The 144,179-nt window shown below is 49.0% G+C and overlaps 1 protein-coding gene across 12 annotated transcripts; it reads right to left on the bottom strand.

Annotated features, from left to right (window-relative positions):
• Positions 1-30,957: 30,957 nt before the first annotated feature.
• Positions 30,958-138,575, bottom strand: Wnk2 (WNK lysine deficient protein kinase 2). 12 transcript variants are annotated; one of them, XM_085831104.1, is made up of 31 exons: positions 138,036-138,574; positions 136,824-137,506; positions 95,747-95,919; positions 93,928-94,148; positions 88,543-88,700; positions 85,443-85,531; positions 83,993-84,212; positions 78,374-78,665; positions 74,972-75,171; positions 71,736-71,891; positions 71,103-71,294; positions 69,176-69,715; positions 65,435-65,728; positions 64,925-64,974; positions 63,885-64,053; positions 63,701-63,817; positions 60,990-61,160; positions 60,832-60,877; positions 60,160-60,279; positions 53,854-54,245; positions 53,425-53,568; positions 53,075-53,150; positions 50,315-50,403; positions 49,539-50,218; positions 46,745-46,959; positions 45,564-45,734; positions 44,691-44,789; positions 38,569-38,613; positions 36,878-37,116; positions 33,751-33,862; positions 32,246-32,795 (listed from the first exon to the last, which is right to left on the bottom strand). In XM_085831104.1, exons 2-31 carry the CDS (start codon positions 137,502-137,504, stop codon positions 32,767-32,769), a joined length of 6,180 nt encoding a protein of 2,059 aa, XP_085687230.1. In that variant the 5' UTR covers positions 137,505-137,506; positions 138,036-138,574; the 3' UTR covers positions 32,246-32,766. The 12 variants fall into 12 exon arrangements, with proteins under 12 accessions (XP_021035696.1, XP_021035697.1, XP_021035695.1 ...); XM_021180037.2 differs by lacking the exon at positions 32,246-32,795 and adding an exon at positions 30,958-31,158 and having other exon boundaries at positions 53,425-54,245; XM_029468367.2 differs by having other exon boundaries at positions 32,245-32,795; positions 50,315-50,400; positions 53,425-54,245; positions 138,036-138,575.
• Between the last annotated feature and the right edge of the window lie 5,604 nt (positions 138,576-144,179).

Raw genomic sequence — 144,179 nt, 5'->3', positions numbered from 1 at the left:
AAGCTTTGTAGTTTCATGAGGTCCCACTTGTCAATTCTCGATCTTACAGCACAAGCCATTACTGTTCTATTCAGGAATTTTTCCCCTGTGCCCATATCTTCAAGGCTTTTCCCCACTTTCTCCTCTATAAGTTTCAGTGTCTCTGGTTTTATGTGAAGTTCCTTGATCCACTTAGACTTGACCTTAGTACAAGGAGATAGGAATGGATCGATTCGCATTCTTCTACATGTTAACAACCAGTTGTGCCAGCACCATTTGTTGAAAATGCTGTCTTTCTTCCACTGGATGTTTTTAGCTCCCTTGTCGAAGATCAAGTGACCGTAGGTGTGTGGGTTCATTTCTGGGTCTTCAATTCTATTCCATTGGTCTATTTGTCTGTCACTATACCAGTACCATGCAGTTTTTATCACAATTGCTCTGTAGTAGAGCTTTAGGTCCGGCATGGTGATTCCACCAAAGGTTCTTTTATCCTTGAGAAGAGTTTTTGCTATTCTAGGTTTTTTGTTATTCCAGATGAATTTGCAGATTGCACTTTCTAATTCGTTGAAGAATTGATTTGGAGTTTTGATGGGGATTGCATTGAATCTATAGATTGCTTTTGGCAAGATAGCCATTTTTACAATGTTGATCCTGCCAATCCATGAGCATGGGAGATCTTTCCATCTTCTGAGATCTTCTATAATTTCTTTCTTCAGAGACTTGAAGTTTTTATTATACAGATCTTTCACTTCCTTAGTTAGAGTCACGCCAAGATATTTTATATTATTTGTGACTATTGAGAAGGGTGTTGTTTCCCTAATTTCTTTCTCAGCCTGTTTATTCTTTGTGTAGAGAAAGGCCATTGATTTGTTTGAGGTAATTTTATATCCAGCTACTTCACCGAAGCTGTTTATCAGGCTTAGGAGTTCTCTGGTGGAATTTTTAGGGTCACTTATATATACTATCATATCATCTGCAAAAAGTGATATTTTGACTTCATCTTTTCCAATTTGTATCCCTTTGATCTCCTTTTGTTGTCGAATTGCTCTGGCTAGGACTTCAAGTACAATGTTGAATAGGTATGGAGAAAGTGGACAGCCTTGTCTAGTCCCTGATTTTAGAGGGATTGCTTCAAGCTTCTGACCATTTACTTTGATGTTGGCTACTGGTTTGCTGTAGATTGCTTTTATCATGTTTAGGTATGGGCCTTGAATTCCTGATCTTTCCAAGACTTTTATCATGAATGGGTGTTGGATCTTGTCAAATGCTTTTTCCGCATCTAAGGAGATGACCATGTGGTTTTTGTCTTTGAGTTTGTTTATATACTGGATTACGTTGATGGATTTCCGTATATTGAACCATCCCTGCATCCCTGGGATGAAACCTACTTGGTCAGGATGGATGATTGTTTTGATGTGTTCTTGGATTCGGTTAGCAAGAACTTTATTGAGGATTTTTGCATCAATATTCATAAGGGATATTGGTCTGAAGTTTTCTATCTTTGTTGGGTCTTTTTGTGGTTTAGGTATCAGAGTAATTGTGGCTTCATAGAATGAGTTGGGTAGAGTACCTTCTGTTTCTATTTTGTGGAATAGTTTGTGAAGAACTGGGATTAGATCTTCTTTGAAGGTCTGATAGAACTCTGCACTAAACCCATCTGGTCCTGGGCTTTTTTTAGTTGGGAGACTATTAATGACTGCTTCTATTTCTTTGGGGGATATAGGGCTGTTTAGATCATTAACCTGATCTTGATTCAACTTTGGTACCTGGTATCTGTCTAGAAACTTCTCCATTTCATCCAGGTTCTCCAGTTTTGTTGAGTATAGCCTTTGGTAGAAGGATCTGATGGTGTTTTGGATGTCTTCAGGATCTGTTGTTATGTCTCCTTTTTCATTTCTGATTTTGTTAATTAGGATGCTTTCCCTGTGCCCTCTAGTGAGTCTGGCTAAGGGTTTATCTATCTTGTTGATTTTCTCAAAGAACCAGCTCCTTGATTGGTTGATTCTTTGAATAGTTTTTCTTGTTTCCACTTGGTTGATTTCACCCCTGAGTTTGATTATTTCCTGCCGTTTACTCCTCTTGGGTGAATTTGCTTCCTTTTGTTCTAGTGCTTTTAGGTGTGTTGTCAAGCTGCTAATGTGTGCTCTCTCTAGTTTCCTTTTGGAGGCACTCAGAGCTATGAGTTTTCCTCTTAGAAATGCTTTCATTGCGTCCCATAAGTTTGGGTATGTTGTGGCTTCATTTTCATTGAACTCTAAAAAGTCCTTAATTTCTTTCTTTATTCCTTCCTTGACCAAGGTATCATTGAGAAGAGTGTTGTTCAGTTTCCACGTGAAGGTTGGCTTTCTATTATTTATTTTGTTATTGAAGATCAGCCTTAGTCCATGGTGATCTGATAGGATGCATGGGACAATTTCAATATTTTTGTATCTGTTGAGGCCTGTTTTGTGACCAATTATGTGGTCAATTTTGGAGAAGGTACCATGAGGTGCTGAGAAGAAGGTATATCCTTTTGTTTTAGGATAGAATGTTCTGTAGATATCTGCCAGATCCATTTGATTCATAATTTCTCTTAGTTTCTCTGTGTCCCTGTTTAGTTTCTGTTTCCATGATCTGTCCATTGGTGAAAGTGGTGTGTTGAAGTCTCCCACTATTATTGTATGAGGTGCAATGTGTGCTTTGAGATTTACTAAAGTTTCTTTAATGAATGTGGCTGCCTTTGTATTTGGAGCATAGATATTCAGGATTGATAGTTCCTCTTGGAGGATTTTACCTTTGATGAGTATGAAGTGTCCCTCCCTGTCTTTTTTAATGACTTTGGGTTGGAAGTCAATCTTATCAGATATTAGAATGGCTACTCCAGCTTGTTTCTTCATGCCATTTGCTTGGAAAATTGTTTTCCAGCCTTTCATTCTGAGGTAGTGTCTATTCTTTTCTCTGAGATGAGTTTCCTGTAAGCAGCAAAATGTTGGGTCTTGTTTGTGTAGCCAGTTTGTTAGTCTATGTCTTTTTATCGGGGAGTTGAGTCCATTGATATTAAGAGATATTAAGGAAAAGTAATTGTTGTTTCTTGTTATTTTTGTTGTTAAAGTTGGCATTTTGTTCTTGTGGCTGTCTTCTTTTAGGTTTGTTGAGGGATTACCTTCTTGTTGTTTCTAGGGCGTGGTTCCTGTCCTTGTATTGGTTTTTTTCTGTTATTATCCTTTGAAGGGCTGGATTCGTGGAGAGATAATGTGTGAATTTGGTTTTGTCGTGGAATACTTTGGTTTCTCCATCTATGTTAATTGAGAGTTTGGCTGGGTATAGTAGCCTGGGCTGGAATTTGTGTTCTTTTAGTGTCTGTATAACATCCGTCCAGGATCTTCTGGCTTTCATAGTCTCTGGTGAAAAATCTGGTGTAATTCTGATAGGCCTTTATATGTTACTTGGCCTTTTTCTCTTACTGCTTTTAGTATTCTATCTTTATTTAGAGCATTTGTTGTTCTGATTATTATGTGTCGGGAGGTATTTCTTTTCTGGTCCAGTCTATTTGGAGTTCTGTAGGCTTCTTGTATGTTCATGGGCATCTCTTTCTTTAGATTTGGGAAGTTTTCTTCTATAATTTTGTTGAAGATGTTTGCTGGTCCTTTGAGTTGAAAATCTTCATTCTCATCCACTCCTATTATCCGTAGGTTTGGTCTTCTCATTGTGTCCTGTATTTCTTGGATGTTTTGAGTTAGGATCTTTTTGCATTTTACATTTTCCTTGATTGTTGTGCCGATGTTCTCTATGGAATCTTCTGCACCTGAGATTCTCTCTTCCATCTCTTGTATTCTGTTGCTGATGCTCGTATCTATGGCTCCAGATTTCTTTCCTAGGGTTTCTATCTCCAGTGTTGCCTCATTTTGGGTTTTCTTAATTGTGTCTACTTCCCTTTTTAGGTCTAGTATGGTTTTGTTCATTTCCATCATCTGTTTGGATGTGTTTTCCTGTTTTTCTGTAAGGACCTCTACCTGTTTGATTATGTTATCCTGTTTTTCTTTAAGGATTTGTAACTCTTTAGCAGTGTTCTCCTGCAATTCTTTAAGGGATTTTTGTGCTTCCTCTTTAGTGTCTTCTGCCTGTTTAGCATTGTTCTCCTGTATTTCTTTAAGTGTGTTATTAAAGTCCTTCTTGAACTCCTCTACCATCATCAGGAGATATGCTTTTAGATCCGTGTCTAGCTTTTCCGGTGTGTTGGGGTGCCCTGGACTGGGCGAAGTGGGGGTGCTGGTTCTGATGATGGTGAGTGGTCTTGGTTTCTGTTAGTAAGATTATTACGTTTACCTTTCGCCATCTGGTAATCTCTGGGGTTAGTTGTTATCGTTGTCACTGTTTAAAGATTGGAGCAGAAGCTGTGTTCCACTCACCAGCAGTCTCAAAATCCTGCGGCGGGGGTCATGGGTAGCTGACGGTACCCCGGTGCTGGTCCAGCCGGAAGAGGCCTGTGGTCCTACTCAGGCCGGTTTTCTGCTTCCCTAACTAATGCAGTCTCTGGTCCTGCGTGCAATTGGATTGGAGCAGAAGCTGTGTTCCACTCACCAGAAGTCTTAAGATCTTGTGGTGGGTGTTGTGGGTAGCTGGCGAGTGTCAGCCGACCCTGCGCCCCAGTTGCCCCGGTGCTTTTCTGACCGGAAGAGGCTTGTGGCCCTATGTAGGCCGGATTTCTCTCTCCCCAACCAGAGCAGTCTCAGGTCCCGCGTGATTGGACTGGAGCAGAAGCTGTGTTCCACTCACCAGCAGTCCCAAAATCCTGCGGCGGGGGTCGTGGGTAGCTGGCGGGTGTCAGGCAACCCTGCGCTCCAGCTACCCCGGTGCTGATCCGGCCGGATGAGGCCTGTGGCCCTCGGAATGTTTTCTTGAAGTGGACACAGGTGAAAGGCTAGGGTAGACTTGTGAAGGAACATTTCGCTGAAGCAGACACAGGAGAAAGGATGTTCTCCCAAAGCAAGACCCATGGAGGACATGTGATGTTTGCAGGGTATAAAAAAGACTCGACAGACAGTGACAGCGGCTGAATTTGTCTTGCAAGGCTTGTTGGTCTCGAGTCTTCGCTGATCTTCGCTTCACAGAGAGAGGTAAACCCGAGAACATCTCCTGACTTTCCAGTTGGTCCCTCCTGTTGATTTATGTTGAGGCTGAGGCCTGGCTGTCTCTGCTAGATCGTGTTGCTACTGTACAAGCCTTGAGCAGGTAACACTATGAGCCCATGAGAGCTAGAATCTTCTCGTGTTCAGCACGAGTTTCCTGAACTCTAATCTTAAAGTGTTTCTGCCCACTCCTCTGTGCTGGCCCCTCACTTTTGTGAGGAGGGATTCCAATATAGATATCACAGTTACAGCTGAGCACTCCAAAGACATGTTTTCTCTACAGTTGGACCAGTTATGAGTTTCTGCATTGACAGGTATCACCAAGCAGCTCTTCTGGTGAGGAGCAAGAGTTACATTAATCTATATATAGAGAGACAGTGTGATACTATGTTACCTTAGCAATAGATTCACTCCTGGGACCTATGAGCTCCCAGTCATGGGTTCGTAGCCATATTAACAGTACCAGGCACACGTTTGCTCCTGTGAACTGAGTCTTAAATCCATGGAAAGTGGGTGGTTACTCCCACAACATTTTGTGCCACTGTTGTGCCCATAGCCATATCTCGCCAGGACAGTTGGCAAGGTTGCAGAGCTCATAGCTGGGTAATTCTTTTTGTTTTGTTTTTGTTTTTGTTTTTTTTGAGACTGTGTTTCTCTGTGCAGTCCTGGCTGTCCTGGAACTCACTCTGTAGACCAGGCTGGCCTTGAACTCAAAAATCTGCCTGCCTCTGCCTCCCAAGATTAAAGGCTTGTGCCACCACCACCTGGCAGCTGGGTAATTCTTAGGTAAAGCCAATAAGGATGTCTATCACATCACTTGCCCTTTTTATTCTGAAATTAGAAATATATCCATATCTCTTTTAAATGTTCTATACATTGTTATGGTCATATTGCTGTTCAGTAAATCTCAGAATGTGTTCACCTTTCAACCTGAACAATCTACCCTGCCCCACTTGACCCTCACTTTACTTTGCTCCCAGATTCTGTCCACTACCAATCTAGGGTCTGCTTTTGTCAGTTTACACTTATATTCCATCGATAAGTAAGATTGGATTATACGTGTCTTCCTGGGCTTGCCTTATTTTACTTAATGTGATTTGTTCTTCAGATTCATCCACGTTGTTGTCACAAATGACAGAATTCTCTCTTTGGAGGGTGGGAAGGGGGTTGAGGGTTCTCACTAAACAAACCTCTGGCTGTCCTGGAACTAGGTAGATCAGGTTTGCCTTGAACTCACATAGATGAGGCAACTATGCCCAGCTTTGTTTTTGAGAAGTTTCTGTACACAGTCCTGGCTGCCCTGAAAGTCAAGCCCAGCAACTTCTCTCATTTTTAATGGCTGAGAAGTATTTTACTATGTGTAAACAATATTGTCATTAATTGATAGACATTTTAGGTTGGATCCCCATTGTGGCTCCTTGGTAGTCTCATCACATGCCAGGAATGGATCAGCTGAGGAGAGGCCATGTCGTTAATGAGTCTCTCTAGGTTAATAGGCACAGGGGCAGTTGGTCCTCAGAGGGATAGAAAGCAAGTGATATTTTTAAAAAAAAATTATTTTTATTATATGTCTATGGCTGTTTTGTTTGCATGCATATCTGGGTGCAGTGCCCCCAGGAGGCTCCTTCTCTTGAGAACCATCTTGCCAGCCCTGATCTTGGCCTGGGGAAGGAGAATTCTCAGCTCTAGCTTCCTCCCTCATCTGTCTCACCTGAGGTGCCAAGTCCAAGCTGATGCTCCCAGGGCAGAGACCCAGAGTCCCCAGCTTCATCCCTCAGCAGCATCCCTGGAGGACCACTTACTGAAGGGCCTTTTGCCCAGACTTCTCCAGCAGCTGACAGACAGTCCAAATGCATGGCTGAACAGCCTGTTTCTCAGATGTACTCAATTAAAGAACTCGTCCCTGGATATTTGTATTAAAACAAACGTCAAAACACTGTATTAGTTACCAGTTTTGCTCTGATATATATGAAACAAAGAAACAGAATGTGTTAGTTCTAAACCAAACCACAGGAATTTAAAAAAAAAAAAGATATTTTTTTAACTTCTTTGTATAAAAGGATTTCTTTTGTTCCATGATGATCAGTATAATTGTAGCAAAGACAGTTTCATGAGCGGCCTCTATTCTTGGCAAGCCACCATGTGGTTTAGAGTGGCTCCTGAGCATAGCTTGTTAAGAACAGAGACTCTGCCATAGTTTTCAATGGCTCCCTTCCTCTTTTCTGCTTGAGGATTTTTCCCCTCTCTGAGATTTACAATGAGACACGACGGTGTCCCAGCAGGGAAATGGCTTCAAGTGTGGGTCCACAAAGCTGCCATTCTCAACTCACCCACAGTGACACATTCCAGAAAGCCAATGACTGTCTGGTTTCCTTACAGGTGGCCATTCCAGTGTGATGAAGAGCCTTAGCTCCTGTGTGCTGTGTCTGCCCTCTCCCATACACATTTGCCTTGCAACCTCCATTGAAGTGGATACAAAAGAAACTACTTTCCCCACTATTTGTTAGTAAAGAGTGGTGACCCGAAACAGGAAGTCCTACCTTTGTTCTTTTGTTATTCTGTTTCTTAGAGTGCTGGAAGATCCAGTTTGGGGCTGGGCAAATACTCTCACTGAACTCCAACCAGCCTCAGTCCTTGCTTTTCAGAGAAGACTCACTGTGTAGCCCAGGCTGGTCTGGGACACCTGGTCCTCCTGTCAACTGGGGTCACATACCTGTGCCACCAGAGCAGGCTCACCCCTTGGTTTCTGAACAACACTTCCTCTCAGTGTTGACTCCTGTGTTGACAGTGTGACCCTTCAGTGCTTGAGCTGCTGTTCCCTTCCCTGTTTGCATACATTTTGTCTTTGGGAAGTCTATGGTTATGAATGTTCCTGCGGGCTTGAACTCTCATTTGGGAGGCCATGTTTCACATCTTCTCTTTGTATTTTGAGAAACCTGATTATGTTGTGCATTAAGTTTTCAGTCTTTTTCTTGTATTTAGGGGTGTGTCAGGCTTTTAAAATTTATGGGTTTAAGATTTTTATCAAAAAATTTAAAATGAAGTAAGTAAAAGTATCTCTTATGTTCACCTAACTCTTTGGGAATAGCATGTTAACTTCCTGTTGCTGTGACAAAAAAAAAAATGCATGGGTTAAAGAACTTAAAAAAGATAATTTGGGCCTGTGGTTTTAGGGATTCAGTTCATAGTCGATTGGCTTTGCTGGTTTTGGACATGTGTGAAGGCTGAAGACCCTGGAATTAGGCAGATTCCCTGACAGACAGACAGGAAAAGAGGCTATGACTAGTTAATAAAAACGGTGGGCTTCCAATATGGCAGGCTCCTTCTTCACCTTCCTGACATATGGCAAGAGCCTGGCAGATTCAAACAAAGGTCTGGAGAGCTTTTCCCTGCTAGTAGGGCCCCCTGCCCATCCATGATGTGGACTGGTCTGACAAGTCCAAGGCTAGACCAGGATGTGTTTACCCTAAACTGGTGGGCCTATCAGCCTCCCTGTCTTTGTCCAACCCCAAATTGGGAGGGAAGACCCTGAAAAGCACAGCCCTCACAGGGACACTGGACTTCTGCTTCACAAGCTACCCCCACCCCTGCTTTGCAGAGCCTCTTCTCTCTGCTGTGTTTGAGGTTTCCCCCATTGCTACCTGCTGCACTTGAGGTCTTTCTATTGTGTTTATAAAAAGATAAAGAGAGAAGGAATATGTTTTGGAGAGGTATAGTCAGGTGTGGGGGAAGGGGGTGCCTCTGCGGGCCCATGCTGAGGCATCCCTTCCCCTGAGGGACCAGCCACACCAAGGTATAGTATAGAGTTTATTCAGGGCATGGGGAGGGGAGTTGAGAGGGTAGTAGAGACAGAGAAAGACAGGCAGACGGAGAGAGACGGGGGGGGGGGGGGAGAGAGAGAGAGAGAGAGAGTGAGAGAGAGGAGAAAAGAGGAGAGAGGAAGAGAGGGGAAGGAAGGAAGGAGAAGGGAAGGGAGGAGGCCGGCCATGAGCACGTGGAGAGAAAGGGGGTAAGAGAATGGAGAGAGGGGAAAGGGAAGAGGACAGAGTGGGAGCAAGAAGACATGAGCAAGAAAGAGCGGAGAGGGCAAGCAGCCCCTTTTATAGTGAGTCAGGCATACCTGGCTGTTGCCAGATAACTGTGGGGCGGAGCTTAGACAAAATGCTAACACTTTTCCTTCTGGCTACTTTTTTAACTGGTATAGAAAATGAACCTGATCGAGACCTCTAGCGGGTAACACAGAGGAGGCCTGTTCACCTTCTGGCAGCTGAGGAGAGAGTGGGGGAGGTGAAGGAGTGTCTCAACATCCCCTTCAAAGGCCCGCCCCTCGAGGACCTAACTTTCTCCCTCTAAACCACCACCAGAAGGTTCCACTGCCTGGGATGGACCGGGCTTCCCGCAGATGTACTGCACGTAGCAGCTGTGAGCTACATGCAAATTATTCTGCTTGAAATTTTCTCACTGTTCATCCACATTCTGTTGGTCATTTTAATAATTCTTTTGTTTGTGTATGTACGTGTTCCTCTGTGTCTGGGCTACGTGCGTGCTTGTGTTCATTGGCTGTGTGTTACAGATGTGGATGCCAGGGACCCAAACCCAGAACTGCAAGAACAGCAAAGCATCCTAACTGATGAACTGTATCTCCAGCCCAGACAGTTGCTTTTTTTTTTTTTTTTTTTTTGCAGCTGAGGCCCGTAGGGTTCGAGTTGTTTGAGTCCTTAACTGGAAACGCGCAAGGAGGTGGTATTTGTGCTGCAGGCCTTGGAGCCTTCTGTGTGAAACACACGGTGCCTGTGTGGCTCACTGGTGGCAGAATCATTCCTTTTTCCATAGAGCTCAGAGTGCTTTTGGGGGGAGGAGGGAGGGATTTCGTTGTATTAAAAGCGCGGCTTTTGCTGGCACAGCACACTGTAGAAATGGATCTCCGCTTTGAAGAGGAAGGACGGAAAGCACTCTACCTTCATACGCGAAGGGGAAATGTGTCTCTCTGTCAAGTGCACGTTCTTAAAGCATCGCCTCCAGGGGCTCTCCTGGCTGCCCAGATACAGGAGGCGAGGGAATTTGGAAGAAAATTAAACACGAAGACATGGCAGTCTGCGTGCTGTGAGACATGAATTCTCTCTTGGCACGTGTGACGGGGCAGCTACAAGAAAATGAATACGGTGTTCCTAGTGCCAGGCTGTCTTGTGAATAAAGAGCCTTTAGTCCGGGAGAGGCGCGGTGTGACGCGCGCTTTCCATCTGGTGGGCCAGTTTCCAGGCCAGCTTAGTCTTGGTGCCTGCCCTGCCCCCGCTTCTGGGGATACGCCAGCCGCTGCATTAGTGATGCCCGCAGCCTCAACCCATGAGTCCCCTCCCTGCCCACCACCCTTGAGGGCCTCTCAGTCAGCAAGCTCAGAGCCTGAGGCAGCCCTGGTTCTCCTGTGTCTGGGATATACATGGTTTACAGCTTGAAGCTGTCATGCCTGGATCGCTCAGCAGGCTTGGCTTATTTTTCCAAGTGCCACCAACTGTGAAGTCACGTGTCAGCTACACAGCTTGCATTTGGGGCAACAAATAAGAAAGGGAGCAGAGGCTAACTCATGAATGAATCTTCTTGTATAAATTAAAACGAATAATCATTTAGTTCAACTCTAAAAACCTATCTTTCAAATTAACCTATCTTTAATATTATCTTTTCTTCTTTTTTTTTTTTTTTTTTTTTGAGACAGTCTCACTATGTAGCCCTGAACTCACAGAAATAGCCTTGAACTCACAGAAATCTGGCTACCTGTGCCTCCTGAGAGCTAGGATTAAAAGCGTGAACATGCTTAGCTAATTTCTCAGCTAATTTTTATACTTTTTAAATAAAAGATTTATTTAGGGGCTGGTGAGATGGCCTAGTGAGTAAGAGCACCCGACTGCTCTTCTGAAGGCCCTGAGTTCAAATCCCAGCAACCATATGGTGGCTCACAATCATCCGTAAGAAGATCTGACTCCCTCTTCTGGAGTGTCTGAAGACAGCTACAGTGTACTTACATATAATAAATAAATAAATCTTAAAAAAAAAGAAAGTTCATTTAAAAAAAAAAAAGATTTATTAGCCGGGCATGGTGGCACATGCCTTTAATCCCAGCACTCGGGAGGCAGAGGCAGGCGGATTTCTGAGTTCAAGGCCAGCCTGGTCTACAAAGTGAGTGCCAGGACTGCCAGGGCTACACAGAGAAACTCTGTCTCAAAAAAAACCAAAAAAAAAAAATTTATTTATTATTATATGTAAGTACACTGTAGCTGCCTTTAGACACACCAGAAGAGGGCGTCATATCTCATTACAGATAGTTGTGAGCCACCATGTGGGTGCTGGGACTTGAATTCAGGACCTCTGGAAGAGCAGTCAGTGCTCTTAACCACAGAGCCATCTCTCCAGCCCCTAATTTATATACGTTAAGCATAGAATTATTTCTTTCCTCCCACCAGGAAAAAAAAAAAAGTTTGAGGATCTATAATTGGCCTGAAAACTTAATGTCTATAAATAAGATTTCTTTTTACTATACTGTCTTAGTTAGGGTTTTACAGGTATGAACAGACACCACGACCAATGCAACTCTTGTAAGCATAACATTTAATTGGGGCTGGCTTATAGGTTTAGAGGCTTAGTCCATTATCTTCAAGGTGGGAGCATGGCAGCATCCAGGGAGGCATAGTGTAGGAGGGGCCAAAAGTTCTACATCTTCAACTGAAAGCTGCTAGGAGAAGAATGGCTCCCACATGGGTAGGAGGAGGGTCTCATTGCCCACCCCCACAGTAAGATGCTTTCTCCAGCAAGGACACACCTACTCCAATAAAGCCACACTTCCAAATAGTGCCACTCCCTGGGCCAAACATATTCGGAACCACCACATATGGTCTGGGGTGTCTCTCAGTGTGGGGTACTTCCTTCCTGTGGTGGTTTGGATGAGAATGTCCTCCATAGGCTCAGATCTTTGTATATTTGATCCCCACTTGGTGGAATTATTTGGGAAGGATTAGGGGTATAGCCTTTTTGGAGATGGTGTGTCACTGGGGACAGGAGAAGCTTTCCAATCTGGCTCACTCTCTGCCTGCTGCCTGTGGATCTGAATATAGGCTCTCAGTTACCGCTCCAGTTCCATGCCTGCCTGTCTGCTGCCCTGCTCCCTGCAGCAAGTTTATGATAGTCACAGACTAAGCCTATGACACTGTAAGTAATCCCCAATTAAATGCTTCATTTAATGAGTTTTCTTGGTTATGGTGTCATTTCATCAAATGCTTGAGTTTGATTCCCAGCATGCGCGCGCGCGCGCGCACACACACACACACACAAATTAGGCATATACTTCTTCATTGTGAAAATTTAGGAAAGTGATGGAGAGATAGCTCAGTGGGTAAGAGCACTGACTGCTCTTCTAGAGGACCTGGATTCACTTTCCAGCATCTACATGGTACCTTACAATTGACTGTAACTCCAGATCTAGGGGATCTGATAGCCTTTTCTTGCATCTGCAGATACCAGGCACACACATAGGGCACAGACATACATGCAGGCAAAACAATAAATATACATAAAAAATAGATATTTTTTTAAATAGGCAAAAAAGAAAGAAAATTTAGGAAATACCAATAGCCAAGAGAAACAAACAAAGAAACAAGCCAAAGAACACCCTTTGATGTGTTATAATGGTGGCTTGAGTCTGAACATAGCACACCACGCCATAACAGCTCCATGTGTAAGAGGTTTATCAAGAGAGAGAGGGACAAGGTGGTGGCAGAAAGAGAAGGGGGGAAGAGAGAGAGAGAGAGATGAGGGGAGGGGCTTTCTTTATGTATATGGGTAATGACATAACACAGGTAAAGGTGGGAGGTGAGCCAAGTGGATTCTGGGAATATGGTGGCTGTTGTCTTGGCAACAGGTCTGCGGGTCCCACCTATGTGATGTCACAGGTTTCAGAGGTCCTGATGCCAACACCCATAATCTCAAGATTTGGAAATAAATAATAACTGTAAAATTAGCCAGAAGAAAAAGAGACAGGAGCAAAGGCTGATCTCCTGGAGACTGGGGTTTATCCAGGGAGAGACTATGGAGGCACACTCTCAAGTCTAGGACCCCCAGAGCTTGCAGTCCACTCATAGGCTGCGGTAGTTACAGAACAGGGAAGGGGACGGGCAAAGGGAATGAAAGGCTTTGTGGCCTGTGATTGGCTGTTAGGGGTAGTTAAGGAGAATTGTTCAGGCCCACTTCCTGTCTGTTCTCTACTTCCTGTTCTAAGGTATGAGACTTCAGTTACTCTCTGGCCACCATGGTGCCACCATTTGTAACGCATTCCCGTCCGTGATGGACTGAAGATCCTCAAACTGCAAGCCAAACCCCTTCCTCCTCTGATTTGTTTGTCAAGTGTTTGGTCACCGCCAGGAAAAACCGGCTGATATGGAAAGGAAAATGTAAAGATAAGGGTTTTGTAAACTGATTTTTTTCATTGTTAGTATTACAACATCTCTGCACCAATATTTTGGCACACTATTTGTCTTAATGGGTTGATTCAGCCACGTTTCATTATGTGATTATGCGTTTACATGTAGGGCATCTATGGAATGATTTTTTTTAAAGAATTATTTATTTATTTATTTATTTAATTTTATTTTATTTAGTTAATCATTCACCATTGCTCTCTTCAGACACACCAGAAGAAGGCATCGGATCCCTTTACAGGTGGTTGTGAGCCACCATGTGGTTACTGGGAATTGAACTCAGAACCTTTGAAAGTTTTTTTTCTTTTTGGTTTTTTGAGACAGGGTTTCTCTGTATAGCCCCGGCTGTCCTGGAACTCACTTTGTAGACCAGGCTGACCTCAAACTCAGAAATCCACCTGCCTCTGCCTCCTGAGTGCTGGGATTAAAGGTGTGCTCCACCATGCCCATCTACTTTTGTCTTCTATTTTGAAACAATTATGAAGTTGCAGAGTAGCCAGAAGCATTTTTTTTTAACTGTATGAGTACTCTGTCTGCATGTACCTGCATACCAGAAGAGGGCATCAGACCCCTTTATGGATGGTTGTAAGCCTTCAGGTGAGTGGTAGGAATTGAGCTATGGAAGAGCAGCCAGTGCTCTTAACTGGCTGAGCCATCTCACCAGCCCCCAGAAGCAAATTTTTAGTAAGCTTGTCTCAAGTCACTTGAAAATAACTTGTTGACATGACACCCCTGCCTGATCCCGCATACTTAATACCTGTTTTCCCCACACAAGGACATTTTCTTCTACTATTTAAAACAGTCAGGAGATTCACAGTGCTAAGTCACGAACACCTGGTTCTCGGAACCCATTTGCGTTTTGTCAATTGTCCTATGAATGTCCTTGGCAGTCAGAGTCTCCTTCGTATTAGGTCTCAGCAATGACTCTGCAAGTCCTGGTCGCAGCTATAGCAGAGGTGGCCTGTGGGAGAGCTGGCCAGGGAGCACCATGAGGGGCAGGAGTGTGCTAAGCCCCAGAGGCACATGGCTGCCCTTCCCCCACTGCTGAGCAAGGCAGCTGCCGGGGACAGCTGGGGCTTGGCTGCCTTAGAGCCACACACTCTGCAGCTTCCCAGAGCCTTGTGACCTGGAGGCTATTCTGAGTGACAGCTGCCACTCCAAACATTCTGATGTGCACCCTGCCCACCACACCCTTACTCCCTCAGGGGTACTTATAGCACAGGTTAAAGCTCTTGGGTGCCTGAGAGGATTTGGTTTGCTTATTTCCTTACTTACTATAGTCTTTATTAGATAGAAGAGATATAGTTTATACCTTGACCTAATTCACACAAATATATATCAAAGTCGCTGGAAGAACATTCTATTGTTAGTCCTCCTTCTATTTCTTAATCCTGCTTACAATTTTATTTTTAGATTTTTTTTTTATGTGTATGTTTTGCGGGCACATATGTATGTGCACCTCATGCATACCTGGAGAAGAGGGGGTAGCTCTCTTGGCACTTAAGTTACAGACAGTGGTGAGCCACCACGTGGGATCTGGGGACTGAGTCCACTGCAGGTGCACTAAATGCTTAAACTACTGAGCCAACACTGAAGCCCCTGTTTTATTTTATATTTTAAAATGTGTGTGTCTCTGTGTGATGTTGTAGATGGGTGGCATGCTTCTTTTTCTTTTTTCTTTTTCTTCTTTCTTTTTGGTTTTTCGAGACAGGGTTTCTCTGTGTAGCCCTGGCTGTCCTGGAACTCACTCTGTAGACTAGGCTGGCCTCGAACTCAGAAATCTGCCTGCCTCTGCCTCCCGAGTGCTGGGATTAAAGGCATGTGCCACCACTGCCCAGCAGGTAGCATGTTTCTGTAGTGTGCACATGTGTGCCTATGGCAGCCTGTAAGGGCCAAGGTTGATGTCAGGTGTTTTGTTGTGATCATACGCTCAACTTTTATTTTATTAAAAAATTTTAAAAGAATTGCTTTTTTTTTTAAGACAGCATGTCTCTTCACAATGCGTGCCTGGTGCCCAAGGAGATGTTGAATCCCTTGGAACTGTAGCTGCAGATGGTGCTGGGAACTAAGACCAGGTCCTTGGCAAGAGCAGAGTGCTCTTAACCCCAGATGCATCTCTCCAAACCCCATTTTGCTTTTAAATATAATATATTTATTAATTATTTCGAGACTTTCATACATGTATACAATGTATTTTGATCACACCTTCTCCCCTAAACCCTCCCAGATCTATCCTACCCTACTTCAGATCCTTTTTTTTTTTAAATCCAGTTTGTGCTCCCCACATACCCATGGGGATGGGACATGCACTGGAGCATGATCAACCTGCCAGGCACAACAGCCTTAGAGAAAACTGTCTCGAGTCAGGCGGTGGTGGAACATGCCTTTAGTCCCAGGACTCAGGAGGCATGAGGCGGGTGGATCTCTGAGTTCAGGATCAGTTTGTTCTACAGATCTAGTTCCATGACAGCCAGAGAAAATACCAAAAACAAACCAACGAAGGAGAGGGAGGAGGAGGAGGGGGAGGAGGAGGAGCAGGAGGAGGAAGAGGAAAGAAAACTGATCCTCCTCCAGCAGCCATTAACTGTCAATAGCGCCTCAGTTAAGGGTCGGGGCACATCCTCAACCTTTATATTTTGATAAAGAGCTGCTCACTGAATCTCATTAATTCAGCTGGATTGACTGACCAATGAGCTTCAGGGGTCTCCTTGTTTGTGTCCACCTAAGTCTGGGGTTACAGGCATGAGTGGCCACGCCTATATTTTTATGTTTCTATGTGGGTCTATGATCCAAACTCAGGACCTGTGATTGCCCAGCAGGCACTGTACCCACTGAGCCTTCTCTGCAGTCCTTCCTTCCAACTCTGTCTTCTCTCTCTCTCTCTCTCTCTCTCTCGATCAATCAACTTGATTTTGTGACTAAAACATAGGTCATGGGCTACCGTTTGAAAATTGCTTTTATGCATAAGGCTGGTGAGGCACTTTACAAGGACTAGAATCAGGCCAATGCTTTATTAACACCCCTACACGTGGCACGTGGTGTATCTCCTGAGAGGTGGCTTTAGGTGGTAAGCCATAACAACTGTAGGGCCACATGTGCTGGTCCTGAAAGCCTATAGGCCAGGGATACAAGAAATGTCATTGGATAGAAGTAATCAGCTTATTCCAGAGCGGGGTCTTTACACAGGACGGATTCAGAGTCGGGAAAGAAAATAGAGGGGGAGCGAACACCTTCAGAAAAGCGGGACTGAGAAAAACCTGGCCTGTGTGCCTGGTTCCTATTGGACTGGAACAAAGCAACTACATTATGGACTGTCAAGGCAGCCGGGAGATTTGACCATGAACTCAAGATCAGATCCTAAGCAGTGGACACTGTTTGGCTTGGAGATCCGTACTTCAGTACTTATGTTCTAAGTGAATGCTGTAATTCCACAGCAAATAAGGAAAACTGAAAAGGAGGGCGCAGGGGAGACAGGACACAGTTGTGAAAAGGTGACTAGTGATGAGACATGAGATTCATGTATTATCTATTTTTTAATGTGTGCTTGCTATTTTCTAGAATAACAATTTCTAAAATAAAGAACTTGGTTTTGCTGGGTAGTGGTGTTGCACGCCTTTAATCCCGGCACTCAGGAGGCAGAGGCAGGTGGATCTCTGAGTTGGAGCCCAGCCTGTTCTACAGAGTGAGTTTCAGGACAGCCAGGGCCACATCATAGAGAAACTTTGTTTCAAAAAAGCCAACAAACAACCAACAAAAGAATTAATTATCAAGTGTGTGAGTCAGGAAAAGAACATTTATGTTTACCTGAAGTCCTGGCTCTACACTTCTCTGTGTATCACAAATTGTTGACTCTTTAAAATGCTAGTTTGGGGCCTGGAAGAAGTGGCTCAGAGGTTAAGAGCACCTAACCTCTGTTCCTCCAGGAGGACCAGTGATTCCTAGCACCCATATAGTAGCTCACAACCATGGGATGTAGCACCCCCTTCTGGCCTTTGTGGGCACTGCACTGTCACGGTACATAATATACAGGCAGAACACTCATACATAAAATAAAACTTTAAAAATTAAAAATGAAAGTTTAAACTTGTAGCACATTCAATTCTCAACACAACCACATACCTTTCTGTGTGATCTACCTTGACAGTAGAATAGCTATAGTGTAATATTTAGTCGGAACAACAGACATGCAGAGAGATAGACACAGGTACACAGAGAATTCCAGTGTCCTGAACTACCACACACATCTCTCTGCAAGCAGACATACATACACAGACCTACACAGACACACAGATCTACACTTCCCACTACTACACAAATACACATAAACACACCCCACTACCATAACAAAATGGCCTCCTTGTGCCTGGCTCAGTGTATGCCATTGCTTTGGCCAAATAAACCATCATCTTCCCTCAGCCTTTGTAGTCTGCTAGCTGCTCAGCAGACCAGCTCCATCTTCAATTCACATTCAAACGTCTATGGTTAATCTGGGAAGGAAACAGACGGTGCCGGGATTAAAGGCGTGCGCCACCACTGCCCGGCAGACAACAATTATTACAAGGAGAATAAAAGAAACTTTTACAGGACTGAACACCTGTTGGCCAGCAAGCCGACAGAATGGGTAATGGGTGATTCTGTGCCTACTGTTTACAGAAGAGACAGAGGAACTGGGGCTCTTCCCACCTGCCTTTCTGACATGACCCCTGTCCCCCAACCTTCCCGGTTGATAGCTACTGACCATCTGTGACCAGTTAGCTGTGTTTTCCCAGATAGGTTGGCATTGTGTGGCTGTTGCTTGATTCTAGAAGGCACAGCATAGGGAGGCAATTGGAGGGACTTCTGCAAATGGCTGCATTGACAACATCTGTCCCTAACAGCACACACTCCTGTCTCTAGACACAGTGCACTACCTAAAAATTGTCTGCTTTCCATCCTTCGGGGTTTTTCTATATCATTCAGAGTCCCATCTCTCCCATGCTGCCTCTAGATTTGGCTTTGTTAATAGCGTCCCCATTTATCCTTGGTTTCCATGGTTTCTGTTACCTGTGTTCAATTCTAGTCAGAAAATATCACATGGAAAATTCCAGAAGCTAATAGTTTGAAAGTTTTATTTATTTATTATTTTAAAGATTTATTTATTTATTTATTATATATATATATGAGTACACTATGGCTGTACAGATGGCTGTGAGCTATCATGTGGTTGCTGGGAATTGAATTTAGGACCTCTGCTTGCTCCGGCCCAAAGATTTGTTTATTATTATAAACAAGTACACTGTTTACTTTAGGGCATTCTGAGGATTAAAGTTGAACCTTGCTTGTACTTGCCACCAAGCTACATACACTTCAGTCATGGGTCTAACCAGCTTGAAGTAGTGTTGTAACAAACAAAGACCGTAGTTTTCACAGAAATAGTTGAATGAGGCATTCATTCCCTTGTTGGTTTGTTAGTACGGGGGAATGGAGTCATGGGAAGTTAGAATTATGCTGCGGAGGGGAGCGGGTTGAGGGGGGAGGCGGGATGGGGCGGGGCGGGGCGGTGTTTGGCAGCCAAAGAAGGCCACACCCAACCCAAGCTTTCCTCACTAGCCACCTGCTCAGCTGACCTCAGGAGCTCTTCTTTCTGATGCAGGAACAGGGTGCCCAGGCTATGCCCACAGCAAAGTCCACCCTGAACTCAACCCTAGAATCAGCGAGGCCTCACTGGCGCCTCTCCCACTGGGGTTATCCACTCAGTGGCTTTTCCTTTGAAAGCGCCATTCTTCTAGGAGTCTGCGTGGGAGTCAAGAAGCAGCCATCTCAAGTTGGCGCCAGCAGGGTCACCTTGGTAGTGACTTTGAGCGACAGTCATAGCCACACTTTGCTATCCGGTGTGCCATACACATCACCAAAGGCCATAGCCCAGCCGCTATGCTTTCTAAGTCCCTCTTTATAGATTGCGTTTATCCTCCAGGACCATCCAGCCTTTGGCAGTCATTTAATTCATGTTTATGAATTATTCTAAAGATCCATAATGAAAAGTTCAACAGACATTTAAAGAAAGCATTCCCAGTGTAGCGTTATGCAACGGACTATAGTGCAGACCAGCTTTTCTTTTTAAACAAAGAAAACCTCTCCAACCACCTTTTAATATGTTCGACGCGATTACTTGGAGATGCAGTCATTACAAGGAGTTAGTTGCTCTGAGATCTGAGCAGCAGGCCCCCAGGACTGAACCTGGGTACCAGGCTTTAAGAGTGGCTCCCCTGGATCCTCTCTCCCTCAGTCCTGCCACTGATGGGGGTGGGGATGAGGGTGGGGGTGAGGGGTGGAGCTGGGCACAGCTGACCTGCCCCTGCTGGAGTCCTACCAGCCATCCCAGCCTGGCTCAAATTGGAACAGCAGGGAAGCTGGCTGATGCTTTTTATCTCTTTCAGTGGAGGCAGAGGAATCTGCCCCTCACAGGTCACAGGAAGCCCGTTTCTCTGTCCTTTTAGGGAGACAGACAGTTGTCACCTCAGCACTCTATTCAATCCATTCCCCAGACAGTGTTTGGAAAGCTGGACCATTAGCGTGGTCACAGTAAACAAGGGTCACAGATACATGGACAATGCGAGTCCTCTATGTCACCTAATTTTGGGGATAGCATTTCTCTTTTCTTTTCTTTCTTTTTTTTTTTTTTTTTTTTTGAGACAGGGTTTCTCTGTGTAGCCCTGACTGTCCTGGAACTCACTCTGTAGACCAGGCTGGCCTCGAACTCAGAAATCTACCTGCCTCTGCCTCCCAAGTGCTGGGATTAAAGGCGTGTGCCACCACTACATTTCTTAACAGGCTCTGCTTTCAGAGAGCAGCAGTCTTAGATAATTTTAACAGTCTATCTAGAGTACACCCCCAACAAGAGGTCCAGGACCACTGAGTGATATTGACCTGTGTTCTGATGGACCTCATGGCCTAGATAGTGTTTAGAAAGTAGAAGAACTTATCTGCAAACCATATCTACTGTCTGATAGGTTATTTCTCCACTGCCAGTGAAATGAACCAATTCAAGCCAGATTAGAATATATTATCTTATTGGGAAGCTGCTCTTGGGATAGTTCACTGTCACCAAGGACTGACTCCCAGGAAGTCACCATGGGGAAAGAGGAACAGGGAAGGGGAAGAGAAAGAGAGAAAGGGTGCATACAGAGAGAGAGAGAGAGAAGAGAAGAGAAGAGAAGAGAAGAGAAGAGAAGAGAAGAGAAGAGAAGAGAAGAGAAGAGAAGAGATCAAATTATCTGGATTAAATAGAGGGAGCCTCTGGGGCAAGGGCAGCCCAACCCTTTGGGTTGGAAAGTTCAGGGCTAGGGACTGGGTATGCCAGGTAGAGACTGAGGGATGCTGGGAGAACCTGGAGGCCAGGCCTACTTTGATATGTAAAATATGCACCTCAGTCCCTTGTCCAGGAGTCTGAAACCAAGTACTGTCTACCATGGGCTCTCCACACCTTCTCCAAAACTGAGTTGTTGAAACTTACTCCCACTGTGCTGCCAGTGGGATGGAGAGCCTTTGGGGAATGAGCCAAGCCTTGGCGTTTGCACCCCCATGGCGGGGTCAGTGCCCCCTTGAAAGGGCTGGGCAAGCTAACCGAGGCCCGTGCTTGCCTTCTGTTATGGCTTCAGTATGAAACATCTCCACAGGATGCTCATGTTCTGAGCACTCGGACCCCGGTTAGAGGTGAGGCCTAGCGGGCAGAAGCAGGTCTCAAAGGTCAAGCTTTTGAAGGTGATAGCTCTCTTCTTAGTTGCAGCCCGCTCTCTCTGCTTCCTGGTCCGAGGGAACGTGAACAGCCACTCCCTCATGCTCTCAGTGACACGGGTGGAGCTGAACCGCCAGACTTTCTCCATTAGAACGGGCTGAAATCCCTGGAAACCAGGAGCCAAAGAAAGCTCTCAAGCTGTCGCTGTTACGTAATTTGGTCGCAGCCATACAAAAACAACCAACCTGCCTGCCTGTGCCAAGTGAGACGTATAGCAACCAGGTACCACCTTGTTTTGCTTTGAAGACAGTGTCTTCACTGACTGGCCTTGAAGACTACATAGCTAAGGATCCCCTTGAATCTGTGATCCCCCTGCCTCTCTCCTGAGTGTTGTTGGGATTGTAGTCATGCATTATCATCCCTAGTGTATACTCGGTACAGGGGACAGGACTCAGGGCTTGGTGCGCGCTAGGCAGGCATTCTAAACATTGAGTTAAATCACTGACCTCAGCTACCATTTCAGAGGGAAACCCTCTCAGGACTGAGTGCTGCTCCTGATGTCAGAGGAGACTCACAATCTCCAGAATGTTACAAAGGGTAATTTCGTCTCAGGGAGTGGAGGTGGGGGTGGGGCGTGGGGAGGAGAAGGATATTTCACTCTTTACAAATTACCCAGTCTTGGAAATGGCTCAGTGGATAAAGTGCTTGCCATGTAATCATGAAGGTAGGAGTCTGGATTCCCCCAGATAAAGCCAGATGTAGCAGCACACATCTGTCGATTCCAGCATGCCTAAGGCAAAATGGGAGGTGGAGAAAGGAGAAATTCCCAAAGCCTGTGTACCAACTAACCTTAACAACAGAGTCTCAAGGGGGATGGTGGGCACCTACACCTAAAGTTTGACCTCTGACCTCCACACATGCTCTGCACCACAATAGCCCCACATTCTCACACATACACACAAACACGTGTGTTCACACAAGCTATGCATACATAGACATACATATGTCATCTATACATACTTAGCACACACAAACATATATACCAAAAATTACCAAGTGTCGGGTATTTTGTTACAGCAACACAAAGAACTAGAATACCTGATTTCGGCCCCTCCTCATGTGCCCTGTAGGAGGCCCACCTGGTGAACTGCCTTTGCTGGCCCTGAAGGCTTTTCTGGCTTCCTCATTCACAGGACACAGCTTTGAAGTGACCTGTATGCTGAGGGACAGCCAGGGCCTGAGGATGCCCAACAGCGGTGTGTCTGAGAGACTTCTTGTCTATATGTATACCGAGAACGTTCTGGAACCTGGGTTCAGAGGCCACATTGAGATCTGCACGGAGTCCAGAACTTCTTGTGAGGGTATCCTCAAAGCCACAGGCAGTGAGAACTCCAGCAGCCACGTACCTTCCCCAACCTGCCATTTTTCCTGACTATCACAGTCCCACAGTTCCTTGGAGACCACTCCTGCTTCCTTTAACAGTTCAAACAAACAAACAAACAAAAAAACGATCTGAGGAATGTCCTGAGGCCAGTACCCAGTGGAGATGGGGGACTTCTCTGAATCTTATTTTCCCTCCCACAAAACAGACAGATTGACAAGAGAATCCAGCCCATAGGCGTTGCCAGGAACCTTCGGTGTTGGTATTCTGGGTGTTTAACAGCCCAGATCCCACCTCTGACAAGAAACAGAATCTAATTATTGTTTTACTTGATCTGAGTTTGTTCTTCATGCTGGGGGGTAGGGGCTGCTTTCGATAATGGCTCCACAGCACAGAGCACAAACACACCATCTTCTCCTGATGACTGCTGACCACATAATTGCACACACACACACAAAGGAGCAACAGCTTGTAAGAACAAGATAATTATAGGCCCATCCCTGCACTTTCGAGAAGTTTTCAAAATATACTCTGCAATTATTTTTAGACCTTTCCACACACCTCTGGCAAGAAATGACATCAGCCCCCTGACAAATGGTTTGTCATGGGCTCTGATCTGCAAGCTCTCCTACAGGACTCATGAGGATAATTGGGTTCCCTCGCCCTTTTGCTTTCAAAACTGGGAGAAAGCATGTTTGGACTAAACATCACACAAAGAGAGGAAAGGATTTTCTACATAGGAATGAGAGGTGTCTCTCTGGCCAGAGGAAACACGTGAGGGAACCTCACAAAGTCCTTTGATGGCTCAGCCAGAGTTGCAGACTGGGCTGGCTTCCATGGAGAATGCAGTGCCCCCTCCCCACCCTCACCCCCCTCTGCTGGGGCCACACATGGTGGCCTGTGGACCAGAGCCAGTCTGTAAACAGTAAGGATGTGACTCCATGTCGTACTCGGGGTGGGGTGGGGGGAAAGTTCAAATATATACAACCTGGAGTCTATCATAGAATTACGAACCCTGTGAACTTAAGGACAAACCCTGGCAATGGCCAGCTAATAGCCTGTTATAGTCTGACTCTAGACTGTTCCCCAAAGACACATATGTTCAAGCTGTGGTCCCTGCTGTTATGATTGGAATGTGAAATGCCTCCCACAGGTGAAATGTTCCCTGGAGGCTCATGTGTTTGAACATTTGGTTGCCAAGTGGGTGCTGTTCAAGGTGGGGGGGAGAGTGTCACTAGAGGTGACCACAAAGGTGATATCTACTCATGGATCCACCCCAGATCTCTGAGTCTTATCTGCCATGATGTGAGCAAGCCATCCTGACATAGTGCCCCTGCCATAGACCAAGCTGCTTTAGTCACCATGCTCTTCCTGCCATGAACCTGCCTCTTAAATAATCACGCCCCCCCTACTTATGTAGCTTTTGTTTAGTATTAAACCACAACAAAAGTAACTGCTACCCCTAAAGGCACTTCTGGGAGATAATAGAGCCCTTAGGAGGTGGGGCCTAGTAGAAGTATGTCCGTGTGTGTGTGTGTGTGTGTGTGTGTGTGTGTGTGTAGACCAGTGGTCAACTTGGGGTGTCTACTTCAGTTGTTTTGCACCTTAGTTTTTGAGAGAAGGTCTCTCACTGAACCTAGAATTCATCAATTCTACTAGACTGACTAATTCCCAAGTATCCTCCTGTCTCTGCCTCTCCAGTGCTGGAATTACAAGTCCATGTTATGCCAAGGATTTTTTTTTTTTCCTTTAAAGACAGGTACTGGGGATAAAATCAGGTGCTCATGCTTGAATGGTAAGCATGATACCCACTGGGTCAGTCTCAATGGGAGATTGAGGTCAATGGGGTATACCCTGAAGGAGACTCTGGGACTTGGCTCTTCCACACAGCCAAGGTAAGATATTCTGCTTCTCCATGTGCTCCTGTCTGCCTTGTCAAAGTCCCAAAGCCTAGATACCCTGTTATGAATGAAATACGTAGAACTATGAGCCACAAATATGCCTCTTCCTCCTCAGCTAATAAGCTGAGTTTCCCAGGGTTTTCTCGATAGTAATTGAAAGCTGGTTATTGCTTGGTTTTGTAGGCTTTGATTTTTTTTTTTCAAAAATGTACTTTTAATATGGGTTCAGTTCACAGGATTCAGCAGCGACAGCTTCATCCACTCTCAAACACTTCACAGATATACCTGCAGTCCAGCTCAGTAGTGTGAGGAGAGCAAACACGAACCAGCATTGTTGACGAAAGAAACAGCCAGGCCTCAGCCGAATCCACGAGTCAGCAGGAGTAACCAGGACCGCTAGGGATGCCAGGAGCAGTTCCTTGCTAGGCCTCTCTCAACAAAGAGAAGATCAGCAAAGATGCAAGATCAAGAAACATTGCAAAGCTAGCTATGCAACCCCTCCCCCATCACTATCCTATTTATACTCCCTCCAAACAGCATGTGTCCTCCCATGGGTCTTGCCTCACCACGTGAGTCTATCTTATCAAAACTCCTTGTGAGCCTGTTATCAGCTGACATCACTCTGCCAATTGGCTGGGGTCCAAGGAATCGGCAAGAAGCCGCCAGAACACCACCAGAAATTTTTTGGCATGTTTCTTTCTATGAAGTCACAACAAACAGAGCTCAGCAATGCAATGTAAGGCAAACCAATACATGTGTGTCATTAGGGAAGAGTCCTTCATCACACATCCTTTCTTATGCCTGCTTCAGCAAAACATCCTTTCACCTGTGTCTCCTTCAGCAAAACATCCTTTCACCTGTATTCACTTCAGAAAAACATCCTTTAACATAACTGACTTTGCAAAGAAACCAGAAACTTTCACTTCATTGTTCCTCCATCATCTGCCTGGACCTGAGTTGTCGTGATCACAATGTTGTTAGAATTCATTATTCTAAACACAGGACAGCTGTCATCAGTCTGTGGCTTTCCTTCTCCGTCTCTCTCATTTCTTTTCTTCTTTTTCCTTTTTTGTTTGCTTTCTTGTTTTGTTTTGTTTTGTTTGTTTGTTTGTTTGTTTTGAGACAGGGTTTCTCTGTGTAATCTTGACTGTCTGTCCTGGAACTTGCTCTGTAGAGCAGGCTGGTCTCCCACTCAGAGATCTGCATGTCTCTGTCTCCCAGGTGCTGGGATAAAGCTGTGTGCCACCATTCCCAGCTTAACTCTGGTTTCTAACAAAATGGTTTAGCTTATTTTTTTTTTTTTGATGATTCCAGTTTTACACACACACACACAATGTATTTTGATCATATTCATGCTCATCACCCCCACTTTGGCCTTTGGAATCCTACTCTTCCCAACATGCTTCCTTCCTACCTTTATGTCTTCTCAGATCTTTAAGTCCACTGTGTGTCGTTAGCATTGTGTATAATCAATCGTCGTCCATTCCCAGCGTCTCAGCATTCTGATCAGTTATAAGCCTCTGCAGTAACCACTCCCACAGCATGTTAACACTGACTTTTGAGTATAACACTTTCATTTTAATATTTCATTTTGCATTATTATTAGTGTGCATGTGTTTGGGTATATATGGGCATGTGTGTATGTGCAGGCTTAGGCAGGCAAGCGTCACAACATATATGTGGAGGTCCCAGGACAATTTAAAGTGCTTCTTATTTCATTCCTGAAATGGTTTTTTGCTATTTTGTGGGTTCTTCTTTCTTCCAACCTTCTATCTACTTTTTCTTTCACCCTTTCAACCCCTAACACTAGACAAGAGAGAAAAAAGAATAGAGAGGAGAGGAAAGAGATCCCTGAGTAAAGTCAGGGGTTGGAAAGGGGGAATCGCGATTGTTAGACTGCTTACTGCTGATTGGGGGCACTGAGTTCCTTGAGGCAAGTCTGATTTTCATCTTCAGGATATCTAATTTCTTCCTGTTTCTTGTTTGTGCACAAGTACGTAACAAACCGAGACCAACAACAACAACACCCCATCCCACCTCTCAGGGCCCTAGCACTTATATATATCTTCTGAAACGTCCCCGGAATTCCAGATGTCCAAATTGCAGAAACCATCTGCGGCTAGCAAAACCATACCCTTGCTAGAGCATGAGGCAAATCATAGTCAACTGCTGTGGGCAATTCATTTCTCCTAACTTCCAAACGATTGGCAGAATTGTTCTTAATATTCCATGTAGTGCTTTGAACGTCCATGGACAGCCTTGATTCCTACCCCCACACTCACTTAATTTTAAGACAAAGTCTTACTGAATGGCATAAGCAGGCATCCTGCCTCAGCCTCTAGAGCAGTGGTTCTCACCCTGGGGGTTGTGACCCCTCTGAGGGTTGTGTAACAGATATCCTGTATATCAGATATTTACATTAAAATTAATAACAGTAGCAAAATTACAGTTATAAGGTAGCAAGGAAGTAATTTTATGGTTGGGGGTCACCACAACATAAGGAACTGTATTAATGGATTGCAGCATAAGGAAGGTCGAGGACCACTGCTCTAGAGTAATTGGGATTATAGCCCTTATAAGCAGCATAGCTTGTTCTAATTTTTATGAACATTTCTGTTTCTATTTTCACTTTTGATTTTTTTTTCAGTGTATAGACTATTTGGAAGTATATGTTGTCTCATTCCCAAATAATTGGGTATTTTCTAATGATCCATTATTATTGTTTTCAAACGTAGTTTTTATTGGTCAGAAAACATTTGTTTGTGTGACATGAACCCTCTTTAACTATTTAATAGGTTATTTGCTCTTAACCCCAGAATATGGTTCTCTTCATACCTATGTCATGTGAACATAAAAAAACCCCCGTGCCTGGATGGGAGTATGCGTCTGTGACTGAGCACTTGCTACTGGGTGAGGCTCTGGCTTCAATCTCTAACAACAACCAAAAAAGTAGAAGAGACTAGAGGGAGCGAGGAAGGAAAGGCGGGACAAAAGGAAGGAAGGGGAAGTGGTAATGTGTCTGCAGATGGAACATTCTAGAAGTACCTACAAGGCCTTTGTATTTAAGATCAGTAGTTGAGCTCAAGTCTTTTATAGTCTCAGTGACTGCTGGTCATTCCCCAGACACAGGATGGCCTTCTAAGTAGGTCCAAAATGGACAGAACAGGGAGAAATGACTGGCCAGGGCTTTTGGGGTGGTCAGAGCAGGGCAGGTTGAAGACATGGAGGTGGGGGGTCTTCAGAGTTTGATGTGATGTTTTTGCTACTACCAATGTAAAAAACAGCCATGCCATCCTCTCAGACTTCCCAGACAGTGCAAGAGGAAGTAAGGGGAAGGTAAAATAAAGGTTGTCAGCCAGCATCAGACACCGGGCCAGAGTCTTGATGGTAGTGGCTGCCATCTTCTTGTCATGTTCATGACTAAGACGAATACTAAAAGGACTTTCATGGATTTCTCTCTGCAGTTTGTCAGTTTTGCTCACATATTTCAGAGTGTTGTCTTTTGTCCACACCAACAGTTGGAACTTGGTGGGCTGACCCCTTTGTCATTGTAAAATGGTTCTTAATTGGCAATAAGTGTTACCATGAAAAATGTGTTGATGTTATGCTACCCACCCATACCTCCTTATGGTTAGTGTTAGCATGGTATACCTGTGACCACCTTTTATTTTGGTGTGCCTTTAAAGTCCATTATTAGAGCTACTTCCACTCCTTTTCATTGGGATGATATGGCCATGTCCACCTTTTACCTTGGCCTGTGTCTTTCTTAAATATTTTTATAAACAAATATTTGAATCTTGCTGTTTATTAACTCTAACCTGATAATTTCTTTAAACAGATCAGACCATTTATATACCATTATAAAATGTAGCCATCACTATGGTTAGGTCTAAGTCTATTTGCTATTTGATTCTGATCTTGTCTGTTCTCTGATCCCCTTTTCCTATGGTCTCACAGCCTTGAGTTCTAAAATGACTTCTGTAGCCCTCGGCACCTTGTCTGGCCAACAGATCCTTATGCAGCTGGTCTGATGGGTAACCTCTATTCATGGTTCCATGTAGTCTATGATTCTGTGGGGAGGGACTGCATGTGCTCCATCTCTGTAGATCAAGAGAGAAGTGCTACAATTTAACCCACTGTGTCTGTAGGTACTTGGTCTTGGATGCCCCAGTCCCTGTGAGTAGTTCACAGGCGAGATAACTAGTCTGTGGTATTTCCCATGGCATCCCTGAATGATTAAGGCACCATTTGCCTTTGTTTCCTGTAAGTCAAGGCTGGACTCCTAGTCTGGGACACCAAGTGTGGTTTGTATATGCTTAGCCCAGGGAGTGGCTTTATTAGGAGGTGTGGTTGTTGGAGGAAGTGTGTCATTGTGGGTGTGGGCTTTAAGACCCTAGTCCTAGCTGCCTGGAAGTCAGTCTTCTCCTAGCAGCTTTCAGATGAAGATGTAGAACTCTCAGCTCCTCATGCATCATGCCTGCCTAGATGTGGCCATGTCCCTACCTTGATGAGGATGGACTGAACCTCTGAACCTGTAAACCAGCCCCAGTTAAATGTTGTCGTTATAAGAGTAACTTTGGTCATGGTGTCTGTTCACAGCAGAAACCCTAAGACACCAAGTTACCCATATGCCTGAAACAGATGTAGACTCTCATATCCTCGGCTGCTGAGGATCTAGAGGAAATGTGAAGCTCTGTAAATCTAGCTTTTCCTGAGTCCTAGAGAATGAGCTAGATCTCCAAGGCATACTTTAAATCTCAAGGGCTGAGTACTTGGTCATGATAGATGTGAGATCTTGAGATGACCTCTAGTGATGACAACATTTAGGTGTTGGGAACATCTCCCATGCTCAGCTGGAGACACATTGAACTGCAACTAGAGACTAAAATCACCCAGACCCAGCTTTGCCATGTTTTGATGTTCAAAACCCTAGGAGCTGTCTCAGACAGACCCACTCCTGGGGGCAGGGATGGGCTGTGTAAATTATTTCCACAGCATGTTTTCCTGTCAAGGCAACTCAGAGGGTGCACATACACATGTATGCATGTGTGTGGAGGCCAGAGAACAAGGTCATGTGTTATAGGAAAACTCTGCTAATTAAGGTTGAAGTTTACCATTAACGGGACGGCCTTCTGGGGCTCAGCACAATATGGAGGACTCCTTTCATTGGCAGGGCTTCTCCTTCTCTGTCCTTGTCTGGGTAGTTCAACACCCCCACCCCCCATCAGCTGTGTAATGTCAAGCCTTAGTTAGATTACAAGATCAACTTCCTTTATCCTGATAAGAACCCATTCATCTAGCACCTGAGGTTCTTGAAGTGGATCTTCATTCTAATGAGGCATTTTGGTTCTCTAAGCCTTCAGCCAATGACCTTTGCCCATCCTGGATGTTCCTACCCACAGTCCCCCAAAATTATATAAGCCTCGAATCATCCTAAGTTGATTTGACTCCCTGCAGCTGGTTCTGGTACCATCATTCACCGTATGTACTCAGAGGGCTTCCACCCCACCCCCATCATCTCTGTTCCCTTTGCCTGTGTGGACCATATCAGCAGATGATTCACAAGGGCAAGGAGACCCATAAAGTGGCTCCTGAGCTGCTATCTTTACTTCTTGTGTGTGTGTGTACTTGTGTGTGTGTGCATGTGTGATGGTGCACTTGTGGTGTCAGAGGCCAACTCCTGGCTTTCTGTCTCTATGGCTCTCCACTTTGTTTAGACAGGTCTCTCACTGAACCTACAGTTCCATATTTCAGGTCGACCAGATGACCAGCAAGCATCAGGCATCTGCACTCTGGTATATAAGCTTACACGAGTGAACATGTTACCCACTGAGCCATTTCTCTAGGCCTGCTTACCTCTCTCTGGATTAGAACTCTCCAAGTAGGCTTAGGCTGGCTGTCCAGAGAGTTCTAGGGATCTATTTCTTCTCTACACCACTGTAATTACAAATGTGGGCCACCATACCTGACTTTTCTTAGGTTTCTTAGGTTTTGAGGATTGAACTTGGGTCAAGCATTTTACTGAGCCATCTTCCCTGCCTGGTTTCCTTTCTATGTGAACTTTTGACATACTCCATCATGGGGAAGTGTAGCTCTGCTGGTCCTGTCCTCCACCCCAAGAGGATTTCAGATCCCATGCTGGCTGGTTTCTTTCCTGATGGCATCCACAGGTTCTGAAAAGGAGGCTCACTTTCAGACCTCCATGATGCTCTCCCTTTGATGGGGGCAGATGACTTTGGTCTCCTTAGGCCAGAGAAAAGACAAAGTGCCATGGAGCTGTGTCAGCTGTGTGTGAGGAGCCTCCAGGGATTTGCAGAGAACGGGCTGACTGACCCCTCTCCAACTCTTCACATCTAGCCCCTGCTTGCCCAGAGGACCACTGGAAAGGAGGAAGTTTGAAATACCAAAGTCCTGTCTCCCCCAAAATATGCTTTATTCTTGCATTACATTTGTGTTTCCAATTGTGAATAAAAAAATGGTTAGAAAGTGGTTACAAAACATCGTGAATGGACTAGAGGAGTGGCTGCCCTGGGGTCTGCCGCTTCTTCTCCTGGATGATGAAGTGTGGGCCTGGCGTGGGGGCCGGCTCAGTCAGGCTTTTCACTCTCAGGATCTAGAAAACAAAATGGCCACAGCTCACTACAGACCTCTGAGGCACTGGCCTCTCACCTAAGGCTGGGCCCTGGTGCCTGTGCACACAGCCCTGCCTGGGCACCTGGCTTCTATAGCAAAGGAAGAAGGGTGGGGTCAGAGCCATGCCAGGAGGTGGCTGTGCACTGTACAGTCAGCCCTGTTCTCTGCACAGAGCTGGGCTGACTGCCACCTGGATATCTTCTAAGAACAGCCAGACACTCAGTGATGACCACATAAGCCCAGAGAGACAAGGTCTCAACCCTGTCCCACTGGACCATTCTGGATTAAGCTGGCCTTGGAGCCCTGGGAGAAAACAGTGTCTCAATTTCTGCTTCTGCTTAGCACCAGTGCCAAGATAAGGGTCTGAACAGAGGCAGCAAGCCCAGTGCTATATCTTGAGACAGCACCTCTAGCAGGAAGGGTCTCATGTTGCCTGGACAAGGTCTACAGTGCACACATATAAGGCAGTTCCCAAAGGGTTTGCTGAACTACCACAGGACAAGTCCTCTCCCTAAACCAGCATCTTTCATAACTGGCTTCTTAGGAAGGCCAGTGCCTCTCATATGAGCTAGGCTGGCCCCTGCCCAACTCTACTCAACAAAGCTCAAGAGCCTGAAAGAAAAGCCCCTCAAGCCATGGCGGAGGGGGGCAGGAGTTCTTATGACTTATACAACCTGGGTTTTCTAGGATCCAGTGCCAGCTCTGGTGGGATTGGAAATGCAGGCTGCCTTCTGCAAGGTTCGCCCTTTCTACCTGCACTTCTGAAAGCAATGCCTGCTGCGTAGTGGCTTGCAGAGCAGCCAACAGATGGCAGAGTAGGTTGCAATGCCAGGTTACAACTAACAGCCTGGTGACAGTGGGTCTGGGCCACTCCCAGAAGTACCAGTGCTGAGTGACCAGCAACCCCAGCAGAGGATTTCCTCTCATCTCCCAGCGTCCTGAGTCCCGTTCTCTGGGGTACAGGCAGGACACATGGCTAGTGGCTCCAAGCAGAGGCCAGGCCAGGCCCACTTGGGCCGCCCAGAACTATCTTCTACAAGGCCAGTCAGCTTGGCTTTGATGTAAGTAGGGGGCAAGAACAAAAGCTGCCATTTCACAGTATTTTCAAGCAAACGTTTATTTTTCTCCTTCACACATACAGACTCTTAGGGATCCCATGCCACTAGCATTGTCACAGGAGGAAAGGACTTGGGCACAAGAGGAGCAAGACGACGTAGGCTCTGCTTTACTGAGTGGGCCTGTGTGGTGTTCAGACTAAGACACAGAGAACAGAAATCTCTTATTGCAGCATTGCGGCCAGGGAAAAGCCTCTGCTGTCCCCTGGAAATTCAATTCTGACTGAATTGATGGAGTAGTGTATTTAAACCGAAATAATCTAGCTGGTTCTCCTGGGTACATCTGATCTGTACAGTTCACAGCGGGGTCACCCCAGGCAGCCCACCCTCCAACTGGAGGCAGAAAATATTCACCCAGAGGGGGTCAGGGAGTTTTCATCTCCCCGCTCCCCCCCAGGACAAGTGTCATGGAAACCTCCAGAAATGCTCCGCCCCTCAGTAGGCTGGCCTGAGGATGGCCTGGAGAGGAATTTTCAGGGTGGGGTGGGCAGAGCACAGGCCTCTGAAAACCATGGAAAAGAGGAAGAGAGTGAGTGGGACCCCTGAGCTGGAAGGTCATGTTTGTCTGCATGGTGCTTACAACAGCCTGCTGGCTATCAGGGTATTCGCCTGGCAGGATCCTCATGGCTCAACAAAGCTGGTGACACTCCTCACAGGGAGAACAACTTCAGGTAAACCTCGTGGTGGCTCTGTTACTGAAGACACCCAGGGTGACCTTGCTCTATCAAGGACTGAGCTGGACCTAACCAGCATTTGCAGGTCACATTGTCAGTGTTCCCTTTGTTTCTGTATAGAAGGCTTTTACATTCTAACTAGTTACCGACTTTATATCTGTACCCCATTCCCACCTCTACAACATAACACAGTGGAGACAGCCACACGCATGCCAACTGTAATGGAATCCGCTTTTGTGGATGAATGGCCTTTTAAAACATGTATTTCCATCATGGAAACAGAAAAGCTGGGATTCAAGGCACTGAGCTGCTGCAGGGGATGACAAGGTTCTAATCCTCTAACAAGGGCAGGCCGTGGGTGTGAGGACTGCCTGTGTAGACTGCAGGAACCTAAGAGTGACAGGGTCTGAGGCAGCAGGGGAAGTGTCTTGCTGCCCTCTCATGCCCCCTGGGCTGGGGCTCTGTGCCTTGTGCCCATGTGGAGGAGCCATGAGGAGGCCAAACCACAACTGGGTTCTTCTACACGCTTCAGAGTGTTCCATTTGGCCAGGGGCAGGGCAGGAGGCTACGTGATGTGCAGCCGGGGGCCTGGCGTGCTGATAACAGGTGGCTGTAGAAACACTGGGAACACAGGGACCTGAGTGGGGCTCTGACTGCTCCAAGACCCTTCTGGGTTTCCTGAGGCCACCCAGGGTCCCCAGGACACAGGAACAGGGAGCAGGCCTCCATACTGACACAGAGGCAGTGTACAAGGAGGGCCTGAGAGGTTGGAGTGGACAGTACCTGGTATGGGCACAGGCAGGGCTGGGGTGGCTCCAGGAGTGGCTGTGGTGGACAGAGGGCCAGGGGCCGGGGCCAGACACGATGTCCCCACTGCTGCTCGAGGCACAGATGTCTATGAGACACAGAAACAAAAAGGAAGGCAAAGAAGGCTGCAGTCAGTCTGTCTCCTTGTGTAGTCCAAGCATTTGTGTGGGAAATGGCTGCCCTCCCTCCCCTGTTCACTACATAGAGGTTTAGCTCCAGCTGTCTACCAGCCAGAGTATGTTGGGAGCAGAATGTGCAGGGTGTGGGAGGGCAAAGGAGTGACCTACATGACCTACATATTTCCACTCAGCTGATACCATGGCATCTGGTTTGATGGTCTCATAACATGATACAACTACAATGGCCTGGGAGGCAGGAACCCTGGGACAGGCCTCTGGTTTCTCAGGCACTTTGGCCTTAGAGGCCAGAGAAGGAGTCGACTTCTAAAGACAGAACTGGATATGACTACAGCAAGAGAGATCAAGAACTGGCAGCAGCCGACAACATCCTAAACAAAACATTTGGAAAACTGAAGACAGTTACTATAAAAGATTTAACATCACAGTCCAGTGGGCTTCGATTCTATCTCACTCCAGGATAAGCCCCACTAGAAAGGCTATCCTGGAGTTCCCTGGCAAGCACTTGCCTAACACAGATGAGGCCCTGGCTTCTCTCCTCAGCACCACAAACATATAGACTACATAGAACGACAGCTGGTGTTCACCATACAAAGCAGGATGGACACCCCCAAACCCCACAACCCTTTTACAGAGGCATGCTCAGCAGTGAAGGCCTCTATGGAGCCAGAAGCCATACCTACAGAGGCCTTCCCTCAAGGCTCCTTCATGCTACTGGTCAATACAACAAGGGGGCCCAGCCAAGATGAGACAAGGAAAGAAAACTGCATATCTACAAATGACAAGCTTATGTCTACAGAAACCCACAGGAATGGCTGAACAAGCACATTTAGCAGGATGTTCTATCCCTGTAAACAACAAGCTTAACAAAGCTGGAGTAAGGCACCAACTGTAGATGCTCATACAACAGCTAAAATAGAAAAAAAAAAAAACCAACCAAATTTAACCTTTTCTACTTTACACTCAACTCTGAGAAAGTACAAAAGTGTCTGTAACAGCCCCGTGCATAAACGAGAGGGCCAGAGTTCAGATTCCCAGCACCTACAGCCTGGTATGCGGCACGAGTGTGGGGAGGGGCAGAGACAGGTGGATTCCTGTAGCTCACTGGCCACACAGTCTAGCTAATTGGTGAACACCCCACTCAGGGAAAGAGACCTTGTCTCCAAAAATGTAAGGTGGGGAGAGATGGAGAAAACACTACATGTTGATATTTGGCCTCCGTATACATTTTCACATACAAGCAGGCTAATACTCACAGTACACACCCCCCCACCCCACCCCCCACACACGGTAGAGGGATAAGGTGAATATGAGTAACAGAAGACAAAACAGATATAACAGACTCCCACAAATCAATAATGAAAAGCTAAGTCAATCCAACTAGGCACTTTATAGAAGAGCCCTGTTAAAAACAAATCAAAGGCAAGTCAAGACAATAAAAAAAAAATCTCAAATTATTTTTACAAATGATTTTTCTTTCCAATGTCCTTCGCACAATGTTAAAATCTCTCAAGGGAATACAAGAAGTGAAGTGGAGGGGAAAAGAACAGAAAACCAGAAGATGCGATGTAAATAAGATATAGCATTGGCAAGTTTGGCAGAGAACTGTACGCTTTTTTAAACTTGTATTTGTGTGTATGTATGTGTGTGTCTATATGTATGTGCATCTGTGCAGGTGTCCAGGAGAGCCAGAAGAGGGCCCTGGGTATTCTGGAGCTAGAGTTATAAGCTATGTGAGCCTCCAGATGTTGGTGCTGAGGGCTGAACTTGGGTCATCTGCAAGAATTTGAAATGCTAGAATCAGTGGCCTAGCCAGCTTAAGTTTTTATTTCTTATTCTAGTGCTGGGAACCCAACCCAGCATCCTCATAAACACTCTACCAAGAGAATGGTGAAGCCAGAGGCAGAAACACTAAGTTAGAAATGAATGAGATACACAACAAAGAATACTATCAAAGGTAACATAGTTTCTTAAAATGGCCAACGAAATTAACAAAACCTTAAGAGAGAAGGAAAAAGGGCAGGAAGGGAAGGAAGGACAGACACTCAGAGAGAACTGGGGAGTCAGAAATCATCAATACGGAAATAACACATAGCAGGGATCTATCACACTGCTCCAAGTGTAACTGATTTTAAAGTTACATGGTAGCTGAGTTGAAAGTCTGGGCGAATTTAGGGACAAGGTAGCAATTAAGAGGGAAACAAAATTTAACAAAACTGTCAAGATAAGATAGAACACCCAAATGGTGTTAGAACTGGAAAAGAGAGAGGACTCCTAAGGCCAGCCTTCTCCAAAAGAAGAGTAGATGCCTGCTGAGTTCTACCAGCAACTCCTACAGTGCAGGCTCAGGCACACGATATTCACGGCAGACCTCCAACTCCATGTGTGTTCAAAAAGTTTCAAAGTAGAAGTTCACAGAGGAATGTTTTCCACACAGAAAACAACATCCACATGATCCTTCAGCCCAGATGGATTCACCCATGAATTCACCAATCATTTAAAGTAGAAATGACACCAATTTCCCACACATTCCTCTAGAAAGCTGGAAACGTGGGGACACTCCTACAGCTAGCTCTGCCAAAATCTTATTATGTGCCAACACCTGCAATCCAGCCTGGAGACAGATGACCATGATGCAGATGGAGATGTGTTTGTCTACACTGAGGATGTAGACAGACTTTGGGCTACCTAGTTCAGGGATTCAGGAGTACCTGAGTTCTAGAGTCACAGACTGAACTTGTCCCCTTCTGGTCACAAGGACCACAGGAAGTCACTCTTGCCTCCTAACTATCACAGGGGCAAAGGCCTAGTTCTTTTTGGACAAGATGGACCCTGACCTTGAAAGCAGAGCATTTAGCAGAATTTGCCATCTGGCATCCAGGATTCTGGCAATGGCTCCTGGCCCTAGCCGCCATGCCTATACTACCATATCCCTCCCGGTAGAGTCAGTGCCCGTGCTCACTCACAGCCCGAGCATCTCCCAAGGCCTCCATGTCGTGCAGCTTCTGCGTCTGCTTCAGCTGGTTGAGCGTGGGCTTCACTTGTGCTGCCCCCACGGTCTTCGTTGTCCACTCGTCCACCAGCTTGTGCAGGTCATCCGTGAAGGTGCCTTTCTTGTTGTTGCTGTTGTTCACCTGCGCCTGGACGTGCAGGGTGGGCTGGGGACCTGGCTCAGGGCCTGGGGCCAGGCTGCTGGTGGAAGACCCTGGGGAGTCATATAGGCCAGGATTGGTGACGCCACACACTCACCTAGCACCACTGACAGGCTGACCGCAGTCATTCTCACATGATGGCTGGGACAATTAACGGCCTACTCTGGCCAAGCAACACCTTGCTTCAAGAGGCGGTCTGCATCAGAGGGCTTTGCTCCCAGGTATTAGACACCATGAGGCACCCTGTAGGCTATGGGTGACAGGGCTGTGCCAGGCAGGCAATACTTGTTTTTTAAGCTAGGCCAGGGAAGAGGACCCTGAACAGTTGGCAGTCTCCATTAAGAGTCTACCCTAGGCCCACCACCGCATATCCCATTAGATTCACATGTGAGAGCATGGATAGCTCAGGCTACCCATAGCCAGACGTGTGGGCACAGCCTGACACACATGGGCACTGGCATCCCAGGGACAGGGTCAGGTTCTTAGGCTACTTTTCAGAATGCTCAATAGATGAGCACTGCCACCAGCCTTCTGGCACACCCTGGACAGACTGTTCATTGTGTTCTTGTGCCTTTCGATTGCTTAGCAGTTTGGAACTCAAGGTGAGGAAATGGTGCCTTTTCTTAGAGCATTTGGGATGGTGGTAATGAAAGAAATCATACCCAGAGTCCCTTGGGCAGACTCTACACCATCCAAGTCATAGCTAGGTGATACTGGGAGGCAGGGAGCTGGGACCTGGTATCCAGACCAGAGAGCTTGGCTGCTTCACTGAGAGACTGTTTTATGGCCAACACAGGACTTGTTGAACTGCCTCCTCCCCTCCTTCCTTCCCAATGCACATAATTCCACTTAGCAATTTTGAATAAGCCAATTTAAAATGTTTATACACCCCTCAAAAAACATCAAAAAAACAAAAAACCCTAAACAGCTAATGACCATCTCTTCAAACAAGCTGTTCCAAAATGTAGTGAGCTTTAGTGGCCAGTGACAGGAAGGAACAGGTGAAGGACTACACGTTAGTGATGAGACTCAACAGACAGCTATCGCTATATGACATTTTCAGCCAGAAACCAAAAACAAAAACAAAAAACAGGGGTGGGAGAATTAAAAATAAACAGACAAGGGAGAGCAAAGGGGTGTGTGTGAGGGGCCTTGGTATCCCTCCTTGGGGAAGCATTCATCGTTAGCACTTCAAAGAAACACTGATGCCTAAGGTTTTAGAAAAGGACCCAATTAATAAATGGCAATATATGGACATTGTGGAGAAGGACAGGCCTAATAAGAGATGACTGGCAAGATAGCACAAATTGTAGGAGCCATGGAGACACAAAGAGGAACTGGGAGGGAGCAGTTATCCAGACAGGCAGAAGCAAAGCAGAGCCCTGTGGGTCAGGGGCAAAGCAGGCCACACTTTTGTGGGAGGCCCTGATGCGCGCTAGCCACAACAAAGCCCATGCGATGAGAGGGGACAAAGGAGGTTAAAAAAAAAAAACCCAGATAATTACTACTGCTGTGTTCTTTGCCTAGGCAGAGACGCTTCAGGGCTGACCCTGTAAGGGAAGAACAAAGGACACAAGACCACAGGGTTAGGCAGAACAGCACACATTGATCACGCTACCACATGTAAGCAAAAGTCATCAGTGTGCAGGGGGACAGACACAGGCAGCAGTCGGAGAGGGAGGCCAGCCTGGCCTGGGAGAACGGGGTGACATCCCCAGAGTTCGTGTGCAGGCTTCTCATGGGCTTCGCTGAGGAGGCAGAGGTGCCAGGGCGAGCCTCCAAGCTTCAGGGGGAAGTGTTTTGTCTCTAAAAGCATATTCCAGAAAAAGAGAAGGAAAAAAAAAGGAAAAAACAGAAAACCAAACCAAAAAAAGAAAAAAAAAAGAAAAAAGTTGCAAATCACACTACTTGCATTTCAAACACCAGGCCTTTAGGAGCCCCACGGGTTGAGGCAGGGGAACCCACTGAAAGTCAGCCAAGGGGTCCCTGAATGGAGCCAGGCTCAGCCTGGGCTGGCCACCAAAGCCACCAGAGGTTTTCCAAGTGCAAAAAGATACATTGTTTTGCAGGTCTGAGGCCAATTCTGGATCCCAGATGGCTGCCTTGGACCAGGTCAGACAGGGGCACCTAGCAGGGATATTAGAATCTGTCTTGGGGTTGATATGGATTTAGGAGACACTATGCCTCTTTTCTGTTGATTCACTTTCCCCAGAGGAATGAGAAACATCTTTATTGGACCACCACTAAGCAAGCCTAGCCCCACTGCCCTGAGCCCGTTACAGGGTCAGGTAGACAGCATACAGTGTCTAGAGAAATGGAGTAACCCAGGAGCCCAGGGCCAGCATGGGCTAGAGTAGGTGCTGCCATTCTGTCTTAACCTATGGCTTACTCTAGGAGCTATAACTGGCAAGGAAGAGCTCAGACTTCCCCAAGGTCACTTGGCAAAGCCATACTAGCATAGCAGGTCTGTACTCCAGCCCTTGGATCCCCCCAATCCTAAACATACCCCCCAGGGAGGGAGTGGTCTCACACACGGCACTGGCTCACAAGTCAGCCAGTCTAGAGGTTTGGGAAATCAGAACACTTATAACTGTTCTAGAAGGGCTGATACTTTTACCCTGAGGGATAGGGCATAAGTGCTGGCCACCCCTTGGCCAGAGGTCATGAAGCCCAAGATGTGTGCATTGAACCTGAAGTACAGCTGCAATGGACTTTGAGTTTATTCTATATGGTCTCTAAGGCTACAGTGTGTGTGTGTGGGGGAATGAGGTGTTTTGTCAAATAATTCAATTTTCAAATAGAAAGAAGGGAGATAGAGAGGAGGGATTGGGAAGATAACTTGTGTTGCAGAGAGGGAATATCAGTTTACTTTTGGAGGAAAAGGGGCTGTGGATGCGTGACTCAGTCCTTCCTATGGACTGGCCATGGCTGTCACCAGACTCAGGTGATCAGGGTCATTAGTTCCCATCCTCCATATCCCTCCTGGACTGGCCCCAGATGACCAGGGTATACAGCACCAGGCTCTAGACAAATCAGTCGTGTTTGTCATTCTGTGTTAATGCTAAGGCCACACTGCTCTCTGTACTGATGCAGAGTCTCAGGGGAGTATCCAGTACCATGTCAACAGTCCTGCATATTCCTACATGGCTCTCAGTCTACCAGGGACACCACCTCTGCCTGGGGCATCTGAGGAACAAAGTTGGCCCCCACACCCACTGTGCCAGGATAGTTACTGGCGGGCTCCTGCTACTCAGGATGGCACTAAGTGAGTTATCAAGCCAGCCAGAGGCAGGATGGTTTCAACCAGTCCCATCCTGGTTCCCTTAGATACCCTACTTGTGTCCCTGCAGTGAGGTAAGGTCTCTGCATAACGAGATGGTTATGCATCACTGGTGAGTTGACAGCACATCTTCTCTACAGTCTATAGCCACCATCTCAGAAACTTGGCTGGCAACAAGGATTTCCCAAGCATGGCGATGTGAAGCTCAGAGTGGAAGACTATGACAGATACTTAGAGTGGCTGCAGCCTGGAGCAAATCCTCACATCTGTTCTCTGCATCTCAAATATTGATGAGGTTCACAAGAACAGTCCTCCTCAGGGAGTCAGCCCTCCTGGTGCCAAGTAGCTCCCATCCAGCATCTCCTATAGCTAGCCCAGATGGCTTAGCCCCATCCCAACCTCCCACAGGCTAGTTCTAACTACAGACCACTAGCCCTCCACCTCCACCTCCACCTCCACCATACTCTGATGTCAAAAGCAAAAATCTCCCAGAGCTGTTTCTATAAGGGACAATCTTATTCTCAAGCAGAGAAAATAAAAGCTACCCACGAAGGATCAACTCAGAAACAGGATGCCTTGGTTCAGTGCAGGATAGCTCAGTTGGCTTTGAGATGTACATCACTGGGTCTTACAGAGCCTGGAGCTAACATGTCTGCATTCACAGACCTCAGTGGTAAGCCTAGGCTATGGAGTGTGGATGCGGTCGGTCCCTCTTGTTCCCCGTTGGGGACCTCACTGGATTCTCTCTTATCACTAGTAAGAGATGGGAACAATCCAAAGAGGAAGAGGGCAGAGGGCTTAAGAGGGTCCCGGAACCAGACTCAAGGCAAATGATACATCATGAGATCTCATGTTTCTTAAGCCACAGCAAGAAACTCGATGTGACCATGCCTGCCTGAGCATGGGTCAGACACAAGAGAAGTAGACTGTACCCATGGTTTCTCAACTACAGAAGCCCAAGTGTGGCCTTGGGTTTCACAGACATGAACAAGGAAGTGTGTCATGGGGCCTGCCAGGACCCTGCCCAGACTGGGAGAAGGGAACCATTTAGGATTCACTCTGCCTGGAGGCTTGTGGTGGTCTGAATATGCATGATCCCTGTAGGCTCATATGTCTGAATGCTTAGTCATCAGGGAGTGGCACTACTTGAGAAGGATTAGGAGGTGTGGTTTGTTGGAGTAGATGTGTCACAGATAATAGGCTTTGGGGTTTCAAAAGCACAAGCCAGATAGATAGATAGATAGATAGATAGATAGATAGATAGATAGATAGATAGATAGATAGGGAGGTGGAGGGCTGGAGAGATGGCTCAGTGGTTAAGAACACTGTCTACTCTTCCAGAGATTTTGAGTACAAATCCCAGCAACCACATGGTGGCTCACAACCATCTATAATGAGGTCTGGTGCCCTCTTCTGGCCTAAATTCAGGCAGAACACTGGAGATCCAGAGATAGAACTCTCAGCTACTTCTCCTGCCTGTGTGCCTGTGTCTGCCTGTGTGCCTCTATGCTCCCTGCCATGAGGATAGCTCTGAAACTCTAAGCAAGCCCTAATCAAATGTTTTATTTTATAAGAACTTCTGTGGTCACAGTGTCTCTTCACAGCAGTAGAACACTGACTAAGACAAGGTCTCTCTACTCATGGCCTATCTCCACCTGCCTCTTGCCTCAGGTTCAAACCTGTCTTGGGAGTCCTCTATTGCTCTGCCTGGCTCCACCAGAGGCAGGTCTTCCAGCTCACCCAGTGACCTGAGCTCAACCTGCTCTTTGGGGCTCTTTTTCCTTCTCTGGGCTTCCATGAAACTCAGATATTTCTGTACTTAAAGTTTAAAGAATATTTTGTGTTCCTAGAGCCTCCTGTCTCTAGGAAGCTGGGACATCACACACTAAAGCTGTGAACGGATACCCTCTAGGTCGATGATGGTCATCCCCAATCATGCAGTTTCACAGAGGTAGGCATAGTCTGAGCGTCTTAGCAGCTGCCTGCAACTCTGCCCCAAAAGTCCCTCTCTCCTCTCAGGCTCTTGGCCAGGCTCCCTCTTTCTGCCACTTGTCTTCCCACGCTCAGGGAGCACTGCTCTCCCCCACACTCCAGGCTCAATCCTCACAGGACTCACATCTCCTCTTGAGGACACTCTACAGGTTATCCAGAAACCATCACACAGACAGACAAATGGACATCTTAGTGAGAGGCCTGGATCCCTAAAACTCAGAGGTCAGCAGCATGTGGGATAAAAGGGCCTTTTTGGGTCTTCGTGTCCATAGAGTGAGCTAGCACAGGACTCTCCCTACTATGAATCACTATGAGAGGGACCAGAGTAGGGACTCATCTGGGCTCTGCCTGGAGGCCCCTTGAGAACATGTAGGGGCCATAGAATGCTGAGGCAATCCAATGTGGTTTGGTAGGCCAGGCTATGAACCAGCAAACCACTGTGGGCAGCACAGAAACACCTGAAACTACCTGGCCAAGCCTGCTCAGATGTTCCTTCCTTCTGGTCCCCTCTCCTCAATGTATGTATGTATGTATGTATGTATGTACATATATATATATATATATATATATATATATATATATATATATATGTATACATACATATATATATATAATCTCAGGCCAATAACTCACAGCAAAACCATGAACACCATTTAAAAACATGACCTGAGACACAAAAGCGGCTCTCAGAGCCATGACTGTGATCACTGTGACAAATTACCATGTGCTCTGCCCTGGGGACAGGATGTACCCAGAACTCCAGGTGCTGTCACACCTGGGGACCATCCTCATGTGAGTTGTGTGCCCACAAGGCACAGCAGGAGAGGCCTCAGGCAAGCAGGGCTCAGAATGAGGCTGGCAGGGGGAAGCTCTCCCAGTCCTTCTCATCCTTGACTCAACAACTGACCAGAAGTTAGAGAGACGCGCTGCAAGCCAGATGTCACCGTGCCACAAATGAGCAGATGACTGAACAGAGAAGAAGATGTCAAGAAGCCCCCGGTACTTGCACAGAGCCATGTGCACCTGGAGAAGGATGGCCCACTGTGTGCCTTGGATGCAAGGAATGGGGAAGGGCAATAGTCCCTACCACAGACATGGTCTCGGGGTCCCCACAAGCACAATGTATCTTTATTGTACAAGCAAAAAGTCACGTGCCCCAGACCAGTATCTCCAAGCCAATTGTCAAAAAGCTCCTTTTTTTTTCCCCTATTAAAAAACCAAAAACCTAAAAGCTCCACAGCTTTGGATTGATCTGCCAATCATTATGAGGGTTAAAAACAAATCGCACCAGGGTGAGTCTGTCCCAGCAGGTGGGCTCTCCTGGGTGCTAGAAACAAGTCCCAGGGTCTGTGAGGGAGACTGGCACTGGGTTTGAGTCTGGCGGAAGTTGGAGGAGCTGCCTCACTGGCTTCATCCCTGATGTTATATGGGTTAGCTGAAGACTGTGGAGCAGAGGGCTCCAGCTAAGAGGGAAGAGAACAGGGACCAGGCAGGATGTAGGTTCCAATGCAAGAGCTATGTGGACCAGAGAAGGTGTCTACTCATCTTTTTGAGTTGGAGTTAGCAGAGAGTAGGGAGAAATGGCAGAGGGGACTAGCCCTCCCTATAGGACGAGTTTGAGGACCAGGAAGCCCTAGCTGGAGCAAGTTCTTTGTTTTGCAGTGCAGGGGTTAGAAAGGACCCAGGGCCTTTCTTTTGCATGCTAGGCAAGTGCTGGGCCACTGATCTATCACCCCTCCCCTGACACCCCTGAAGCAAATTCTTAGCATCTCCACATGCAGGGAATGGGACAGAGGGTGGAGACAGAGCTGGGTGCTGGGCTTTGGGCCCTACACAGAAGTCACACCTCCCAGGGACATTAGGGCTATGTAAGTCTGCTACATGCATGTGGTGGGAGTTCAGGTACATGTGTGACACACTGGGTCTCTGGAGAAGGCTGGGGTTATCTTTTTGTTGTCATTGGAACTGGGAGACAGCAGACATGTATACTGGCCACAGTTGCAACAGAAAAGAAAACTACGTCCAACAGAAGAAAAGAAATTAAATGAGGTGACAGGAGGGGTTCGGGATGCGCCGGCATGTGTGGGGCAGAGGTAGGTAGGCCGTTGCGCATGATTTTGGTGCCTGGTTGCAGCCAAGAGCATGCACACAGCCGTCTGGAGCTGGGTGACTATGGACACTGTGTGCAATGGGAGAGGCTTGTGGGGGGTCCACCTTCTGCATGGAGGAGGTGACTTTTAGGGGTTGGAGTGGTGTCCTATGAAATGTATGAGAGGTGATGAAGACGGGGTGGGAGTGGGGAGGGGAGAAACCAAGGGCTAGGAGGTGGGAAAATACAAAAGAACAAATACAGACAGATGGACACAGATACGGGTCCACTGAGGAATCGAGCACGAGGCTTGCTACTAGACTTATAGGCCCCTCTCTCAGACGTTGGGTGGTAAACCGTCCAGCCTGCAAATGAATATAAAGGGAAGAGAACAGAGAGACACTCATCAAGTACAGGTTGCTGCGATTCCTCCTCCACACCAACAGCCACACACCAGCCTTGTAACTTAACATCCGTGGCTCCACCTAGCCCAGCCCAAGCACCAAAAGCCACTGACCACAGAATGGGAGGAGGCAAACGGTAGGAGAGGAAGAGAAGCGGCCCGGAGGAGGAGGGGTGGGGCAGGTGGGGCACCTTTATCGGTCACCATGATTTCTCTGGACAGAGATGGTGAGGACAGGAAAGCGCCTTATCGAGCAGCTGCTGCCGTCCATGGCAGTGATGAGCAGACATCCCAGCCTGAGAGCTGAGCCCTTGTCCCCTAGCCGTCCCGTGGACTTTGGAAGGACGCGGTGTTTAGCACCGTCTGGCTCTGCTGTGGGAAGCAGGCAGGGCAGGGTAGCCAGGGCCTAGGAACAGGCATCGCAGAACACAGCAAGATGCCAGGCCCCGTCCCCTCCCCAGTCATCGGGCTGATCCCTCCTGGTCATGGCCACTTCCTGAGGTCCACTTTAGCAACCCATCGCCTGCCTCTGAGCCGCTTACATGGCGGGACAATTCCATTCTTTGTATTCAAAGACTACACCTTTACAATTTTCTCCTCTGTTGTTTTTTATAAAGCTGCTTAGCAGCCTTAGCTGTAGCTCTGGACCCCTCTACACACACAGGCGTGCTTCTGGGACACCTCTGAGGCCCTACGTGGCTGGCACATGCTTGGAGACAGGCAAGCTGGAAATCACCTTGGCCACGCGCTCCGCCTCCATCACTGGCTAAACCGGAGCAGATGTCTGTGGACAGAGAGGCCCGAACGGAGCAGGGCTGCTGGGTCTGAACTGCCTTGGTGCCCGGGGGCGTGCTGGCGTGGGCAGGGTCCTTAGTGGGAGGGCCTCTGCTGGAGTCAGACAAATGACCTGGGCGAGGGGGGGAGAAGAGGTGACAGGCACCATGAGGCGCCACTGGGCAGGGAAGGGTATGGCTGGGTTGACTTCCTGCTCTCTGCTGGGTGACCTTGGGGAAGTTGAATCTCTTGTAGAAAACCAGTATACAGACAAGCTCCTGGTCTGAAGTGCTGGGGCCAATCAAAAAAAGTGTCCCCCTTTACCAAGTCCCAGTGCCATGCCAGACCTATGTTGTGCAAGTTAAGTGGCAGGTAATGGATGTGAGCTCAAAGTGACACGTCCTTTGCACACATCACTGCAGAGCTTCCCCTTAGCTTTGGGATTGGCACTGTGTTTACATCACTTGTGCAGTGTGTAAGTGGTTCACAATTAGGGAGTGCTTGCGGGTCATTCAGTAGTGGCTTCCCACCTGTCATGTTTGGAGATTGGGGTTCATGGATTCCCCCTTCCCCCTACAGTGCACCCTGCACCACAGCTCTAGGGGGCCTCAAGGGAACCCTGACATGCAAAGGGTGTTGCCTGGTGCCCAGGCTCTGCAGCACCAGGGTCTGGGTACCACTATCACAAGGCCTGGAGAACACTCTATCCTCTCCCTAGCCACCTGATACCCAGCAAGCAGGGGCTAATGTGTGCCTGAGTTATAGGGCTAGAGGAAGCAGTCACTTCCATCCCAGGGTGTATCCTACATGTAGGATCAGGGATGGAACGCCCTGGGGCTTCCTAGATGCAATGTGGTCCAGGAGTGGCTCCCTCCTTCCACACGGGGCCAAGGCCTGGCTCCATGCAGCCCCTATCCTCACACAGGCCTTTCCATCAGCACTAGAATGGAAGCCTGAGGTTTCCCTGGCCTTGCAGAGACTCCTAGCTCCAGTATAAGGAGATCCAGGAAAAAGAAAACACCCACACTCTTCCAGGTCTGGAGATATTACACCAACCCAGAGCCAGCCTCTCAGGCTAATTTAGGGTCCCTCGGCACCATCCCTCCTCAGCCCAGGTACGGTCCTCCCACAGAAGCAGCAGACCTGTGCTGGAGGCCACGACCTTGAGCTGTTGCACCAAGGGGTTCAGCAGCTTGCCAGCCTTCAATTTGCTCTTGCTGGTTTTCCTCCTGCGGCCCATAGGAGGTGCAGTGTGGAAGAACCCCACATTGGGAGGGAGTGGCTTGCCCAAGCGTCGGTACAGGGCTTCGATCTCCTGCTTCTGCTGGCTCTGTAGCTCCGAGATTTCCTTCAGGTGCCTGGAACAGAAGAGAGGAGGCAGGGCAGGTGGGCTTCTCCTTCAGGGAAAAGCCAGGCTGTGCCGGCACAAGGAATGCTGCCTTGTCTGCAGGCTTTCAATGGCACGGTCTAAGCCAGGTGGGAGCACATAGGTCAAGTTTCCAGACATCCAGATTCATGATCACTAAATTGTTGCAATACCCAAGGAAGCATGGATTATCCTATGTCTGCCCTTCTGCTTACAATTAAAGCCCAAAGCATCAGCACAGATAGAGAAAATTAGTAGGTGCCTGGAACGAAGACTTTTTGTCTCTCTTTCTCAGACAGGGTCTCACGTACCCAAGGCTGGTCCCAGATTTGCTATGAGCTTGTACTGATGATTCTTCTGGCTCTCCCTCTAAGTGCTGGGATCATAGGTGTGCCGCACTGTGCACAGCTGGTCTACCTCTGTTCATTAGGGCATATTAGGGCAAAGTGTATTATTTTCCTCATGAAAGGCAGGAAGATGACTTAGAGAATTGGCTAGCAACTGTGTGAGATGTGTGGCTGATAAACATTTCCACTAGATCTACTACAGAGGGCTACTGTCAGGGTTATGGCACAGGTAAGAAGGCAGGTAGACTGCAGATAGGACAGGGTGTGGGCAGGGCAGTCTCCAGGACAGCAAAGGGAAGAATGCAGGTCCTTATGGGTCTTGCTTACCTTCCCTGCTACCCTCCTGTTGTGGTAGAAACTAAACTTCACTGTATTTAAGAGCCTGATATCACCCTGACACGGCGGCCTCAGCCTATTTCCTCCGTCTCTCATGTTGGGAAAACAGGTGTTTTTCACAGTTGAAAATGAGAAGACAAATGCTAACTTCCTGCCCACATCTTCAATGGTGGCCAATCTTTTGTTTTAAGACGGGATTTCCCTATGTACTCCTGGATGGCTTGGGGTTCAATATGCACCCTAGGCTAGCCTTGAGCCTTTAGCAATCCTTTTAGTTTAGCCTCCAGAGTACTGGAATTATAGGAGAGGTGTTAAGCCTTGTTCTCTAAATTTTTTTAAAAAGAGTTTCTTTAGTTAAAAAAATTAAAAAATATCAAAGAGCTAATGTGTAAAATGCCTGTTATGAAAGCATGAGGATCTGATCTTGGGTCCCCAGCACACCTGTAATCCTGGCACACCTGTAACCCTGGCACATCTGTAATCCTGGCACATCTGTAATCCTGGCACACCTGTAACTCTGGCATACCTGTAACCCTGACACACCTGTAATCCTGGTACACCTGTAATCCCGGCACATCTGTAATCCTGGCACATCTGTAATCCTGGCATACCTGAAACACTGGTACACCTGTAACCCTGGCACGCCTGTAATCCTGACACACTGTAATCCCAGCACACCTGTAACCACAGCACACCTCACACCTGTAGCTCCAGCACTGGGGAGGAAGAGACAGGAGTACACCTATGGCATCCTGGCCAGAAAGTGTAGACAAATTTGTGAACCCCAGGTTCAGTGAGATACTCTGTTTTTAAACTGAGAGAGGAAGTGATAAGATGCCTGATCTTGACCTCTTGAAACTCTTCATTTGCATACACAAAGGTGTGGATGCCTACATGCACACTGGCACATACTAGTGCACACACACATGTATGTACATTCATTCATACATACGCAAAGCAATCAGTAAACACCAAGTGGAAATGATTTTCTCCCTGCAAACTTAGGGAGAGACAGAAGTATATTTCCAGAGGATGGCTGTCTGCCTGTGGGTCTGTTGGGGTCAGCAGACAAGACTCCTTCTTTAGGATTCAGAGCACAGGTCAGTTTGGAGGTCTCAAGTAGTGCCCTCCTCCATTTTCTCACCTCAATGGAAGTTCCACTATGGTCACTTGGGGCTACTTTGCTAAGAGCCCCAAGACTGGTAGTCTTCATCATCCCCCTCCCCCACTCACATCTTGCAGAAGCTTTGCAGTCTCAGTGTCTCCTCCTCTCTCAGGGCACCTGTAGCTGCTTAGCTCATTTAGACAGTTGAAGCAAATCCCTGTGCTTCAGCCATTGGTGGGGGTCTCATGAGCCACACACCAGAAGCTCGCCTGTCAAATTCTACTCTCCCACCCTGAAGGGCAGCTCAGGGCATTAGTAATCCCTGATCATAGAGAGACAGAATGAGTACTTTCTGAGTGAGAGGCCAGCTGAGAGAGACAGACTCTGAGACAGGAAGAGACAGGGGCCGATCAATAGGGAAGGAAGGAGGTGAGGAAAGACAGCCTGAAGAAGGTGCCGGTCTCCTAATCCCAGCACGTACTTGAGAGCTGCGTGACAATAGTCACGCAGGTGGCAGAGCATGGTTGGCCCAGTGCAAAGACATCCTAGATGGGTCCTCAGCTTGGAGGGTAGAAGTTAACTGGCCTTCTTCACTGTCCCATCACCCTGGCTAGAGCCCACCAGTAGACACCTCACGGCTTGATTTAAACTCCATCCAATAGACCCGACTATGTCCAGGCTGGCTGGATGAACCCTCCCCAGCCATGTAGCCTACCATCCCCTCCCTATGCTGACTGGGTGAGCCCCACTCCGGCTAGGTGAGCCATGCCCTCCCAAACGTACTTTTCCCGCAGACTGCGCAGTTCCTTCTTTATGTCTGCGTCCTCAAACTCCGAGTCATTGTCACTGCTGATGTAGGATGACTGGGAGTGGAAGGAGGTGATGCTGATGGTAGGGACCTTCACACCTGCCCTACTGGGTGTCTCAGGGCCCAGCGAGCCGGCCCTTGAAGACCTGTGCAGGAAGGCAGTGGCCTTCTTCACAAAGTCACTTGCCACACCACCAGTACCCGGCAGGGAGGACTGTTTCTGCACTTGGGTCCTCCTTCTTGGGCGTTCATCCCCAGAGTCACTAGAGGCAGGTTCCTCAACGCCAACCTCGATGGAGGAGGCTGTCTGTACCCGCCGCACTGCCAGCTTCACCTCAGGGCTAGAGGGGATCTCATCCAGGTAGACATCAGGTGGGGCAGAGTACCGCAGGCTGTGTGGTGATGCCAGAGTCCACTCATCCTGTGTGCTGACCACGGAAAAGCGCCCTACAGTTTTGGCCGGAGAACTGTTGTCCTGCTGCCCTGGCCGCTTATGAGGAGACCCGGAGTCCCGGGCGCCACGCAGCTGGGCTGGGCTGCCCACTGTGAAGGACCCTGGGCCACTCTGCATGGGTGCTGCCAAGGTTTCTCTGGGACCACTACTGTTCTGATCTTTGGGATCCATGTGTGTGGGGATGGAAGAACCAGAGGCATCCTGAAGGAGGAATAGAAATGAAGACTCTGTGAGAACCAGCTGAGGTTAGCATCCCTGCTCCCTTCTGGCAAAGTGTGTATCAAGAGCCTCCTTTACCTGGGGGACACTGGGTGCTGTGGAGGAGTCCGAGGCCACCTGCCCTGCATCACTGTCACAGCCCAGTGTGTTGCTGGAAGATGACTCTGCTGTAGGAACACAACTGCATTACTGAAGTTGGGGAGAGAATAGTGAGGAATGGCTCACAGCCCAGAGGCCCACACAGTGGGAGTATGGCCACTGGGCAGGGAGGGGTGACATTCTGGGGCTCTGAAGATTGAGAATGCACTGTGGTACCCTATCTGTGGCATCTTGGGGATATCATATCCTGGGAGACAGTCACAAGCCTGGGGAAGGGAAGATGAGTCAGGTGGACTACCCTTTTTTAGAATACTCTGTACTCTGGTGGCCAAAACCTTTTCCCCGATGCCTCTGGCTTTAGAAGGACCTAAGCGGATATTGTAGAGCAGATCCCAGCCCTACTTAGAGGGGGACAGGGAGTGCCTGCCACACATCAAGACAAACCACAGACTGACACACGGACTCACATGAGTGTGCCTTGTATTACTCTATATAGGAACCTCATATTCCTATCCCATCCCTGTTATATGCCCCCCACTTGTAGGCAACACTTGATCTCCCTTCCTCATCTTTGCATTCCTCCAGTGACAGGCCCTCAGTACCAACTGCATTCTGTCTATTCCTGTGCCCATTATAAAGTTCATATGTTAGGGGCCAGGTGTGGTGGCGCATGCCTTTAATCCCAGCACTTTGGAGGCAGAGGCAGGGGGATCTTGAAGTTGAAGGCCAGCTTGGTCTACAAAGTGAGCTCTAGGACAGCCAGGGCCACACAGAGGAACCCTGTCTTTAAAAAACAAACAAAAAAAACAAACAAAATATTCACCCATTTAGACCTGAATCAGCATCATCAGTCAGCCTTTTGGAACAATCCCTCTATTGCCTGCCATGACTTCTCAACTCTAAGTATAGGTTTGTGATTGCAGGTAACAAACACCTCTTCTTGGACACAGAGGCTTCATTATCCTTTTATAAAAGATCTGGGATGGAGACCTCAGCTCAAGGCTGGCACTGGGCTAGGGTCACCTGAAGAGCTGCCTCCAACCTCTTGGGGCCCTAGCCCAGAAACCAACAACACAGCTGCCCCTTGGGTCCACCAGGTGGAGCTGGACTGAGCCTCTCACTGGGAAGGCAGTTCAGAGCTGTCATGGACAACAGGGAAGTCACCCTTGCCAGGTCCAGCTGGGTCATAACTCTTCTCCCGCCGATCCCCACGAAATCTGGTGAGGAACTCCGGCACCTTAGAAAGTAGATCAGACTCCTAGGATGAAGTCTCAAATGTTTGATAATGGATCAGGAAGAATCATGTGATCTCAGCAACTAGGAAGGCTGAGGCAGGGATCAATGCAAGGGCAACGTTAGCCTGGGCTACACAGCTATCTCAGAAGATAAAAAGGGCTGGTGAGATAGCTCAGTGGGCTAAGGTACTTGCCACTAAGCCTGGTGATCCAAGTTTAACTCTCAAGAGTCTCATGATCAAAGGAGGGAGCCGACTGATGCATGTTATCCTCTGACCGCTCCACACCCTACTGTGGGACCTAAGACCATCCCAGGAAGTTTGGTAAGGTAGAGCAGGTGGAGACCAGGAGACTCAGTGGGCACACACCCAAGGCTTAGGTGACTCCCAGCTCCCTGCCAGACTCCTGACTTCGAACACGTTCCCTGCTTCTCACATAAAAGTGTGGTCACATAGGCCCAAAACAGAGTTCTCCATGCCAATGAGGTACCTAAAGGCCTGGAGGGCTTAGCCAATAAGCTTCCCTTCCCAGACATTCCTTCCTGCAAAAGGTATTTAATTTCAGGCCCACCCTGAGAAAAGGGGGTATAGTTTTATGCATTCATTTTCCGCCATGACAGCTAACTGTTTAGAACTAATGGACTGTCTCTTTTCATCAAGATCTGCTCTGGGGAGCCATGAAGAAGGCCTTTGCCTACAAAGCTGCAGCCTAATCTCCCACAGAAGGCCTCTGTGTGCTCCCAGACACAATGGTCAGTCATCAAACCTAGGCCAAGGAAAATCACCCTGTGAGACAAGCCAGGGCTCCCCTTTTTCCCCAGCCCACAGCCCACCCTACCACCACTCCATTCTCTGCTCTTCTGCAACTCCCAGCAGTGGGTGCCTGGGTGTCCAAGGGTCAGGAACTCCCGACCTCCCCCCCCCAAGCCAGCTCTGGCTCCCCCATGTCACAGACTTCACTTTCCTACCCCAGAGCGGCACCTCAGCGCTTCCCTACAGCCCAGCACCTACTTCCCTCCCTCCCCCCAGGGAGTGTTGTGGGGTAAGCTCAGTCAGACTCCCTGGAGTTCCACCTCCCCAAGCAGTGGTGCACATTGACAGAGTGGACATAGGCCAACAACCCTACACTCCACCAAACCCATGAACCTCAGTAAAGTAAGAGTTCCCCTCAAGGTGCATAGCTACTGGGGCCACAGAGAAGAAAGCAGTGGGGTCTCGGTCTCTCTCTTTCTCCCCTTAGCTGCCCAGTCATTAGGGAGCTGGGGCCTAGGTACATTTCTCACAGGGCCTTAGCAGACCACTCCCATATTTTAGCTTTCGCGTCCCCTGACAGGACTTTCTCTTTGGATTGTGAGAGCAGTTCCTTCTGTCGCTTGATGGGCTATTTCATCCCTGAAAGCATGAGGGTACAAAGGCTCTGGTTCCCAGAAGGCCTGTGGCAACTGCAGTGGTGCCCACTGGTGGAGTGGACATGGGCCTGCACCACTTTGATCTTGAGATGTTACCTGTCATTGGAGAAGATGCACCCTGTTCCCTCTGGGCCAGGGCCCATCCTGCAGGGGCTGTTTCGGACTTTTCCAACTGAAAGAAGAAAAACAAGAAAAGGAGAATTGTGAGTTCAGCTTATCAGCATCTCTGTAACTAACTCCTAAACCACTGATCTGTTACCTCTATAACTGGAACTGTCTCTGGCCTGGCCTGTCTCCTTCATATGAACAACTGAGCTGAATTTGCTTGGTGCCATACACCGCGGGCATGTCACCAAGACAGCCAGTCAGGCCCTGCATAGCTGGGATGCCTGCCTACCTCCAGCTATGGTCGGGGAGTAGGTACTGGGGTGAATCGAGCTACTCACTGAGGGCTGGGTCTGCTGGGTGAGGCTTGGGGTCTTGTCACTCAAGGCTGAGGGAAGGTCTCCTCGCAGGGGCTCCAGGGTGAAGTCTCTATCGCTTGCCTCCATGGGGGTCCCAGCTGAGGCTGAGGAGGTGGGCACGTGCTCCTGGTAGAGCAGAGTCCGAAGTTTCTCATCCAGACTCTTGATGGTGTTGTCCACGAAGCCCACCCTAGGGGGTGGCCCTTCCCCATCAGATTCCAAGGCTGAGGGGGGTGGTGGGGGAGCAGTAGGTCCCAGGGGGGGACTGGGGAGCTGGGGAGCTGCCAGATTGATAGCCCCCACTGTGATGGGCAGTGGGGGTGGTGGCTGACCCGGTACAGATTGTGTGGCCCCAGTGGGAGGGCTGGGTTCTGGCACTGAAGCAGGCAGGGGCTCTCCTTGCGTGCTGACCTCCCTGGTTGAGATGGGCTCCCCCAGACCTGTGGAGCAGCGAGAGGCTTCCAGAGCTGGGGTGCAAGGTCCTTGGCCAGTACTAAGGGGCTGGGCAGTACACTGGGTAGAGTGTGTCTCGGCCAGTGACTGGAGGGTCTCATGGACACTGGCTGGTCCTTGATGAGTCCCTGGACCTCCTGCCTGCATGGCAGTCCCTGCTGCTGACTCTGGCACGGTGCTGGTGGCTGGTGCTGCCGGGATTACAGTAGTCACAGGAGGGGAAGACGGGGCCAAGGGGGCTGATGCTCCACCAGGAGGGTTGCTGGAGCCTGCCTGGCTCAGGAGCTGCTGAGCAGCTGGGAAACTAGGTTTGTCCGTCAAGGACAGCTGGTCTGGATAGGGCGCTGGGTCTAGAAGAAAAAGGGATTAATATCATTTGCCCCGATTCTCTTCATCCAGCCCTTCCCTGTCTACACCGATGACTACCTGCTTGCGACTCCAGCAAACTTATCTTGGTTCCCCCGAGGGGTCAAGTTCCTGTCTGCCATTCTGTCCCCTCATGTTCAGTGCCATCAGCCTCATGGGATGATACTCACATATGAACCTCTGTCCCTACAGAGTACCCTATGGTATTCTACACCATCCTGTTCTCGACATCTGGTTCCAGCACTTGTCATGCGTGGCCTTTGCATGATCACCCATCTGCCTACAGTGTCTATGCTGGACAAAACTTGAACATGAGCCGGGCGTGGTGGCGCATGCCTTTAATCCCAGCACTCGGGAGGCAGAGGCAGGCAGATTTCTGAGTTCGAGGCCAGCCTGGTCTACAAAGTGAGTTCCAGAACAGCCAGGGCTATACAGAGAAACCCTGTCTTGAAAAACCAAAAAAAAAAAAAAAAAAAAAAAAAAAACTTGGACATGAATTTACAAGGTAAAGGTGTCGAGGGAAACAGTAAGCTATATTTTCTTCCATGCCCCCAGAGCAAGGCGAAACCCAGAACCTTCCAATCCACCAGTGCCCGGTGTTTGGAGCATTTGGAACATAGAATCAGCAAAGAATCCAGGGAGTAAACACCCTGGGCATCATGTAAGACACAGTCTGACAGTATCCTGCCTGCTACAGCACTCGAGGTCCTAAAGGCAGTCACAGGGACCATGGTGAGAATCAAGGGGAGGGCACAGGTTGTAGCACATCTCAAACCCATTTCTTACTTTTGAAATGGAAGCCGTGTCCTTTCACAAACATGAACATAATGTGCAAGACTGGCTGGGAAGTTGGCTCCATGGATAAAACGCCTGCTCTCCAAGCATAAACCTGAGTTTAGATCCCCAGTGTCCACCCAGAAGGCAAGCATGGTGGTACACGCCTATAATCCCAGTGCTGTGTGTGTGTAGACAGGTTGATCTCTGCAGCTCACTGGACAACCAGCCTAGACAAATTGGGAAGTTTCAGAATCAATGAGAGGCCCTTTCTCAGAAAATAAGATAGCTGTCTTAAAAAAAAAAAAAAGAAAAAGGTGGAGAGCAGCCAAGACTCCCAATACCAACTTCAGCCTTCTCACGTATGTACATATGTAGACCGCTACGTAGACATGTGCAAACATCATACCAGCACATAGTCTCTCATACACACGTACAATGAAAACCATAATCTGGAGTGGCTACTAGGATCTGAAGCCCCTCTCTTGTCCCCAGATCCACACAGCGCCTCCATCCCTACCACCAAAAGTCAATGACAAACAAGCTCTCCCTCCTGTGGTATTGAGGGCACTGGCATATCTCCTAAAGAGTGTGCTTGCTTCTATGGTCTGAAATGTTCTATCTGTAGGTGGCAGTACATGGGTGCCCTTGTCCAGCAAGGTACACACCCAAAGATGCAGCTGGCCACAGAGGACCTCTGGCCGATAAGGCACCTCCAAGGTGGGGATCGGTGTCCCTCCTATGGAAGTCTGTTAATGCTCACAAGCCCTCTTCTTCCTCTCTTGGGGAGTGGGAGAGGTCTGGCTTCTGATTGTGTTAACAGTTAACATGAAGTCAACCCCTTAAAATTCTCAAATGCACAGCATGGTACTAGCTTGCATAACTGAGTGAAACCTCCTGCATAGTCACTGTCTGTCCTGTTAATCACCACCCTGACTATTCAGCCATCTCCTTAAACTACAGTTGCATGCAGTTGTGCTTTTACGAATGGCTTCTCTCATTCGACACAACACCCCCAGGAATATGTTGTTGCCAATGGCTGGATTTCCCTTTTAATGGCTCAGTAGTGGTAGTCTACTAGGTATACACATGTTCTCTCTGTGCAATATTCTGTTAACATTCCATTTGTTTCCGTGTCTTTGAGTATGGCAAATGATGTTGCATGAACATGGGAGAGCAGATATTTCTTCCGGAATATGCTTTCAGCTCACTTGAATATTCCCATATGTGGGGCCGCTAAATCATGTAACAGTTCAGCTTTGACTTCTTGAAGAAACTGCATGCAGCTTCCTATAACATCTGTACTAATTTACATTCTCACCAGCTGTACAGATGGCGCCCCACTGCTCCACATCCTTGCCAGCATTTTCTGTCTTTTGTCGTTCTTCTGTTTTTACATCTGTGTGCAAGCGTGCACACATATCATGGCATTGGTGTGGTGGTCAGAGGAATCTTGCAGAAGTCGCTTCTCTCCTTCCACCATTTGGGTCTAAGATCTAACTTGGGTCATACAGCTGGAGGGCAAGCATGCTCATCCACTGACTGTCTCAGCTGTCTCAGCTGTGAGCCACCGTGTGGTTGCTGGTGACCAAGCCTGGGTCCTCTGTAAGTGTTCAGGTTTTTTGTTTTAATTTTGTTTGTTTGTTTTCTTTTTTGAGACAGAGTTTCTCTGTGTAACAGAGCCCTGGCCGCCCTGGACTTGTTTTGTAGACCAGGTTGGTCTTGAACTCACAGAGATCCACCTGGCTCTGCTGGGATTAAAGGCATGTTCTACCACACCGGGTTCTAGCAGAACGTGCTCTTCACCACTGAGCCTTATTATTTAAGTTTCTAGTAGTCACATCTATTTAGCTCAAGTTGTTAGATTTCTTACTCCACTTTAAAATTTGTGCCATTTAAAGTTTATCATTTTATTATTTTCTAGGGATTTTTCTTCCTCTCTAAAGCTTTTTTTTTTCTTTTTAATCTTCATTTTCTTTCTTTTCTTTTGGATTACTTGATTTTTTTTTAATTTGGTCTTATTTATGATGATTTTGAGTACATATTTTTGAACAGTTCTTTTAATGGTTATGCTAGGAATTTCAAAGCACATACTCAACTTCCCAACCTTCTTAGTCTTCATTGGAACACACAGCCCATCCAGAGCCACTTCAGCTGGAATGCAGAAGCCTTACAAACACAGATTACGTTGCCTGCCCTCCCACCGCTGTGTTCTGTATCTACGCAGATGAGAAGCTCATCTGCTTCATGGTTCTGAATTTCAGCTGCCACGTTTCAAATGACTTAAGAGCAGAATGGTCTGTTATAACCACCCCCTGATACACACACACACACACACACACAGACACACAGACACACATGGTTGTTCTTCCTACATCCTGATGGCGCTGCCTGGAGTAGTCTCCCTTCTGTCTAAAGATCCTGAGTCTTGCAGAGTAGGTGCTCTGGAAGCAAATTCTCTCAGTCATCTTTATTTGAGAATGGCACCATTTTGTTTCTGTCTCTAAGGGGCATTTTCTCTGAAGACAGTGGTCTTGGGGCCTCTCTTTCACTCCCTTTCAAATGTGTTGGCTTCTGGACATCATGGCTCCCACTGCTGCTCTCTGAAGTTCCCCTTCTTTTTGGTGACATCATTTTGCTGGCTGCCTTTGCTTTCCAGCAGACCGATGCTGTGTTCAGGCATGGTTTTCTCCAGTCTCACCTGCGTGGGGTTTGCTTGGTTTCCTAAATATCCAGGTTCCACCTCTGGCAAAACTTGAGGTGCTTTCAGCATGACTTTCTCTACATCTTTTCCTGTGCTCTCTTTCTTCCCGAGCTCTGCACAACGTCAGAGCTTCAGCAGGCCTTTGAAGCTCTGCTCATTTTACCCCACTTTTCTTCCCTGTGTTCCAGCTACATAATTTGCAGATAACTATTTCAATTTTTAGTGTTAAAACTTGCATGCATTCTTCTCTGTCTCTTTCTTCCCCTGACACCTTCTTAACATTTGTTTCAAGAATGTTTGTGACTGTTGGTTCAGTCACATTTATAATGGCTGCTTTGAGAGCCAGATCATCGAACTTCTTTGTCATCTCACTAATAGGCAGGTTGGCTGTTTCCAGAAAGCTGACATTTCCTAGGTTTCTACTTGCCAAGTAATTTTGGGTTCTATTTTCAATATCTTGAATGACATATCAAACTTAAAATTTTTTTTTGCTGCTATGGTGAATGCTGGTATTTTTGCTTCAGCCCATGGTCAACATGACCAGGAACAATAACCTACAAATTGCAGTCGGCCTTCTGTGAGCCATGGTTACAAGCTGGTTCAATTTTCAATACTTTTTTTTTTTTTTCAGGACTAATCTATTTGAAACTGATACAGTCTCTCGGAAGCCAGTCAGAAACCTGGGTAGAGTTTATCCCTTAGCTTAGTTCCCAGTTTTATATGCTAATCAGGGTGCCACCTGTGTGTGCACATGCACACACACACACACATGCACACACAGCCCCTGAGAGTGTATCAAAGGCTTCAGCTTCCTGATACTATCTTCCAAGTTTCTCCCATTTTGTGCCCTTGTGAGATACTTCTTGATTCCCTTGGACTTCCCGCTCTGAACCGCACTGGCCAGAAACCAGCCAGTTTTATGACTGTGCCAAGTCGGGCTGGGCAGTGGAAAACAGGAAAATCAGCAGGTTTCAGGGATGCTACTACATACAGCTCCAGAGTTCTCCCGTCAAGGTTCAGCTGGCTCCTGCCCCATAGGTTTCCATAGGCACCAGGATTCCTCTCTGCAAGCCTGCCTCTTGACACAGCCTCAGCAGGGACACCCAGATGCCTGGCCTTTACAGCCCTTCTCTCTCCAGTGTAGTGGCTGCGGCCTTGCTTAGACACTCCTGTAGGCTGGGAGATGGTCCCAGTTACAAAGGGGCCAAGCAAGATTCAGCTTATATCTGGTATCTGTACCCCAAATTCGGGCCTGATAAATTTTCGCTGTCTTCAGATTTCCAGTGCCTTTGCCATGTGACTGTCAGAACTCATCAAGTATTTGGGTTCTCCTCTGTGGATAATTAATACAATGAGCATGTCTGTCACCTACTTTTCCACCCCAGATCCCCACCATATTCAAACTTTCTATGAATGGTTTCCAGGCTCATCAGTTTGTAGATGAAGGGCGAGGGTTTAACTGCGTTCTTAAGTGCCACTTCACTATCTGTTGATGGCACACCACACTGTGACACTCCACGGTCCTTCTACTTTATGGCATGCTAAAATGTACCTGCCTTGTGACCGAGGTTGGACTTTCCTCAAACCAGGGAGTGTGTATAAGCCAAGGAAAATGGATTATGGGAAGAGACCCTCATTGTGAAAGTCACTCTTCGAGTGAGGTCACCAGCCCCTGGCCTCTCAGGAGAGGCTGAGCTCCCCGCCAGTCATCCTTCACTGAACCTTACTAGTAAGATAACCTTCTCCCAGTGGTAACGGAATCTCCAAAAGTACGATGCAATTCCCTGCAAACATACAACCAGGAGACAGGCTAACTTACATGTCCTCTTCATGAGTGCAGTATGATGGAAACCCAAGCTATTTCATGACCAGTTTTCTTGCCAAGTGATGAGGAAACAAAGCTTACGTTTGTTCCAGTGACTAGTTCAGCCTTCTAAAGCCACAGATACAAAAATCAAGACTTAGCCAACGGCGCTGAAGGAAAAGTTTGCAGATATCCGTGGAGACAGGTGCAGGCAGTCTCAGAAGACTAGCACACGGACTCTCATCTACACGACAACCGAGAATTATGTAGTCTCAGAATCCCACCTCCCCATGCAGAGAGCATGTCCACCAAGGGTGTACTGAAGGTGACAAAGACAGGTGGGAGAGTCACTATATACAATCATTATGCTGGCACCTCTTGTGAGTGGCACATATGATAAAGACGGCTCAGGCCAGTGCTGCCCTGATGGAAACAGTAGAGAACAGGAAGAAGTGGTAACATGGCCTGCAGGCTGTCCTGAGCTTTGGAGTGACAGTATGGGTCAGCAGCAGCAGCTTTCACGGTACTCAGTACCCAACGTGTCCTAGCACAGGGCTGGACAGACAGAAGCTCCTGGGTTGCTATGGGCGGGGGTCTGGGTTCTGTGCATTCCTACCTTGGCTGGCTTCTGGCTGCAAGGAGCTTAGAGGAAGTGGGGGTGATGATTCAGAAGTGTCTGTTGCTGGGTGTTCAGCCACTGGACAGATGATAAACCACCTCTTTCCCGTGTGCAAGACTGAGAAAGAGAGCACAGAGAGGTGCTGAGAGGGAGCCGGTACCTCCAGGCTAGGGGGCGCCGTACCACACCCCATGAGGCACACTAAGAAGCTCATTCCATCTGTGAGCAGGGACTCAAGCTCTCTCTTATAATCCTAAGCAGCTTCGCTCCATGGCTTCCTGCAGGCCCCTTGAAAGGAGGCCTTGGGAAAGGGCTTCCATTGGCTCCTTTCAACCAGAAGAGTGTAGGATGGGCACCCAGTCCAGGGAGCCTCACTGGCTGCTGGAGACTATCAGAAAGGCTTGATTTCAGTTCTTGGGATGTCTACAGCACCAGCCTTGAAGGAATTGATGGCAGCCAGAGGTTAGTAGCTGCTGGGACAGGGTAGCCATAACCAACTGAGAGACCAACATCACCACTCCCACAATCCTTCTGGTGCAGTGGCCAAAGCCTGGTGCTGCTATGCTCAACAGGGAACTTCTGTCAAATGCCTGCTTTAGAGCACAGAGGATACAGGGAAGCGGTTCTTCCCTAAGACGGGCCTGCCTTACCTTTCCGAGACAGACTTACCATTCTGCTGATAGACAGGGGCATTGGCTTGGGACTGTCCGTTCTCCTGCATGAGGGAAAGGGATTGTGGGTCAGAAGCCTTGCTCACTGAGAGCTTTTTTTTCTGAGCTTCTTGCCTGCTGCATTCACCAGCATGCCCTGGGGACCTGGGCTCTCACCTCCCCCGTGGCCAGACCACAGGTACCCAGGTGTGGAGGGCTGGTCCCTGTATCAGAGCCATGGTCAGCATCCGTGTCCTCACTGAGCATGTCTTCTGCCTTGTCCATGACATCCTTCATCTGCTCGATGAAGGTCTCTCGCTCAGCGGGCAGGATAAAGTCATGCTCTACCTACAAAGAGACATGGGACTGCAGGTGACATCCTTCCCTAGACTATGGCTGCTTGAGGGCTCTATCAAGGATGCACATACCTCTTTCCTGCCCTAGGTATCAAGGGAAGTCAAGACAAAGGGCATGCCCCCTGGTTGGGTCTGAACATCCAAGGGAGAAAGTTAATGGCCCAGGAGACATGGGAATGTAGTTGAAGCTGAAAACCCTATCCCACACAACCAGATGGCCTCATGTGGCATAGCTTTCCTGGAGCAAGAGCTGAACCCCAGGCTAGCTCAAGAATTTCCAAGATAGGTACACCAGTACTAGGTTTTGGGCAGAGGGCCTAATAGGGACTCAAGCACCAGACAATGAGCCACACCTATTTTCCCAATAACAATAACAATACTATTATTTGTTTGTTTATTTTCAGATAGGGTCTCAGTGAGTAGTCCTGGCTGTGCTAGAACTCACTATGTAGACCAGGCTGGCTTCTAACTTCCACAGATACTCCGCCTCTGTCTTCCAAGTACTGAGATTAAAGGTGTGCACCACTATGACTGGTTCCCCAGAAATCTTTCCTATTGGCTGTCTTTACATTTCGTCTTCACAGAGCTCTTGCCTTACAGCCACATGGCTCTCTTCTCAGCTCTTCCAAAGTTGGCCAAGGCAGACAAAACTGAACTGAACAGGCAGATCTCTGAGTCCCATCCTTGTGGCTGTCCCAGTAAGGAACAATACCATGATCTCTCCAGCTAATCATCTTTGGACCTTGGTGTCCAAGCACAACAGGGCTTTCCAGCATCCACTTATACAAGATACTGTCCTCCTGGCAGGCTAGGTCTGAGTCCAGAAACCCATGATTCTATAAAGCCTGCATTGGCTGCCTCCTCATGGTCAAGAATTTCTTGTAGAATTGACTCTCTTCCATTCCTCACCCAGAAGTAGAGAACAGCAAAACAGCCCAGGCCTGGGATAGGAAGGTAACTAGAGGGCTAATACCACAGCCTAGATACCAGGGCCTCCGGGCTAACCTCACCAGGATACAGTCACTGTCCTTAATGCTCCCGTGGGCAACCTTGGCCCACTGTGTCTTGGCTACCTTAGGCAGATTCAGCGTGACTTATCTCTCCCTGGACAAAGAGCTCTAGGGAGACAGCAACTGTCTTCTTTCCTAGGGCACTCCAGTACCAGCTCTTTCTAACCATTCTTCTCATTCATACAAGTGTGTAGCCTCATACATGCCTGGACCATCCATCCTCTGTGGGTGAGCCTGCGGCTCCTACAAGATAGCTGAAGAGCAGTGTTCTTCCAACCACCTAGATAAAACCCCCAGGAGTACCACTACTCCCCCAGATGAGGCTGAGGCTGCCCTCCTTAGCTACGCACCCCTGAGTGTGGCTTGAAGCCTGTATGTAGTCAAGAGCACCCAGATACGTGCGTGACGCAGGCTGAAGCATGCAAGAACATATGGAGTGCTGCAAATCTGGCAAAACTAAACAAAAGCCTCTTATGGCTTCCTGATAGGAGTATGTTTCTTCTTCTTCTTCTTAAAGAGAAATTAAAGAGATCAAAAACACATTTAAAAATACAAAAGAGAAAAACTTAAAACTTCAGGGTTCAAGTATAAATAGAAACCAAAACCAAGCTAATTCAAACATCTGGTTTCCTCTTTACAATGGTCTGCCAGGGTAATAAGCCCAAGACCCAAGGAATGGAGGGTCCCACGTGTGGCAAGATGGTCCCAGATGAGGCAAAGCTTGTCTAACTAACACCTATGATGATTAATACTAATCATCAAGCCAAAGGACCTGGAATCACTCAGGAGACAAAGCTCTGGGCACTTTTTAACTTTAGGGTCACTGAGGTGGGAAGGCCCATCCTAAATGTGGACTGGAGTGCCGGACTGAGTACAAAGGAGAAAGCTGGCTGGGTACCCGAATTCCTCTCTCTCTGCTTCCTGACTGTGGGTGCAAGGTGACAAACCACCTCACACTCCAGCTGCCAAGACCTTCCCTAGCCGTGAGCTAAATTAAACGCTTCTTTCCTTGCTTCTGTCAGGTGTTTTAACTCCCACGGCGCCCCCCAGTCCACCATCGACACCTGTGCTTGCCCTGGAGCCTCTGGATGCCTCCAACCCCAAAGCAAGGGGCAGGGAACAAGGCAGAGGGCCGTGGGAAGCATGGATTGCTCATGAACTGTCTGTACAGTTACATACTGCTTGGTGGGGAGTTCAAAGAAGGGAAAAGCAATAGGATGAGAGGAGGGTTAGAATCCAGGGGAAACCTGAGACCAAAAGGATGCAATTTAGATTGAGAACTGTACAGGTGCTTTACATCTGAATTGTCCTTACCAAGGAGTCTGGGGAAGAACCCACAAAAACCACCTGCAGGAAGCTGATGCTCTCCCTGGATAGCCACAGCTCTGGGGACAGTTGCTAAGTTTTGTGCCCAACCCACAGGCCACCCAGACACCTCCATGTTGGACCGAACTCAACGTTTTAACTCTTACAAGAGCCTAAGGACTTCAAGGAGGCGGCCTCAGCCCTGGCCCAGCCTTACCATGTACGTGGCAATCTCATCCGGAGCGTCCCCATCGAGGTCAAACTTGAAGGTCACCATCTTATGGTTATGCGTTTCCAGCTGACACTCCACCATCTTGTCCCCCGTGTTACATACCTGTGGGAAGCCATGATCAGATTGCAGAGGAATTCATAACCACGTGCCCCAAACAGCAGCCACTCACATTCAGGATAGTGAGCCGGGGCCGGCTGGCCCTCTCCTGCCGTGAGCGTGCACGAGTGGACCTACGGTGGTGTTTCCGGGCAGTCCTTCCCTCCAGCCTGCCCCCTCCAAAGGTGCCTTCACAGCTGTCACTCAGATCTCTTCCAGAGGTGACATCAGAACCTCCAAAGCTGAGGGAAAACCAAGAATGTTAACAGCATTATGTGGATTACCAGAAAACCCACTCTAGTCAGTCCAGCCTTGGAGCTTTAAAGCCTTAAGTGCCTAAAGTTGTGACCTGTAGAGATGAAGGTACCCAGCCTTCAAGGGGAGCCAAGACCTCTCTTCCTCCAGTACCCATTCAGTATCACCCAGGGGCCAGGGGAAGCACTAGCTTCCCTGTGATGGGCTGGATGGTCCTGTAGGCCTTTTGCCTGTGAAACGGGTCTACATGCTTCACTTTGCCCATGGGAGCAAACAAGACCTCAGACACTCTAGGCTGTTGTGAGGACTGTAGAGTCTCACATGAGCATGGAGTCCTGCATGCACAACATCCAGTTTTCTGGGATGGGGGGATCCCAGCTAACTCCCATACCCACTTCAATAAAACCAGCACTGCTACCCAGGATCACAGGAGGAGAGACCTGAACATCTGGGCCTAGGCATACCATAGAGTACTGAGGCTCTGCCCATTATCTTCCCTTTGTGGAATGTCCTCACCACAAGGACTAATGCCAGGACCCACAGCTCAGCAGGGACCAACAACAACCAGACCACAACCTGGACTGACAAGGTCTAGTACCAGGACCCATAGCCTAGCAGGCAGAGGCTGACAGCAACCAGGATTCATCCTGGATTGACAAAGATCAGAAAGACAGTCCCTGAGCCACTCTGGGTCAGAGTTGGAAGGGGGGGGGGGCATGATATCTGTTAAAAATCCTGATAGTGTCCTGGCAAACTAGGGCAGGATCTGAATGAGTGTGCCAAGCAGTACTAGGCTGGGCCAAGCTGGCTCCTGAGCCTGCACCCCCCACCCATCCTGAGGGCAAGGTAGAGCGGTACCTCTCAGAGCTCTGTGGGGGGCCAGGGGGTTTGTCTTGTGAGACCTGCTCCTAAAATAAGAACAGAATAAAGAGAACAGGGTTACACTGTGCGGATCTGCCTCCCCTCGGTGGTGAGGCCAGCCACAGCATGCAGCTGACTCCCTGCCTCCTCTGAGGCTCTCTCCACACAGGGCCCAGTGTGTGGCGAGGGTAAGCTTGAAAGGCTTAGAGGCAAGCAGATTCTTGAAACCCAGGGCTGCTTCCTTCCACAAACTGCTAACCTACTTTGATCATTCCTTAAAAAGGACACACAGGGTTTGTGAAAGCCCTCGGCAACCTGCATACGGCTCTCTGAGGAAAACCCATTTCTGAAATTCATGCTTGTCCTCCTAATGTGGGCCAGTACAGAGGGAGAGAGGCAGAGCAGCTTGCAGTATCTGTTCCAGAGAACACTGTGCCTCAGGCAAACTTCCCTCACCTCGACGGCTGAGACCCCAGGTGGCTTGAGCAGGGAACAAGGGGCACACACCTCTTGAGCCACTTCCACCATCAGCTGGACTGCAGGGCAGGGGCTAGCAACTGCAGGCCCAGTGGGCAGAGGTGGGTTTGTTGGCAGGAGGAGTGCAGAGGTCTGTGCGGGCGCACTCTGAGAAGCTGCGACCACTGTAGGGGCCAGAGAGCTGGGGACCTTGGGCAGGAGCTCAGGGACAGTAGGCAGCAGAGTATCTGGCAGAGGAGGGGAAAGGACAGCAGGCGGCAGGGACACAGCAGAGACTGGAGCAGCAACGTCCGCGGTGTATGAAGGAGGGTGGCCCAGCAGGACCTGGGGGGCACAAGGGATAAGAAGAACACAGGCTGGGTACCAGGGGGCAGTGGCAGAGGCTGTGCCCAGCCACATCAGTGAGCACACAGGTTAGGCAGGATGAAGAAATGACTCTTTCCTATCCACGTGTTCCCCGGAAGCAATCCTTGCCCAAAAGCACATCTGGAATAATCTGGATTTGGCAGAAGGGATCGTACACGAGCCTCCTCACACACCTCTGTGTGGGAATACATCGATCGGCCTAGACGCCTAAGAACTTCAGGAGAAGCCCAGATGAAGAGTCACAAGGCAACACACACTTAGTATCTGAGCTGGGCTCTGGTGGTTTCCCTGGCATATCAGTGTCCTGCTTCTCTGGCCTTCAACCTAGTTCAGAGCAGGGGGTAGCTGTTTCTAGCCACAGGTGCACCCTAAGAGTGCTCAGGTACCTGCCATCTCTCAAGTGATGCAGAAGTCTAGCTATACTTCCCCCTCTCCTGCCCCGTGGGTGTTTCTCTCTAACACTTCTTTGGGGAATCCAAAGTCAGAGAAAGAAGAGGCCATAGATTTCAGTGTGGCAACACACCATCCACAGCCCCGGGGGGTGGGGGCTGAGAGATTGGAAATTCAGTCACTATCTCTCAGGAAAGGGAACAGCAACATTCACTTAGACCTGTACTTGGTTAGCCACCCCTGCAGGGTCAGGGGCCACTTCTTTTCTGCACACACACACTCCCTCTGCTGGAAGAGATGCCGGAGGGCAACCAGCCCAGCTCATCAATAAACTTTTAGAAGCTAAACCTATTAAAAAAAATTATTAGGGGGTCAGTGTCCTGGATAGTTTTGTGTCAACTTGACACAAGTGAAAGTCCTTAAGAGAGGAGAGCGCGCCTCAGTTGAGAAAGCGCCTCCCTAAGATGAGGCTGGAGGGCTGGGGGCCAGCCTGTAGAACATTTCCTTAATTAGTGATCGATGGGGAAGGGACTAGCCCACTGTGGGTGGGGCCGTGCCTGGGCTGATGGCCCTGTGTTCTGTAAGAAAGCAGGCTGAGCAAGTCAAGGTGCCAAGCAAGCCAGAAAGCAGCGCCCTCCATGCCCTCTGCATCAGCTCCTGCCTCCAGGCTCCTGCCCTGTGTGACTTTCTCCTGTGATGATAGGTGACACGGAAGTAGAAGGCAAATAAACCCTCTCCTCCTCAAGCTGCTTCTGGTGACAGTGTTTTGCCACAGCAATAGTAACCTCAACTAAGACAGTCAGCAAGATGGCTCAGCGGGTAAAGGCTCTGCCATCAAACCTGATGACCTGAGTTTGATCCCTAGGACCCACACGGTAAGAGGAGAAAATCAACTTCTGCAAGTTGTCCTCTGACCTCTACATGTGTACAACACATGAACAACTCCACCTATTAAATAAATAAATAAACAAACAAACAAGCAAGCAAGCTATTTAAAAATAAAAAGAAACCAGGCCTGGAGATTGAGCACATACTGCTCTTGCCAAGGACCCAAGTTCCTTTCCCAGAATTCATGTCGGGCAGCTCACAACAATCTGTAACCCTGGCTCTACAGGGACCCAGTGCTTCTGTGGACACCTCCGCTCATACATACGAACATACCTAGACAAATTATTAAAAATAAAAACAAATCTTTTTAAAGATTAAAGGTAAATTAAACCCCTAGAAGCTCTATTAGTCAATTGAAGAACCCACCAATCAATCTGCAGCAACCAGAAAGGCCAGCAGGAGAAAAAAGGCCCAGGACACAGAGACGGTGCCAGACCCTGCTCTCCTGCACCCAGAGAATACAGATGGTGCCAGACCCTGCTCTCCTGCACCCAGAGCATACAGATGGTGCCAGACCCTGCTCTCCTGCACCCAGAGCATACAGATGGTGCCAGACCCTGCTCTCCCGCACACACAGTCGCTGCTTAGCCTCACCCCAGCCATCAGTGAGCTCAGCAGACACTGACAACTCACTCTTGCAGCTCACTCAGTGAGAACACAGGACCAACAAATTTCTTCCCACTGGCTTTTCAGACAAATGTGTTCTGGGGGCCAATAAACACAACTCCTGCCCCCATCTCCAAACACAACTGTCTCCAGAAATGAGAAAGTGGGACGTCGAATTGAGGGGGTTGTGTACGCGCTCTGAGTGAGCAGCACAAAACTGAGCCACATATCATCTGACACCAGGCTGTCCCCCTGGACACTTCACAGCAAAGCCAGGAGGAGGTGTCGGTTTGCATCAGAGGTTCATATGTCAGGGGACGTGCCTCAGCTTCAGAGCTGTCGAGGTGTAGTGTCGGGGTAAGGTCAAGTTTGGAGAATCTCTCAGGTGAAAGGGTCAGGTGGGAAGATGAGAGAGAGAGAGAGAGAGAGAGAGAGAGAGAGAGAGAGAGAGAGAGAGAGAGAATATATGAATATGAAGGGGGGGGCGGGCGCTGCCACATCAGTCACCCAGTGGGAGACATCCCAGTAAAGAAAGCTTCTAATGAATGGTCTCTGAATTCAGAGGGAGGGAGGCCCAGGTCTGCTTTCTTTTCCCCTTCACGTGGGTTTAAACAGAACAGACCAGAAACTCAAACATAAATGCCCTATGCAGGTGTGTGAAGCTACATGGCAGGCCTCTTGCAACAAGGCAAGCATCCCTATATACCACACATCTGTTCATAATCAGCCTGGCACACTGTACCAATCTCCACCTGACACCAGGGCAGTTGAACATCATCATCTTCCACCCGGCAGCTCAGTATCCTCAGACCCCCTTACTGCTCTCTGCTTTGTTCCCTCTGTTCACACAGGAATGTGCATTCTGCTTTGCTTTGTGGTCCGGGAAGGATTAGCCTAGGGTACATGCAAGTCCTGGTACCCACAGAGGGGTCACTTGAGGCCAACAGGACTGCCAGCACTGGCCTGAGGCTGAGGGAGTGCTCAACCACAAAACAGAGGTAGGGAAGGAGTGGGGAACACGTCGGCCATCCTGATGCCCCCAGCTCCCGAAGAGGCAGCCGATGTTCCACTGCCTCAGGTCTCTGTCTCCAACATTCTCTTCATAGGAAAGGCTAACTGGGGCCCGAAGATGGCTTAGAGTTAAGAGCACTTGTTGTTCTTGTAGAAGACTTGAGTTCCATTCCCTAGCATCTACATGGTGACTTACAACCATCACTCACTCCAGTTCCAGGGAACCTGACACCCTGTGCCAACCCCAGGCAGGTACATAGATAGTACATTACTTACAAGTAGGCAAAACATTCATACACATAAAATTAAATGCATGCTAAAAACAATAGAGAGAGAGAGAAAGGTTAACCACAGGACAGAACTGCCTTCCTGCCTGGTCCTATGTACCTTTGAATTTAGGTACTAATAGGAGTCGTGGCCTTGTAATGGGAACAGCTCAAGAACATCTTAAAACTAGTCCTCAGGGATCTCCAGGCACTGAGTGTTAAGTCCACCCCGACAGTGGATTACCTGGGTCCCTGAGGCAGCAGTTGGAACAGCCTGCTCAGGTAGATGAACGACACTGGGCTGGACAGGCTGAGGAGGCACAGGTGAGGCCAGCTGCGGAGGGGTGGCCCGTAAGCTCTGCACCGTGTGGTGGGGTGAGGGTGGGATGTCTCCAGGTACCATCTGTGGAAAGGCTGCTGGGTACACAGGCTGGGCTGGGATCTGGGTTGGGATCTGGGCCACCGCTGGATGGATAGACAGTGCAGCCACACCCTGCGGGGCCACGGCCAACAGGGGGATAGCAGCTGGTGCATTTGGCACGATGGTCTGACAGGGCACAGCCAGGGGTGTTCCAGGGGGGTGAGGCAGCTTGACAGCCTGCAGAGGCAGGGCCGGTGATGTGGGCAGGGGCGTTGTGAGGCTTGGCAAGATCACAGCAGGTGAGAAATACTGAGGTGGTGGCACGGGGGCCACGTTTGCGGCCGGCAGGTCAGTGAGGGTCTGAGGGAGGCCATCGAGTCCTGTTAAGGGGGTGATGGGGGGGACCACAGGCATCTGAGGCATCTGAAAAAGGTATAGCAGCACGTTAGTCAGGCTGCCATCCGGGGGCCTGCAGCATCTGTGGGAAGTGGCTCAGCCTCCCAAACAGCTGCTAGTGATGAAGTGGTTCCTAGTAAGCTGCCATAGAGCATTATAAACACGGTCAAGCAGAACAGGAGATCCACGTGCTGGATATGCCTCTGGCACCAGCATGGAGCAGTCGGTGTGTCCAAATCTCCAATGGGCTGGCTGGTGGCTCCAAGGGAGGTAGGATTGCTCTCATATGGAATCAGAGGATGACCACAGGGCTCTTACTATCAAAGCTAATGGGCTAGCCTAGACACGGAGTTTCTCATCAGCCCAAGGTCTCATCCTGTGAACTCCATGGAAGCCAGCCCCTTAGAGGGCTCTCAGCATAACCTTTGATAGGTGAGGCAATGCCATTCACTTCCTGTAGCATCCGGCTGGCCGGCCGGCTGGCCGGCCTGCCTTCCTTCCTTCCTTCCTTCCTTCCTTCCTTCCTTCCTTCAAGATTTATTTATTTTACTTATATGAGTACACTGTAGCTGTCCTCAGACACACCAGAACATGACGCCAGATCCCATTACAGATGATTGTGAGTCACCATGTGGTTGCTGGGACTTGAACTCAGGACCTCTGGAAGAGCAGTCAGTGCTCTTAACCACTGAGCCATCTCTCTGGCCGCATTTGGCCTTTCAACAGCATACAGTTGAGAACCTTCTGTTTGTTCTCTTCCTATCAGGTAGTGCCTGACCTGAAGGGTTAAGTAAGCACTTTGGCCTCCATAGCTATTCCCGTAAGCAGTGCTCTGTCTGTGTGATCACAAGTATCATGTTAATTACACCTCTGTACAATTATGAGGACACACACACAAACTCACAAATCCACTGTGCTGCATGTGACAAACAGCTAAAAGCCACCTGCAGTGACAAGTGCACCTCTAAGGATTCACCCTTAGCTGGCTTCTCAGAGCTCTGCAGGACAATCCTCCAAAGCAAGCAAGTGGCTTTCTATGCCCACCCAGTCACCACAAGGAGAGCCTTGCCCTTGGCTTGGACCAACCCTTTCCTATCCTGGTTAGCAATCCAGAAATAATGGGATGACAGCTACCTCACTCACTCCTTGAGGGACCCCCATATACACCACTCATACCCAGAGGGATCTCAGCCTGGGACAGAGGGAAAACAGACAAAAGAGGCTATGCCCAGGACCTGCCCTGTTCTGGCAGTCACAGGTGCCCTGAAGCATGAGACATACAATACACAGGGTATGATACCATGCTGCTAAACCTACCTCCCTAGCTAGAAGCCCCTGGAGACACGCATGAACAGGCCCGGTCCATGGCCTGGTACCCCACCCCCGGGGTGAGCAGAATATGGGCCAGAGGTACCTGCGGAGGGACTTGAGCAAGAGGTTGCAGAGGTGGCTGTGGCATCTGGAGAGGCTTCAGCTGAGCAGGGGCCACGACCTGGGAGGTTGGAGCCAGGTATGGAGGCAAATGAGAGGGTACTGGCTGGACAGTGCCCATGGGCTGTGGGGCCAGGACCTGTGGCAGGGTAGGTGGTTGGGCCATTGGAAGAGGCTGGAGGAAGAAAAGGAAGCCTTGTGCTCAGACACAGGAGAAACCCAGTGCCCAGGCTCGCACAGACTCGCACAGGCTCGCACAGGCTTGTACAAGCTTGCACTTGCTCATTTACATAAACCCTCCCCTACACGTACACTCCCACATATACACTCAGATTCACACACACACACACACACACACAGTGTCCCCATCATTTGCATATACACCCCTGCATAACTTCAAGACTGTATGTTTTCACACACAACACTCACATGCACACAGCGAATTCCATTCACAACATACATCCACATACGGCTCACAAACTCCTGCTAATCTGGAGCCGGCTTATAAAACCATTAGGTGTAAGCAGTTTTCCGTGAGCAGGCCTTGTGTTACAAACTGCAGACCTCCCCCATAAGGGGGACTATTTAAGAGGATAACATGAAGTGTCATGCTTACCTGCTGAACTGGGGGTGCTGGCTGGCTTGGGCCCGTGGGCACAGGGGTGCTGGGTGGTGGCAGCACAGGGGTGAAGCTCATGGAAGATTCTGGAAAATGCTGCTGGAGGAGTGGAGGGCGGGCAGGGGGTGGCACAGGGCCCACAGACAGGCCAGGCTGCGGAGGATAGGCTGCATTCAGTGGCTACCCTTGGCCCTTCTAATTCCTGTGCCCAGCCCCCTCCCCACCTTCTGAGCAAGGTGACTCAGAAGAAGCCAGGTGTGGTGGCCTTACAACACCATTGACAATGCTGAAAAGCCACATGTGGTCACAGCTCCCAAACAGGGTGTGTTCCAGAACATAAGGCCCGTGGATATTACTCAACCATGTAGAAAGACCACCACGGAGGTTTTCAGCACTGTAGAAAGACTCTTTAGGATATAGGCTGTGGATACTTATGACAGACATGATTCAGACTACAGAGGATGAATCCATACGGATAGTTCATATTGTGGAGAGATACAAGCATATAACCTGCAGCTATTGGGAAGGTACCAGCACCCACAAGAATGGGAACAAAGCTAGTATAGTGAAGCCTTTGGCAAGGAAAGGGCCCCTGAGACTTAGCCACTAGGGGACAGAAACAGGGCCGCATGTAGGAAGGGTACTGGTGCGTGCAGCCAACAAAAGAACAGGAAACCAGTCCACGGAGGCCAAGGCTGAGGAGTTGCTGCTACTTTGTCAATATTTTTCAGGCTTCCTTGGTTTTGTTTTGTATAAAAAATTCATGTGCATGGTGTTTTGCCTGTGTGTATGTCTGTGACGCCAGAAGCAGAGACTGGATCCCATGGTACTAGAGTCAACGATGTTTTTCAGCCACCATGTGAGTGCCGGGAATCAAACCCGGTCCTCTGCAGTCCTGTCTTACTATGTTTTGCTCTAAGCATCTTCATTGTGCAGAGACAGAGTCCATAGCACTTATGAGAAAACCTCTGTCTATGCAGAGTTTACTTTACAACAGTGAGGGTATTGGCAGTGGAAGGGCTGTGCGGAGCATCTCTGAACATAAGTTCAAGGCTCAGAGGAGAGATTGATGTCCATCGCTCTTCAGCAGACTTTCCTAGGACATTGCTGGGAGGCAGAGGAACAGGGATTTCCAAAACACCCTCTCGCTTCTCCTTCCTGATACTTTAGGCAATAGTGTGGGGGAATAGGTGTATTTGGGATCAAGTCTCAAAGTCGGATTTACCTAAAACCATAGACAGGTGAGTTGGCCCCAGCTAGACCACGTCAAGACAAATTGGGTCACTGTATGTGGCTCAGAAGCAAAGGCAGGGCCTAGTGACCCTTTACTTCTGGTGGTCTTCCATTTAGTCCTCCCCCTCCTCCTGAACCCCACTGAATCCCAGAGGTACATCACCACAGCAGTCTGCTTCAGAAAATACCAAGAGGCCAGGATGTACTGTCCACAGCACAGCCATACTTTCTGTCTAAGTTATCTTTACATCAGGAGGCAGGGAAAGAGGACGAAACGCTCTGGCCCTGAGTCTACAGCTGTGGTTTCTGCCCAGTCTCCTGACTGACATGTGGAGGGTGACACTGAAGACCCATAGGACTGAAGGGGCCTGGTGAGGACCAGCAGTTAGTACATTACAGCCCTAACCATGATTGGAAGGCATGAGAGAGGCAGGCAGGACATTTTGGCTCAGCCCCAGCTTGTAAGAACAAGCAAGCCTCTGGGGCAGCAGGTCCTCTTATAAGAGGTCTTCTGGCCATTTAAAACCAAACCTCATTTCATTTTGTAAATTGAATAAAATTGCCAATGTGCACATCGCAGCGAATCCTGGGGCTCAGGGAAGCAGAGGCAGACAAAATCCTGTGTCGATTGCTTTTCCAGAGGTTTGCTGGGCCTTTGGAACTGTTCCACTCTGTGTGGACACAGGGAAGAGAACCTGTGTGATCGAGGACAAATGCCACACAGCAGAGTTCAGCCAACGCCAAGAAGGCACCACAGCAGCCCAAGACTGTGACAACAGCGGGTACCAATATGGTGGGGGGCAGCTCTCGAGTGACGGGGTGGGGATGGAGCCCATCCTCCGGCCTTAATCGCCCTCTCAGAACTCAGCTGCACCACCCAGGTCATAGGCAAATTCTTAGGCTGACCGCTAAGAAACGTGAAACAAGAATTTTCCTCAATGTGTAGAGAAAAGGCAAAAATCACAGGGCTTGCCATACAAGCATAAAGGCTCGAGTTTGCATCCAGAGCACACCTGTACTCTCAGTGACAAGGGACTCTCATGAGGCAAGGGACAGGGAGGGTCACAGAGGCCTGTTGGCCAGCCAGGGAGCTCCAAGTTCAGTGAGAGAAAAAATAAGGTACAGACTCCTGATGCAGGTCTCTAGTCTCCATATGTACATACAAGGGTGTTTGCACCTGCACATACCACATTACACAAACACAAAATAAAATAAAGGCCCTGCCTGACTCCTCCCTCATCATCGACTTCTCAGATCATGCACTGCCTATCAGGAATCCTCACAGCCTCTCTCGCCTTCTACAAATATTGAAGATGCCTCCTGCTCCAACCCCATTTTCACCCCCTTGACTTGTAACAGCTGCTTCCAGCCAAGGGAGACATGGCAGGGAGTCTTGGATACTCCCTAGCAGGTCGGGCAGTGGTAAAAACCTGAAGCTCCAGCTGGTGGGGATACACACCCTTAATCCCAGCACTTGGGAGGCAGAGAAAGGCCGATCTGGTCTACTGAGTGAGTTCCAGGTCAGCCAGGGCCACACAGGGAAACCTTGTCTTAAAAAAGCCAAAAAATATAAATAAATAAATAATAATTAATAGTAATAATAAAAATAAAAAGCTTCAAATTCCATCATCATAATGGATACACTCCTGTCATTCCTGGGATAGGCTGGAAAGGGTCCCAATGTACCAGTATCATGTATCTGAGTGGCATTGGTGACAACCTAGGACAAGGCATGTTGGTTCTATCACAGTTACCTAAACAATCCCCTAAGGTCTGTTCCCAGACACTCCATACTCTTTATCAAGGAGTTCTTCAGATCTAAGGCTCCTCAGCCTACAGTTCTGCAGCTCCCAGAAAGATGGCCCTCCATGGGCTACATCCTCAAATCCCCCCAAGGAGATGCGGCTGGGAACTGACAATAGGCCACTCTAACCCTGACCATCCTTAGCACAGCCTAGACAAGAGGCCAAGAGGAAAGAACAGGGTGGCTCTCAACTTACCACAGTGGCCGGCTGCTGGAAGGCCCCTAGCGTAGGCAGGCTGTGGGTCAGGCCAGGCCCCTCACTCACAGGGGGGCTGCACACGCACGAGGCTGGGGTTGGGGTTGTGTCCGCAAGCGAACTGAGCACCATGCTCTGCTGGCTGCTCTGGGAGTCCGAGTACACGGTCGAGCCCTGGCCACTGTCGAAGGTGCTGTCGGCTGGGGAGGACAAAGGTATGGCTTAGCATGGACACTTCCAAATGCCATGTCCCTGGCACGACAGGCAGGTAGAGTGGCTTGTTCCTAAACTCCTTCTGTAAGACCGTCAGGGTTGTATTCAGGAATGCTGTTTAAACTGTTGCCTACTACACGGCAGCATAGACAGCCATGCCTGTGATCCCAATAGGCTCCGATGCCAGGGTAGGCAAAGTTTGCTAGCCCACCAGCGAGCCCTGTCATTCCTGCCCACTCTGGTATACAGGTGTTGAGGCTGCCCTGCTCTGGTACTTGGCAAGGCAGCCTGCCCACATGGTCAGCCAGTGATGAATGAAAACCGGAAACCCATCTGAAACAGCACTTTGAGGTTACGCTTAAGGATCCCAAAAGCCACGGGCTTTACAGCTTGCCACCAAAACACCAAGCAATTCTCACAGGGGGCTGTTTCAGAGTGAGGGCTCTGTCCACTGATGATTCAAACCAAGTGAGGGGGGAGCCCTGCTGGTTCTGCCCTCACAATCTTTCCAAAGAGTGATCTTAACCTAAGAAGACAAGGAACTCTGAGGCTTAATTGGGCAAAACCAATTACACAAGTGGCTCTGGTTTTACACGAGCCAACTGCTCATTAGAGCGACCACTTCTACCTAGACGGACAGGAAGGGAGGGGAGAGAGAGACAACACAGGAGAGAGGGAGGTGGGGAAGAAGAAGGTGGCCCTCACCCTAACAAGATTCAAGAGGCACAGCTCCAACCATGTGTGTGACACTTTAAATACTGCAAGTGACTTGTATAGATTACATGCATAATTACCATTTCACTTGGCTAACCCCCCTCCCCCCTCCCGTGAGTTGTGTTGCTTGGTCCTCAACATGTGGCAGAGCGGAGGCCACCTGCTCAGGTCGGTCTCGACTGCCAGGGAGAGTCGTGAGAGTTGATGTGGGGTGGGGGGCGGGGATCGCTCAACACAAGTGTGTGCTCCGTGGTCCTGTGCAGGCAATGTGTTATCTGGAGTCCTTACCAGTGGTGAGGCAGAGAATGGTCAGTCACTGTAGAACTCTCACAGTCAGGGGAGAAAATGAAGACAAAAAGCCCAGAGCAGTGGGCAGAAGGGCATTTGAGGGTGCTGTCCATTGCTGAAGAAAGGGGAATGAGGGTATGCAATTATGTGTTCTCATGTATATATCATATCACATATGCAGGCACATAGGTGTGCGTGCATATATATGTATATATACATACATACATACAAACATACATGCATGTATGCATACACACACATACACATATACATACATGTATTTGGTTTTTACAGATAGGGTTTCTCTGTGTAGCCCTGGCTGTCTTGGAACTCACTTTGTAGACCAGGCTGTCCTCGAACTCAGAGATCTGACTGCCTCTGCCTCCCAAGTGCTGGGATTAAAAGCAGGCACCACTGCCAGCCGGTGAGTATATTCATGCATACATGTCCACATGTATAGTCCCATGTGTGGAGGTACACACATGTGCGAGTGTGTGTATACATTATGTCCATGTGAGTACAGAGGTAAGTGTGATATATGATATATGTGTATGTCTTTGCATCCATGGATTACACTGGGTGTGCATCTGTACATATAATGCTATGTGTCTGCCTTTGTGAGTGTGTGTGTGTGTGACATGTAGACCATCTCTGGAAGGATGGTTAAAAGACTTGGTGGTAGCTGTTGCCTCTGCGAGGACAAGTGACTTTCCTGGACACCCTTAGGGGTTTAAAATTCTGAAAAATATGACTATGCCATCTACTTTAAATAAAATGCAGAAAGTGAACAGAATCCCTTTGAAAAGTCACACAGAGGGCTGGAGTTGTGCCTTTCAAAAGCCATGGCCTCGGTGCCTCGCCCCTCGGTGTCCCGAGCCACATAGGAAGGGGAGAGAATTCCTACGCTTGGCGTGAAGTTGTCGCCTACTCTCCAACTCCATGGGATTTTTTTCATATTGGGTCACTGTGACCTTCAGCATCTGACCACAATCGGGACATTGTTTCTAGGTCTCAAGCTGGATCTCTCTGAAGCACAGTGTGCGGAGCTCAGCGTGGGGTGAAATAAACAGTGGGCAAAGGACTTCAAAGTGAGGACCGCTCATTTGCATGTAAGATGTCTTCTTGGACGCTATTTGAGTCGCCAACAAAGGGGGCTGCATATTAAATACACAGGGCCTCAGTCTTTCCACATGGATAGCCTCAAATATTGGTCTGTGCAGGTCACTGGGCTCTGCTGATCTGTTCCAGGCTGGTTCACAGAGTGGGCAAAGCTATCTCCTGCCTCAGCTCACTGCTGAGGTTTCAGACACGGGAGGCAAAAAGGACACTGGCTGCCTGTCCTGAGACTTACTGGGTCCTCTCAGGATGGTCTCTGAGGAAGCCTGTAACCAATCCACCTCTGGAGAAACAACCCCTTGAAAGTGGACAAATGCTCTCAGGGGTTTCTACTGAGAGCAAGAGCAGAGATGAACGATCCCAGTGATAAACACTCCAAGCCAACCAGCCACCATGTGGTCCACTGCACAGTCATCCCCCTCACCCAAAGATTGGTCATGGTACTTCCCTTGGCCTTTGTATCTATCCCTCCATGAGGCCAGGACTGTTCCTCTAAGAGAGAATAAAGAACCAACTGCCAGTCCACAGATTCACAGGTGGAAGTGGCTCCTTCAGACCCTACTAGGTCAAGGCCGTCTGACCTGGGAAGTCAGACTCAGCAATCCTCGGTCCTCTGCTCACAAAGTCACTGGGGGATGTAGGGAAAGCCCAATCCTTTTCCTGAAACAATCACCCACACCCTGCAGGGCAGGCAGTAGGAACAAGCCTGGACTGGCCAAGAAATCGGGACCCACGTGTCCTAGCACCTGGGGGCCATCTGTTAGCCTTATAACCCCAGGACATGCTCTCTTAAGAGATCACCATGTGCCCTGGCACAAGGTGGCTAGCAGGAAGTGAGCCTGGAACAGGAGACCAAAGCCTCACCAAAGCTCCAGGGGACCACTTACAGCTGGAAGCAACAACCCAGCCACCTGAGGACAGGCAGGAGCTCACTGGGTACCTGCCATTCTCACAGAGTGTCATAATAAAAGTTGAGGACTTTGTTTTGCTTTGCCCTAAAACTGGTTATGCTGGTAGGGATGGGAGAAAGGACATAGCTGACTGTGGTGACCCCACACTCCATATACTCACAGGCTAAGGAGGTAACGCTAGCTGGCAAGGTAGGGGGCAGGAGATGCTGGTCGGCCTCAGGCTCCTCAGGTTCTGGCTGTCCAGGCTGCCCACTCTGTGCATGGTAGGTCACCTGGACCTGCAGGGGTGCTGGCAGACCCCTGGCCTTGTCAGGGCTGCCCGAGTCCTTTGGCTCCTGAGACTGCAGTGCAGGCCAGATCCTCTCACGCCGCCACTGAATCAGTGCCACCCGGTCACGGATGGACTTGGCCACGATCTTCACATCACTCTCGTGGAAAAATCCCGAATCGATCTGCGAAGGCAGACCCGTGGTCAAGTGTGTTGGGGATCAGCCATCCAGCATGCATCACTTACACAATCATACACACCCTAGTGCTCAGGACCACCTCTACCATAGTCCTCGGGGCTCCTTAGACACCTCAGGATCTTCAACACTCTCTGAAGTTTATAGGCTCCAGTATGTGGGATGGTGGCTCACATGCAACAAGTATTCAATGATTTTGTAAACCCCGACCATCCAGGGAGGAGGAGGTCCATTTGGTCATTGGAAAGCGGTACGAGGAACACGTGGGCCTGACAAAAATCCTAAACTCCTTTTATCAGCAGAGCACGTCAGGATCTCCAGGGAAACAGGGCGAGCTGGGAATGTCTGTGGCAAAGCCACTTCCTGACACAGAGACCCATACAGTGGTTGGATTGCAGGAGCTGACTGGGACTCATGAAAAGCTGGGATTAAGCCCCTTCCCTTCATGAAGACTGCAGTTCTAGGGAGAATGAGTGGGGATGCTGGAGAAGCAGCTCAGTGGATAAGAAGACCAGAGTTCTGTCCCCAGCCACAGTAATTCCAACTCCAGGGGATCTGACACCCTCTTCTGGACTCTGTGGGCACTGCACAGCTGTGGATATTATCATCACTACCCACTCCAGCCCCCCGCCCCCATACACATAGTCTAAACATTCTTTTTTTTTAAAGAAAGAAAATGAGGCTTTTTTTGTTTTGTTTGTTTGTTTTTGTAAGGCCAGATTTCACTGTGTGTCCCTAGCTGGCATGGAACTCACTAGGTAGACCAGGCTGGCCTTGAGTGTGGAATGGACCCATGGTACCACTATCAGTAAAATAGTCGTGAACCCAGAGGCACACAGATGGCACTTGTATGTGAATGTGCAGATAACTTGTCTCCATGAGCTGTGCCTAACCTAAGGGTCCTGAAACGACGTCCACAATCCTGAGAGGCCACAGGAAACCAGAACTGCCACTGGCTCGATGTCTCAGGGCTGGGCAGGAGAACAAGGAAGATAAGCCAGAACTGCCTGGACAAGCTCAGGGAAAGACAGGGATGTGCAAAATGACATGTGAGCCAGTACTAGGGCAAATCCAGGACATCTGAGCATCGGAACACCAGAATAAGCGGCAACCCAGGGATGCAGGCCACACCTGAGGACAAGAGGGACAGGGTATCCCACTGGAATCAGGTTGGGAGGTGTGAAGAGTCTCGCCCTTCCTATCTCCTTTCCTCAACTGTCTCTGTGCATCTGAGTCTCCTTATCCCCCACCCCAAACCCCCGCTGACACACACCCCATTTCTCCCCGGCATTACTGCACTGGGTGAGACCACATCATGAGCTATTCTCCACAGAGACCCATCAGCAGGGAACTTAGGTCCTCTGTTACATGGGCCACCAGCCCTGGCTGACACTTGATTGTACCTCATGAGAGGCCTTTCCCCCAACTTGAAGCCTGCACAGGCAGGAGCACTCTGAGTGTGATGGTCAGGGTAATCTCCTGTGAGGCTTTGGATATCTCAATATAACTGTGCTGTGTTGTCTCAGAGCAAGTATTCTACACAATGGGATGGACAGAAACATATCGCCCCAGGCAGGCTACGGTGACAAAGCAGCCCCTTCTGTGAGATTCCTAAGGATGCACTGCCTACCCCAAAGGGGAGTCTGAGCTCTTCCCAAGAGTCAGGTCACAGAAGACAGAGGACTGAAGAGCCATGGAGCCCCTAATGCTCGGACACCAAGAATCCAAGGGTCCTGAGGAATGGCGGTAGCATGCTGATGGTATTTTTGATTCTGAGTGCAAGAGAAACCCCCTGCTTCATGGGAAATGACAGACAGGGATGTACTCTGGGTGAAGGGTGCTAGGCAGCAGCTCACTCTCCAACAGTATGCGGTGGGGGTGGGAGTCGTTCTCGGTAACACGCTCCAACTTTCCAGGGGGATTGTCCAGATCACTTCAAAGCAGTTTATTTTGAGAGACAACTCAGCTTGTCAGAAAGATCCCCCACGGAAATCTCCCAGGTGAAGGCCTCGTGGACTCTGGCAGAGCACAAGCTGGGCGTGTGGCCAAGGAAAGTGTCAGATGAGAGAGGCCAGAGGACACAATCTTCTGTGGGATCGGCCCACTGGCAGGCAGATGGGGGCCTGCCTGTGTCTCAGCCACCATCTTGGTGGGGAGACTTCCCAGCAGCAGGGCATTCCTCACCCTAAGAGAAGACCAGATGAGGGTCTTTTTTCTGTCCTTACAATCGTGAGCAGGCTCTTTCCAGGGACTTCCAAGCCAACCTTGGAAACTTTCGTGAGGCAGCTGAGGCTAGATAGGCCAGAATGGCCCAAGTCAGTTGTGACCTAGAATGAGTGAGCCCAGGCAGATGTAGTAACTAACGCTGATCCCTGGGAGAGGTCTACAAAGGTGGCCCAAGCACAAAGCACATGGTCATGGCCATCCCTAAAGTCCCATTAGTGTGATCTCAGACCACATTAAAGACAGTTGGCTATTTCTACCATTTGCAGAATGCTTGTTCTAAGGCTCCATGACTCTACTGGGCAAGGCCTACCCAACCACCTCACACACACACACACACGCACACCATGGTTATTCCCACTTTCTCTAACACTTCAGTCATCCCCAGGAGGGGCCTCACTGCCTATGCCCAGTACCATACAGAGCCTGCCCTGCTCAACCTCATTCTGCCATGTTGACCTGCATCTGCACCCTACAATCCATCTTCATCCTTATCACCCTTTAGGTGGGTCCAGAAGTTCTCATCTGGATTCTAGAGTACCTGTGACACTTCACCACTTGTGTAGCCTCAGGAGTCTAGGGTCTTGCCAGACAGTGACTCCTCCTATAGCCTAGGCTCAGGGAAGGGCTGATGGCCTGGACAGTAATGACCCTGAAGTCTCTAATATACAGGATGTAGAAGGGCAAAGCTGGAACCTTGACAGGCCTCCTGGGACCCAGAACCTATCCTGAGGCCCCATCAGAGAATGGTAGAGTTATGAGATGAACCTGTGTGTGGCTGTTCACAAAACAGAGCCTTCACAGGGAGAATATAGGGTTTTCAATTTGTTATGTCTGGTGACCAGGCTAGGCAGAGTGAGGATACACATTGGTGGTGGTGGTATTATTATTATTATTATTTTTGAGACAGGATTTCTCTGTGTAGCCCCAGCTGTTGTGGAACCTGTTCCCGTAGACCAAGCTGGCCTTGAACTCTGATTCTCCCACCTCTACCTCCTAAGTGCTTGGATTAAAGGTGTGTGTGTATATCACCACCATCTGGTATTTTTTATTATTCTTCACATTGACACAAATCATGTCCTTTCTACATGAATGCCCATTTTATGGACGACATGCCCTGTAATGGAAGGAAAACACAGTTCAAGGCAGAAGAGAGGTAAGGGGAGAAGGTGGGAGGGAAGAGGAGACATTCAGGGGAGGGTGCTGGGCCCAGGACTTCCCTAGCACTGACACAGGGACATAGCCTGGGAGTTCAGCCAAATGGCAGGGACCAGCTGAGGTGACTCACCTACAATGGCCCTACCCTGCTGGGAGCACTGTCCTTCTCTACCCTGTGACCAGCAGAGGTAGGGTAAAGCCTTGGGTGTCAACTGCTTAAGAAGCAGTTAAGCAGCATCCAGCAATGGTGTGAATGGTATGCTTGGGTTTAGGACACCGAGTCTTTCAGGGAACTGAAAACAAACTAGGAAGCTGAGGTCTAGGTGAAGCCAGACACCCAGAATCGCCCTGTCAGGGACGCTGAGCTTCACCCTAAAAGCAGCACTCAGGATGCAATCACTCACACTGAGCCCCAACATTCCCTCACCACATATTAGCTATCCTGTAACCACTGATCCCAAGGCTCAGCTCCCAATCCCTCACGTCCTACGTGGCCCAGTGCAGAGCAGGCTGAATCACATCTGTAGTGCAGCCCTTGCCTCATTTATGAAGACAAGTGTAGTGTTTTGAATAGGTATGGACCCCAGAGACTCATGTGCTTAAATGCTTGGCCCATAGAAAGTGGCACTATTAGGAGGTGTGGCCTTGTTGGAGGAAGTGTGTCACCATGAGGGTGGGCTTTGAGGTCTACTATGCTCAAGCTAAGCCCAATGTGGCACACAAACTCCTTTTGTTGCCTTCGGAACAAGATGTAGAACTCTCAGCTCCTTCTCTAGCACCACGGCTGCTTGGATGCTGCCATGTTTCCCACAACGATAATGGACTGAACCTCTGAACTGTAAGCCAGCCCCAATTAAACGTTTTCCTTTATAAGAGTTGCCAGCCGGGCGTGGTGGTGCATGCCTTTAATCCCAGCACTCAGGAGGCAGAAGCAGGTGGATTTCTGAGTTCGAGGCCAGCCTGGTCTACAAAGTGAGTGCCAGGACAGCCAGGGCTACACAGAGAAACCCTGTCTCGAAAAACCAAAAAAAAAAAAAAAACAAAAAACAAAAAAAAAACAAAAAACCCACAATGACCCTGAGTAGCATGTGAGTAGAACAAGTTTATAATGAAAATGCCCATGTTGTTCAAGAGTCACTTACCTCGGATGGCACTAAACGCTTGAAATGTGCCAATGAGACTAAGTTTTACATTGTAATTAAATTTTAGTAGGCATTTATGGGTCATGTCTACCATTTTTGATGGTGTTGGCCTAGAAGACTGAGTAGAATGATCCAGTCTGGCATCCAGACTCTAGAAAATCCCATGCCCTGGCTATTCCCTTATGAGTGTTAGGATATCACAGTGGTGCTGCAAGGTCTGGGCCTGAGGCACTCCTTGCCCTGAAAGGACTGTTCGGCTCCTTCTCCTACCCTTTTACCCCAACAGACTCAGTGTCTCCTCCTGACATCCCAAGCAGAAAAGAGTCACTCTGCTCACCACAGACAGGAAGTGGGGCACACATGTGTACTTTTATAGCCCTTCAAAGATGGTACAGTACCAAGACCCAAATCAACACAAGAGCATCTCCAAAGAAGGAGAGGCATAGCTCATGTTCAAAGCCACAGCCTTGCGGCAAACTGGCAAGAGTTTGGTTAAGGCAAGCAAAGCCCTTCCCTCTCTCTGCTTTCCCATTGGATTCCTTCTCTAACTATGCCCCATGCTTGTCTCTCAGGTCCTGTGCAGGATCTCCATCCTTAGCCCTCATGTCATGGCACACACTCAACCACACAAGAGAGACCACAATCCTCCCCCAGGACTGCCCCTGACCTTCCCATGCCCCCACCATTCCCCTAGGGGCAAGTGCCCTTCTGGAAAAGTAATTGATTTGTGATTTTTTTTTTTAAACACAAACAGGCCCATGGGTAGTCTGGGGCCCTTTGTGTGCACATTACCATTTCCTGGGCCACCTCGTCGGGAGTCTCCTTCTCCAAGTCAAAGGTAAACTCTATGGCTCCATTGTCTTTGGGCTTGCCCTTCAGCTTCTTGGGGTCTTCCACCCAAAGCCGCAGGGCTATGGTAGACTTCCTGCCGTGGTCCTCCTCTGCAAGTTCCACCCGGACACCCGTGTCTTCCGCGAAGAAGGCATGGCTCAGCAGGTCCTTAATCTCATACCTGGAGGGAGAGTGGCTCCCAGGCAGGGCTCAAGGGGCAAGGGGGCTCTATAGCCATCTACATGCACAAGATCAGGTCACTACCCAGCATGCTGTGCAGGTTATACTAGTAAGTTCTCTCACTTCATTTCCCATTGGCAGGCTCTGTCCCCATGGGTAGGACACAGATGTGCACACTAGCATTCCCCAATTCCCAGGAGACACTGAGAAATTATAGCCTGATATGCTCTTATTGCACTGCGCTTTAAGACAGCTTTCTATCCCAATTACAAAAAGAAATTATACTCTGTACCAGGCCACCTGCTAGGCAAGGAGAAACAGACTCTGCTGAAGTACAGGTGAGTCTTCAATCCTCATAAGAGACTCCTGGCTCAGGGTGGAAGGGAGGAAATAGAACCCAGGGTTCCTGGATCTCACTGCAGCAGTGAGGTTAGTGGGGAACCCCTCTCAGGAAGAAGGGGTATGGAGGAATGGAGGCAAGCAGACAGAAAGAAAGAAAAATAAGGACTTGCTAGACCTATGGATTTGAAGCCAGAACGCAGCAGTAGGAGGCTCCACCCAGGGGCCAGGTCATCTGGCAGCTAGGTGTTGCTATATGACCACTTCCATGCACCCAAACACAGGAACAAAGGTCCCTAGCCACCGTGTCTAGTCTGTTCTCTAATGCAAATACAATCAGTCACACAGCATCCTTTGTCATCAGTCTGGCTTCCTCTGGACATCATGCTGATGGCAATGAAGACCAGCTCCCCATCCCTGTCTACTCCTGAGAATGCTGTGTGGACGGGTGGGTACACTCCAGTTTGTTTTATGGGTAAGAAAGCTAAAAGGTACCCCTAGCTTCCTGATTGTCCAACTAGGAAGGCCAGTCCTGTTTTGAAGAGGAATTTGCTTTCTAGAGCTATCGAGGGGTCCAGAGGTGGAATCTGTGGGTGGGACATGGCCAGAACAAGTCCACTCCTACAGTGTACAGCCTACTTTCCAAGGAGGCACAGAGCAAAGCCCTGTATCCGCAGCACTTCAGACTGAATTAGGAGCCTGTCTCCAGAGGCAGGGAGGGATGTGGGAATCTACACTGCTTACAGCAACTCACAAGCCTGGTGTCACATAGCCTGGCCTGGGAAGGCTGCATGGAGAACCCAGCCCTAAACGCCAGCTGGATCAGCATCAGCTGGAGAACACTGGCGAACACTGGCGAACACTGGCGCCCGGCGCCCGGCTTGCAACTCACCTCTCCTCTTTGTTCTTACAGATGCACTCCCCGATGATCTCCTTGATCTCAGGATCGTGCACCTTCTCGAAGCTGGCCGGCTTGATGCCCTGAGGAAAACAGAGCAAAGTTACCTGGCACCACCCAGTGCTGAGGCACCACGAACACCCTGGTGTAGCCCGAGGTCCAGCTTACTACCCAGGGCTCTTCCCAGCCTGAGGCCTAGGACCCATTGGAGCCTGGGTCTCACTGAGCTGAGGGAGCTATGAGGCAGAATTCTGGGAAGGAAAGAACGGTATAGATTCCATAAGTCTACAGTCTCCTCAAGCCTTTGCTTAAAACCAAGATGAGTTCGTAGTCAGCACCACGGATCTGGGCAAAGAATGAAGGAGCTGTAGGCTGAGGCACCACGACGCTTACACGGAGCAGGTTTGCTGCAATGGTACAGTGTGTGGCGCTCAAACAAACTAGTAGAAATGCTAGGAAGCAAGAAGACAGGACTCCTCACCAGGCAGGAAAGCCAGACAACAGAAATGAGAGCACACTGGGAGCTAGGGGCCTGGGGAAAAGGGCAAGGGTAAAACTCATTGCAGCTGTGCAGTAGTCATAAAAAAAAATCACTTCTGGTGATGAGCTGAAATTACAAAGAACCAACCAACCAGAAAAGGAAACTTCACAGGTCACACATGCAGATGAAAAGACAGGACAACCCAAGCTGCTGGGCACGGAGCAGAGACAAACAGACACACACAGCTCTGTTCCCTTCTCTTCAGGATTTGTGACATTAAGGAGGTGCAGGTTGGCACATAACACACATATTAAGTAGACCACCAGAAGGACAGGATGGTGAGCACTGAAGGAAAATAAGGCACACTTAAAGCCCGAGATGGTGACGTAGGCAGTCAAAAGATCGCTGTAAGTGTGTGGGCTTGTAAGCATGATGCCCAGTGCTCACCTAATTGCCAGGTTTGAAGACATATGCTTATAACCCAGCATTGGGAAAGGCAGAGGCAGGCAGATCCCAGGACACAATGGCCAAACAATCTAGACAAAATGGTGAGTTCTACAACTCTAGGTTCAGTCAGAGAGCCTTTCTCCAAAGTAATGTGGAGACTTAAGGACTGAGGAAGACATCTTGACAACTTCTGGGCTCCACACATGCCTGCATAGGGAGGAAACCTTGGTTCTCTAAGCTCTTCCCTTCAGCACAAGGCCAGTAGTCAATGTTCCTCCCACTCAGGGAGGACACAGAGGACATGTTGGGTGCAGGCCACGGCCCTCCATCATGTTGCCATGAGGATCGTCATCTGGCACCAACACACAGCACAGCCTCCCCCTGTGCTGTAGACCCTGATGCTGCCGCTGATGCTTCAGGTCCAGCAGGTCCAGCCGTGAGCATCCACAAAGCTGTCCCTCAGCTTGGCTGCAGAGCCTGCAGGCAGAGGCCCCAGCAGGGCCTTCCATACCAGCTGCCCCTCATCCTGGTGAAGAGCCTCAGCCCAGGTCGATTTCACACTTCCCACAGAGCCAGGCCTTCAACCCACACCTGGGCTGCTTCCCTATTCCATCCCCTCCCGGGGGAGTCAAGAGCACTGTTTGTGGTCACTGCTTCTGGCCACTGGCCAGGAAGAGATTCGGGAGGGAGAGGGAAGCACCAGCCACTCAAATCGCACAGATTCTCTCTCAGATCAGAAGTAGGAGCTGGCAGGAGGGAAGGAAGTAACTAATTACAAAAATAAAACACATTGAAGGCTCAACCCTTCTTTGCTTCATTCTTCAGCAAGATTCAGACTTTAAAAGCCTTGCCCTTTTAAAAAGGCTTTTTGGTTTGTTTTTTTTTTTGGGGGGGGTTTAAGGAGGAAGGAAGGAAGAAGGATAAGAGAGAAGAAAGGAGAGAAATACACCTGCTGAGCCTGGCTGCTGCATCCCCACTTGGGCAGACAAGGGTGAAGAGTCTCAGAAGGGTCGGCACTATGCTGCCTACTAGCCAGAATGAGAGGCACAATCCAGTCTTCTGCCTAAGATGTCCCTTCCTGTTCCCAGCCCAGAGGACAAACCCCCACCTACTGTGTACAGAACAAGCTTGAAGCCCACTGATCCTTTTCTACATTCCACACCGATCTCACCAAGATCTCTCAGGCCTTTAACACCCTGCCTCCCTGGCATAACTTTACACCAATGTGGCCTTCTGGGCAAGGCCATCAGCCAAGGACTCTTGCTGGGCACCACCTATCTATAGTGCACACAGAAGGGGCTCAAGGCAGCTAAGTGACATAGTTCAGCTCTAACAGCAAAAGGGGTTCCATACCACCTGCAAGAGGGCTGAGCTGGGTGGGTGGGCCCAGAGTGGAGCCACGTGGGCACCTAGGCCATGTATACTTGTAGAGGTAACCTGCAAGTGGACATAAGATGTGCAGACCAAGCACAGGGTCCCACTGGGCTGCCCAGGCTGAGGAGGACACAGGAAGGACTATGGAGATGACAACAACCAAGGTCAGGGAACACCCTGAGGGCCTGTTGGCCTCTCCATGAGAGCAAAGATGACACATCATGAGAACCAGCACAGAGGAGCCCTGGCCCAGCTGTTCCACCTCAGATGCTGTGTTTGTTCCACCAGCATAGGGGCCACCACAGTGAGGGGAGGACAGCCCAATCTGTTTGCACAGCTGAAGCCTCCGGATCAACTCAGAAATCACAGTGACAGTTAAACAAGGACCGAGGTTCCCAGGCTGCACAGTGCTGACAGCCGCTCAGAGATGTGCTTGGCTAGAATGACAGTTTAGCAAAAAAGGAAAACAAACTGTGATTCTAAAATAAAGAAGATGGGGCTTCCTGACAGCCAGCCTGGGTGCACTTCCCGAAAGGAGGCCTCAGCACAGTTACAGTCTCTCAAGCCTTAGTTTTTCTTCTTCCTGGGTCTCCTGGGTCCACGTAGGTAACAGCCTCTGGGCTAACCACCCCACGCTGCACCATTACTTTTTTGCTAGACTTCTTACCCAAGCAAGCCTCAGGGGTCCCCAGGGTAAGGTGCCCGTGCTCGCTCCTTTTCTTGCACAGCTGCCCAAAGGACTAACCAAGGCTGTTTGTTGTCCTTACTAACAAGGTGGCTGAGTGGACTCACACAGGTGACCTTGCGATAGATCTGGGCGGCGTTCTGGCACTCCGAATAGGGGTACTCTGAGGTAGCCATTTCCAGCATGCACATCCCGAAGGCGTAGACATCAACCGACTCGTCGTAATGTTCCTCGTACATTTCAGGTGCCATGAACTCGGGGGTACCTACAATCAGGAGCAGCAGACACAGTTATCACTGATCATGGCTCCTTGGTCCCATAGATGCTCCCAGCCTCCTCTGCATGTGCCCCACGATACACACCAGACAACAGTAGAGTCAACAGATCCCAGCGTTTTAAGCAGGTGTGCTCTACAGACTGTATCCAAACCTTACCTGGAAACAGAGCTTCTGGGGACCTATTCTCTGGGGACCTATTCTTTGAGCATTACCCTGCCTTGTGTGTGGATATTGTACCCCTCAAAACAGGTCAGTATCAGTGTATTCTCAAGTCTCCCCAGAGATGACAAAACTGTTGATTACCCCAAAGTTGCCCCTGTCTGAAAAAACTCAGTAAGGCCTCAGTGTCCCTAGAAAGGGGAACAACTAGGTTTTCTGGGTGTAACTAACAATGAATGTGGCATGCGGCTGTCACTCTGGGAGGGGAGAGGGATGAGCAATGGCTGCCACCTGACACATTCCACAGAGACAGTGCTCATGAGGCATCGAGCACACGCACGAAGTGAAATGACGCTTGCCCCAGCGGCCATGTGTGTGAACACGTATGAACATGCGTGTGGAAGCCAGGGGGTGACCTCATAGTGCTACTCCCCTGGCACCGTCCCCCACAACTCTTTTTCTCCTTTTCCTTTGGGTCAGGCTGTCTCACTCTCCTGGAGCGGAGTAGCCTAGGCTAGCTAGCCAGTGGGCCCAGAGATAGAGAGTAACCAAGCTGTTGCTTCAAAAATCAAAACCACCCACTAGTCTGGCTAGCCTGCTTGCTCTGCCCTATAACCAATAGGATTAGAGGCTGGTTGCCACTCTAATGGCTGTCATTATCAGGTAGGTTTGTGCTAGGGATCTGAACAGTTTAGGGACCTTCAAGCTTAGGTGGCAAATGCTTTTAACCTCTAAACCATCTCTCTAGCCCTAGGTTGGTATCTCTTGACCATTATTTCAGTTTAATATGCATTGAGTCTCGCTACAAACTGACAAAATATAAAAACATAAGTATGGACTTATGTAAAAGACAGAACTATAGGAAAAGCCATCAGAAATGACAGAGACCAAGAAGAGACCTCGTGCTGAGAAGTTTTATCCTTTTGTATTCTTGAAATTCTTTGGTACCACTACTACTAATGTTCAGTATGTTTAAGTTACTTCCCATCCCTTGTCACAGGATAGTGACTATACTTCTTAAGCCACAAGATGCATGACACAGATGTCCCAGGCAGGGGTAGTCTACAAGTGGCTCAGGTCCTTCCCACCCCTTCGATATATCCTTGGGACCCCAGGATATCCTGGGGATTACATGGGCCCAGAGCACAATGATCACTCAGGAGGGTCACCATGGTGGCAGCTGGAACACAGTGAACAGGTCAGCTGACTTGGCTGACAACCCCAAGTCTCAGGACGAAAGGGCTCCCTCCCCAGGGCTATGTCTATTGCCCATAACGCCACCCTGTAATGCCTCTGCCAGGGACTGTGTGGGACACTTTGTCCTGTGATAACAAGGAGAAACCACAAAACCTTTTCCTGCTAGAGGGGCCAATAAAGAGACTCCAGGGACATGGCCTGGGCCCTAGAGAAGAACTGTGACAGGAGCCAGGCTCCCACGACTTGGAGCCAAGGCAGCTACAACTTAGCATGCGTAGGAACCCGCACTCTTAAAGCAGAGACTCCACTCACTGACTGTCCACATGTTATTAGGGTCAACAGACAGTATCCCTGGGCTTGGACTCTTTGGGGACCTACAAGAACTGAGGACCCTCCTCTGCAAGAAGTATCCTAGACAGCCTGACTCTAGGAGATGGGTCAGAGGCTGGAACTAGCTCTGCACTTGTGTGTACATGTGTGTACTTGACTCATTTTTCCTTTTCATCTCACTAAATTAAATCTGAATTTTAGAAATAACATGTACACATGCTTGTACGCATACACCACAATGCAATTGTCCAGGCTGACGTCCCACCCATTAACCCATAGTTTTATGTTCCATTGTCAGCTGTGGAGCTTCTCACCCTGGGCCTGTGGCTGCCCTGCATATCTGCCTGCACATCTGCCAAGCATCCCTGGGTCCCTGAAGATGAGTCTGTGTGAGAGAAAAAGCGGCAGTCCCCACCTCCACCCCAGGCAGGCCCAACCATTTTACCAAGTGCTAGGGAACGTTCCACACACTTCTCCTCTCAACAAAGTCAGGCAAGACTTCAGAGGGTCTAAGCCCTTGGCCACCTTCTCCTTTCTAATGGAGAAGTAACTTTAGCTTGTGACTATAGGAGATCTCTGCCCTCTAGTGAACAGGAGAATGTATGCTGAGGCGTGGCAGGAGTAGAGTAGGTAGGGACCCTCTCCAGCTTAACACCATACTCATCGTATAGCCCCAAGTCTATGAGTCCTGAGTCTGTAATAGAAGACAAATGGTTTCCTCCACGGAACCCAAAAGCTTTATTTTTTTTTAGACTTCCTTTATGTTCTTGACTTTTGTCATAACAAGAAGGAATTAACAATTGGCCCTGACCCGTTTCCTCACTAAGCAGGCAGAATCCATCTCCCCATGTTCTGGGTGGACCCTACATTGCCTGGAATTCCTAAACACTTACCTGTTGCATCTGCATGGTACCCAACCGTCTGGGCTCCCTCCTGCCCTCTACCTGGCATGCCCACCCATCCAGGACTGACCTGTAGCTCTTTCTAGAATACCTATCTTCAGTTTGCCTTGGCCTCTTTCCCATTTCACTTTTCAAGGGCAAATTGACAAAGCCTGCTTGGAAACTGCCCAGAGCTCAGAGGCCAGAGCCCTGGTCACCAGGATGGAACACACAGGCCCTCATCTGGCTCCACTATTTCATAGATCAGGAAAGCAATGCCTGTCACACCCTGATTCCTACCACCTCCAAGAAGACCTCTTGGGTGAGTCAGACCTCAACAGCCCCAGGCGTCTGCCTTGGACACAATACAAGCACTACTGTGTCTCCTTCATTCTCAGGTCTACAAATGGACCGTGGGGCTCTCCAGTCCCACCAAAGCATCTAGAACACACAATGTGGCTGTGAGGCCCATGTAGCCTGCTATAGGTATGCTAAGGTTAGAGGTATGCATGTAGCCATGTCTGGCTTTAAAAATTATATTTAAAAAAATACAACATACAACACTGTACTTAGCCTAAGTGATCTGAGTACTACTGCTTATCCCTTCCACTCACAGGCCCGTGACGAAGCTCCGTCTGCAGGGCCTGGGGATACCTGGGTAACAGGCCTTGCGGAGCCCTCATCTGGCCTCATCCTCCCCAAATACAGGACTTTCCAGCCAGTGCCCATGGGAATCCCCCTCAGTAAGTCTCGTTTCCCCACCCCAACCAGAAGCATGCAAGTACATTCCTGATCCTAGCCTCTTTAACTTTCTAGGTGTCAACAAGCAAAAGCTGGGGTGACAGGGGACACCCCACAGTGCTGGGCACTCAATGGTTCAGTGCCTTCCTAGGCCTGCCAGAAGCACCATCCCGAAGTATTCTTATCATCCAAGCCAGCAATTCGAAGTGTGTGTGTGTGTGTGTGTGTGTGTGTGTGTGTGTGATGTACATGGTATATATGCATGGTGTATATGCATGATGGATGGATGTAAACACACCAAAGTCACATGATGCCTGATGTTTTATTCTATTGTTCTCCATCTATTCCCTTTAGATAGGGTCTCTCACTGCCCCTGGAGCTAGGCCAGTGGCCCAGAAATTCTCCCATATCCCTACAGTGATAGGGTTATAGACATATGTGCAACCACATCTGGCTTAAAGGTGCATAAGTTACTTAAAGTGTGGTGTGTGTGTGTGTGTGTGTGTGAGTGTGTGTGCCCGCGCGCCACATGTGTCAGGGTAGTGACAGAAGCCAGATCCTCTGGAGCTGTAAAGATGGTTGCAAGTCACCTGATATGTGTGCTAGAAACTAAACTTGGTCCTCTAGAAAAGCAATACATGCTCTAGTTAAGAGCTGGGTCATCTCGCCAATCCCACTGCCCAGCTTTTTAAATGTAGGCTCTGGGGATTTGAACTCAGGTCCTTATGGTTATGTTGTAAGTACTCTTCCTAGCTGAACTGTCTTCATGGCTTAGCTCTACCTATTTTCAGACAGAAAACTGAGACTTGGGTCAGTTCCAGCTCCCCAGTGTGCTACTCTATCAGGATAAACGGGCCAGAGATCTAGGCTCCAAAGGGCCATTGCCCAGATAAGACAGCTACACTAAATATTACATTCCAAAGACACTACTAAAAATATAGCAGTTCCCCAAGATTGCCATACTGGCTAATGTCTTTCCCCAAATAATTCATAAGGGCCTGAGACCAACCTTACTCCTTGTCCTGTTCATGTGAGTAACCAGCCTTGATGGAGGGCCACACCTGACTTCAAGACAGTGAAGGGCCCAAAACAGTTGTTACTGAAGTCCCTCTAATGTTCTTTCCAAAGCCCACAAGATCCTTCCCAGCGTCTGCTAGATACTTAGAGCTATGCTAGTTATTTCAAGGTTGGACATATAACATGATCCAGACCCCCTTTATCCTTAAACAGAATTGCAGGCTACTACCCCAGAACCCAGAGTACCATCCCCCAAAAGTTGGCCAGGAAGGTCTCTCAGAGGAAGAGAGGCCTGGAGCCAAGGCCCAAGGACAAGAAAGGACCCAAACCCTCAGCACCACCTTCCACCACCATGTAGATACGATACTGAGCCTCTGATCCACCTTTCTGTCAGACTCTGCACATTGTCATTTCTTTGTGCCCCACAGCCTTGGGTACTCCTCTCCTTGATTACCGCGACCAGCTCCAGTCTCACTTCCCACAAGCAGTGTAATTCCTCTGTGGTAACACTACTTCCTCCTCCTGAGCAGCCACAGTGTCCACCACAGCTCAGAAGTTGGCATCTAGCCCACCACCCTTGGCAGGAAATCATAGAAGGTACCCAACACAGCCAAGACTCTGATGCAGAGACCCCGTCCCCCACCCCTGAGTCTGAAAGGACAGTCAGTGGGAAACAGAACCAGTATTTCCAGGCAAGCTAGAAGGCAGTGTGTTCCCCACTAGGCAGGTCCTCTGGCTGAGCCACCAGAATTCTGGGACTGCTTGGATACCCAGGTACTTGGATGATCCTCCTGCACCAGGTCTGAGGTAACTGAGCAAATCCAGGCTTCCATGGCTCCTTGAATACTGTGTGATTCTCTATGTGCCTCTGGAGAAGAAACAGGCTCACCTATCACACTTTTGGCAAAAGACGCTCTTTTAAGGGTGGCCAGACCCAAGTCACCAATCTTCACAGAGCCGGTGGGCCCAGTGATGAAGATGTTGTCACACTTGAGGTCTCGGTGGATGATGGGGGGTGTCCTTGTATGCAGGAACAGCAGGCCCTTCAGGATCTGCCGGCACCAGCTCCTCAGTACCTTCGGCTTCATCACCTTGAACCGCTTCAGGTACCTGGGGGAGGGGCAGAACCATCAAGCAGTTCTCCTGCTGCAGGCCCTGAGGAAGGCCAAGCCTGGAAAAGTCTAGTCTCAGCCACATGAACTTTGCAGCTGTGTGGGACAGGCAGTGAGGGGAAAGGGATATGCCAACAGTTCTTCTACCCAGGGTTTCTCAGCTGGATCGAGGTGGCCGAGCCAGGACCTCGGCCCTCCACTAGATCTTTTCATTGGAGACCTTGCTCCCAAACCCATGCCAACCATAGTCTTCATCTCCTGGATGTGAGAAGAAGCCACAAAATGGGGCAGGGTCCCAGCCTAGCATATGAATGATAGAGGAATACCTACAGTCAAAGGTCACAAAGGCCAGGCTATCCTTGCAACAAGCTGTGTGCTGGGCCCTGGTCTCACCCAGCGGGGAGGTAGGAAGTGACATTCCCTCACTGAATTAGCACAGTAGAGTGAAGCTACCCAGAGGCAGAAAACATCAAGGTCCTACTTGGGGCTCAGGGTTAAAATGATTCAGAGGAACTCAACTATGGCTACCCGGAGGGGACATTCCCATACCCCTATATAGCACAGACCTCGGGAGACAGTAGCAAACTGCCATGGGCACTGAACCCCCAGCCCGTTGCTGTGTCATGTTTGGCCCTTAATGTCTGCATTTTGCTTCCAAGCCAGCAGAACATGCCAGGCTGGCCTCTAGGCAAACAGATATTGGCCAGACAAAGATCCCAGACAAAGCAGACAAAGGAACTGTGTCACAGGGAAGTGTCCTACACAGGGAGAGTGGAAATAGTCGCATGGTCATAAGAACCAGTCTCATTTGCTACAAGAAGCCAAAGGGAGCCAAATGTTAGGAAGACTATTAGGTCTGAGTCTTCTCACTTGGGGAACGGGCTTCCCATGGCTTAGAGAAATAATAGGACTCAAAAAAGGGCACTGCTGAATAAACACCAGATCACAGACGCCAGCCAGGTTGACCCGAGCATCCCAACACCTGTTACCCTATCACAGCTCCTACCGAAGGTGTGGAAAGCCTTTTGGGGTACTGCTTGGCAGGAGTCTGACATTGGCCAAGGACAAGGAAATGGGCTTCAGACAGGAATCTGACATTGGCCATGGCAAGGAAGTAAGCTCAGGCAGGAATCTGACATTAGGGCATAAGGACGTAAGTTTTGGCAAGAATCTTACTTTAGGCTGTAATAGGGAAGTAGTGTAAGGCAGGAATTTTAGTCTTAGGGTACAACAGAAGAACAAGGCTTCAGGCAAGATTTTGGGCTTGGACAAGGAAGTGGGTTCAAGTATTTAGGTCATTATGACAAGCCCTTGGAAACAACTGTCATGGGAGTAATCACGGGACTTGCTTGCTGCTCTGTTAGTTCCTTATTGTACTGCTTGCCCAAAATACTTGCATGTAATTAAAATGATATAAAAAGTGGATTGGAAAATAAAAATTTGCCTTCAGTCTCAGAATTGACTGAGGTCACACTACAATGTTGTCTAACTGTCTTTTTTCTTTTTAATCCTCATTCCTGCACTGGAGAACCTGTTGACTGACTGAGCAGGCTTGGTCACGAAGGCTACCCCAGCCCACATGTGTGCAGCACTTACGTCTTCAGTGTCCCCGAGGTCATCAGCTCTGTCACCAGCACGATACATCGCTTGCCCTTGGCACTGGACTCCCAGAAGTCATAGAAGCGCACAATGTTGGGGTGCTGTAGACCTTTCAGCATCTCCGCCTCCTCTTTGAATCTCTGACGTTCAAGCTTGGTGAGCTTCCGGTCCTAGAGACAGAGATAGGTGCACTGGGTGGTTGGTGCCCTGGACCCTGGCAGCCACTCTCCCTTCTTCCAGGTGAGTTCAGCAGGAGACGCCTCAGGGGCAGGTAGTCCCCAGCAGTGACATGTAGCAGAATCTACCCTTTCTTTCTGCCCACCGTGACAAATGGCGCACCACAGCTAACCCTTGGGCCCCACAACCCCAGACACAGCCTGCCTGGGCCCTCTGTAAGAAAGAAGTTGCTCCAGGAAGCTGAGAAGCAGCTCACACGCCATGCAGCTGACTGAGCTCCTGCACTTTTTCCTTTAAAAAAAAAAAAAAAAGCCTTGGAGGCCTCTGCTCCCTCAGAGCTCATTCATTTTAGAGTATTCGTTAAAGGGATGAAATGTCAGCTTGCTTCTAAGGCATACACAGTGGGGGGAGGTGCTCAAGACCCAGGAGACTGCAGTGCCAAAAACCCGCACTGGGCTGATGAAGGGCCATCTTGGCAAAGGCAATCCTGAGAGCAGGCAGCCCAGCCCTTGGAGCAGAAAGAAGCATGCTTCGCCTGGCTATGGGTCGCTGTGCTTGGCCTGGTGGCAGAACCAATCTGCTGTCCCAACGTTTACGAACATCACTGTGGGTCTAGGGATGTAGCTCACTGCAAACAGGGCTTGCCTGCCATGCACAACGCCCTGGGTTCAATCTTCAGCACTCCATGAGCAAGGCCTGGTGGCCCACACAGCACTTGGGATGGGAAGGCAGAAGGATCAGCAGTTCAAGGTTATTTTGAGCTATATAGCGACTTGGAGGTCAGCCTGGGCTATATGAGAACCTGTCTCAAATTAAAGAAAACAAAACCTCATTGCTACCTTGAAACTTTCAAGTTGTGTGCCCTCTGCCCTAGCCCCTGCCTCATTAACCCCCGCAGCCTATCTAGACCCTGACTCTGCCATCTCCTTTCCCAAATCCATCCATGGATTCTCATCCTGGAACACTCAAAACAACCCCAAAGAGCTCACACGCCCCCAATCTCTGCTCTGTGCTTCCAAGTTCTTCTCAGGAGATGCCACAGCCATGGGCCCCAGGGTGACCTTCCCCCATTCTCTAAGCATAGAACAAAAAAAAACCCAACCAACCAAACAAACAAACAAACAAAAAAGGGTCAACTTCAGAACAGTGGCTGTCTCAGGAGTGGGCAAATTCTGGAACTGAGAATCTGGCGTGCGGACGGGGGGGGGGGTGTTTCTGGGGTTGGGGGTGGTGAAGGATGTTTTTTGTTAGCTTGGGAAGAACTGGGGATTGAGTCCAGGGCCTTGTACTTGCTTCTCAAATGCCTTAGCTCTTAGCTACAGCCATAGCCCAACCCATGCTTGTGTGTGTGTTGTGTGTGTGTACAATGAAAACTTGTTTAGTGTGTGTGCATGTGTTCAAGCCCAAAAGCATATAAAAGCTTGAGATTCATATCTGATTTCTTTGGGGGTTGCAGGAGTGTGAGACAGGGTCTCTCTGTAGCTCTGATTGACCTCACACTCACAGAGATCTGCCAGCCTCTCCCTGAGTGACAGCACTGGAGTTACTCTCCACCTCATCTACTGAGGCAGAGTCTCGCTTAAACTCACTGATTTTCCTGGTCTAGCTAAGCAGTTTGCTCCTGGGATTCTCAGTCTCTGCCTCTGGGATTAAAAGCAGGCTGCGCCACCCACCCAGTTTACTTACCCACTAAGCTTCAGATATAAACTAATGCTTTCTCAGCCAGTGATTCAACAACTGAACTGTCTCCCCTGCCCCAGGTTGAATGTTTTAAGATACATATTTCAATGTTTATAAATTACATTTCAATTTTTAAAATGTTACAAAAACAAAATTAAAAGTTAAAACTTTCCAAAGACTGAATAAGAAAGGTAAGTCTAAAAGGAGAGAGAGAGGGAGAGAGAGAGAGAGAGAGAGAGAGAGAGAGAGAGAGAGAGAGAGAGAGAGATTGATTAAGAAACAACAAAGAACTACCTGGAAGACAAACAACTATGTAACCGTGGCTATATACAGCAGAATAGCATTTCCCTGAATTAAAGGGAGACTGTCTTAGGATGAAAAGGCCTGATAAAATCAGGTCAGTAATGAAAACTGACCTACCCTCCAGATCTGTCCCGGCGAAACTTCAGAATCTTGAGGTTTGAAAGGATTTCCTATCTGCAAAGAAATGGCTCAGGCAGCAGTGAGTGGGGTCAGCAATATTGGTTGTGGGGAGGGCAGCAGCATCCTCAAAGTGCTGACTAAGAATTCTATACCCAGCCAAATAATGCATACCTCTCCAGGCTGATGAGACTCATTAAGTAGAAACTCAACTCAAAGTGCCAACTAAGAATTCTATACCCAGCCAAATGCACACCTCTCCAGGCCGATGAGATTCATTTTCCCACATGTAGAAACTCAAAGGTTCCTATATGGGAAGTAGGAACATTTCATGCCCTCTAGATGAAGTGAGCATACTGCAAACAGAAATGGATGCATCAGGGTTGGGGAAACAGCTCAGCAGGCAAGAGAGCTTGTTGTGCAAGCATGAGTTTGAATCCCCAGCACCCACATAAAGGCCAGGTGTGGTTGTATGCATCGAGGACCCCCTATACTCAGTGCTGTGGGCGGGTTGAAAGGCTTGCTTGGCCATCAGTCCAGATTCAAGTTCAATGAGACATCCTATCTCAAGTGAATGAGTAGAGTGATAGTACAGGACACCAGAAATCCTCTAGACTCTACAGAGGCACATGTAGCTGCACACAGACACATGAGCATAAATCACACATACAAAAGGAATGAAGCTAAATTGACTTTGGGGGCCACTGATGAAGCAGCCAAGAAGATGGCTGTTGGGCAGCTCAGCTTCCCCACAAAGCCTTCTCAGTGCAGCAATATTGTCTCCAATTCCCTTCCCATGGGCCTAGTTAGTGACTTGGGAGAAGCCTCAGAGCACCACTAAAGCCTAAGTTATTTTAAAATATTCACCATCGACCAACAACAGCGTATGGCTCACAATGCAATGTCCAAGCTGTAAATAACAAAACTAACATAAATAGGACGTGAGAGAAGGTGCCTTGCATAAGCTATGGTCCAGTATTGTCTTCCCCATGTGAGTATAGGTATGTGTGTGTGTGTGTGCATGTGTTTGTGTGTGTGTGTGTGTGTGTATGCATGTACCCTCATGTACAGATACATGCATACATTCAAGTGTTGATAGTTATCTAACCCAGGGTCTGGCACAGTATTAATGATGCCAAGTAGCTAAAGGTGATAAATTAAAGACACCAAAGTCATAAGTTGTTAGCCATGGTGCCTCTAGGAGTGGTCCAGAAAGTGGGGCAGAGACATTATCATACATTCCATGCCACCAGGGCATTTTACCAAGGTGCCCTGCTCCTTGGTCATTTATGATCATGCTCTTTGGAGCACGGCCCTCTCTTCACCAGGCTATCCAGGTTATCCTCATCCATTATGCCGCCATTTGCCAATCATGCAAAGGGGAGACAAAGTGGCAGCCTGCAAGGTGCGGAGAGGGCCATTCAGGTCTAACAGCCCAGGTGATCAGATAACCTGTTCCTGATGGACTTAACCTGTGCTCCAGGGCAACATGGAGACACATGCTAGAGGGTGCTTTTGGTATAAAGAAAGCCAGAGGCCGCTGAATGGTGGCAGCACAGGCAGGCAGATCTCTGTGAGTTTGAGGCCAGCCTGGTCTACAGAGCAATTTCCAGGACAGCCAGGACTACATAGAGAAACCCTGTGTCAAAAAAGAAAAAAAAAATCAGAGCTGCTGCCTAGAAAGTGCTGGTGTCTGCAGGTAACCACCCCTGCGGCAGCCCAGGGCCACAGCACCATCACAACAGCCCCAGTGGGTGATGGCTGAGGGAGTCAAGCCCAAGAGGGACACATTGAACAGTGACTTTCTACAGCAAGGAAAGAGAAGCGTGCCTTCTGAGGATTGCGAGAGGGTGAGAACCACACTCAGGAGTGATGGCAGGGTGCTGACTAACACGGGCACAGCGCAACTGGTGGCAAGCCAGCCTCTTTCCAGGGGACGGGCTTGTGGTCTGCATGAAACCAAAGAAACACCACAGGATTTTTTTTTCAAGCCGTAAAGAATGAAGATATGTTATTTGTAGAAAACGGATATAAATTGAGTAGACATAGCCAGAGAATGATGCCTTTGCGGAAAGACAGAATTACGGGTTTACTCTCAACTTGTGGGTGCTCCAGTCTTATGCAAACGCATAAAGCCATGGACAGACAGGCTACACAAAAGGAGAAGTGAAAATTTCCAGGAGAACAAAGGGAACCACTGGGAAGAGAGGGTACCCACAAGGGGAAGGAAATATGGAGAAATACGCTCAAAGTATACCATGTACTTTCATGAAAATGCAGCCCCAGTACAATGGTGGTTTAATTTTTTTATTTTACATGTATTTTGCTTTGCATGTATGTCTGTGTTCTGTGTGTGTGCCTGCTACCTACTGAGGTCAGAGGAGTCTGCTGGATCCCCTGGAACTGGAGTTACAGGTGGTTGTGAACTACTATGTGGTTGCTGGGAATTGACAGGCATTCTTTGCAAGAACAATAAATGCTCTTAGCTGCTAAGCCAACTCTTTAGTCCCCCCAAATACTATTGTTTAGCTAACTGTTTGTTTGTTTTTGCTTTTTTTTTGAGACAGGGTTTCTCTGTGTAGCCCTGGCTGTCCTGGAACTCACTCTGTAGACCAGGCTGGTCTCGAACTCAGAAATCTGCCTGCTTCTACCTCCCAAGTGCTGGGATTAAAAGCGTGTGCCACGACTGCCTGGAACTAATTATTTTTTTAATCAGATATTTTCTTTATTTACATTTCAAATGTTTCATCCCCTTTCTAGATCTCTTCAGAAACTCCCTATTCCATCCTCCCTCCCCCTGCCTCTATGAGGGTGCTCACAGGCTCTGGAGCTATCCTATGAAGGGAGACTAGGCCTAGTTTGGGCTCCGACTAGTTAGTCAGAATGGGGTTATAGGTCCCTGGAAGAGCCCAAAGATTCACCTCCCTCATAGGTTCACACCCAATGGTACCACCATCCTGGGACCAGCAGGCATCTGGTCAGGTAGCAGAGAGCTGCATACACACACACCTGCATCTCTTCTGTTCCCTCACTTCTTTTTTTTTTTTTAAACAAAAACCAACAAACATCTTTACAGAAAATGGAGACCACCACAGAAAACCACAGCTGAACATTACTCGGGGGACTTTTCTAATTTTGACTCAGTGCTTCAAATGTGTTCCCTCACTTCTTGAAGCACCTCAGTAGTCCAGAAAGGTTCAGTGTCCCTGAATGCTCCACACTGTCCTGGAATACCAGGCCTCCCTCCACCCTCAGGTCCCTAGGGGCTGAGTCAGGCTCATGGTCTCTACTGTTGTGGGTGCACACTCTTCCTGTCACAGTCTAGGTGTATGATCTGGAAGTCTGTGGGCTGGATAGGTGTATGGGGCACAACATCTGAGAGGGTGAAGCCACTGTGTCTTCCAAGGTCTGCTTCAGCATCTAGGCAAGCAGATGCTGAGGAAATCTTAGGGGGGAGTCACCAACAGACAAGAAAGTAAACATGCAATTGCCCACTGAGCCAAAAAATAAGGCTGAATGAACAAGTGGGTGTGGCCAGCCAGGGCACCTAGTTACCAAACAGAACCCTCTCTGCAGGCTGCCTGGGAGAACTGTGATTTCCCAGTCTCTGCAGGACACAGACAGGGCCAGTATCTCTGCAGGAAGAGGCTTCTGGGAGGACATAATGAAGTGAAACCACACAAGGTATAATGCAAGCAGGCTAGGGACAAGCCCTGGACAGCAGTGGGTGTCAGCTTGTGGCTGGCTCTGGAAGCTGGTTTCAAGCTCCCAAGGGTTGGCTAGACTTGGTACCCCTGTGACCAGCAGAGAAAGTTCCTGGTTTCATTCCCTCTTACACCAGCTGCAAGGGAGAAGCCCAGCCCCTGTTAGCATCATCCTGGCAACACAGACATATGGATCAACAAGCAACCAAGGTGTACCTCCCTATTTGTGTTTAAGAAAAGATATCGCCATCAAGGTCAAAGTGTTCCTCACAGCTACCAGACAAAAACAGCAGTTACAGATGTAACCTGGAAATCCAGACAGTGGATGATATACCTAGAGTCGGTTTCTGAAAGAGATAGCAGCCATCAATACTGGGTCCCAACTATCCAAACATGTGCTCAGATCGAGGGTTCGGGACTCAGGGAAGTCACCAGCGGGCACTTGCCCCACCTAGCCTTCTTTGTAAAGAGCACCAAGAAGTTCAGTTATCTGAGGTTGAAACGTGTACTAGAAAGTCCGGCGCCTCACTGCCTTGGAAGATAATGCTATCTTCTTCAGAAGGGAATGGATAGGGGCAGAGAGAAAATGACAGGTGTCAGATGACTTGAGGCCCTGCTCTCTCAAGGTCAAGCTCCTGACCCTAGGACTCTCAGTCGGTCACTGGCCAAAAGATATGGGTACCCTCACCAAAGAGAAGTGATCCATACTGTGGAGTAAATAATATAGATTAATTTTGAATATAAGCATCAAAATGCTAACTTATCAGGGCTTAATTACTTTAAAGAACTTGCTGGTTCAGGCTAGCATAAACCCAAAAGTTTGGATATCAGGAATGGCTTTAGGGTTCCCTCTCCTATCTCCAACATTCTGGAAATATCAACTCTCTCTCGATTATAAATGCCTCCTATAGGGTCCAAGTGTCAGGCACCAGCTCTCCATTAGCCACTTCACAACTAAGTCCATTGGCAAGGTCGCCTCCCACTCCAGTTGAATCTGCAAGCCCGATAATGCAGCAGTGTTCTCAGTCTCTTCTGACACTCCCCTAGTCCTCCCAGCCGATTCTGAGATACAGCCCTTTAAATAATACCCTTGTCTACCTAAGGTCTGAGACCTAATGTGCTTCTCCAGAACTGGGTGACCATTAGGAATTAATACTGCACAGGTAACCAGAACAGAAAATAAATTTTACTGAAAATATGCCTCCTCTGCACCATGGGAGCTTTTGGGAGCTGCACCAGGCACCTACGGGGGGATTTTAATTATCTCAGGAGAGAATCTCAGCCTGGCATACATCTGGCCTATCTTCTGGTGTGTGTCCATGGACTCTGAGAGGGTCTCCATTTGATCAGTGATCCTCACACTTCTTCCCAGCACTTATGAGACCTGGATCCTGTGTTCCCACATCCTCCATCAGGACCAGCAGCCTCCTTGTCAATCAATCAGGAAGTCCCACCCTTGCCATGAGTACCCATGGCATGAGTGGGGCAGTTTGAGAGTAGGCTCTGTGCACCCCTCCCCTTCCCACTCAGGGGTTTGGATTTCAGGGAGCCACCATCCACCAAAATAAAGTTGTCACAGGGCACTGTAGAGACCAGCAACCTGCCACCATCTAGCATCCAAGCAAAGGGAAATTCACATCAAGACCAGGAAGAAGAAAATTAGCAGGAGATGGCGCACGACAGATGGTGGTCCAGACACAAAGCTCTTCTGAGGCCTGGCCCATGATGTGTACAGGGGATGAAGCTGTGGGTTGTCTGGACCAATGGCGAGGCCTAAAAGTGAGTGGATGAGAGATGTGAGCCTTCCTCAGGACGTAAACAAGCATGGCTGATCTCATTAAACTTCTCTAGTAGTCTCAGGCCGCACAGAGACCAAGTGGATACCAGGCCTTTTTTCTCACAAGTGCCACCTGGGGAGGTCCTTCTGCATACCATTCCATATAGTCTCCATCACATAAGCAGGCAGGGTCACTATGGAGTCAGGGAGGTACAGGAGAGAAAGGGACATTTTCATAGATCCATAAGCAGCCCTGAAGGGAGAAGCAGCATTTAGACTTTACCTGACTGACTGTGGGAGAGGCCAGAGGGTCTTGGGTGACACCTCCTACCAATATGTCTTATACATGCTGCCCACTTGGACTTCCCGGTGAGCCTGAGAGATAGATAGCCACAATGCCTGGAGCCAGCCTGTCATCTTCCATGTCACTGTGACCTTCTAAAATGCTCCAGGTGAGTGGTTGAGGCCACACGGGTCAGAGCAGGTAGAGAAGCTAGCCACCCTCTGTTCTCTGAGCACCAGATAACTGATGGTGAAAGGAGGGGGAGGTGGTAGCCTGCGACGTACCCAGCAGTCAGAGTGGACCAGACTTCCAGAGACTCACTGTCTTCTATAGAAGTATATAGTAGACATCACTATGGTATACTCTCTGTTAGGTCAAAGCCCCAGTCCAATAGAACACACCTAAAGGCATCTCATAGGCTCTGGTCCATGTTTCTCACTCACCAAAAAAACCCAAGGGACCTGGCCCTGCTGACAACTACCTTAAACAATGGAGACCCTCAGCCTGTAGTCAAGGCCGCAGGGCTGGGGGTCCTGTCCTGGAAGGAGATGGGATAACAATGACCCTTTAGCCCAGTCCCCTCAATATCAAGTGATGGGTGGTAACATCATAGCCAGAAAGAGCTTGGTGCTAGCTGGGATGGGCCACATTTTTGGGGGTGGGGTGGGGAGAGCAGATACCAGTGGGGAGCTTCTGTACTTGCGCTCAGCTGCATCAGATATAACAGAGCAGCTGAGCAAAGAAAACAGGTGGACACGCCAGGAACAGCAGGTGGAGCTGGGTGCAGGGAATGTGGGCGTTTCATTTCCAGGTAGAGGTGTTACAGTTTACAGAGTCAACCTACAACTCGGGGAAAACTAGAGAACGCTCACAGGCAGCCTCTTCCACTCCTCAGGACAGCACCCAAGGGCCTCCTCTCCAGTCTGTGGTGCCCCTACAGGATCTAAACCACAGCCCACGCCTCGCCCCTGAGCAATGCCTCCTGGACACCTTCCCAGGGACTGGCATCATTGGTGATAACTGCAAGCAGAAAGCCTAGGGCAGGTTTAGGAGTGGCAAACCTGTTGGGACAAGTGAAAGGTACCTCTGCCATCCTCATCCACTCTTTCTAGAAGAAAACATCACTGCTGTACTTAGAACTGGTTGCGGAGTGTTCGCTGTGCCCTGCGCTGTTGTGAAACAGAGGATTAAGGCAATGTAAGCCCACTACTGCCCAGAGCTACCTCAGACCCTCCAGAACAACAGCTGGCCCCACCTGCAGTGCGTGTGTACCAATGGGGACCAGGGTGTAAGTGGACATAAGCAATTCATGTTCGGTAAGGACAGATGACCTCATCACATTTGGAGGGGTCAGCTAAGAGGCAGAAAGCCACCTCTTTGGAAATCACCTATCCCAGAGCCTTCGATTGAAAGGGACACATACCTCCCACCTCCCCCAAAGGAATCCGTAGGGACCGTTCCTACCCAGGCTATTGTAAACGAGGGATTGAGGGCACTGACCTCTGACACCACTCTGAGGTGTCAATACGAGGGTTAGTGCTCTCCAAAGCTGGACTGGAAGGCAAAAGGGCTGTTTCACCATGAATGCCAGCTATAAATTGTGCACTGGGCCCTAATTGGAGCCCCCACTGAGAACAACAGCTGACAACAGAGGCTGACACTATGAGTGTGGGCCACAATAAAGGGAGGTCACAGTAGAGGAGAGCCACTTCAGAGGAGGACAGCTATGCAAGGGGACCATCACAGAAGAAGGCCAGTCATGGAAAAGGACCTTGCTTTTCTTTTTCTTCTCTTTTGTTTTGTTTTCCTGGCTTTTGAGACAGAGTTTCTCTGTGTAGTCCTGGCTGTCCTGGAACTCACTCTGTAGCCATGCTGGCCTTGAACTCAAGAGATCCACCCACCTGCCTATGCCTCCCAAGTGCTAGGATCAAAGGTGTGCGCCACAACCACCCAGTGACTTCAGTTTTCTTCAGGGAATATCAGCTTTACTTTCATGTAGAGAAGCCTTGGAAACTGCCTAAACTAGAAGGTTATAAAGAAGAAGCTTCAGAGAGCATACAAGCCAAGAAGCTCACAGAATCCCCCTGCCCTGGAAACCCCTCCTGAGGGCCATCCTGCACCTCCCTGAATACCTGAAGGGTCCAGTCCCCCTCGAGCTGATCATACCACATATCTGATTTCTAGAAAGGGTAGGCCCTACCTCACAGCCTCTTCCCTGCGGGGTCACCTAAAGATAGATTTGGACGGCATCATGGCCACGGGTCAGCAGGATTAACACAGCTCAGTCAGCAGGGACAGCTCCCTCAGGGTGAGGCTGTGGAATTCTGCTCAGTTAGTGTTGGATGCCAGGCTGCTAGGACTGCCCACTCCCTTGGGGATTGAACTCTGGCAGTCTACCTCACTGGGCAGATGCTGCATCTTTCTATCAGGCCCAACACTTGAGGGCATCTCAGGGCGAGTAGCATAGGTATAGGATCTTAACGTTCTGCTGAAAGCTGTGGTGGCCTCTCCAGACACGAAGCTCAGGGCACTCAAGAGGGCTGGGAAATGTGTATGTGTTGCTGTATCAAGCTCATTTCTGGCTCAGTACTCCAAGACCTGCTTCTTAAACTGTATATCACAGCCCCAAATAGGATAGCCGAAGATGGATGGAGGAAACAGAAATCTGGCCACAGCAAAAAGGTTCATGAGGGGCAGCAAGATGCTCAGCAAGTAAAAGTGCTTGCGGTATAAGCCTGGTGACCTAAGTTTGATCCCTGGAACCCCACAGTGGAAGAAGAGAATGAACTCTCCAAAGCCGTCTTCTGACCTCCACACCCACACATGTGCCTGCACCTGAACTTCACACACACACACACACACACACACACGACAATAATAAATAAAATTTTAAAACAGGAAAATAAAAGGCTTATGAAAATGCAGTGGCTGCATACTGACTCAAAAGCAAATGCACAGTGAATCTGTTGTGTTTCCAACAGCATTTGCTGGTGTTAATCATAAGACTCTGCTGCAGCGCTGACCCTGAACACACGGCATAAGCACTATGCACTGCGTCTGCTGGCACACCAGCAAGTTCTGTGCGCAGGTAGCAGACTCCCCGCCCCTGCTGTGAACTGCAGTGTTTTTACTGTACACACACAATGTTCTGCTCTTAAAGAAACACAACGGTCTAATTATGGAAAACAGAGACTAAATATTTTCTGTCATCCCTCAGCATGTAAGTAATGTCAAAATAGCATCTCTTTGGATCGTGTTGTGTTAAGTGTTTGATTTTAAGATTTCTGTTTTGGGTTGCTGGCTTACATTTCTTTTTCCTTTCTTTTTTCTTTTTTTAAATTAAGACTGTAAGAGCCAGAAGATAAAGGGTTTCGCTGTGAGACTGCATTTTGTCGTAAAGTTAGAAGCTTCACCCATAAAGTTTCACCAATGTGAATGACAAAACATGAGCTGAATAAGCTGATGGGGGCAGCGGGGGAGGGAATCCTACACAGAGAACTACAGGCAACTCAGGGATGCCGAGAGTGGGGGAAAAAAAAGTTCTTCCCCAGGGAGGAGCACACCCATTGGTTATCCTATGCCAAATGGTCAGCCCTGGAAACACACATACAAGTAACATACAGACTGAGCAGGTAGCAGTTAGGAATGTGTATTTGTACACATATACATCTATGCATGTAACAACAATTAAAAAAAAAGAGTCCATGAATTTGAAAGAGAGCAAGAACTGGAACACAGGAGAATGTAGTGGGTTTGGCCAAGTGTTGTTATATCTCAATGTTAATTTGGGCCTCTAGAACTGTTTATTCAAATGTCTATACATAGTTTTTGAGAACCTGTAGCTAACTGGTTTTGATTGGCAAATAAAAATATCAATAGCCAATATATGAGAGGGACAGACAGAGGCAAGATTTTAGATTGCCCAGGCTTAGGACCAGGAGAGAGAGAAAAGAGGAGAGATCTGTCATGTCAGGAGAGGTGGAGGACAGGAGAGAGCCCATGTCTGAGAAGAGTGCAGACAGAGAGACATGGCCACCCTGTGAAGGAGCCAGGAGAGTGGGGTCCAAAGCTCAGCTCAGTGAAACAGTCCTCTGGGTCCAAAATTTCTAAAATATAACACCTAATAAATAATAACTCGAGATTATTGGCAGGAAGTACATTAACCCACATAGAGATTAAACAATGGTCCAGCCACTGAATTATATAAGACATATCAAAATATAAAGATGATAGATAAATGTCTTTCATTTAAGAACATAAACCACTGAGGCAAGGCTGGAGAGATGGCTCAGAGGTTAAGAGCACTGACTGCTCTTCCAGAGGTCCTGAGTTCAAATCCCAGCAACCACATGGTGGCTCACAACCATCTGTAATGAGATCTGACACCCTCTTCTGGAGTGTCTGAAGACAGCTACAGTGTACTTACATAAAATAAATAAATCTTAAAAAAAAACAAACAACAACAACAACAAAAACCACATTGAGGCAGGTAGCAAACCCGCCAGCAAGAATTTATTAATTAATGATTTCAAGAGGAGAATTTGAGGGAAGGAAAGAGAAGGGGGGTGATGATATAATTATAATTTCAAAATATAAGAGAAATAATAAGGAAACCTTAATATCATTCATTGAATTCTGGCTGGGGCTAAGACAGAATTTCTAACAATTTCTGAAAAAGGCCGTGGACATGTTTCTACTATTTTGTACTACATATTTCTGTAAATAGTGTTCTCAGTATTGACAATTATAAAGTCACAGTATCGATCAAGTCTGGGAGGCATTGAAGATGCTCTGTGTCCAGCAGTATCAAATATTCACCAAGATTTAATTATTTATGTAAAAATAAACAAGTCCATCTATCTAATTAGTGTGTTAAGTCTTTGACAAATGGCAAAATTATGGGCACTCCAAAGATTTGATTTAAAATAGATTTCTTTTTAAGTTATTGTATTTGATTCATAGACCTATTTTGCATCCAAGGTAACAAATATACAAAGTTTAACAAGTCCTGCTCATTAACACCCCCAGGAGGAAGTTGACTGCACTACCTTCTCTCCCCTCTCCAAAGGCCCTAAGTGGTCTGAATGACCCCACCAATATCTAAGATGGCCTTGGAGGTCAGGCTACAAGGACCCGAGACCAGAGAATGGCTTCATGCTGGATGTCTGAGTAGCCATGCTTTGAGCATGAACATCCAAGGTGTCCCTCTCAGCCAGACACATTCCTAAGATGCAGGCTGAGTGGTAGAGACATGGGCCTTATTCTAACTGCCTCAAGAAGAAAAAGGAGATCTCGAAGAAAGACAAAATCAGCCAGGCCTGGTGGGACAGGCTAGCAATCCCAGCACCCTGAAGGTAGAATCAAGGGTTTCCAGAGCTCAAGTCGTCCTTGGCTACCAAAAAGTACAAGGCCAGCCTGGGATACAAGAGAGGGATATGGGGGACAGATCATCCAGAGCTGTAATTAGTTTGTCCACAACTTTTAAATATGTCAATAACAAATGTCCAGACAGAGGACAATGGACAAAAATGAGAAAAAAAAATAGTAACAACAATGCTGAATATTGGATGTGGACTTTAAAAGAGCCAGGTTAGCATCTGGAGAGATGGCTCAGTAGTTAAAGAGCTCAGATTGCTCTTCTAGATGACTGGACTTTGATTTCTGGCATCCGCACAGTGACTCACAACCATCTTTAACTACAGTTCTGAGATATCCAGTGCCCTCATCTGGCCTCCCAAGGAACTGCTATAAACATGGTGAGTGTTCGTGCGTGTGTGTGCGTGCATGTGCATAGACATAGATAGATAGATAGATAGATAGATAGATAGATAGATAGATAGATAGGTTTACGTGCATATATGGGATTCATGTGGCTAAGAAAGTAGAAGATAAATCATTTCATCAGAACTAAGACCTGTAGAATAAGAATATAAAAATCTAGAGCTGAAAACTAAAATGAGGAACTCAATATATAGGTTTGACATAGATACAGATGGGGTGGCTCTAGCAAACTGGAAGGCAAGCTAGAAAATATAAGACCAGGGCTAAGGTGATGGGTCAGCGGGTAAAGTGCTGGCTGGCTCCACAAGCATGGAGGCCAGAGCTTGGAGTCCCCAGAACCCCTGTAAAAACTCGTGGTCATGGTAACGTATCTGAGATTCCAGAGTGTGAGAAACAGAGACTGGGGACCTCCCAGAGCAAGCTGGCTAAACAGATGTGGTGGTTTGAATAAAAAAAGGACTCCCAGAGACTCATGGGGAGTGGCACCAACAGGAGGTGTGGCCTTGTTGGAGAAAGTATGTCACTAGGGGTGGCCTTTGAGGTCTCAGATGCTCAAGCCAGGCCCAGTGTCTCTCTCTGCCTGCTGCCTGTAGATCCAGATGTAGAACTCTCAGCTATGTCTCCAACACCATGTCTGCATGCATGCCACCATACTTTCTGCCATGACAACGGTAGACTAAACCTCTGAACTGTAAGCCAGCCCCAATTAAATGTTTTTCTTTGTAAGAGTTGCCGTGTTCATGGTGTCTCTTCACAGCACTAGAAACCATAACTAAGGTACCGGACTAGGTAAAATAGGGAATTCTAGACTCAGTGAGAAACCCAGAGTCACTATGTAAGGTGGAGAGTAATCAAGGAAGACTTGGTCCAATGTTAACTCAGGTCTCCACATATGCATACAAAAGCATGCACCTACGAACATGAGCCTGCACACACCCATGCACACACCACATACAAACATAAGCAAAAGAAAATACATAGACTGAAGTCTAGACAGAAAGAAAATAACAAACAACACAGAAGAGGGTAAGAAATGCCCTGCCTGCTTGTAAATGGGTTGGTGGAATTAGAAAGCACAGAGAATGGAACCAAAGAAATATGTAAAAACCAATGCCCTCCAATTTAAAAAAATTCATAGATTTAAAAAAAAAAGTATAAGTCCCAAGCAGACCAAATAAAAAGAATATTACACCTGAGCACAACATATTTAAAATTTTTTTTTAAAGCTCAGACACAAAAAGATAATCTTAAAATAGCAAAGAGGATGGGGCTGGCAAAATGGCTCAGCCGTTAAGAGCACGGACTGCTCTTCCGAAGGTCCTGAGCTCAAATCCCAGCAACCACATGGTGGCTCACAACCACCCGCAATGAGATCTGATGCCCTCTTCTGGTGCGTCTGAAGACAGCTACAATGTACTTATGCATAATAATAAAAAAATCTTTGGGCCTGGCCAAGTGGAGTTGACCTGAGTGAGTAGGGCAACCAGAGAAACTGTAGCGAGCAGAGGTCCTAAAAATTCAATCCCCAACAACCACATGAAGGCTCACAACCATCTGTACATGGACTCATATACATAAATAAATAAATCTTTAAAGAAAAAAATAGCAAAGAGGAGGGGTATTTGCTGCTCCCTTGCAAAGAACTCTCAGTTCCCAGCATCCAAGTCAAGTGGTTCACAGCTCCAAGGAGCTGGGGCTGCTTTTGCTCTCGGAAGCCACCTGTCCTCTCGGACACAACACACACAGATATGCACTTTATTTTAAATGTTTTTCTTTAAATAGCAAATAGGTTGGGAGGCAAGGTATTTACAACCTTCAAAGGAGCCACCAGAAGAGGGGCGTCTGACCTCAACGGAAACCATTGAAAATGGTCTGCACAGCCTCTTGCAAAGGGTTGGAAAAAAAGACAACTTTCAGCCCATGATTACAAACCAGAAAAAAAAAAGAAAATCAAGAATAAAGACGCTTCTAGACACAGACGTTCCGGACAAACAGATACTAAAAGGAATACAAAGGAGAGACCTTCAGGTACAAGACAAACAGTCACAGCTGGGACTGCAGGGAAGATTAGAAAGCAAAGGAAAGGATATATGCATTAGTCATACGCAACCAGTACTGACTACGCAAGAGGACAATAATGTCGTGTGAGATACAAGACCGATGTGCACAGCGGCAGGGTGAGGGGTGGCTTAGTTGGGAAGTGTGAGGTCCTGAGTTCTATCCCTAGAACCCACATGAAAAATCCAGGTGAAATAACAAGCCATACATCTGGGAAGGGGCTGTCAGGGAGAAGGAGGGCGTGACTGAAGGAAGGAGGTAAGGGAAGGCGGGGTGAGGGCGGTAAGAATGCATTATGTATGTGCATGAAATCGTCAAAGAACAAACAGACCAGGAATCCTGTAAAACTTAAAAGCCAGGTGAGTAGCACACTTGGCACCTCTCGGACAGTGGGAGGCTGAGACAGGGAGATCTGTCAGGCTCTGCGGCCAGTCAGCTTACTCTGTATGGCAAGCTCTGGGCTAATGGGAGAGTCTCTGTCATTAAAAAAAAAAATGGGGGTAGGGAGATGGCTCAGCAGGTAAGAGTACTTGCCACTCAAGTTTTATGGAGCCGAGTTTGGATCCCCAGTACCTGTGCAAAAAAAAGCCACAAGCGGCCGTGCACATGCTTAGATCCAGCACTATGAAGGGCAAATGCAGGAAGATCAGTAAGGTTTACTGGCTGCCAGCCTAGCTCCAGGCTGAGTGAGAGACCCTGTCTGAAGGGAATAAGAAAGAATGACAGAGCAGAATACCAGACATTCTCCTGGGGCCTCTGCATGTAGGCACAACACATGACACACACATGCATATCCAACACACACACACACACCAAGATGGCTCCTGAGGAATGAAGGAGTGAAACCCAAGGTTGACTTCTGGCTTCCACACGAATGTATACATGTGTGCACACACTTGTATGTGCATACATTAAAAACATAAAAAATAGATGGGGATTAAATTATCCAATATTAAAAAAAAAAACAGAGTAGAGTGGTCATATAATGTTTGTGCTGCCTGGGAGGTATCCAGAAAGTATGGGTTTATGCCAAGCCTTAGAAATGCAGTATAGAGCAGGGCAGCAGTGGTGCATGCCTTTAATCCCAGCACTTTCGAGGCAGAGGCAGGTGGATTTCTGAGTTCAAGGCCAGCCTGGTCTACAGAGTGAGTTCCAGGACAGTCAGGACTATACAGAGAAATCCTGTCTTGGAAGAGAAGAGAAGAGAAGAGAAGAGAAGAGAAGAGAAGAGAAGAGAAGAGAAGAGAAGAGAAGAGAAGAGAAGAGAAGAGAAGAGAAAGCAGTACAGGGCTGGTGAGATGGCTCAGCAGGTAAAAGCACTGACTGCTCTTCTGAAGGTCCTGAGTTCAAATCCCAGCAACCACATGGTGGCTCACAACCACCCGTAATAAGATCTGACGCCCTGTTCTGGTGTGTCTAAAGACATAATAAATACATTCATCTTTTGGGGGAAAAAAAAGTAAGTACAAGCTTAAAACTTCCCAGAGCCCAAGAACTGCTCATTTAATTACAGGGCAGCCACGCCTGTGAAGATGAAATGGTTGTGAAGATCGCCGCTGCAAGCGTGTGCACGCCTGTGATGAAATAATGACCCCCAAATGACACAGACACACTGAATGAGAAGAGACAGCAGATGCAATCAGCACCGCCTCACACAGCCACCAAGCCAATTACCCTACTGTCCTAAAGAGCCCTGCTTCAGCACTCGCCTTCCCCAGAGCTTGCCCGCGGCAGAAATACAAGGCTGTTGCAGCCCCTCTGGAAAGCTAGGGTAATGATTCCCTCCAGGTGCAGAGTAACTGCATATGTGATGCAGAGCTGTGCTCCTCTCTAATGTCCCTTCCTGGAAGGAGGTTAGCACCTGGGTGAAGACAGACCTCCCACTCTACCTCCAACTGGATCTGAGGCTCTGTAAGATGCTATTCCTCCTTTGGCTAGGACATTTCACATCCTGAGACCTGAGAGCCAAACATGCCGTGACTTCATATTGGAAAGATCTGGGTTTGGGGAACTCTCCTTCTTCCTCAAATGTCCCTTCCCCTGTGCCTCTATTTCTCTTACTTTAGTCAGTTACTGAAGGTCATGTATGATGGAATAGTTATGAATGCCCTGGGCCCACAAGTGACCTGCTGATAGGACCTCTGCCCTCAAGGTTCAGCTCTGTAGGCAGGGCAAGCTGATACTGGCCCTACTTTGGGAAACTAGATTCAGACAAACTCAACAACAGCAGGTGTCAAGTCAGAACCTGGGCTCCTGCAAACATGCTCAGGTGTCTGCACATGTGTACACCAGACAGTCCAGAGTCCTGTGTACACCTGTTCTCAGAGGTCCAGAGGGCTGTTCCTGACTGGAATGTCACAACCAGGGGTCATCAGCAGCAGATATAAAGGCCAAGATAGCAGCCATACACACAGGGCACACTGTCCAAATTGTCAGCACAGGCCTGTCTCCCTGAGACCTGGTGCTGCTGCTGGCAGGCCCACATTCTCAATCACTGAGATCCATTAGACAGGAATGTCACACCAAACCCAATGATTGAATGAAAGAATGAATGAATGAAGAGACCCTTTCCCCATCCAAGCTGTAGGCTTCACTGAAGGAGTCCAAGATCTCTCCATTTCCTTGTCCCCTAAAGGGTCTTGGGTGTCTCTCACAACTGAAATCCTGGGTTCAAACTGTGGTCATGAGCTGCAGTGTTTTTCCCGTGGTACTAAGTCTTTTACTCTCCTACGGACATAATGTGCTCAGGCTACAGGAGACCCTGCCACACGGGAAAATAAAACAAAACAAGGAAATAAAAAAATGCTGTTTGAGTTAGTTACTGACATGAGTTTCACAAAAACTGCTCAATGAATTTTGGTTTCAGAATGGGATAGGATTTCCAGTAGTTTCTGAAAGGGCTTTAAACACTCCTGCCTCATTGCACTTTAGATCTGTGTGAACTGAAACATGAGATGAAAAGAGTCAGTGAATGAAGAAGCACTGAGTGAAGGAGGCAGTGAAGAACAAGGCATGATGGGAGAAAGAATGGGCAAGACGGGTGACCGAATGGCAAAGAAGTGGCTGAGAAAGTGAATGGCGTATGAGGAAGGCAAGACTGAATGAACAGATTAACTGAATAATGATAGACAGGAAATATGCAAGGCAAAATGAGTGAATGAACAAATGCATGGCAAATGAACGAGCAGGTGAATGAATGAATGTAGGGAATGAATGCATAATAAATGAATGGTGAATGAATGAATGGGTAGAGGAATAAGTGATTGTAGGGAATGAATACATGGTGAATGAATGAATGAATGAATGGGTAGGGGAATAAGTGATTGTAGGGAATGAATACATAGTAAATGAATGAGTAACTGACTAGCAAATGAGTGGGTGACTGAGAGAATAAGAAAGCGAGTGGGTGGGGACTGGGAGACTGCGTGGAGCCTAGCCCCCTCTCTAACCTCAGGCAAACACAGAACAAGGAAGATTTAAGAGTCAGCACCTAGATCCCAGCAACTCCTCTCCTTGAAATTTCCCAAAACCTGCAAATGGAAGTTCTCGAACACTAGGCAGCTGTACATCCTGGAGCGTCCATGACTTGCTACCGTCCTGCATTCCAAGTTCTATTCTACACGTGCATCACACACACAACTCATACCTCACAGCCTATGTCATATACTAGGGCCTCTTAACCCATTTCTGCCTAAGAAATTGTTATGTGACCCTAGGAATGTAGGCATATATATATATATATATATATATATATATATATATATACAGATTTAAGATTTACATTTCCTGAAAATAAATCATAAACACTGTATTTTAAAGCAGCTCCTTGGTCCAGGTAGCTGAGTATCTGCTATACCAGTGACAAGCAGAGCCCTGGAGCTCGCTGGTCAGCCTGCCCTAATCAGGTAGCACAAGGCTCAGTGACTGGCCTGGTCTCAAAATAAGGTGGAGAATGACTGAGAAAGACTCCTTTCATATCTCAAAGAACATACATGGGCTGGAACAAGACCCCTGGCACATATGTAGCAGATGTGCAGCTCAGTCCCCGTGGCTGCCTTGTCTAGCCTCAGTGGGAGAGGATACACCTAATCTGGCAGAGACTTGATGCACCAGGGTTGGGGGATACCCAGGAGGGCCCATCTTCTCAGAGGAGAAAGGGATGGGAGATAGGAGGCGGGACTCTAGGAGGGGGTACTGGGAGGCAGAGCCGCATTTGGGATATAAATTAATTGATTAAAAAAATAATCAGTGCTGAGAATGCCAGTTCATATGAGTCTGTAGTGCAATACAGCAGGAGTGTGTTTAAAGCCCTTTCAGAAGCTATTGGAAATTCTGTCCCATTCTGAAGCTAAAATTCATTGAACAGTTTTTGTGAAACTCATGTCAGTAACTCAAACAGCATTTTTTGTTTTGTTTTGTTTTATTTTTTGCTTGTTTTGTTTTCCCATGTGGCAGGGTCTCCTGTAGCCTGAGCACATTATGTCCCTAGGAGAGTAAAAGACTTAGTACCACAGGAAAAACACTGCAGCTCATGACCACAGTTCTGAACCAAGAGATTTCAGGCAGTTGTCTCCCAGCCTGAGGCATGCACAGCATAAAGCCACTCAATACATGGGTGAGGGCTGCCAGAAACTCCTATAGACTCCTTACCTGTTTGATTTTGAATTAATTTTTTTTGTCACTTCATGTTCAGAAACCTTTTATTGTTGCCAGATTCTCCCAGTCCCTATATTCAGTCACATGACTCTACACGAGGCCACTACCCCATTTAAGAAGCTCGGTCAAACAGGACATGTCACATGTTTCCACTCTACGTCACAACACAACACCTTTCATGTCACACAACATACACCAGCACATGCCTGGCTACAATCCTGGGTTACACACCACACATCAGGTTACATCACCACACATCAGATTACATCACCACCTCCTCAACCATAACTACAGCTTTCCCTTTGTGGTAAAATCCAATCTTTGCTAAGATTTGGTAAAAATAGGAGCTGGAGAAGTGGCTCGGCAGGTAAAGTCTCTTTGCTCCTGAGCTCCATGACTTGGGTTCAGTCCACAAGGACCTAAAATCAACTCCAGCAAATCGTCCTCTGAGCACTGTATGCATGCTGTATGCATGCACTGTATGCATGCTGTGGCATGTGCACATACAGGCCCACAAAATAAACGGATAGATAGATAATTTTTAAAACTTTAAAGTCCTGGTAAGATAGGCGTTTATTCCACTCCATCTTCACCTGAGGGGTCCAGGGGAACACCACATTGCCCAGGTTAGCTACAGACATTGTGATTAGACACAAGGGTTCTCCTTCTGTCACAATGCCATCTGTCCCTTGACCTAAGCACAGCCCATTGGTAAGAACAAATCAAGACCAAGAGGACACCAGGCTGTTTTCCACTGAGGTCCCCGAGGCTTGGAGCTGACTATAGAGTCTGCTTCCAGAGAGAGAAGCCCAAGGATGGCCCTGGGGCCATTATGACCCACCATATTCCCCAGGCCACTGACAGCACAGTAGGTCATCAACCTGTCCACACTCTAAGCAAGGAATAGGCATGAGGACCAGCTTGTCCTGACCTAGGCCCAGATTCAGCCTCCACTGTAGAGCGAACACAACTTTGTTAACAAATGCATTTCCTACAGCTTCCCAGCCCCATCCCTTCTGGTACAGACCCTGCCTCATGGCCACCCTCCCCAGATAAGAAGCCTACACATACCTCTCTAGATGCTTTTCTCTGGAGACCAGTGGAAAGAAAAAAAGCTATTTCTAAGGGGGCTATATTTCTCTGTCAGGCTGCAGCAGCCTTGGGTAGATGAGGCTGGAAAGCTCAGGCTGTTGTAGCCTGGCACCAGGCTCCTCTAGAACCACAACCGTTGAACACCCAGAGGGGAGTAGCTCACCAATCGTATGCATAAGAACACAGAGAGCACACACCACAGGGAGAGGAACCAGACACGTGAGCAGACGTCCTCACGCTGGACAATGAGAACAATATATTTCTCCTACTCTTTCTTCAAAAGTATTCCTCAGAAAATTATAAAGCATCATGTCGTGTTAACACAAAATGCCACTGCGGAAGAATACTGCCCAGCCCAGCTGTGGATGCTGGTACAAAGACATAAACCACCAGAGCATACACTCACCTGGGACCGTCCGCTCCAGGCTCGTCAGGGAAGCCATCAGGCACCATGCTGCTCTGTATCTTGCCTGGAAATTGTCCTTGCAGTGTTACTTACAAGTAACAGAAGGAACCAGACACCCAGGAGGACCCAGAAGAGAACTGAAAGAGGGTCTTGGGACCCTCACGGTGCCCCTGGATGTGGGGGCAGGGAGCAGGCACAAAGGTGCAATGCAGTTTTCACACACAAAAACTGAAGCCACAGCCGAGCTTCCCTGAATGCATGGGGCTCTTCTCTCACGTCTCCCCAATTATCCACCATCCGCAGCGCTCCATGAAATCCAAGACAGCCGCTGGTGAGCATGCAGGGCAGGCATCCTCCAGAGGACCCGGGCCGTGACCCAGGCAGCAGCGGACTGTTTACAGCGAGACTATTTTCATTTCCACAGCAATGTTACCATGGAGTTTAATTCCTGAAGTGCTCTCTTTGGCATCCGCTCTATAAATGGCTTCGGGTTTGCACCAATATACTCACTGGAGAAAGAACTGCCATTTCTGTGAAGCGTGACTGCCTCTCCCTAAGTTTCCACCACCTGTAGGGATACTCCTGGAGGAGCTGGGAAGGAGGAGCTGGCCTCATCTGCCATGAGCATAGGCGGAGCACCTGCTTCTTACTGAATGGGTTGAGGAAGGCAGGAGGCCCCTCGAGGGTGCTTAGCTGGGGAATCCCTTCCCTACCGAGGAACAGCAGGCAAAGACAGGCTGAACCCACCACTCTGTAATCAGGGGTACTTGCATTTTCTGACCTGTTTGAAGCCACCCTCAGTAGTAAGGACTTGTTGCCCAGGCCCTCGGCTTCCCATGTGGCCAGGCTTCCTGATTTGGACAATCCACATATGGAGAGCCTCTCAAGTCTAGGGAGAGTCTGGCAAAGGCTGAGTTGGCACTATGATAGACTCTGTGGACGCCATTCCAGCAGAAGGAGAGACAGAGAGGCCTAAAAGGTGACTGTCTTTCCCAGGTCTGACAGCCAGAGCACAGCTCACTACAGCCCTACCCCCACCCCTACCCTAGGATGCACAGTTCTATCCTCCCAGGCTTCTGCAACAGCCAGCTGCTGCCACATACATCTCCCAGGGAGAGGAGGAAGAGAGAGGCAAAGAGGCCCATCTTAGTCAGGGTTTGTATTCCTGCACAAACATCATGACCAAGAAGCAAGTTGGGAAGGAAAGGGTTTATTCAGCTTACACTGCCACATTGTTGTTTATTACCAAAAGAAGTCAGAACTGGAACTCAAGCAGGTCAGGAAGCAGGAGCTGATGCAGAGGCCATGGAGGGATGTTCTTTATTGGCTTGCTTCCCCTGCCTTGCTCAGCCTGCTTTCTTATAGAACCCAAGACTACCAGCCCAGGGATGGCACCACCCACAATGGGCCTCCCACCCTGGATCACTAATTAAGAAAATGTCTTACAGCTGTATCTCATGGAGGCATCTCCTCAAGGGAGGCTCCTTTCTCTGTGATAACTCCAGCTTGGGTCAAGTTGACACACACAAAACCAGAGGCCCTGGTAGGGACTCTTCCCATCTCTCCAGGAAGCACAGTCCCTTTTGTCCATCTTCCAACCAGGGGCTCACCCACAGGGCATAGCAGTACAGTGGACTATGATCAGGGCCAGCTTCTCAGGGTGGGCAGGCATGCACCCACCTAGGACCTTGTAGGACATGCCCCACCTATCCCTATCAGCCACAAGACCATCAATCTCATAACACACCAAGAGTCAGAGGGAGCAATCCATGTCACTCACATCTCACATGAGGAGAAGAGCCAAGCTGGTGTCACCTTGCCCTGGATCCCCAGGTCCCTTGGCCTACACACACTCAGTCACTTGCTGGTGGCTCACAGGTATCACATGACATGCATTCTCTTCTTGGTCTATCTGTCAAAACTCTCCCAATACTAGGATCTCAAAGGAGCAACCCTGACTTGCAGAAATGACCTCTAGTAGGGCACACACCAGCACCAGAGATCACGCCTACCACAGGGGCCTGCAAAAGAACAGAGAGGCATCAGAGCAGTTCTGAGACCAGCCTTCCATGAAGAATTCCATTCTTCACAGCACTGTGTCCTTATCATGGGTCCCACCATGAACTGTCCCCACCGTGAGCTTCAACACCACTCGGCCAAGGCTGCTGTCACTCCAGGGATCAGAACCACTCGATACCCCTTTTCACCAATATGCACCCATTTCTAGTGTTGCCCAGGACCTCTGGCCTATCTAGGGCCCAAGACCTGCTCTCCAAAATACACCCCTATCAACCTTGGAGCCAGGCCTTCACAGGTTCCAGGAAAGGCCCCCAGGACCAGGTGTCCCCAAAGCAAGGCTTCTCCAGCACTGCCCCAGCTCTGTGGCACTAAGAGTAAAAGTCAACACCAAAGATAAAATAAAATCCCTCAGCAGTGCCAAAAATACCTCCCCACGGGATGAGACTCAGCGGGCGCCAGCTTCCACAGCAGCAACTGTTGCTATGGAGACCAGGCTCCAGACAGGCCGAAGGGAGGGCCAGAGGAACAGAGAGGAGACTACAGAGGGACAGAGAAGGGCTAGCCAGAGCAGTTAGGGAAATAGAGGGACAGCCAGGAGGGTTGACAGGGGTGGGAAAGGCCTGGAGGCCATAGCTGAAAGGGCCAGAGAGGACACTATATGGAATGGGAGCTGAAGAATGAGGGATAGAGGATAGCCCCCAGGCGGTCTCCCCAAGTGACAAGGGTTCTAGGCAGAGTCCAACTGACAGCCTTAGTCTATCGCAGTCATCTGGTCTTCTGACATGGGGTTTAGTCCACCCCATCTTGATCACAGCTGCCCCTGCCCCACCCTGGTGAGACCAAAGGGCACAGTAGCCAGTCTGCACAATATATGAGACCTCCCCCTGCCCCAGTCCCTGGCAAGAGTGGTCCCCACAAAGTCCCCTTAGCCACACCACCTATCTATCCCCTAGACACTGCTATAAATGATCCACTAATGGAGCCATGGGGAATTGGCTCAGCACTGAATCTGATGGCCAAGTGACAGTGGGGAGAGAGGATCTGGGGATGAAGGGCCAGTACAATGGCCTGTCAGCACACTTCAGGTCAGGCTTCTCTCAGACTGCCCTGTTCCCTTACCCACCCAGCCTGGCCTAACCTGTCATGACCTGCTCTAAGTTGATCTCAGCCTAAGGCAGGACACAGCTCTGCAGGCCTGGGAGAGCTGGGGAAGGTAGGCTACCCCTGCAGCCCTGCACCCTGCCACACTGGCCAGACATACCTGATGCATACCACGCCTCCTGGTAGCACTCTCTGGACCCTGATGTGCTGCCACATCAGGACAGGGGACAGAGCCTCCCAGCCCATGTCACAAAGCACACACCACGAGCCATCGTCATCTCTGTTACATGCAGGCCTGGGAAGGTGTCTGCCTTGTGGGAGATTGCCTTGCTCTTGTGACTTCCCTGTGCCAGGGCCCCAGAGGTGGGCAAACAGGTCTTCCCATACATTTATGTAGTGCCCCGCATCCTCAGGGAGCTAAGTCAGATGAAAGCCCTGTATCAGCCTGTCCATCAGGGACACTGCTGCCCCATGACAAGGCTGGAGAGACTTGAGCCTCAGCCTCCACACTAGTACTATGCACCAGGACATGGCCCTGACAGTTGCCATTTGAACACCAGCCTGCACATCTGACAAATGCCATCAGACATGGTCTTTGGTGACAAGGGCACAGTCCCCACAGGAACCCCACAAAGGCAGACCAGCCAAGAGCTGTCCCCACCACGAGCCCTAACACCACTTAGCCTGTAGAACTGCAGCACCCCCTCCAACTGTGAGTGTCTGCCAAAAACAGCGTGCAAGTACCTTGATGTCCCCCAAACCCCAGAAAACCTTCCTGCTGAGCAGAGAGGACATGTGGGTGTAGTGGCCATTCACAGTCATAGCTTTGACCCTTGTGATTCAGCCTCCACCAAGAAGCCTGTCACAGCCCCACCTGCAGATGAGCGGAAAACACGCAAAGGTCTTTGTCTAAAGGCTGTCAGCTGTGCAAATGTTCACCCTCCCCATCAGGGCCCCAGGGCCCCCAGGTAGTTCCTGCTCCTCCCAGACACACAGTGTCCCCTGGGCCCATGGGACAGGTGGCCCCTCCATAAAGCTTCCTCAAAGAGCTCCTCATTCCTGCAGAAGCACCCCCAGGGCAGGACTGTTCCCAAGCAAGCTAAGCAGAGGATATATACGTGTAATCAGACACGTGTGACCTAGCGGGGTTGTCCACACACACAGCCATACAGGAGGCCAAAACAAGCCATAGGGCAAGGCACTGGGGCCCCTGTATATTGCCAAAAAGCCTGTGCTATACTCAGGTCACCACTTCTTTCCTGGCTCAGTGGCCAAGGCCAGGAAGTCAGAAGGGTGAGACCCTAAGCCAAGCCCAGCCCCTCACCACCCAGTAAACACTCCAGATGGGAAGCTGGCAGGTGCCAGTGTCCACCCTGGCAGGCAGGGGGGCTCTGCTCTGGCCTGGGGTGAATAGACACAAAGAACCTGCCTGAAAACCATCTGCAAGCCATCAGGGAAGCAGCCAGAGAGGCTGGAACGTTCCAATGTCACCATCTCAGTCCCCAGAAGGGAACAGAGTAGGCCTTTGTCTCTCTATCACTGCGGTCATCAAATATTTACAGAGGCTGACAGGCCATTTCAGACAGGCCAGAAGTGAACCTCACAGGCTCTTCCTGGGGCAAGAGGAGACATAGCTGGGGAGCTGGGAAGGAGGGGGGGGCAATAGACACAGAGGTACAGGCAGTCACTGGGAGGAAAAGGGGGAGACTCTAGCAGAATGCTGTCTCAGGGCCTCAGCCAACATCTCACCTGGGGCTTAGGTCCCAATCATCAGGAGAAAGTACCCAGGGCTATCAGCCAGCTGGGCGGGTACTCTGGCCCTGCTCCCATGAGTTCTGCCACACAGAGGAAGTGGCAAGGGCATGAGCCACCTGCAGAGAGCACTCACAGGGAGCACACACACACACCCCAAATTTCCTGCAGCGCTGGCTCCCCAATCTGGCACAGATGTCCCTTTCTCTTCTGGTGAAGGCCATCCTAAGACAGCACTTGGGGGGCAGGGGTGTCCACAGCGTCTGTGTATCCCAGGTTGGCCCCATACACATCATGCAGCCAGGAATGACCTTGAACCGCTGATCCACCTGCTTCCGCTTCTTGAGAGTGCTAGGATTACAGGTGTACACAGCACCACACCTAGTTTAGTCCATGCTAGGGACTGAGCCCAAGACTTCGTCCACGCTAGCCAAACGTGTTAACCAAGTTAAAGCCCCAGCACCTATCATCCAATTTCATCTTGAACTTATAAAAAAAAAAAAAACTAGTAACCCAGAAGGAACAGGTTCTGGGCCACCACCACACCTGTCCCTGACTCCACCAAAGATGGGCAAACGGTGTAGAAAACCCAGAACAAGCTTCAAACCTCAGATGGCGTTTCAGTGAATACCAATCTCACCTATGTGAGGCTACCTATAAATGCAGTATCACCTCCACTCCTAGGGGCTAAGGCTCACCCACACACAGCACCCACCATACCCAGTAGGGTCAGCACAGCAGGTCAGCAAGCAAAAAAGGGACTTGTCCCCACCTCCAGGCACGGTATAAGTGGACTTTGGCTCTCTGGAAACAAAGGTGCCCACATGGGCTCAGCAGATAGAAGTTCTCAGCATGCTTTCTTAACCCAACAGTCTCTCAGCAGCTGAAGTAACCTCACTCAGCCATGACCTGTCTGCTGTGGCATTGGGCCAGCCCCTGACATTGTGCCAAAGGCTTGGGGATCACAGGGTTTCTGAAACTCCCTGCCCCAAGGATGAGGGGACGGTGACACATGTCCAGGCCCCTTCTCACTCCCCTCCACAGCCTTGTGTTTTCCACACTTACTCCAAAAGGGTCAAATCCTCTCCTCTGATGAAACTAACTACCAAGGAGAAGAAACACCCAAGCCTGTCTGAGACAATATTGGAAGCTTGCTGCCCACTGGCCTGGCAGGATGATCTCCTGATGTGAAGACGAAATGGCACCCCTTAATACCCCTAACTTACAGAAGTACAAACCCTGCTGCCAAAAGGGGGTAAGGGGGTCAAACAGTCAGGCTCAGGCAAGAGACAGGAGAAGCATTGAGACCCTGGAGGCATGAGAACAGCTAGGAGGTACTCCACCCCAAACTCTACACCTTAGCCACCTTCTGAGGAGCAGCCAGGCAGAGACCACACCCAGGAATATGAAGAAACTCTCCTGGTGTCTCAGGCTCAGACAAAGCCCCAAGCCCCAGCCTGGAGGGGTACAGAAGTTTGGGCCATTGGATCGACAGAGGTAAGGACTGAAAAGAATCTCTGCCCACTCCTGCCCACCCCCCACCCCCCTGCAAGGGGGCAACAGTAGGGCTGACTCAGGAACAATTTACAATGTAATGGACCTGTTCCCACATTGTTCAACCAATGTCAGGTGGGATGTGGGGCTCGGGTGGGTGGGGGTGGCCCTGAGCAGTTGGTGAGACCTCTCTATGTATGTCAGTGAAGCTGTAGTATGACACTGAAAGACTTCCCAAGAAGATGGCATCAGACATGGTCACATTCAACAAGGAAGGAGGTTGTAGGCTCCATACCATATCCCAACCCTAAAGACAGCCACTCTTGTTAGGGTGTCACCCCAACGAAGCAGGTACACAGACAGCAGAAGAGGAACAGCTCAGACATACTCTGCCCCAATTCAGTCAAACCAGGCATCCTGTGTGGTCTCCGGAAGTCACAGGAGTTCAACCAGGAGTCTGTGGACAGGGATAGGTGGATCTCTTATCTAGGCTTCCTAACTAGGAGCTCAGAGTGAAGGGAGGCTAGGGGGTCCCTAGCAACACCAAGCCAACTTAGAACAACAGAGTAGGCCTGGAACAGTCATCGCCTACTGCCCAGCATCATCAGGTTTCATGGCAATCCTGGACTCAAAGGTGCCTGAAGTAAGACTGAACGGCCATCCTGATATCCTCTGCTTCTTCCTCAGAAGGAGAAATGGATGCAGTCCCTGCTGGGAGCTGCTCAGTCTCTAGAGTACAGGGCGTCCACGGGTGTCGGTGCAGCTATTTCTGGGCTAGAAGTACTTGTGGTTCCACAGGGACAGCAGCTTGGCCAGCCCTGTGACCTGCACATGTAGCACACCGTGGCAGCGGCTCCAGAGACACACAATCCAACCCCACTGGGCAGAAGCACCAGGTAGAACCAGTAGAGGTTCTATACGTATCATCGCGCAGAGCCTTGGAAGACAGCACCAAAGGCTAACTGGTGGTGATAAAGCGGGAAGGGGTTGTTCTAGGTGGCTGGTTCTTAACTTTCCAAATGCTGCAACCCTTTAATACAGTTTATGTTGTCGTGACCTCCCAACCATAAGATCATTTTCGTTGCTACATCATAACCGTAATTTTGCTACTGTTATGAATTGTAACACAAATTATCTGTGTTTTCCATGGTCTTAAGTAACCTTCACAGAGGGGTCATGACCAACAGGCAGAGAACCGCCATTCTAGATTAAAATAGATGTGACAAGCAAACACCACAGCAGTTTCTTCACTGACTAGAGCCCAGGTGCAAACAGGGAACCCAGAGAGAACAATTGTGGGAATCACAAGGCCACACACCAGACACATCCAACAGGATCCACCCACCTGGGCCCTGGGCATGACCCTGCAGAGGCTCTGTGGGGACCTGTCCCTATTCCTGTCAGGAGATGCTTGCTGAAGTATTCAAAGAGGAACCCAAAGTGGGTCAGATAAAACGCTCACAAATGCAGTGATGGAGAGACGGCTGAGCGCCCAGCTCCTAACTCCACTCTGCCAGTAGCTAGGGGTTTTCGAAAATTAAAAGTTTGAGGGAAATGAAAACTGGACAGCTGGGAGAAGAAAAACACTGTCATGGGGTCCAGATGGTGAGTAAAGAGCAAGGAGCAGGACATTTGGGAGGAGAGAGCAAACGGCCTCAGGGCCTGCAGATGCCTACTGTGGCCAGCTGTGGATAAGAATGGACAGGCTAGCTGGCAGGTGGGACTGACCCAGGCAGATGAGGGCTCCTTTGTTCAAAGCACCAACACTCCCCTAGAGAAAGAAATTACTCCACTGTCTGCTACCCCATCCTGGACATCCAGGGTACTCAGCCTCAGGTAACAGATCAAAACGTTATGCAAATCAAGCCTTTCCCAGACACCCTTGCATCAATGGAGGCCACAGATCGCCTTGCAGCCAGAAAAATCAAAGAAGATACCTATAAACATTTTCCATTAAGAGCTGAAATACAAGCTGGGTGGCACATGCCTTTAATCCCAGCACTTGGGAGGCAGAGGTAGGTGAATCTCTGAGTTCCAGGCCACCCTGGTCTACAGAGTGAGCTCCAAGACACTCAGAGCTACATAGTGAGACTATGTCTTGAAAAAACAAACAAATGAAACAAAACAAGAATTAAAATACAGATTAGCCCTGGGAGAAATGGGTCTTTAAAGGCTGCTGGGTTCCCATCTACCCAACTATGCATTTGCTTCCTGCTTTCAAGTGTGGTTATGCTGCCTGGAGCTGTGGCAACCCTTTTGCAGCTATGAGACAACAAACAAGAATAGGGTCAAATGTCAATATGAATAAGGAGAGCTAAAGAGAAAGAAAAAAATAATCTTATGTCCATACCATATTGGAGACCTGCTTCTGGTGAGTTGCCTCTGGGGCTCTTGATTGGCTATTTCTAGATTTCAGATTCTGGGGATGACCTAAGATTGGCATGGCTCACCACAGCTGGCTCACAGTTGAAAGTCTTCCCAACTCATTCACAAGCATACACACCAAGAGAAAGGTGAGGGATGGTGAAGGGAGGTGGTCCTCCTGAAACATCTGGCCTGAGACTGGCAGGGCTCATAGGGTCAAGACCAGCTTTCCACAGCTAGCTTCACATGCTGTCAACAGCACCACTAATTTGTGCAGGACAACGCACCATTGCAGAGATTGAAGGAAATATCATGAGAACACCGCCAACACCAGCCACCTTCCACCAGTGTCTCCGTGTGTCCCTCCCTGCCGTGGCAACGAGATGCCTTACAGAGAATGGAAAGGTGGAGGAAAGCCACGGTCTCTCATACACCCCAGCACTTTACAACACAATAGGCATTTTAAAGATACTGATAAGTTCTGCAATAACAACACCTGGCTGACCCAGAACTTCCCAGACCTCTTTCTGTAGCCTCACTTTGAGCGCATGCAAGGCATTGGAGCAACAGAGATACCCTGGGCCATGCCATCTGACCTCTCGTGGGATCCTTCCAGATGAGCCTTTCTCATCTCTGAAAATAGTTTTCATGACTGATGGGCTCATATGTGTGTCTTAGCACTTAAGGAAGTTCCTGCCCTGTGACCATGTTCATCCTAGCTGATATGTCCAGGTCCTGTAAAACTGCGGCCTTGCCTGGAGCTCCCCACTGGGAAAACCCTGGGAGCAATGCTGAGCAAAACCTCCATGACTGTAGACACTGAGCCTCTCACCAACCCCCTTCACCCTCAGGTGGGGACAGAGCTCCTGGCCATCATGGATGTCCAGAGCCTCTAGGACATAGCTGGTTCTTAAACATCAGGGTGAGGGCCACAGCTGCTTGAGGGAACCCCCCCCCCCCCCCCCGCGCCGACTCAAGGCTGCCCTGCTAGTCCAAGGACCAGCCTGCCCTTCCCTGCCTTTCCAGAGCAGAGCTGAGCTACACTCTGGAAACATCTCCCCAGGACCAGGACAGCATCCCTGAGCCAGGTAGGACCACAGTACAGCATAGCCCTTGAAACAAATGTTGAACTTATTTTTTAAATTATATTTATTTACTGAGAGGAGACACACATAAAGAGATCAGAGGTCAGACCTTTCAGGGGTCAGTTTTCTCTCTGCATTTGGGTACCTTAACTTGCTGAGCCATCCTGCCAGCCCCGGTTTTGCCCTTTAAAGCACACAGCTGTCGATTCATTTAGCACCGTCCCATCTGCCCTGGACTGGTGCATTCCTCATAGGTCAGTTTCTCCATTACTCAATGCACTTAAGATCCTTCCCTGTCTTTCACAGCTTGACAGCTCTGATCTTCTGGGTGCTGAGGAATACTCCATTTTTCTGGACGTGCCACAGAATCCACTCAACTCTGAAGGGTAGCTTTGTTACCTCTATGTTTTAACAGTTACAAATGAGACCACTAATCAACATTCATGCATGGGGCTTTACTGTGGGTGTGTGACTTCCAGTGGTTCATGAAAGGGTACTAAGAAGGAAGGCTACTGGATTCCCCATCGTGCTTAGGGAGCACTCCAGCTGCTCCATGCCTCCATTCGCATGTGGTATCATCAGCTTCTCTGACTTTGGCCATTCTAGTAGGTGTTCAATGTGCTCTCTCACTGGGGCTTCAGTTTGCATCTCCCTGGCAGCATGTGATACATCTTTTCATGCTTAGGGGCTGTACTGGCTAGTTTTGTGTCAACTTGACACAGCTGGAGTTATCACAGAGAAAGGAGCTTCAGTTGAGGAAATGCCTCCATGAGATCCAACTGTAAGGCATTTTCTCAATTAGTGATCAAGGGGGAAAGGCCCCTTGTGGGTGGTGCCATCTCTGGGCTGGTAGTCTTGGGTTCTATAAGAGAGCAGGCTGAGCAAGCCAGGGGAAGCAAGCCAATAAAGAACATCCCTCCATGGCCTCTGCATCAGCTCCTGCTTCCTGACCTGCTTGAGTTCCAGTCCTGACTTCCTTGGTGATAAACAGCAATGTGGAAATGTAAGCTGAATAAACCCTTTCCTCCCCAATTTGCTTCTTGGTCATGTTGTTTTGTCCAGGAATAGAAACCCTGACTAAGACAGGGGCCATATGAACATCCCGACAGGCAAGGTGTCCATGTAGGCCTTTAGCTTACTTTATTAATGTTATTTTTTAATCTGGTTGTTTTTCCTTCTTCTTTTTTTTTTTGTTTTGTTTTGTTTTGTTTTTTGAGACAGAGTTTCTCTTTATAGCCCTGGCTGTCCTAGAACTCACTTTGTAGACCAAGCTGGCCTCGAACTCAGAAATCCGACTGCCTCTGCCTCCCAAGTGCTGGGATTAAAGGTGTGCGCCACCACGCCCGGCTTTTTTTTTTTTTTTTTTTTTGTGGGTTTTTATTTTGTTTTTTTTTTGTTGTTGTTGTTTTGTTTTTGGTTTTTGCTGGTTGTTTTCTTAACTGCTGAGTTCTGAAACCTTCTTTGTGTGTTTTGGATTCCTTTATCAGAGGTATCTGTCAATATTTTCTTCTAGTCTGTGACTGGTCTCTTTATCCTCTTGGCTGTGTCTTTCACAGACAAGATTTTAATTTTAATGAAGCTCAGCTTATCGGTTACCCGGTGTGGGCCATGCCTTAGGTGGCGCAGCTAAGCGATATTGCCGAAGCCAAGTTCGCCTTGGTTTTCACCTGGCTTCTGAGCACTTTAGACTTAGATGGGATCCTTTCTAGGCTTGCATGCACTCTTCGTCCTGTCTGAAGTGTGTGTGTTCTTTCTTTACCTTGTGTGTTGTGTCTTTTTGCAGAGCTGAGGTGGACCCTAGCTCACTCAGCAAGCGCTGCGGTGAGCTACATCCCTGGATTGGAAGGTTACCTGTCACAGCACCGTTTGTTGAAAGGCCTCACACTACTCTATTGAAGTCTCCTTTATTAAAGCTGTCACCTTCCTCAGTGTGGGTCTTCTTCTGGGTTCTCTCTCCTATTCTCTTCATCTGTCTCCCTTCTGCCAACACCACACTATCTCCATCAGTTCTCTCTTATTCTTTTCCATAGCCCTAATATATATTTAATGAAAGCTGGCTTGGAAGCAGTAACCCAATATTCTGGGGACCAGGAACAAAACTGGACTTCAAAACGCTGGGAAGGAGGTGAATTTGCAGCTACCATCCACCCACCAAACCCTGTCACCCCGCCTGCTAGGCAGAAGGTTTCACCCTGGGGTACCAGTGGCTACAGCCAGGTCCTGACTTGCCTTTCGAAACTCCAGCTGCTCTGCTTCACACCCTGACCCTTATCTGCAACCTGGATGATGAAGCTGGTACAGCCCAGAGCCCCGGGCTCTACTGCTCACAACCAGGTGGGGAGCAGGGCTCAGCCCTGAGAGGATCAACTTTCTCTCCAAAGCAAGTGCAGGCAGGAAGAGGACCACGTCAGGTCCATCCGTGTGCTCTGAGGGATGCGACTCTGAGGGCTCAGCAGCACCATCCGCTATCCAAAGATAAAAACACTAAGGTGCCCACCGATCAGAATCAGGTAGCAGGGTTTACACACACACACACACGTTATCCATGTGTATAGGTTCAGAATCTGTGGTGGCATACCTTACCTGGCTATATGTCCCCAAATCTCCTTCCTACCACTACTCAGTGTAGCGCTTGCCTAGTATCCATATCAGCTCTGCAAAAAAGACACGAGGGTCTCACCACACACAGACACTGGCCAGGAGCAGACCACAAAGGAGACCAGATACACAGCCTAAACCTCCACTGGACCAGGTCAAGTTCTCCTCCATTACCGCAGTAACCTGGGCCCCAAGCATTCACACTGGACACATTGCAGCCTTGGCCCAAAGTCAAATCTAAGCCACAAGCCCTAAGAGACACCTACAGGGCACCAAAGAGTCACGAGTAAAACTGCGCTTTCTGGAAGATGAGCAGCCAAGCTCTGAACTGCAGCCGGGCCCTGCCCAAACTGTGAACTTGCCTTGGATAGCCAGCTAGCAAAATGGAGATGACACTAACAACTTCCTTATTGTAATTTAGCACCTGACGCAAGGAGACACTTGCCCCCACCTGTATGACTCAGTGGCCAGAACTCACACCGGACCCGTGAAAGCCACCGGGCAAGGCCGGGGCTCCAGGAACCCCTCTTCTGACCTGGCCTCCACTGCAACTCAGACACATACACACACACACACACACACACACACACACACCCAGCCCCACCCACCTCATCCTCCACAGCTGCCTCTACACTTGAAGCTCCCAAAGGCAGGTTCTGCCAGCAAAACTGTCCTGTGTCCTGCTGGCCCAAGTCCCTGCCCATACCCACCTTCAAATCTTACACTCTCTGAACACAATCGAGTCCACTGCAGTTGAGCCTCCTCCCAACCCTGCTCTCCTAGCTGGCTCCCTGCCATGTACTCTTGCCCTCTCCTCTGCTCAGAACACCCTAGACAAAAGCCCTAGCCACACCTCCAGGCCGTGCCTGAGGCCCATCTAGCTGCCTCATCTTCCATCCATACCATACCTGCTGTTCTAGCTCCAACCTCAGGGCCTTTACACTGCCGTCCAGTCCAGATGATTCCAGTCCCTCTACCATAAGGCTCCTAAGACCCCAGCTCCCTTCCCACCGCTGCATTCTGAGATCTGCTGACACATGTCTCCTGGGATCATGATCTGATCTGTTCGCCATTGTGCTCCCAGGCCTGGAACCAGGGGCCGGGCTCAACAAAAGACCTCCTCCCTGATGAGCATGGTCACCGATGAGCTTAGAAACATTGAGCTTCAAAGCCTGCCCAATCCTCAGGTGACAAAGTGCTCTGAAGCCACCCTGACCTCAGATGTCTCTTGACCCTGCAGTCACCAACCCGATCCTCCCAGCCAGTACACCCCTACCCAGTCTTTATAACCATTCCCAGTTCAGTGCCCAGCCAATCAGATATCATCTTGAACTCCTTCAGCGCTCAGTGCCCCTTCTGTAAGTCACCATATAACCTGTCTGCTATCCCTTCAGGTTGCCTAGTCCTCAGTCAGTCTTAGGCCTGGCCACTCCCCATGTTTAACATGCAGATCAAGTGCCCAGTAGGGCGCATGCAGATAGAACACATGTGGCTATCCTCACAGAAAGTTCCAGACTGGTGCCACGGGAGGTGGATCCAGCTGCCTCACAGGTATCTGGGCACCCAGAGCTGTAGAAACACCAAGTCAAGGACAGAAGGTCATATAAACTGCATGTGCCATTTCACCCTTATGTATGAGATAGGTCCTCAGCAGAGAATGAGAAGAGAAACACAGGGCTGGAGAGATGGCTCAGTGGTTAAGAGCACTGACTGCTCTTTGGAAGGTCCCGAGTTCAAATCTCAACAACCACATGGTGGCTCACAAACATCTGTAATGAGATTTGATGCCCTCTCCTGGTGTGTCTGAAGACAGCTACAGTGTACTTACATATTAATAAATAAATCTGTGAAGAGAAGAGAAGAGAAGAGAAGAGAAGAGAAGAGAAGAGAAGAGAAGAGAAACAGAGTGTCATGATTAATCACATAAAGATCTAGCCTTGGATCAGACTCAGTTGGGCACCTCCAAAGGCCTGGGCCTCTGAGAACACCTCTGAGAACATAGAAGCACCTGCCTCTATGGGTGCCTGGACTCCCCACACCCTAGCAATGGTAACCACAGCCTAAACTGCTACTCACCATGTCTGACCACACAGCTCACCACACACACCTCAGGACACTACTCAAGAGTGAGGATGGAGGGAGGGGCCCAAGTGCGGGTGCCCACATTTCTATACCTGATGGGAAAGCCATACCCACAGTCCATTCAAAGCCAACCTTCCCCACTAAACAAACAAGACTGCGGTCAGGACACATGAAGGAGGTGAACTCAGCGCTAACACAGACCAGTTGTCAATCAGAGCTCTTCAAACGAAATTAGGCACTCAGGAGATTAAAAAAACAAAGAGAAGACAGGAAGAAGGCCAGGTGACCGCCAGCTGAATCAGGCCACGCTGTCTCAGAGTGTGTCCTCTCCCTACAAGCACCTCTGTCTGCTGGGACTGTGGCTCACTGCCTCCTGTCCCCACACCACAGGGGACATATAAGGTAGCAACCAGGGTTCCTACACAAGGCTATCACAGCACAATCCCAGGGCTCTCCAGGCCCTGGACCTGGGCCTTCCACCTCACCTAGATCCCATGAAGGCAGACAGAACCCTTGGAAAAAGCCTGAGGGGTACTTGAGCCGTCTTCCTAGGCATAAGCCATACAAGATGACCCCTTGGGTGATACCTGATCCCTGCACTGGCAGCTGAGGACACTGTGCTTCTGGCTGGAGCCTGAGGTTGGAACGCAGAGCTCTTCTAGAGGTCCACTGTTGCCCATAACACAGCAGCAGCAGCAGTACCCCCTTAGTGACTGGAGGACCCTGATCCCATCTCTCCTCTGTCCCTAGCAAGCAAGGTTTAGGCCTCATACTATTCTGCTTGGGTCCAGTCAGTCTCCAAGCTAAAGACCAAGGACTGAGTATCTCTCCAAGGTGTATGGACTCACACTTGGCACAGGGCCCCACCAGGGAGAAGTTCCAGCCATGCAAGAGTAGCATGCAGCAGAACTTCTGTAGCAGGCAGAGGCACAGAGACCCTGGGAGCCTAAATCCCCCGAAAGCAGGGAGAAACAATGAGAACAGGAGGATTCTAGGGGGCTTTGCTATTATAAAGCACTCTGTTGGGGCTAGAGAGATGGCTCAGCGGTTAAGAGCACTGACTGCTCTTCCAGAGGTCCTGAGTTCAATTCCCAGCAACCACATGGTGGCTCACAACCATCTGTAATGGGATCCAATGCCCTCTCCTGGTGTGTCTGAAGACAGTTACAGTGTACTTGTACATTAAATAAATAATACATTTTTTTAAAGAAATAAGGCACTCTGTTATCAGGGATAAAGTGCAGTCAAAGGACAAATGACAGGGCAGGAGGAAATATTTTCAAATACCACCCTCCCCACGCCACCCCTCCACCCCCACCCCACCCCACCCCCCCACCCCCGTGTAAAAGAAAAGACAATTCAAGTTCCAGCTTGGCATGGCTACAGTTGAGAAGGTGGGCCATCTCCCTGTCCTTGATGTGGAACAAGTACACACCGCTTGCTCTCCCTTGTCAAGCCCTTTCAACACAGAGTCACTAAAGGGAACCCAGTGTCCTCTAAACTACTCACAGGCCTGTGACTGTGTTGATTCCGCCTCTTGGCAGAGAACCCTGGAAAGAGACTCCAAGCAGTGTGCCACTGGGGAGACCACACTGGGACCACCTCTGAGGGTGCAAAAAAGAAAGTGGCCACTTAGTGGGCACCTGTGTAAACAGACCAAAGTCCTTTGGAGGCTAACCGCCCCAGGAGAAAAACAAAGTCCTAACAGACCCTCTCTTCACCATGCCATCCGGGATTCAGGAGCCTTACCCAGCAGTTGGAAACACTGGAGACTGCAGAGGTTCAGGAAAAACCCAGTACATGGTGGATAAACAAGACTCCCTTCTGAGTCCAAAGCCAAGAACTCTACAGCCCATACCCTAATGGGGTCCTCAGCACAGGATGCATAGGGATCCTACCCTGACCCAGGACAGAGACTCTGGCTCCTCTCTCCTAGCCTATGCCCTGATCTGGGTATCTGTAGAATCCCTGCGGCCCCACTATCTCCTCCACCCAGGATACCATGCAGGGGCCTCTGGGTGGGTTCTCCCAGAGCTCTGTACAGCAAGCCTGTGCCCCACACCCCAGTCAGGCTTCTGCCATCTCCCTGATCCTGTGACACCCAGCCATCTCCTGAATGGTATCAGACAGTTAATCAGTGTTCCCACGGCTGACATAACTTGTGTGTGATCTGGAGGCTCTCACCCAGGGGGCTCTAAGCAGGCCCAGACCTCTGTCATGTGAGTTGTCCCCAGGGTGCTCCGGATAGAGGAGGGTAACCCCATACAATGCATTGCAGCCCAAACTAAACATTAACAGCACCTCTCACTGAAGAAAATGTGAAAGCAGTTTCCCCGCCTACTGGGGGGCTCTCAGTCTCCCACAAGCAAGGAACAGCACTAAAATTCAGAAGCTACCCCATTTTTACCTCGAGCCAAGTATCCAAAGACCCCTGGCCAGGGTCCAGGCCCCGCCCTCTGCTGCCCCGCCCACAAGGGCAGGCTGTCTTGCCTTGCCTTAAAGGGAAGGAATTAACAAGAGTCCCAGGCCTCTGCAATGCCTCTGCCAGATAGGCAGGCTTGGCCTGTGGAAGTCTCTCACATCCAGCCTGCTGGAGCACCCCTGCTCTGTCCTCTACCCTCAGTGACATTCCATAGTAGCAGCACCAGCAGGTGCTCAGAGAGCCACGCTGGTCATCTGGCAAGAGCAGTAAGGCGGGGAGCCAAGAATCATGCCATTCTCCAGAATCGAGACTCAGATCCCCTTGCTTGATCCTCTCTCCTTGTGTGCCTCTTCAGGTAGCAGGGACACAGGGCATACACACTTCAGGACCCTGGGACAAAGACTGTCCCTCCCCATCCCCACCCATTCTGCACAATCAAGACTCTCTCTCTGCAAGGTCTAGGACAGTGATTCTCAATCTGTGAGTCAAGACCCTTTCAGAGGGGTCACCTAAGACTATGGGAAAACACAGATACTTATGATTCATAACAGTAGCAAAATTACAGTTACAAAGTAGCAATGAAAATAATTTGGTGGTTGGGGGTTTCCTAAGACTGTTGGAAAGCAGATATTTACATTGTGATTTATAACAGTAGCAAAATTACAGTTATGAAGTAGCAATGGAAGTAATTTTCTGGTGGGGGGGGGTCACCACAACATGAGGAACTGTATCAAAAGGGTTGCAGTGTTAGGGAGGTTGAGAAGCACTCCACTAGGACATGCCAGGCAAAAGTCAGGGGTGATCCTCATAGGAACCATGAAGGAGGAAGGAAACTCAACTCCTGCTGAAAGTCTCCACTGACCCTCGCATGTGAAGCCGTATTTCCATGACAGCACCAAAGGGCAGTATGGAGACAAGACCTTTGAAGCTCTTTGTCTCAGAACTGATGACAGGTCACCTCTGAAATGAGCCCAGCTTGTACACGCACACACGCAGAGAGCACCCTGCAGGTGCTGAGAACACAGCACCTGCATCCCATTTCCCAGCCAAAAGTGCAGGCATCCTGCATCGGACAGCAGCCCTGGCACCCAGCTCACCCAGGTTTGCCCAGGATGCATTAGCCCTGGAAGGGCCAGCTAACTTTAAGGGCCAGCGGGTAGGCTTACACCTCCAGCCAGCACTCTCCCAGTTGGCCCCTGCCTGACAGCTGCCCCTCCCTCCCAGTAAGGGAGGGCCTGTAAACACCCCTTGTGACAGGAGCTGCCTCCTCTTCCAAGGCTGGCCCCAGGACGGCTAGGGTTGCGGTTTATATAATCCTCAGGGCCAGGGCTGACACAGCTAACGTGAGGGCAAGGTTATGAAAAATACATGCTGCGCCTCTGCTTCCAGAAAAGAAAGGAAAAAAAAGAGAGAGAGAGAGAGAGAGATACAAGAGAGAGGTGGAAGGAAGAAAGGGGGTGGGGAAGAGGGAAAGAGAGAGGAAGAAAAAAGGCAGGCCTTTTTTTTTTTTTTCCCATAATTTTCACTCACACAGCTAACGTGTGAACAAACCAGGCTCTTAGAACACCAGGAGGCTGCTGACAGGGCTTCTTGGCCTTGGCCAGCAGAACACCAAAGACCCACCAATCATCATTCCTGAATCTGAGGAAACCCTTGCAGGCATCTGCAGTTATCACACATACATCTTGCAGGGTACAGGAAAAATGCTAATTTGAGGACAGCTGGGAGCTTCCAAGGCACCTAGAAAAGGTCCTAAAGACAGCGTTCTCTCTCACTACCCTCCAGTCCCTACTGAGCCAGTACAAGTGGGTTCTGAAGACGGACAAGGAGCATGGGCTGACAGAACAAACCTCCACTGACCACTCCAGAGCCTATGTCACCATGGGCACAGCACATACCCAGCCTTGACCTCCAAGATGGCAAGCCTCAACCTGTGTGTGCACAGGTCCAGAAACAGCACCAACAGGCTAGCCATACACGCGGCACATATCCTGCAGGACACCCACACAGAGGGTGACACATACCAGCCACCATCCCCAGGGCTGCCTAACGCCCTGTATATGAGCAAGGACACACCCAAGGACGCATTTGCGGACAGCCCACCTGCGGGGCACGGCGCTCACCTGCAGTTCACACCATGCTACCTCCACCCAGGTCTCCGTGTCCAGCCCCTTGTAGACCGTCTTGAAGGAGCCCCGGCCCAGCTCGATGTCGAACTTGAGGAAGCGGCCGTCCAAAGAGGTGGCCACGGCCTTGAGGTCGTCCTCATCGTCCTCCTCCTCTTCAGGTTCATCCTTGCGTGCGCGCCCGGGCTCCGGCTTTGCCTCGGTGGCTCCAGCGTCCTCCTGTGTTGGGGCCGGCGCCTCCTCCTGCCTCGGGCTGCCGTCGGGGACCGGCGCGGCTGCGGCTGAGGCGGTGGTGGGATCTGGGCTGGGCTCCTGCGTGCCCGCTCGCTCCGGGCCAGGGTCCGAGGGGGCACTCAGGGAGCCGGAAGGCGCAGCGGGCGCGGCGGGCGCGGGCGCGGCGGGGCGGCCCCGGGCGCGCTCCGCGATGAGCCGGCGTGTCTTGCAGAGTAGAAGCACCCTGCGCTGCAGAGGCTGTGGGGGCTGCGCGCTCGGCGTCTCGGCCGCCTCCAGGCCCGGCGGCTCCTCCTGGTCCGACTCCACCACGCTGCGCCGCAGGAAGCGCTGGGGCCCGAGCCGCGCCGCCCTCGCCCGCGGCTCCGCCATGCCCGCCGACCCCGTGCCGCGCCCGGCTTCCATCAGCGCTCCGGGGGCGTCTCGGCGGCCGCCATCGCCGTCCATCTCTGCGGGCCAAGGACACACGGGCCCCGCGTGAGCGCCAGCCCCGCCGCACCTGCCTGGGCCGCGGGATGAGACAGCGCCGCCTCTGGGCCCGCGCCCTGCCCAGCCCCACCGCAGAAGTGACCTGCGGGGCGGTCCTCTGCGGGCTCCGGGGAGAGGGGCTGCAGACCGGACCCCGAGGCGAGGATTGCAAGGGGATGCCCTGCTTCACTCAGCTCCGAGCCGGGAACACGGCCTGTCTCTAGCTGTCCCAGGGACTCCAGGAGGGACGACCTGCTAGGTGTCCCCGAGGGCTCAAAGGAGCTACAGAAGGGCTCGGGAGGCTGGAGAAAGGGGTCAAGGCCAATACAGGAGCGACCCCGCTAGGCTATCCCGCGAGCGGGTGGGGAAGGGACAGGGAGGCCCGGGGTAAAGGGAAGCACCGGACAGGAGCAGGCGCCACAAAGGACGCGGGCCCGGGGCGCGCGGGGAGGGGGCTGCGGCGGCGCGGCGCGCACACAAAGGCGGCGAACGGGAGAGCTCGATACTCACAGGGCGAGCGGGCGCTGTCCATGCCCGCAGCCCAGGGACCCGGGCGAGCGAGGAGGGCGAGGCCGCGCTCCGGGGCCAGAGTCCTCTCTCGGGGCCGCGTCGCGCTGGGGCGGGGTCCTGGCTGCGGCGGGGGTCGCCAGGCCGTTCTGCTCCTACGATGCTGCTCCCTCGGGCCGGGCCGCTGCGGGGCCGCGCTCCCGCGTGCTCCTGCCGGCTCCGCGCGCCTCCGCTCCCGCACCGGCTCCGAACTAGCGCGCGGGGAAGGCGGGGCTTCCGTTCGTCCCACCCTCCCCAAGACCGGAGCGCGGGGCGGGGCCTGACACGCCCACCTGGCTGCGGCTGAGCGCTGCCACCTGCGGGATGCTCCCCATGGCCTCCACCTGCGGCTAGGGTTCCAGGCCGGCGCCTGGCCCTGAAGCTCTTTGGAAGTGGTCCGCTGAACTGTGGGGACTTGAGGGGCTCTATTTTCCCCGGAGGTGGCAGGCCACAGACAACGTGACTTAGCCAGAGAGCCAAATCCTGAAACCTATGCCAAGACAAAACAGACAACCCCAGGATATCCTACCCCAGAAGCCCAAGTATGGTTGCAAAATTGGAGTGTCTTCCGGGCCTTTCTGTACTGCCAGGATATGGGAAAACCTCACTATCATCCACGGACGTTGGTACCAGTAAGCGCTGTGTCCCTTTTTTCCATTAAGCAAATCCAGATCTCAAAGACAGATGTCCTTATGCCCTGATCAGTAGCGTGGTGGCCCAAGCCTGTAATCCCAACACGGGGGGGGGGGCGGCGGCGGGGGGGACTATGCGGGGCAGAGGATACTTGATCCGGGAGTTGGACCACATGGCAATAAAGGAACCAGGAACCATCTCAAAAATAAATGAAAAAAAAAATAGAAAGGACTTCTCTGTCCTAAATCTCAGAGGTCCCAAGATGGAGACCGGAAGAGGTTTCCAGAAACCCCTTGACTTACCATATTGATTGCCATCTTTCCCCACCCTCAACCCCCTCAGGAGCTTCTCTCTCCACCCCCTGAGCTACTCAATTCCCCCAGACAAGCCCTTACCCCGGGCATCTCTGAACCTGACTGCAAGGGTCACAGAAGACTGACCTGATTTCTGAGCCCATGCTAGGCACCTGCTTGAACCCACATCTCACTTGGGCTCACTGGTTGTGATGCACATCATTGGGGCTACTTCACCTGAAGAAAACAGCGCAAAGGAAGATACCAGAATGTTCTGATCTCTTTGCTCATCCTGATGGTATGGCACCCTGTCAAAGATGCAAGTTACAAATGTGAACCGATGTCCAGCAGCTGCTGGCCTTAGAGCCTTTGACACCAGCAACTCATAAGACAGAAAAGCCAACAGAGGCAACACATCCTTCACGATTAAAGGGAAACAAATGAAGATAGAGCTGTTACCCAGTGACAGGATTTCCTTGGCCTTGCTAGGGGTTGTCAGTGGATGCTGATACCAGTCAAAAGTAAGTTTAAAAGGTTGATGTTCAAGTCTCTTCCTAGCTGAGTTGGGTGGTAGCACACTGTCTCCTTAAAGGGGGAATGCTGGGACTACTTACGTTATGAAAACTGAGAGCCATCTAAAGTTAGGACTCCAACATATACCCCAGAGACCCAGGGGTTAAATCGTGTACTTGTCACTGAACTGGGCATTTGCCAGATGCCTGTTAATTTATATTATCTCATTTCTCATCTACCTTGGGAGTCAGGCATGAATGCAAAGCCCACTCAAGCCGGAAGCAGAGCGCAGGTGCCAGCTCTGTGGGTCTGAGTGTCTCTGGAGATGGGGATCCAAGCTGCACCTCCCAAGCTGGGGCAGAATGTGGGTGAGGACCACTACAACTTCACTAAGGAGACTAAAGACCCCACCCAGTATTGCCTCTCCTAACCTGAGCCTGCAGAATGTAATTTCTCCTGGACAGGGTTTATCCAGCCAAGGCCCTCTGGATCCTGGCATGTATATGGAAGCTATAATATGCAGGGCCTGTGTAAGAGAAATCGTGACAGAAGAGTCTCAGCATGCTAGTCTGTCTGTCTCCCAACAGGACACAGTGACAGCCTGTGGCATATACCTGCTGAGTGACTAGTGATGAAAGCAGCCAGCCACTTACAACGCCTAATCAAAGTGTTGTGGTGCATACCTAGAACCCTATCACTCAGGAGGCAGAGGCCAGCCTGGGCTACCCAGTGAGACCTCAGCCATACCTACAGCTATTGCCCACACACATTCATACATGTTTGTGAAGAATTATGACCCTACCTACAAAACTAGGCACAGTCCAGGCTGAGACAGATCTCGGAGAGCCTGTGTCTGACTGGGCACCATGTTCTGTGTAACTAACTCCCTGGGTGTGTTTTCCCACAGCCCCATTTGCATAACCTCCTATGGTGAACTTGCTCCCTATGCCAGCCCTTGGAGTCCACAGCTATGAAACTACCGGATAAGGCCATTGATCTCTTTGCAAGGAATCTCAGACTAGTATCACTAACAGGCCCTTATTCCAACAGATGGAATCAAGGACTCCTTGGTATAGAATTTAGCAGCCAGGGACCCACTCCGTGCCCTTCTTCAGGTCCTCGGACATCTCTGAGTCTGTCACCCAGATCCTAAACACTTCCCACTGCATGGCTAGATTTCCTAAGGCTCGCAAGCCAAGGCTGTGGGAGGATACTCTGCAAAAAGCAACAACCCAAGGGCCTAGCATCCTCTTCTGATGCTCAATAGAACTGTATCCAAGGTTAACCTCCACTTGGAGATGAGGATGCAGAGGCTGAATCCAGGCAGCATTCCACCTTTAGTGGTTGCTCAAGATCCCAAAAAAGGAGGATAGTGACTCCTCTCTGCAGTTCTCATCTTAGCCTCCTCAGCCCTTTATGTGACAAGACTCACCAAGGTCAGACACCTGAAGGGACATCTGCTCCATGCGGAGGACATGCAATTGGCTCACCTATGGATGGGTACAGCAGTCATGTCCTACAGTCTCAGCACACAGTAAGTGCTCAACAGACATCAAGGAAAGGAAGGCAGATAAGAGGACAGGCCTGTCCTGCTGGCTAATGCCAGAGCCCACAAGGCCTTAATTAAAAAGAGGTGTCAGTATTGCCAGGGGAAAGCCTCACCAACCCCCAAGTAATGCTGTCAGGCACAGGTCTCAGCTTGCAGGTGTGCTGGCCTATCTAGAATTCAGGTCTAACACAGCCAGTTCTCATCACTAGTTTTCCCTGGGCCCACCTGGCAAGTTGGGACAGGTGAATGAAAGACACCCACCCTGGTAGTTGCAGCACATGAATGGAGATAGTTCTGGAGAACAGATACCAAAGAGGCATGGCAAGTGGCCTGGGGTGGGGGGGTGTCACAGGAAGTCCTCCCTGAGATCTGAGGAAGGATGAGGCAGGACAACCCACATTGTGTGGCTCAAGGCAGGAACAGTTAGGGGACAGAGCCTCAGTCCTGGGAGGCAATGGCTGGGCATGTCCAAGCCACTGTTTGCTCAACACTGTATCTCACTCTCCAATGATAGGAGTTCTTTCTGGGGAAGAGCCATGGGAAGAGGACTGGGTGTCACAGAGGGGCCTTACTACTTTGCCATGCTACAGGAAGGCATGAGGAATCGTGTTTCCTCCCAACAATGAGGCACCATTAGAATTCTCTGAACTGTGAGCAGAGGATGTAGCTCAATTGGTAGAGCAGTCGATCACCTAGCAGGAAACAAAGTTGTGATGGCTCATTTTGGTGGTCCACTGTGAGCAGTGGTTCTTCTGGGCAGGCAGTCCTGGGTTGAATAAGAAAGCAAGCTGAGCCAACAAGTAAGAAGTGTTCCTTTTGTGGTCTCTGTTTCAGTTCCTGCCTCCAGGTTTCTGCCTTGAGCTCCTGCCTCTGATTCCCCCAATGTTGGACGGTAACCTCTTTTCTTTGTCATTGTTGTTGTTTAGGGTTTGTTTGCTTTTTTGTTTGTTTCCAAGACCAGTTTCTCTGTGTAGCCCGACTGTCCTAGAACTTACTCTGTATACCAAGCTGGCTTCAAACTCAAAGATCTACTTGCCTCTGCCTTCCAAGTGCTTGGGTCAAAGGCATGGGCCACCGCTTCCCCGTAGACTATAACCTGGAAACCAGATAAACCTTTTTTTTTTTTTTTTTTTTTTTTGAGAAAGGGTTTCTCTGTATAGCCCTGGCTGTCCTGGAACTCACTCTGTAGACCAGGCTGGCCTCGAACTCAGAAATCTGCCTGCCTCTGCCTCCCCAGTGCTGGGATTAAAGGCTTGCACCACCACGCCCGGCTCAACCATTTCTTCTCCAAGCTGTTTTAGGTCCGTGTTTGATGACAGCAACTGAAAGCCAACTGGGATTGTGTTAACCAGGAGTCGTGATGCATGCCTGTAATTCCAGAACTCGGAGATGAAACACAGACATCAGAAGTTCAAGAATATCCTAAACTAACATAGTAGGTTGGAGGAGAACCCGGGATACGTGAGACCCCCTTTTAAATAATCCAAAAGGAAAAGGAAACAAAGAAAGCTTCAGAATAAGAGAAAATCAGAAAATGGCCCAATGGTCTTCCTGGTAGAAGCTGATCTCTTTGTGATCCCAAGGGCAGTTGAGTTTCAGATGACAGTTCTGGGAATGCAGATGAAACCGTCTAAAATAAACCTGTCTGTCTGGATTGGAGTAGAACTCAGTGGCTGAATGCTTCCACAATGAGCACCGGGACCTGGGTTTGATCTCCAGCACTGCAAAAGTAAACAGTGACAGACGTATACTGAACAGACTGAAAAAGAACTAGAAAAAGAATTCCATTCACAATAGCCCCGGAGAAATAAAATACCTAGAAATAAACCTCACCAAAGAGGTGAGAGAATCCTATAATGAAAGCTTTAAATTAGTGAAGAGTTTGAAGAAGCCAATAGAGAGACCTTCCACACTCAAGCTGGCAAAATGGATAGATATTGGGAAAATGGCTATAGTATCAAAAGACGCCTACAGATTTAACATGACCCTTATCCAGGGTCTAATGGCATTCTTCACAGCAGAAGAAACCATCTTAAAGTTCATATAGAAGCACACATACAACAGGCACAAGACCAGCCAAAGCAATCCTCAGCAAAAACAATGATGATGGAGAAACCACCACACATGATGTCAAACTACACAACCATAGGCCTCAGGCTCCCAGAATTGTTTCTCAAGTGCCCTCTGAGCCCCCTCACCAGCTTCTTGGGCTGATTTTTAAAATGTAACATATGTACTTTTAGCATCTTTAATACATGTGTGTATGCCCATGTAGGAGCGAACATGTGAATACACATGAGCGAACATGCCCTCGGAGTCCAGAAGAGGACATCAGATCCCCTCTGCCCAACCTGGTGTGAATCCTAGGAAGACCAGTAAGGACTCTTAATGACTGAGGGAATCCCTCCAGCCCTTGTTTTGTTTTTAGATTTTTTTTTTAAAGCCCATGTTCATTTATAAGAAAACAAACAAAATACAAATGTTTAGGGGGTATAGCACAATGGCAGAATATTAGCATAGGTAAAGTTCTGGCCTCCATTCCGGGCACTCCCAAACACACACACACACATGTTGTGCATAGTATTACTACAACTGCACAAGCTCTGGAGGCCACAGGTTTATCTACAGGCAGCTTGTCCCCATGGGAGATGCTCAGCAAGTCCTATCAAAGAAGCAGATGTAATTGATATCTTTTTTTTTTCCCCAAGCACAGATTTACTTAATTTGAGCTAATGAGGCACACATTAGATTAGGTCTGGGTTTTTTTCTTTTCCTGGTCCAGAGTGAAAGGCCCCTAAATGACATGGAATGACAAATGTTTGAGGCTCCTGCCCGCAGGCCCTGCTGAAGGGACACTTTAGGTATAGAAGGAACCGCAGCCCTCTCCTCCACTTACTATTCCCAGGATACACCGGGCAGCTTCTTAGGAACTAAATTTAGAGAGCTTGAACATGAGGCATGCAGAGAAGCCCGGGAGGTCTTGCTGCAGTGGTAATAAATACAGCCAGCACTCACGGACACTCAGACGTACCAGGTCTGAACTAATTTTCTCTTTCTCTTCTTTCTTTTATTTATTTATTTTTTATTTATTTATTTTTGAGAAAAGCCCTCATGACAAAT

This window comes from Mus caroli, unplaced genomic scaffold (assembly GCF_978045245.1).
Source record: "Mus caroli unplaced genomic scaffold, Mus_caroli_1 scaffold_15, whole genome shotgun sequence".
In the NCBI taxonomy this organism is placed as follows: domain Eukaryota; kingdom Metazoa; phylum Chordata; class Mammalia; order Rodentia; family Muridae; genus Mus; species Mus caroli.
This window is presented reverse-complemented; position numbering and strand designations above follow the sequence as displayed.

Excerpts from the sequence above, each read along its gene's own strand:
- Wnk2 (XM_021180036.2), bottom strand. The coding sequence starts at position 137,504 with ATGGACGGCGATGGCGGCCGCCGAGACGCCCCCGGAGCGCTGATGGAA. Across the intron at positions 64,975-65,434 it reads TGGTGGAAGTGGCTCAAGAG|GAGCAGGTCTCACAAGACAA; the intron begins GTGTGTGCCCCT and ends TTCTTATTTTAG. Across the intron at positions 46,960-49,538 it reads CTGCGCAGTCTGCGGGAAAA|GCACCTGAAGGAAATCTCGG; the intron begins GTACGTTTGGGA and ends CTTCTGTTCCAG.